Below are 144,179 nucleotides of genomic sequence, written 5' to 3'. Positions count from 1 at the left end.
CTTAGATGTCTGCTTACTCTCAAGCAAACATACTTAGGACTGTAAGCTCAATGAACTAAGAACTAAGAGCTTTGTATAGCATACTTACATATTTCTAGCTACGTTAACCAAGGAGTTATGGTAATGATTTAAAAATCAGTCCTCTGCCTCCAGCAGCCATTCCTCAAGGGGAAAAAAGTGTTTTTGTCCCAATTAAAGGGTTAGGTTAACCTAGATATTAAAGATGGCTCAGACCTGGTACAGTTACACAATTGCCTATAAGTCTGTCAATTATCTTATTCTGTACCCTGTACAGATGATGCTGGAAAATAAATATTTGCTGACTAAATAAATGGCATGTGAATTTTGGAAAATTGCTAGTTTCAAGCAGCAGAGAAAGCAGGGATTATGCCTGGAAACAGGCTGCTAAAATGAAAGACTATGATGCCACAGCTCACTATTGGCTATAAATGTCATCATATTTATTGGGAAGGTTTCAAAGCTAATGTAGGCTACTTCACTTGGAACTATAATACCTGGTAATTTGCGTTTAGGAGTTTCATGCCAAGAATTTGGTTTTGCCAGCTGTAAACCAAATGTACTATTTTTAAATTTAGCAAATATTCCTAAGAAGTTTACACAGCTTAAAAATAAAGCTTACATAACATTAAAAACTCACCTGAATGCATGAAAAAAAGATGTCCTCAAAAAACTCCTACTAAAAAGACATAACTGCTTTCAGTTCATGGTCTATGTTTCTCCCAGAGCAAGGTCAAATGCCCATGAAAACAAAGTCACATACAGCTGATGTGAAAGTGTAGTTAAGCTGCTATGAAATCAAGAATCTCAGAACGTGAAATGCAATGCCATTAACTACTTTCAGAACTCTACACATACTCCGGGTTTTCGGGAGAAATGGTGGACAGGCATTCTCTTTTATGTAAGAGCCCTCATATTTGACATTATGATCTATCATTTATTCAAGGTTTGTGACAAGTGATCCTAACATCATAAGAGTGGTCTTTCAGAGCTCAATAATAGCAACCAGTAGAGATCTTGAGTTGATCTCACCCATATCTTGAAATACACAACTGATCATGGCCACACACTGTTGTTTAAGAGCCTAGGATTGAACTTGATCCAGCATTACTGCCAGAGAAGTTAACACAACTGCAAAGAATGTTTTTTCCCAACTTCATTTAACCCAGAAGATGGCCCCTTATATTGACCAGGTCGATCTGACATTCAGACCCATGCCGTAGGAACACTGAGACTAGACTACTGTAACGAACTCGACATGCAGCTGCCCTTGAAGCCAGCTCTGAGACCCCAGGTAGTACAGAATGTTCAGCTGCTATCAGGAGCTACCCAGAGCCTGCATATTTCAACCCTACCTTCTGGAATGGCCTGCTTAAGGGGCGAGGATGGCCCCTAGGATTCTGTTAATCCACAAACTATGTAAAAAACCATTGTTCAGGAGGGCATTTTTAAGGGAATAATAGGGTTACGTTGTAATGGACTAGCTCAGGAAGGTGCTTTTATAAAAGGAACAGGACTGTGAACTGTACCAGTGTGCAGGTAATAGTACGTATTGTCAGTTTGCTGTATATATTATTCTACTTTCACTGTTTTGTTCTATGTAATACCATTTTCTGCACTGTTTAACATATCATGTCTAAGATTTACTCTTTGCTCCAGATTGCTGTAATCCTAGTCCTGTTACATTGCTTATTAGAAGTCTCATTTTATTGATTGCATTGACTTACAGTGTGCAATCTGCCTTGAGTGTGAGGGAGCAATGTAGACTATAATGTAAATAAATCAGCACACAACTAACTAAAAGTTGTCTTTGCTTCATAGCCACCCCATTTCTCAGCTTTTTCTAAGAGACTCAGGAAAGCTAGAAAACGATGGAGTCGAGATGGTACATGCCAAAGAGGAGAAAGGCAGGAATGTTTGAATAGTTCCTTAACAGGTATCACCTTCCCATTCTCAGCCTCAAAGTGGCCGGATTGATTTAAATACTTACAATAGGCTGTAATGTGTCTCCTAAGCATACTCAAATGGACAGCCAGTGTGGTATAGTGGATAGAGTGTCAGACTAGGATCTGGGAGGTCCTGGTTTGAATCCCCACTCTGCCATGGAAGCTTGCTGGGTGATCTCGAGCCAGTCACACACACTCAGCCTAACCTACCTCTCAGGGTTGTTGTGGGGATAAAAAAGAGGACAGGAGAATGATGAAAGCCATCTTGACTCCTCACTGGGAAAAAGGTGAGGTATAAATAAATAAAATGATTGCTTAGGTTTCTGCATATAGAAGAGATCGGGCTACCACGTGGCAAGACTAGTGGCCCACTAACTGTGTCTGTGCAAATCTTTCATACTTTTTTGAAATAGGGTGGGGTGAGCAGAAAGTCAAGGGACAATCTTGAAGAGGAAGAGAAAAGTTTGCATGAAATGGTAGCAAAGCCAACAGGACAAAAGATCCTGGCTGTTCTGCAGATACATAGGTCTGTTAACAGAACCTCACTGCCATACCTCGGGTTTGCTATCTACAACATCCACTTCAACGCTGACTTCGGCCTGCAGGATTTTGTGCTTGGTCTGTTCCACTGCCACGCTCAGTTTGTGGATATAAGACTGAAGCTCCTCAGCAGAGTCCATATTCAGTTCCACCAAAGCTTTATGAAACTGATCCATTTGGCCATCTTCGAGCAGTTCCTGTGCACAAAGAAAGCAGAAGGAAAAGAGCTTTTTATTTCTTTTTAACCAACAGTACTGGATGTTAACATGCCACTGGTTTTCTCTACACACTTCCAAGTGACTGCAACAAAACCAACACAAATATTATAGGAGATCCCATCTGCTTTCTAGCCAAACACAAAGAGAAACTGACAAACTATCAAATAAACAAGAAACTTCTTATTTGCTGGTGACTTTGCTACAGGATCCAAAATGATCCTGTGATGATGGATCATTTTTTTCTAGAATCAGAGCTGGTTTTGTGCATGTCATTTACTACTTTCAGGTTCACCCTTCTAGCTGCCCCCAAGTTACAATTTAGACATTGTGTAAAGCTACCTGGACATAAAGCAACTTGTCCAGCCTCTCTTGGTCAAGCTGCAGTTTCTCCTCTCGCCGGCGGGCGTTGAGCTCCTGGAGGCGCCGGAGCTGCTGCTGCCGCCTCTCCTGCTTCTCTTCGGAGGTAAGGGTGCTCCCCAAGAGCTTATTTGAAAAAGGCAGCTGCATCTTGTGCACATTCTCCTCATAATACTCCGGAGACCTCCACTTCTGCATCTCTGTCCCAAAAAATATTTGCAAATGACCAATTTTGCCAGGTGTGACCAAGCCCAACTTCAATGCAAGCACCATTGGGAAAAGTAACCACTGCTGGGAATTAAAGGGAAAACAATCCACTGCAGATGCACCCAGCCCCCTGGCCCTGCACTATGAGATAAGTCTATTAAATGCACTTAATTTCACCCACGATTTAGCACCAAGATGTAGGAGACATGAAAGACCTAGCAGAGGCTCTGGGTGCTTATTCAAACTCCAAAATAATTACGAAGCTGAAATTAACGGCTGGAAGACTCAGATTTAATTTCTGCTCCTGGAGAGTGCTAACTACCTCGACCCCGATTGCCAAACCAGAGGCAAGGGAGACCGGCTGGCAGCCCAGAGTACAGAAGGGAGTTGGCCCCGTAAGCCTTCCGTCACTAAAAACTGGCTTCCCTAAAACTTGTTGTTGACCAGATCTCAGGCTACTCAGCTCCTTCAGTTTCAGTTCTTTCATATTTCTCAAGTTATATATGATTAAATAAATCTGCCCATAGAACTGTCTTTTGAAGGGTTGCTTATCTTACCAAGCTTTTGTATGGATAGGTTCAGACATACTTTTTGGGCTTTACCATGGTATAAAGTTACATCAGCACTGATGTTAAGATAACCATAGTTACCTGTAACCAGAATCTGCAAACCAATTTCATACTATGATTTAAAGCTAACTAGCTAAACATTAATCTTTGTGCAACTCTAACAGTAAACATAGTTGATGCTGAAGAGAGAAGGGAGGAGAAAAACTCACTAGGTAGAAATCAGGAAAGAACAGACCAATCTCATAGCCAAGTTTAAGAGACCAGGAAAAAAAGTATGTAACAGGCCATACTGAGATTCATGAGAAACAAGGTCATATATAAATACTGGCTAACTTAAACTTCTTTTTAAGTGGTGAAAGTGTGGTGGATTAAAAAACTTCCAATGACCACACTATGCCGTAATCCTAATAAACCACTAAAGCATTCACGATCTGAATACTTGAACACTTTCTGAACTGTATTAGAAATCAGAACACAATAGGAATATCAGAAAAGAATAACATACTGAGACCAGAATTTTAGGAGTCTGCTTCATACTGGCTGGAAACATTACAAGCAAACTGCTAGGTGTGAACTTGACTCCTTCCCCACCCCTCTTGTGGTGCATGATTCAAAACTTCCTTATTTCAGAAGGTTTCAAACTACAAATTGTCATGATGTCTGAATCCAAGTCTCTAGACAAGCCAGGATTAAATGGTAATTTAGAATCCCAGCTTGTGAAGAAAAAATCAGTTCCAATATGCCCAGGTGCCTGCACTTCGAACATCATGGCAGACTGGAGTTTGACTGAAAGCTTCCAAAACCAGGAAGCCTTAAATCTATGCATAAGAGAAAGCAGGGGGTGTTGTAAGCATGGTAACCAACCAGATTCATGTCCCAAATCACTCCCAAATTCTGCCACACATTGGGAGCATTAAACATGATAAACATAAAAAGCCTGAATAAAGGCTGCTTGGCAGCAACACGTACCTTCTCTATAGTCCTCTGCAACGTAGCTGTGCTCGTGCAGTATTTCCTCCACACGGCCAAGAGTGATGGCAGCCAGATGCCCCGGGTATTTGAGCTGCAACAGACGCTGCAGGTACAGAGCAGCCTGGCACCCACCAAGATTTATGCGCTTGCAGTTTTTAGCATCTAGCCTACCAACTCGCAGAAACAAAAAAAGAATAATTCAAAAGTCTTTCTAGCAAAGATCTCCCAATAAAAGATACCCTTGTGTGCTTTTTAAAATTTCGCTACCAACTTGGCCTTGAAAGAAAATGCTGTACCAAAGCCCACATTTTCACACCTTATCAGCTTATAATAGGCAATGTTCAGAGATCTTCCTCGGCACGTACAGCAAAACAAAACAAAAAAAACCCCTGCCTTGCTAAGGCAAATTCTATAAAATCAAGGCTAAGTTTGTTGTGTATTTTTAAATTTTTATTTTACAAAATTTGTATTCCACCCTTCTACGCTCACAAGGGCCACCAAAGGCAGCTAACAAATTAAAACATACACAATAAGAGCACATTTTAAGACAATTAAAACCAACTGAGTAACTTTTTCAACCTTAAAAAAAGAGACAGAAAAACAACTGCTGGGGACAAACTCAACGATAAGAGTCACCCTGATGGTGTTACTGTGCTAAAGTATAGATCTTCACAAGCACACATAAAGCTTGTGAAACAGAGTGCCTGTATAAACTTTAGCTAACTACTCAAATGTAACAAAATAAAAACATCCACCTGGCTCAGATGATACTGTTAGTACCTTCTAGTGCCATCAGGAAATCCAAGCTCATAATTGGACATTCAAATGCCTCCTGGTGGCTCATTCTCACTCTCTTTCCTTTTGAAGGATGTCCCATAAGGAGGTGCTGTGACTCAAGGCTACTCACTTAGCAAGGCCCCAGCAACTTGCTCAAGGATCTCAGGTGTCAGGTACAGGGAAAGATTCTGAGACCCTGGAGAGCTGCTGCTAGTCATAATAGCCTACTGAGCTAGATGGGCCTATGGTCTGACTCCGCATAAAGCAATTCAGTTTTTTCAAACAATTTGAGAGCATCTGCTCTGACCACACACCTGTTCACAGTGAGACGTGAAAGAAAAATTCTTCCCCATAACCCAACCTTGTAATAGGCTTTCAGCTCACCTGCCATCTAGAAATGGCAAAATGTGCGTACACTGATATCCAGAGGAAATGATGAGACCACTGCAAGGCCAGCTCTGCCTCTTGTTGTGATATAAGCTGTACAAACTGTCCACACCGTAAGAAACTTTGGGGACTTGGTAGCATTCAAACAGAAGCTCTGACATCATTTGCCGTGAATAGAGTGGGGTGCATACAGCTTCTGTTATCACAACTGGATGGTCGACACAGCCCTATAATGAAATTGGGGGGAAAGACAGGTTAGAAAATATTTTGAAAAGTTGCTGTGGGATGGAGACTGCTCTGGAGGATTTAGTTGACGACCTCCACCTCAATATAGACAAAGGGCATGCATCATTGCAGCCTCTGATAGAGTAGACCATGTTATTCTGCTGAGGCATTTAGAACCAGAAGCAGGAATCAGGGAATGTACCTTGGACTCGTTTAAGTCATTCCTCATGGAACAGAGTCAAAGGCTGTTAGAGACCAGCTCTCTTTAGGGTGGGAATTATCCTGCAGGGGTCCACAGGGCACAATCGTATTCCCCATGTTATTCAACCGCTATATAAAGGCTTTAGGAGAAATCATTTGTAGCTATGGAATTGGATGTCATCAATATGAAGATGATATCCAGCCCTATATCTCGCTATCCAAGTCCCCTGGTAATGTAGTAGAGGTATGGAGTTGCTGCTTGACAGCTGCAGTCAAATGGCTGAAACAAATTGAAACTGAACCCAGACAAGACAGAAGTGATACTGCTTGGAAAGGCAGAGATCTTGAAAGACACTGCACTACTCACCTCTGACAAGAGTTCAGTTGACCCTGGCTGACTCAGTTAAGAATCTAAGGGTCATATTGGATCCAGCATTGCTGCTAGAGAAGGAAGTAAATGCAGTTCCCAAAAAAGGCCTTCTTGCAACTCAGACTAGTCTGGAAGATGGCTCCTTACCGTGATATGGCTGATTGGGACTGCTAGATTCACACCAAGGTAACTTTGAGACTAGACTACTATGATGCACTCTACATACGTCTCTCCTCAAAGTCAGTTTGGAGACTCCAGCTGCTACAGAATGCAACTGCTCATTTACTATCAGGACTAGGCAGAGCAGGCATATTACTCCCGTTCTGCAGTAACTTCACTGGCTAACCAACAGTTACAGGGCTCCATTCAAGGTTTTGACTATCACTTATGAAGCCCTTCATGACCTTGGCCCTACATATCTGCAGGCCTACCTCTCGCCCTATGCTCCACCACAGCAGGTTTACTCAATTGAAAAGGGCTTTCTGAAGATATCACGCCGCAGTTGGGCAAAATCAATATCTGCTGGCATACATGGTTTTTCTGTGGTAGCCCATGCCTTATGGAACGGTGTGCCAGAGCAAGCCAGGAAAACTCCCACTCTCCAAGCTTTCTGAAAACTGCAAAACTGAATTATTCAGGAGGGCTCTTTTTTACTCAGGTAATAGGACTGTGCTGTGAGACTTGGCTCAGAAAGACACCTTAGATAGGGACTGTAGACTGTTTTACTGGGTACTGTCTGTTGATGCAAATGCTCCTCCTGGGTAGTTTCCACATCATTAAATGTATCATGTTTAATTACTTACACATTGTTTCAGCAAAGTTTCATCTCTGTTCTTATGCTCATTCCAAATTTCTGCAATCCACACCCTACTGTATTTCTCTACCGGTTGTTCTAGCTATTGATTATATTGTATTTGTTCACTGAATGTTCTAGCTGTTGCTCTTATTAACTTGCACTGTGTAATCTGCCTTGGGTCTTAGTGAGAAAAGCAGACTATAAATAAGTTAAATAAGTCATATGCTGAGATGACACCTACAAAACTGATGCAACTCTTACAGAACCTTTGCAGGCAGAGATACCCCTCTACTGAAACCCATCGTCTTAAGAAGTGTAGGAGCATACTCATGATTGCACTGATAGAAGTCTGAGGCTGGCACACAAGAATGAGAGATAATTTTGCAGCCATGATAGCAGGCATTTTAGGAAGTGTTAAATAAACACAAATAAGAAACAGCATTTTTCTCTCTTTGGGGAGAAATACTCTATGCCAAAGATAGCCTACTAGTGGGCTTCTATGAAGGCTCCTCCAAAATCTGTGGGTATTGAGCAGTGGTGTTCAGTTTTAAACACGATGTCATTAGAAATCTGCCCAATGCTTCGTTCATATTAAGAATGCTTTGGAAAGTTGTAAGGAGATACTGAGTATTAATATTACGTCTTATATTTGGCGTTTGTATGGGTTAAACCGCAAAATCCTTCCTGCTAAACATAGTGTCAGTTTTATCACAATAGCTAGGATAAGGGCTGGGTTATATGGCTACATCTAAACTATATGCCACTGCCTAGAACAATGTATGTGGGTTGGGACCCAAAAGTGGGTTGCAGGCCAGCCATCCCTAACGGTGGCTCCTGCCCTTTGCACTCTTCTCTTTCTCTCTTCTTCTTCCTTTCCAGACTTCCGCATTCTTGCTTTGCCCTCCCCCTTTGAAACAATAACAAGAGGTGGCGTCTGGCAACTAGTGACCTTAAAACAGTAGCCGAAGAAGGGATAAAAGGCTAATGAGTAGATGGGAGTTGTTCAGTGCATAAAAAATTGCATTGCAACGTATCTTTTTACTGTCGTGTGCTGCTTTGGGACCATCCAGGCAGATGTAGGAGGAGAAGGTATAAGAAATCTTTAAGTGAATACATTCTGAGCTATACCTCTTCTCCAGGGGGAAGCTGAAGTGTTTGATGAAGCTGCTCTAGATCTCTGTTGCTAAAGGTCAGGGAAATCAACCTCTGCATGCCCTCTTCTTCAGGACCATCCATGATCACTTCATCCACACATCCTTGGACACTGCGCTATCATTACCCATAACAGCCACTTGCCACAGGGCTACTTCATTCTCACAGGTTAGGCGGGTTGCAAACGATTGTTGCAACACATGAATGCAACATCCAATGTGCAGATGCAGCCCAACACAAAGACCAGCGGTACCATTCAGTACTTTCCAATAAGGAAATCTCCTTCAATACACGATCCTCTTCCCCCCCCCCCTTCTCCTTCCTCACTCCGACTCCTCGTTAGCATTGACTTGCAAACATTAACTGGCACACGGAAAATGCAGTGCAATGCAAGCTAGGCTGGAGCCAGATAACGAAACTCAACGAAGCAACTAGTTCGGCTGGCCCTCTGTGTTTGTTGGGAACTCTCTCGCCCGCTAAGGACCCGAAACACCACCGCCTGCCTACCTGCGAGGAGACCCCGAGGCGCTGGAAGCCGTGGTCGAAGAGCAGCTCCTGCAGCTCCATCTGGACAGGCACGTTGCGATCGAAGGGCGAACGAAGGAGCCAGCGGAGAGGCTCGGGGCTGCCCAGGTCGTTGCCCACCTGCGTCTCGGGGCCAGCCCCGCCGCGGGCCCCCCGGCTCCGAGCCACCAAGGAGCGGAAGCAGAGCAGCGGCTCACCGGGCACTGCGGGGTCCGGGCAGGCCCAGCCCAGCCGCAGCTGGAACGAGCCGTTGTCCAGCACCAGCGGGGCCGGTTGCGGCACGCGCACCGCCGAGCTGGCTTCGAGTTGCGGGTCGGGCTCCCAGCGGGCATCGCGGAAAGGGAAGACCCCGCCGGCAGCCGCCATCGCTAGTTTCTGGACAGCCGCCGGGTGAATCCTCCTGCGCATGTTCTCACACACAGGGCGCTTGCTCTGTAGCAGCAATGGAAGCCGGTGCGTTGCCCACTCCTGGAACCCGTTTTCATTAAACTACGAATCCCAGAAGGCCTTAGGCCGATTTCTCACGTGCTTTGCAAAAATGCGGGAGAGGGTTTGTGAGTAGAGCTTTTTTGCACGGCCGTCAATGGAATTAGAAATTCAGTATAAGTGTATTTTAAGCTGCCTTTTTGTCCGCTTTAGTTCATATAAGCAGGAGAAAGAGGTGGCTGCGTCCTAGAACGATGGAACGGATTGCACCATTTTCAGACTACAGGTGGTGGATTCTAGCCTTTCTCCCTAGTGGCGATCCAGCGCAGCTCTTACAGCTTTATTCTCTCCTCCATTTAATGCTCAGAACAACCCTGTGTGGTAGGTTAAGTGGAGAATGTGTGGCTGGTCCAAGTCACTCAACAAACTTCCATGGCAGAGCAAGGATTCGAATATGGTCTCCCAGATCCTACTCCAAAACTAACCATGTCTCTGCCACATGCCCAGCCAGCAAACATTCTGGTAGTTCTGTGCTTGGAACTTAATTCCCAGGCACATGGCCCTGGACCTGACCACTTTGGAGCTGTAATAGGGAGATAGGGTCCAAGTGCTGTTTTCCCGTGCAGCCTTTGTAACGTGAATAGGCCCTTAACCTCTGCTTGCTTTGATGACAGAACGAATCTCATACAGGTGCAGCATTCTTGGGTACCAAGTTGTTGTTGTTGTAACAACAACAAAACAACAGCAGCAACAACAATAATAATAGAAGGACAACTGTATAACTTGGGCGTGGTTGAAGATGGGTACAATCCAGAAAGAAACTGAAGATCTGATCTTTGCAGCACAAGAACAAGCATTGCAAACATGTTATGAAAGGCAAAATTCAGAAAATCAGTGAAAATCCAAAATGTCGACTTTGCCAGGAAAAAGATGAAACTGTGTACCACCTTATCTATGAATGCAAAATTTCACAGACAGACTACCAAGCTAGACATGACGGTCACAAAGCTGATTCATTGGCCATTGTGTAAAAGGTATAACTTGCCAGTATCAAAGAATTCATGGGAACATCAGGTGGAAAAGGTGCTAGAAAATGATCAAGTCAAGATCTTGTGGGATTTCAGAATTTGGCACCTTGAACATAATACACCAGACATACCAGTCGTGGGAAATCGAAAAGTCTGGATAATCGACACTGCAATTCCTGGGGATAACAGGTTTGAAGAAAAAGAACAAGAAAAAATGATTAAATATAGAGACCTTGCAATAGAAAAGATACGACTATGGAAGAAGAATGCAACAGTAATCCCCATTGTCATTGGGGCACTTGGAACCATCTCGAAAACTTTGCAGTTCATATGGAAAAACTCCAACTTTCTGACAGAACACCTACAGAACTGCAAAAGACGGTGCTACTTGGAACAGCGTACATATTATGCCGATATCTATTTGATACTTAGGTCTCTGGTGGAAACTTGCATCAGTTTAGCAAGGCCAATCAATAATAACAATCAATAATGACCTCTGCTTATTGTTGATTGTGTTTCAGATAATTTGAGTAATAATAACATTCAATTTATATACCATCCTTCAGGATAACTTAATGCCCACTCAGAGCAGTTTACAAAGTATGTTGTTATTATCCTCATAACAATCACCCTGTGAGGTGGGTGAGGCTGAGACAGCTGTGACTGACTCAAAGTCACCCAGCTGGCTTCAAGTGGAGGATTGGGGAATTAAACCTGGCTCTCCAGATAAGAGTCCTGCCACTCTTAACCACTACAACCAAGCTGGAAGACCTAGGTTCAAATCTCTTGTCTATCGTGCTTGGAACTTAATTCCCAGGCACATACATGGCCCTGGACCTGACCACTTTGGAGCTGTAACAGGAAGATAGGATCCAAGTGCTGTTTTCCGTGCAGCCTTTGTAACGTGAATAGGCCCTTAACCTCTGCTTGCTTTGATGACAGAACAAATCTCATACAGGTGCAGCATTCTTGGGTACCAAGATGTTGTTGTTGTAACAACAACAAAACAGCAGCAACAGCAACAATAATAATAGGACAACAGCCTAACTTGGGCATGGTTGAAGATGGGTGCAATCCAGAAAGAAACTGAAGGTCTGATCTTCGCAGCAGAAGAACAAGCATTGCAAACGAATGTTATGAAGGCCAAAATTCAGAAAATCAGTGAAAATCCAAAATGTCAACTTTGCCAGGAATGTATCCTATCTTATTTGTGAATGCAGCAAAATTGCACAGAAGGACTACAAAGCTAGACATGACAGGGTTGCAAAGCTGATTCATTGGTCATTGAGTAAAAAGTATAATCTGCCAGTATCAAAGAATTCATGGGAACATCAGGTGGAAAAGGTGTTAGAAAATGATCAAGTCAAGATCTTGTGGGATTTTAGAATACAAACTGATCGACACCTTGAACACAATACACCAGACATAACAGTTTTGGAAAACTGAAAAGTTTGGATAATAGACATTGCAATTCCATGGGATGCCAGAGTTAAAGAAAAAGAACAAGAAAAATTGATTAAATATAGAGATCTGGCGATAGAAACCACTCAACTATGGAAGAAGAATGCAGTAGTAGTCCCTATTGTTATCAGGGCACTGGGAACTATTTCAAAAAAATTTGCAACTTATATGGAAAAACTGCAGCTTTCTGACATAACACCTACAGAATTGCAAAAGATGGTGTTACTTGGAACAGTGTACATATTGCACCGATACCTGGCTGATACTCAGGTCTCTGGCAGAAACTTGTATCAGCTCAGCAAGGCCAATCAATGATAACATGATCTTTATTTATTATTGTGTTGCGTGTAATATGAATAATAATAATACATTCAATTTATATACAATCCTTCAGGACAACTTAACTCTCACTCAGAGCGGTTTACAAAGTATGTTGTTATTATCCCCACAACAACAATCACCCTGTGAGGTGGGTGGGTCTGAGAGAGCTCTGGAAGAGCTGTGACTCACCAAACTGGCTTTAATATGCGCAGATTCCATCTCACTGACAGTTTATAAGCTAGACAGCAGAAAACACGTATGTAAGGCTTTAGAATCATCATTGTGGTTAATGCAGACAATGTGTAGAATGCCCAAATCTAGACCTCTACATTCCTATAAGTAAAACATTTCCCTCTCGTCAGTGAATGAGCATTTGACTCTTCATACTTTACTGCCAATGGTCCAAGTGACTTCACTGCTATAACATCAGAATTTAATTGTCTTCTGCAAATTTGCACTTTAACTTAATGGTAGGTGTGGCATTCATTGTCTTAGATTTCACTAGAATGCACAGGGATTTTCCAGTTTAATTAGTGTACACACAACTTTCAGATTAAGGGCAATAAAGTGTGTATTATTATGTAAAGCCCTATGTGTAATGTTTATTAAGGGTTTCAATTGCAGCTCACCCTTTCCGAGAAGGGTTCCTCTGCCTCTATTGGCCGTGTGACAAGCAGAAATTCAGAGGTCACATTTTCTTCAGCAAACAGATGCAGTTATGGGAAACGGTAGCCCTGCTGAATTATTCTTCTCATGCAGCTGTTAGGTACACTGGTGCTTTATGAGAAGGAAATGGACTTCTGTAGGATCAAGCCAAATTCCTCTGCCCTCTTTTGATAATCAGTAAAGTAGTTTAAGAATTTAGCGTAACATTATTTAAGCAGTTACTCTGAAGAAATTGGTTCAATGGCCCCAAGGAAATATCTCTTGGCTGAAGCATTTAACCTTAACAACCAGATTTGGATGTATGTTTTAAATCTCTGTTTATTTTGACAAAACGGGGGACCAGCAAAGGCTTCTGGGGTACATCTTATTTCCCCACTATTTCCTCTTTCCCTTTCCTAAAAGCCCCCATAGCCTCTCTCCTTTGCCTGGTCTCCTTGCTCGTTCCCACTCACCAGCCAACCTCCCTTTATGCCCTGGTCATCAGTTCTTCTTTCTCTCCCCGTGGCAGTCTCTCCCTGGGAAAACTGTGCATGGCTTCAGCTGCCAGGCTGGATTATGGTCAGTTGCACAGTGGGGAACCCACAGGGACTTACAGAACCCCCGCTATATCTTTTCCTCTCACTATTTCATCTTTTCTTCCTCCTGGCAGCCACCATATCTTCAGCTTTCCTTGTTTACTTCTCATCTGCACTCTAAACAACCTACCTTTTATCTGTCCCTCATCCTCGGCTAATTATTTCATTTACACTCCCCACTTTTCTCCCTAATGGGGACCAAAAGCAGCTTACAGCTTTCTCCTCCATTTTAGCCTAAGAATAACTTTGTAAGATAGGTTAGGCTGACTGTAGGGTTGCCAGGCCTAGGTTGGGAAATTCCTGGAGATTTTGGGGTGGAGCCTGAGGATAGACCTCAGCAGGGTATAATGCCAAAGAGTCCACCTTCCATACCAGCCATTTTCTACAAGAGAACTGACCTCATCTGGAGATTAGCTGTAATTCCAGGAGACTTCCAGCCACCACCTGGAAGTTGGGAACCCTATGTGTGACTGGCACAAGGTAACTGAGCAAAATGGCAGAATGGAGATTTGAACCTGGGTCTCAGATCCTAGTGTGAAACTCTAACCATTAATACCACCCTGGCTTTCATGGGAGCACTGCAGTTGAACAGTAGCAAGAAGGCAGGCCTTGGTGAGTCATACAAGTCAAATCGTAGCAAGTAGAGATGGGCATAAACTGGGAACATTCCGAACCATGTGGTTCATGGGACGTCACGTTTCACGAACCACGAACTTTTACAAACTTGCCCCGGTTCACAAACCAGTACATTTGGTTCATGAAAATGTCACTTCCGGGTCAGCAGAAGGTCTGCAGATAGCCCATCCCCCCATTGCCTAGGAAACTGATTGATTGGTGCCAGGCTGGCTGCAGTGACAAACTGAAATACGAAACAAATAAACTGAGCTAAAATTCATCACAGTTTGTGAGAAATGAGCTCCCACAAACCTCTAGTTTGCGAACCACGATTCAGTTTGTATTTCGGTTCTTGCCCACCTCTAGTAGCAAGTCACCTGGCGGTTGCTGCTTAGCTTGATTCCATTAAATCCTCCCTCAAAGACCAAAACAGCTGTGGAAAAGGCCAGAGCACTCCCCCTACCTTTTATTGACAGAAACGAAGGGTTGACGTCACTCCTGAGAGTGATGTCATTGTGCCATGCTGAGAGTTCGCACCAGGAGGCCTGTTCCTGCCCTTTCCCCCCTGCAGGCCAGATGAGTAGTGGGGGGGGGATCCCCTGCCCCCACCAGGGAACGGGCAATGCTACAGAGGATATTTGTTTCTTAAAGCTATGGGTAGTGCTTCTTTTACTGGTAGGGGAGGAGGTTTAACCACCAAGTGCTGTCTAGCAACAGCCACTGAGAGACAAGCCACAAGTGACGCCTGACACAGGTTGGACACTTGTCAGCTTACCTCAAGTTTTGATGGGAAATTTAGGCATCCTGGTTTTACAGCTTGGCTCTCCATTACAGCTGCAAGGCCAGGATGCCTACATTTCCCATCAAAACTTGAGGGCAGCTGACAAGTGTCCAACCTGTGTCAGGCGTCACTTGTGGCTTGGCTCTGAGTTGGCCTTTAAACTACAGGTGGTACTTCTATAATTTTGGGTTTTAATCCCTCTTCCTTTCAGATGTTTCTACAAACCTGAGGCTTTTCTCAGGCTTGTAGAAAGACTTGTCTGTCCATGATTCTAGTCTCTCAATATAAGTCTCCACAGACTTGGCTACATTGAGAATTAGATATATAGATACTCTCACTACCCCTTCTTTCCAGAGAAAGGCTAACCATTTTTTAAGGAACTGAACATGAAGCAATCTTGTGCAGAGTGAGTGACATGTTGGGGTTAACTAGCTCAGTATTGACTACTTTGGTTAGCAAAGATTTTCTAGGGGATCAGGCAGAGTAAAACCTTAGCCAGTGACTGAAATCTTTGCTTAACTAGATATACCAGGATTTAAACTAGGACTTTTGACATGCAGAGCATGTGCTCCACCACTGAACCTTGGCCCATGTCCAATGTAATACCAGTATGCACTTCACTGACAGTAATGTGCTTTAACTTTCTCAACTACCTTGGATGAAAAGACATATAAGTCTGATTCATTACCATTCCCAGGTACACCAGCTCCTGTCCACATAAATCACATACTCTCATCAGACGAAGAGAGCTGTGGTTCTCGAAAGCTTATGCTACAATAAAGTTGATTAGTCTTAAAGTTGCCTCTGGACTCTTTACTATCTCACAACTGGTAACCGATGGTACAGATGGAGAACCTTTCTAATCACATAAATAACCACAGGTAAAGTTAAATCCATGATTGTAAAAATTAGCTCCAAGTCCTGAAAACATCCTGCTTGTTAAATTGTCCAGGAGGACATTTTTTAATAAAAGGAACAGAGTTGTATTGTCTGTGAAATTCTAGTCCAGTGATCCCTAATGTGATTCTTCCCCCAAACAAAAAGCCATTCCTGACTTGCCTCAACTTTACTAGTGTGGGGGAAAGCACCATGTGGCATCATCTTTGGGTCACCAGGGAACACTCATCAGGAAACAGCTGTTCCCATTATAGCAGGATGGAGGGTTTGCAGGACGGTGTGTCTAAAAACATTTTGTAATTGCCCTCTTTGGCAGCCATTTTGTGATTGGTCCTATTGCCCTATGGCAGCTATTTTATGGTAAAGTCCACCATGATTTCTCAAAGTGTTCTCAGGCCTAAAATGGTTAAGGATCCCTGTTCTACATGGACTTCATTGTGTTTTTCATTATATATGTTATACTATTTTGTTGTGATGTTCTCCAATTTTGCAGTTCTACTTCACTGTATATATTATACTGTTTTCTATTGTGTGTAGTATACTGTTTCTATCGTATTGTGTAATCTGCCCTGAATCTCAGCAGGAAAGGTACACTCTTGCCTTGTATCCTCCTACATTCTCTTCCTGTCCCTTTATCATAAGTTTTATTGCTCAGAAGATTTTCACACAGTGGCACTGACCTGTTTATTGCAGTGGAGCAAACTGCAGTTAAACAGATAGTTTACAGGGGGTGGTGATAGGACAGCTGGCAACCATAATAAAAACATTCCATATTCCCAAGGCCTGCTTTATATCTCTTGAGCTGTATAGATTAATAGGACAATGGGGGAAGGGGTCTTCAGTGGCTTTAGAAATCACAGGAATGTCAGCAGGTGAAGTTCCCCCACACTGATCTACTGAATTTCTGCTTGTCTATGAAATTGTTAAAGGCAGGGCTTTTTTTCAGCGGGAACATGGTGGAACGGAGTTCCGGAACCTCTTGAAAATGGTCACATGGCTGGTGGCCCCACCCCCCTGATCTCCAGACAGAGGGGAGTTTAGATTGCCCTACGTGCCGCTCAGCAGCGCGTAGGGCAATCTAAACTCCCCTCTGTCTGGAGATCAGGGGGTGGGGCCACCAGCCATGTGACCATTTTCTCCGAGGGCAACCCACTGAGGTTCACCACCTCTTTTCCCAGAAAAAAAGCCCTGGTTAAAGGCGTTGCTGAAATGTTAGAATTAAAGGAGCAGGAGCTCTGCCCTCCTTTACATCTGGTGTCCATGGGCTTTCACACAGCTAAGATCGTTATTCTTTTTTAAAAAAAGATATACAGCTGAATTCAAATGACGCTTTCTTGGAAATGAGTCACACTGAGGGTAGAGGAACTTACTTCCAAGTATGGATGTTTAGGATCACAGTACTGAAGAATAAATGTAAATATATTTACTCAAAATTATGTCCCCAGTGATTTCAATGGGACCCACTTCTTGGTAAATGTGTTTAGTATTGCAGCCCTAGCCAGTACAGCTGGACCAATGAGCAAGCCTAACTTAGCATCAGATCAAGTGACAAAATCTTAATGTGAGTTTACTGGGAAGTAAATCCCATTGAAAATAGCATTTACTTCTGAGTAAACACGCATGGGCCCAAACTGCTATAGTTAGAAACAGCTTTACTTTGGAAGTATGACCTGGCGCTTTCAAATGGAATTTACTTTCATGCAAATATTATTCAGATGGCAACAGCACTACATCTGGCCATCACTTGCCTATGAAAGGGCCGGAGGACCATTTTAATGTTACACTTTCTCACTGGCTCCTTTATTCTAGCTGCAAGTACAGGAAGGGATACCATACCATGTGTATTTCAGTAGCCCTGGTTATTCTCAATCTAATCCCTTAATGAGATCGAGGCCATCTTTTAAAGCAGCTGGGAGGGAATGACAACATAGTTGCTTTGTGAGCCATGTTGTGATGTAATAAGAGAGGGAAATTGGCCAAGGAGTAGCTAGCACAGCACAGCTCAAGGAAAACATGAAGGCAGAAGTTAACTGAGGCAGAGCTGAGAGTAGCAATGAAGTACCCTCTGGTTCCTTTAATCAATGAGCTAACATTTCCTGTTCTTTTCTTTTGGTTTTGCTTGCCCTTTGGGTTACTGTTGATTTTACTGATTTTCTGGCTTCAGTTTCTGCTCCATAAAGGTAAGCCTTGTTACCAGATAGCTAAGACCTGTGCTTATGTATTAAGGCTTTAAGTATTAGCTTTCCTTTTAGAGCATTGTGATGCAGAACTATTCTTAGCTTAGGGCTGATCATCTTGTGGAAAGATACAACATTTTTGTGCCTCTTTAGATAACCGGACAGTTTTGAAACCAAAATGTGGCTATGCTAACATTTGAAGAGTGCTACATATCAATAATGGTGTTTGCTAAAATGATTGCTTTTAAGCTATATCTTACATGAGTTTAAAGAGAAATTTCAAATTCTAAATGTAAGAACTGGTGCTTGAAAATTTAGGCATATCTTGGGATTAATTTTGATTCTGACCCATAAACTGAAATATTGTTAATAATAAAATCTAAATGGTGACTGGAAAGGAACAGTTAACATAAACCAAGGGTGGGGGATGATTTCTGTAAGTTTCAGTGGTCTCTTTCCACCATATATTTACGACCAACACTCTTAAAACACTCATACCTAGAACCAAGTTACTTACGTCTTTAGTGGTACATTTTGCTGTAAAATTATCTTAATCCTGAACGGAAGAGGAACACAAAAGTAATTTACTGGCACTGACTGCCGCTATTAAACTTTTGAGAACCAGTGTGGTATAGTGATTAGAATTTCAGCCTGGGACTTGGAAGAACCAGGTTCAAATCCTGAATTGCCCTGGAAGCTTGCTGTGTGACCTGAAGCCTCTTACACTCACTCAGCCTACCCTACCTCACAGTGTTGTTGCTGTGAAGATAAAAAGTGAAGGTGATGATGGGATAAGCTGTTTGGATACTCATTGGCGAGAAAAGCCGTGTATAAATAAATAAATCCTTGAGCCATTCTCATGTCACAGGAAAGAGAATGGGCTATTGCTTTTATGACTTTTTTCAGTTATGTCTATTTTAAAAGTAGAATAATGAGTCCCAAAGGTATAAGGGGTAAGATGGCCATTTCTTTTCTAGCTGGGCTCTTGAGCCTTTAAGAATGCAAACAAAACAGTATCTTGTTTTATCACTGTATAGAAGTACAGTGATAACAGCAAGTGGAATCTGCTGAACTTCTGTTATTCAGCTGTTAAAGTACCACTACTTTAACAGTTAAAAAGTGCCCCCATTGCTATACTAATGGGAACAGAACTTGTATTACTTAATAAGAAAATGAAGGTACTACAGATGCTTCCAGACGTTCATGTCTGACTTTTTGCTTGTTGTAGACTAATCATTTAAAGAGAACTGACCAGAACCTAAGAGCCTGCTTTAATGACTATTGTTTCATGATTTTTTAAATGCTGTTTTGCCTTTTATATTCTTGATTGAAAGGCAGCCTTGAGACTGCAACAGCTGAGGTATTCAAGGAAGTTGACTTTATGTGTCAAGCACTTTTCAGGTTAATAGGAGAAGAGAAGGATTTGTGCCTTCAGTACTTCCAAAAGCACTTTGGCCTTTCTCCTAAGGAATTGTCTCTTTATCATCCCATTGACACAGATTTCCTGAAGCAGAAAGCAAAGACTCTTGAGATCCCATGGCTAGATGCTCTGGGACAAAGGCTACTAAAATGGTATTGTGCTAGTCAAATCATGCCACACTTGAATGCTCACTAGTTACTATGTAAGTAAAATTTTTGTTGTGTGCTCTGAAACACTTGAGCATAGATAACATCAGGGGGTCCACAGTAGCACAAGGTTTCTTGGGATGAATGGAACTGCTGCTTTTAGAATTGTGTTACTTCTAGCAGATCACCAGGGCTGTTGCACCTCCAAAACTATTATCGGTGCATGTCTTCAGTATAGAGTGCTTGTGTTACTTGAAATGCACAGTACGAATGTATGGAGCTGCTTTCTACCAAGTTAGACCATTGGTCAATCCGGCGCAGTCATATCTCCTCTGTCTTAAGATGTGAGGCAGAGAACACCTGAGTTCCTTTAACTGGAGATGATGAGGAATAAATTTGGGACTCTGCATGTGCCTGCCTCCACTAAACTTAGCCCTTCCCCACTATAACTGCAAAGCCATTCTAAGCAGAGGTACAGTCTTATAAATCCATTGAACCTAATGCGCTTAGAATGGTGGAACTCTATTTAAGATTGTACTGTTAGTCACATAAAAAGAAGCCATCTGATAATTGAGCAGCATTTCCATCCGAACAAGGGTGAACACTGATTTCTTGCATGCCTTTTAGTTCATTTTCTAGACTGCCTTTTTATAAAAACTCAAGTATATATAAGAACATTTACTGATACTATTGGATTTATACTTGGTTCAGGATCAACTTTATCTGAAGGGCTGCTTGACATTGGTTGTGAAAAGTGGCTATGTTATTTGTTCTCTGCAAACGACCCCTTTATTAGAAACAGCTGACTGTTCATTCTTGGGCAGTGAGTTTGCTACTTTTCCAAAACAATTGAGTTTCCTCACTTGAATATTCAAACAATTATGGAAGTTGGCTCTATTTAACATTGGAATAGGATCGATGTAGGATCTAGCTGTTACCCCTTTATTATAATATTTTTCACTATAAGAATGCTGGTATATTTAAAATAGAAATTTTCCATTTTATTCAGCATACATTTCATAGCCAAGCCAAGTTCAGTTGTGGCAACTTCTGTATTCCAGCTAAAAGTTAACATCTTTTCTTCTAGCTTGCTTCTTCCAGTTCCTTAAAACCAACTCTTCTGTAAATCTCTTTCAGCCCAGTTGCCCACGGTCAAAGAGATCAAGATGCCACATTCTGATAATTCTGATGGGAATGTTGACTTCAAAACTGGGAGTGAATTTGAAGGAAATAACAACCACAGTGAATTGCCTGGGAGAGCTTCAAAAAGTGACTTATGGAGTCCTCCACCTGTGGAAAACATGTGGTCCAAGCCTCCTCATTTGAGCTCAAAAAACACAGATCACAGGAAAATCTTCTCTGCCATTATTTCAGACAGACGGAACCAGGGTGTCAACCAGTATTACTTTGAAAAAAATTCCTTGTATAATGCTATAACGGTAAGCAGAGTAGTGCATCCAACATTTTAGATGAGTGTTAGAGTGGCACTTTCTCCAATTTTTCATAGATAGTGTTTTGCTTTTAAAAGTGGCAGATTTAGCCGTCTCATTCAGTGACTGCTTCTCATGTCAAAGCAAATAGATCCCTTTGGGGATCAAATTGTAGGTTTGGGATTAGTTTTGTCCCATTGGAAATGATATTTGGTGTGGTGTATATTCTATGTAATCATTACACTAACGTGGTACAGAGTGGTAAGCTGCAGTACTGCAGCCCAGGCTCTGCTCATGACCTGAGTTCGATTCTGACGGAAGCCATGTTCAGTTAGCCAACTCAAGGTTGACTCAGCCTTCCATCCTTCCAAGGTCGGTAAAATGAATACCCAGTTTCCTGGGGGTAAAGTGTAGATGACTGGGGAAGACAATAGCAAACCACCCCGTAAAAAGTCTGCCAAGAAAACTTCATGATGTGACGTCCCCCCCGTGGGTCAGTAATGACTTGGTGCTTGCACAGGGGACTACCTTTACCTTTTAACGTGGTAATAACTGCACATCTTCAGATTTCTGTTTGGAGTGCTATTGTGGCATCAGCTCATAAAACTTCTAAGTTCCACTACATATAAAGGCAAGCACTTCTGCTTAAGCAGAACATTGCTCTAGGGATTCTTATGCGGCTTTTAATTATTCTGATGTGATCCATGGATGTATCCCTTCACATAGAACATACATTATACAGTTCTTTTGGCTGCAGGCATCTGAACACCAAGCAAACTCACAATGTACATACAGCGCCATTTTTACATGTTGTCATTCCAAGGGATGTGTGTGGTAATGCTGGTGAAACTGCTAGCAGTGATTTATAGGGCTGTATTTATATGGTAGAGAAATTGGGAGGGGGGGATGCAGAAGAGATTCTAGCTGCCATTTGCTGGATTGTTTAGCATAGTAGAGACAGCAGAGGGTCTACGGTGGCACGATGCCAAGAAAAGCAATGCATCTATAGAAAGATTTAGAGGAGTGCAGGGAAGAAAAGGCTAGATAAAAAGAGCCTGAAAGTGAAATTGCAGGAGGAAATGGAGATATGACTTAGACCTGAAAAGGAGAGATACTAAAGTTTCATAGGTTGCTTTGCCTTGACCAGCCACAGGAAAAATGGCTATATGTAGTTTGAGGCCTGGCTTCTGTTCCTCTCTTCCTTTTTGCCATAGCTGTGCGTTTTTTTTGTAGGACTGCAGCAACTGTGGGAGTAAAAGGAGGTGCTAGCTTCAGCTTTCCCATTTCAGCTCAATCGGTTCATCTAGTTGTTGCATTCATTGTGATGTAATAGTTTTTTACAATGGTGATGTACAGGGCAGTCTCTGCCAAGTTAATCCACAGAGCGAGGATTTTCCATTGCCTTGTCGTCAGTGCTATGAATAGGCATTTGCACTGGTGGTGATGGAGCATCTGCACAAAGTTTGGGGCATGCTGTCCTCCCTCAGCCACTATTTCCCTGCATTTTCCCCACTGCTGTATCAAAGGACGTTTTCTTGGGCTTGTAATTGTTAGATTGCTACAGCATTACAAACGTTCAAATTAACCTATTGCCACTATCTACTAGTTCTTCTAAATCCCCAGCTTTATTTTTTAATGTGATTTTAGTGAGCTTGTATTAGAGTAACTTCTGTATTGGATTGCACTGTTAGTCAACTGCCTTGGGAATGCCAGTGGAAAGATTGGCAATATATCAAATAGACACATTATGATTTTAAAGAGTACTTTTTTTACTGGGGTATTTTTTTCTTCCTTAGTCGCTGTGCACTCTGGCAATCACTGTCCCCAGCAGTCTTCTCTCCCAATTGTCTGAGCTCTCCAGTGTTCTTCAAATCCAGCTGCTGCTTTCATCTCTGATTTTTCACATGTATCAACTTTTTTCGTGGCTGAACAAAAAGGCTGTGAAGATTTTGGTTTCCGTAAAGCAAGAAATCTGTGATCTACCTATTTCCATCAGGGGCAAGAGAAAGAAGAGAGTCTCTGGGGCTAAAGGCTAATGCTACATGCATGGTGTACTTAAAATACAGCTGTTTCAGCAAACAAACAAATACCTGTGATAGGAGTCGCTCTTTTGTAGGGAGACATCTGGAAAGGGTTTCATCTGTTGGTGGGACTTTATGACTATAGATACATCAGATTTTTCATAATCAGTATTAGAACCAAAATATTAAATGGGTCTCCAGTTCTTGGTGCAAACTTGATGGTTCAACTATGTCTCCGTGGAAACATGGGTGGGCAGACAGATCATGTTTAGCACCCAACAGCCTAATTCTTATTACTTTATCTTGACCTCCCTTCCACTACTGAAGACAATAAATGCATTTTAAAATATTAAATGTTAATTCCTCCCCCCTGAAAAAAGTGAGTAAATGCTATTCTTGGCCAGTTCATTTCTAGAACAAGCTGTCATCAGTTTGGGGGGGCAGGGGAGAGAGAAGAATAGACAAGCATACACTAAGTTTATTTAAACTTGTAAAGCATCCACACTCCTGCTCAATATTCCTTGTAATTCTTTCCGGACAGTACTGTGATATGCCACTAAATTTTCAAGCCAGCCTTTCAGATCAACATCTTTCTTCGGGAGCTGAAATGTATGGGTGCTCATATTCTTTCTCCAGCAAGGTAAAAGCAGCTCAGCAAGAAAATGGCAGGGGAAGAAAGAATACAAGTTTCCCTCTTATTATTCTCTCCCTTGATAAAGCAATATTGGTAGATAAATTTGCAAAATGAAAAAAATTGTTCAAAATAAAGACAGAAAAAGACCTAGTATATATCTGAGCCCTTAAATTTGCAGTAGAGATAACATTCCTGAGCCAAGGAACAAGCTGTATGTACTGTCTCCTCTTAGATGTGGTTCCCCCGCCCCCTTTTTCCTTTCTCATTTGGGCATGCCATAGTGCAGGGCTGCAGAATTTGAAGTGGGTCAGCAAACTCTGGTTTCAAACTAGCCAAACATTAACAGACATGTGGATATAACTGATTGCATCTGCACTGGGGTCTGCGTGCAGATTCCATTATTGGCCTATTGTGATGATAAAAGCTACAGCTATTATGTAAGACCAGCTAATACACTTGATGGTTTTAGGGGGTAGGAGGTGATCCAGCAGCTACTTTTGCAGCTACTATAGCAAAGCCCCAGTTCAAGTACAGACAAAGGCAATATATTGAGTTCAGTCTAGTCCTACAAATCAACATAGGGGAGAGAAAGGTGATTATGGTGCTGGTATCCACATACATTAACACTGTACTTAAATACCCAACTTTCTAAGTATTATACCAATGGTATAGAAAGGTAGAACTGAAAACAAAAGATGCAACCCTTAATCAATATTTTAACAAAGTTGACTTAATTGTCGAAGGCTTTCACGGCCGGAGAACGATGGCTGTTGTGGGTTTTCCGGGCTGTATTGCCGTGGTCTTGGCATTGTAGTTCCTGACGTTTCGCCAGCAGCTGTGGCTGGCATCTTCAGAGGTGTAGCACCAAAAGACAGACACTGAGAGATCTCTGTCTTTTGGTGCTACACCTCTGAAGATGCCAGCCACAGCTGCTGGCGAAACGTCAGGAACTACAATGCCAAGACCACGGCAATACAGCCTGGAAAACCCACAACAGCCAAAGTTGACTTACTTTTTGTGGGAAACTTGAGCTCACTGAAAAGAAAATCTATTTCTTCTTTTGAACTCTCCTATTTTGGTCAGTGCTCCTTGAACATATGAAACTTACTTACAGTTAGACCATTGGTCCATCAGTGTCTATTCTGGCCGGCAATGTGTCTTTCACATCACTCTACATGATCCTTTCAGTTGGAGATGCTAGGCATTGAACCTGGGAGGGCATCCTACATATAAAGTAGATTGTTCTTCAACTCAGCCACAGCTTCTCTCTGATTTGATTTGTTAATCTTGATTATATTTAACTGCTTTTATTTTGTTTGCGTTATATATACTCCACCTTTCTCACCGAGACTCAAGATGGATTACACAGTGTGGGTCAGTATGGTCAATTTCAAAGACATTTCAATAAACAATGTAATTGGGTATATAAATGCAAATTTGCAAAGCTTAAAAGCTAGCAAGAATCTAATACAGAACTGAAGAAATGCTAAACAGAGCATAAGCAATTCTAATGCTGACATACTAAACAATATATAAACTATCCAATAGGATCATACTTACAGCAACTGTACATAAAAATAAAGTCTATCTATATAGTCCCTATCTCTTTATTTATGCCTCTCTTTGGGACCACTTCCCTCCCATCTGAGTAAAAAGGCCTCTTGAATAATTCAGTTTTGCATCTTCTGATTATGTTCTTATGCAAAGATATACAGGAGCATGCGACAGTGCCAAGCAACCATGGGCAAGTTTGTCAATACCAACTTCACACTTAAATTAGAATTTACAAATAAATCCTGAGGTAACCCCTCTCTCTTCTACCACTTCATTGTTTACTGGCAGGCTCAGGAGTCCAGTATGGTGTAATGGCTGGAATGACAGACCAAGATCTGGGAGACCCAGGTTTGATTCCCTGCTCTGTCATGGAAGCTTTTGCTGGGTGAGCTTGGACCAGTAACATATTCTCAGCCTATCCTATCTATAGGGTTGTTGTGAGGAAAAACAGAGGAGAGGAGAATTATGTAAGCTGCTTTGGATCTCCACTGGAGAGAAAGGTGGGGTATAAATGAAGTAAAATAAATATTGGAGTGTCCATGTAGGAAGCAAGAACATTAGAGGGCCAAACGTTAACTGTTCCATTTGACTTGCTAGTTTTCTATATGCAAAGAATTTTATTCATTTATGTTATTTATAGTCCATCTTTCTCACTGAGACTCAAGGCAGATATACTATGAAATCTGTCAATATGAAGATTGGCTGGGACAGTCAATAAACAATATATTGGGGTAAGCGAAGCAGAGATCCAGTGCAGATGTGAAAAACAATGCTGAAAAAAACTTAAGCAGGTAGATATGATGGGGGGGCTTTAGAGTGGGGTATTCAATAGGGTTGTCAACCTCCTGGAGGTGGCTGGAGATCTCCTGGAATTACAATAGATCTCCAGGTCATGGAAATCAGTTTCCCTGGAGAAAATGGCTATTTTATAAGGCAGACCATGGCATTATACTTGGCTGAGATCCCTCTTCCTCCCAAACCCTGCCCTTCCAAGGCTCCACCCCCAAATCTCCAGGAATTTCCCAACCTGGAGCTGGCAACTCTAGTATTCAAACATGAATGATCCCTTGTTAGAAACTGTTAGGGCCCAAATTTCCAATCCCTTCTATGGTTTTTGATCAGACTTCTGAGAAAATGCACACAATCGTTGGCTGTAAAATTCCATTCACATGCATCAATAAATTAAAGTATTTGATATAGGGGGCTCCGCCTCCCCCAAAATTATGCGGGAATAAATTTTGTTAAGCCTTGAAGATGCCAAAGAACTTCTGTCCAATTTTGCTGTAACAGACTAACAGGGCTAGCTCGATGCAAACTCTTGATCGCAAACTCTGGGCGTCAAGGAAGACTGAAGCGGTATATTGCGGGGCATTCAAATGCTTGGAGCGTTCCTTTGCTTAAAACACGTTGAATCAAGAAGAGGTTTGTGCCCCATCCTTTGCAACAACAGCCAGCCCTAAATCAAGCCAGGCTCCTAATGACTCCCTTATGTTTGTAACGGTCTCTTTAAAACCCTTTTCCATAGCAACCAGCGTAGCTTTGTAGGAGAGTAGCAAAGGAAGGTAGGCGGAGATCTTCAAGCTGCACGCAACAGTAGAGCGCGTGAAAGTTCCCTCTTTTAAAGAAAAAGTTACACCAACCGCACTTCTGGGACCTTACAGTTTAGCCCGAGAAGGAGACGGCGGGTTTCGTTTTTTTCTTTCTCCTGTCCTGCTCAGAAGCGGGGAGGAATAAAGTGGGAAGGGTAACGGAGAGTGCAAGAACTCCGAAAGAAGAAAATAGTGCGCCGTCCACCCGTTCCCACGCCAGCTCTTCTCCCGAAATCTGAAAGAACGACGAACGAGGAAAACACACACCACCACGTGTCACAGGGAAGAGCCATCACGTCTTCCCAGAGGGATCAGCCCCAGCTTTAAAGGGGCTGCTTAAGCCGTAGAAGCAAAGAGTTCGGCACTCTTTCGCAGCGAGTCGTCCCATATCTTTAAGGCAACACTTGACAGCTGCCAATTCGCTTCAGAAAGAAATCACGAGCAACCACCAGTCTCTCGTGTCACCTCTGGGTTCGCGCTCCAAGTCCTTGCACGGCAAGGTTCCGCCCCTGACTCGGCTTTCTCCCCACTTCCCTCTCTCGGGCTCCACCTATCTGTCTTCCTCTGCCAGGCTCCTCGCAAACCTTTCCTTTCTCCGCTGCTTAAAGCGCTTTGAATCTATTGGAGGGGAAGCGAAGAGGCGCTCGCTGCGGCTTCTCCGTGCTCGCTTTGCGTCTGGTGGTGCGGAGAAGGTAGGGGCCCCTTTGTTCTTCCACGCAGATAGCTTCAGGTGGGTAGCCCCGTTGGTCTGCAGTAGAAGAGCAGGACTCGGGTCCAGTAGCACTTTAGAGATCAACAGAGAATTTTCAGGGTACATGGAAATGGAAATCTAGTTGGTCTTTAAGGGGCTGGTGGATCCGAATTTGGTTCTTCCAGAAGGCGCAACTGAGAACTGTGTGCATGTTTGTGCGCGCGAGAGAAGGCACAGCTAGATCTTTTTACACAGGAGTAAGCCCAATATTGTTTTCATGGCTCCTTACTCCTAAATAAGCGCGCGCGAGATTGCAGCCTGGAGGTAGATTTTAATTCGTAGCCCTGGCTGCCTCTGGGATGTCCGGTCTACAGCCGCGAAGGGAGGCTGGTGGTGGAGTTTTTTTGCCGGGACATCTGGCAAAGAGCGAGACAAGTAGGAGAGGCGCAGGCTTTTCCCCTTGCTGCCTTAACCATCAGGAGTAAATCGCCCTCTCTCAAACACAAAGCTGTCCATGTTGAGATTAAAAAAAACTAACGTTGTTCTAGAGAGAGAGAGAGAGAGAGAGAGAGAGAGAGAGAGAGAGAGAGAGAGAGAGAGAGAGAGAGAGAGAGAGCTTTTGGTGCCTCTTTCTCCTTTTTGCTGGACCCCCTTTTTCTGGAGGAACAAAATGAGAATCGTGGATAATCGGATTGCATCGCTTATACAGATTGCAGTTCCTTGTGCTTGTAAATAGGATAGTTAATGGGCGGGGGGGGGGGGAGAGTAACAGATGAAGCTAGACATCTAGCTGTTGCTGGAATTTCCCTTCTTTATTCCTGAATGCTGGATCCGGATACTTGCCTGTTGCTCACGAATGTCCCCCCCCTCCCCTTTTCTTAGATTCGGTCCGGCAAATTCAGGTTGGGATTAAACGCGCACGCACATATCCCAAAGTTCCTTGTTTGAGCTTCAGGCAACGAAAGCAGTACTTTATGCACCGTTATTTAGGAAGGGGCTGACTTCTTAGTAAAATCATAGGGATTAGGGGGCTATGAAGTCTGTATCTAAAACATGGTATGTGAAGCAAGGTTCTCATGTGGGCTGACTGTAAAACTAACTGGAAAGGAATTGAATATATTGCAAAGATAAAGAGACCCTTTCCTTCCCCTCCCTTGCCTGGGTAACAAGCCAGCATTTTGGTGGGGTCAAGTCAGCTGACAACAGCTTTGTAATGGGGGAGCGAGCTTGAGCTTGCAAATGAATGAATGAACCGTTGGCTGTTGTGACTACTCAGCGGACTCCAGCTTCTCATAAGAAACACATGCTGTTATTGTTTGAACGAGGAGTCCTCTCCAGTGTCTCTAGTTCAGAGTGATTCTTTCAGCCAAGAGGCAGTTCCAAGGCCAGCGGATTTCTTTCTGTGCACAAGTGTAAGGGGGGGGGGGAGGGGGAGCAGCATTGCATTCTGCATTAGAGAGGGTGGACTCGGGTGCTCATGGTTTATTTTTACAGCATGCCTTGTCCAGTAGAGCTGCTCTGGGATCTTCAGTGGTGATCTGCATACATATAGTCAGACTGAAAAGGATCTGTAGGAATACTACTAGCTCACTTAAAACAGTATTGTAAAATCTTTTTTATGGGAGAGTTTTTAAACAGTTGAATGTGCTCCAGTGGTGTCTTTTCCAGTGTCAAAGTTCAGGAGGAATTCTCTTTGATATTGGAAGATTTTCATTTTGCGATTCTTATATGTAGCAATTCTGGTTGTGATGCAATGCCGTAGCAGAATAGCTGCTATGCAAGTGGGTTTCTGATACAAACTCTGCCCCTCCCCCCTTTCCAAGTTCCATCACACTTAACTGTAACAAAACAATGGAACAGCACATAGACTACAGCAAGAGAGAGGTCAAATTATTCTCATTAATACAGGTGGCTGAGGTCTGTAGGACAGGTTGACTGGCTGCAATCTGGGGCTTAACTGAGTCTGGACATTTGTTGGTACAGATGTAAGATTGCCAGAAATTTTAAAGCCATGAAAAATAACATTGGCCTAGTCTCTGTGTATAATATGTCTAAGCATCAGAATTATGTCTGCACCAACATTTGAAGTACTATGGTTGTTGTGGGTTTTCCGGGCTGTATTGCCGTGGTCTTGGCATTGTAGTTCCTGATGTTTCGCCAGCAGCTGTGGCTGGCATCTTCAGAGGTGTAGCACCAAAAGACAGAGATCTCTCAGTGTCACATCTCTCAGTGAAGATGCCAGCCACAGCTGCTGGCGAAACGTCAGGAACTACAATGCCAAGACCACGGCAATACAGCCCAGAAAGCCCACAACAACCATCGTTCTCCGGCCGTGAAAGCCTTCGACAATACATTTGAAGTACTATTTGCAGCGTGGACTGCAAAGCTGGATGGTTTGTTCAAGATTACCACCAAATGTGGAAGAGGTATCTTCAAGTTAAATTTCAAAATCTAAACAATTTGTCTTTTTGGCATCTTGCCTTTTTTGGCAGTGCAACAGGCTGCAGTGGGAACTTTATGCCTCCTTTCAGGCTGTATTCATGAGTCTGCCATGTGTATCTGTAGAGGTTCATCAGATTGCTACCACAAAGGATTTATGCAGCAGCCAAGTCTTTATTCAGAAGCCCTTTGAAGCTTTTCCTATGTGACAGACAAAACATAAGAAAAAGTGATCATCCGTAAAAAAAACAAACCGCACAGAATGCTGGCACTCAGGGCCAAGCTACACATGACGAATGACACTTGAACAGCAAGTGTATTTCTCCCTGTTCACTTGCCCTCCACTCAATCCACTTGCCGTTCAAGTGTCATTCGTCATGTGTAGCTTGGCCCTCAGTTTTAAAGAGTTGTAAGAAACACTGGTTGAGCATATGATGATGCATGAACACATGAAGCTGCATTATACTGAATCAGATCATTGGCCTACTAAGCATCATTCATTTTAAAAAGACCAAGCAATTGCATGGTTCTCCCCTATACTGTGCTTTTAAAGAAGGTATTATAGTAATATAAATTGGGGCTCTTGCAACCAGTATAAGAGATCCATAGTGCTTACCAGATGGAGAAAGGACACTAAACGTCATGTGTTCTCACAGCTAGTACATAAGCTCCATAACATTGTTCTTCCGTAGACAAAATACGTCCTCCTTCTGAAATATTAGATGCAGCCTTCTTTTAGGAAAAAAAAACCAGACCAACCAAGTGAACTCATGAAAGCCAAGCCACCATTAAGCTCTAAGGAGCCATGAGGCTATTTTAGTATTCCTTTAGGAATTTAACTCCTTGCAGTGCCATCCGAAGCAGAGTTAAACTGAAGTCAGTGGAGCTTAGAAGGGGATGACTGCTTAAGATGATACTGTTTGTATAGTTTCATTATAAAAATGCTGGAGATGAATGGCCCGGTCCTTTGTCTCTAAGGTCACATCTGTAAAGATTTGTTGCTCTTACACAAGTCCAATAAATCATCGTGTCATTTTGACTGGAGTTCCTAACAATATTTGCAAAATTGTAATAGGTTCCTTTAAAAAAATAAGCTTCAGTTTAAAGCTATAAGATAGACAGTTGGGAAGAGGAGTGGGCAGGGAAAGATGAACAAGTTTGATTCAAATATAGAATTTAGCACCAAAATAGAAGTACTTCCCCCTCCCAATGACCCTGACAGTGCAGCTTGGCTAGTATACCGACACAATGTATGCCACCCAAGGCTAATGTCATCCTGGTTCGTGCACATGGGAAGATGAGCAGTTTTGGTTGAACACCTTCAGGCATGTGACTGCAGGGAATGAAGATGAATGAATACACATACAAGTACTTTAAAGAGCACACTCCACAGAATGCCTAGAAGGGCTGTGACTCAGTGGTAGAGCATATGCTTAGCTTGCAAATGGTCCCAGGTTCACCTGCCAGCATCTCCATTTAAAGGATCAGTGGTGAGAGGTGAAAAGACCTGAGGTCTGAGACCCCGGAGAGCCGCTGCCAGTCAGAGCGAGCGATATTGACCTTAAGTAGCAGCATCTCCATTTAAGTGATGGGGCTGCATGCTTGCTCCTTTCAGCAGCCGAGCAGTTCAACCATAAATGGATCATCGCTTTCAAAACAAAAAATAACTTATTGCAACTACCAAAACTGTGTGCTACCTTTTATTAAGACCAGCCTTCCAAACACAACACAGTGTATGAGCTTTCAAGTTCTCCAGACATTTAGTCAGGTTGCATAGTTAAAAACAACAACATGTGGATGAGGGAAGGATCTTCTAAGTCATGATCATAAGTTCTCTGCATCTGGTGTAGAATGCTCACCTGATTTGACCAGCTGGTGCAGTTAGTTACCCATGGGATTCTGGGAAGAAAGATCAAAAACTGGGAGCCATGCAATATAAAAACCAGTACATACCAATCAACCGTGTCTCTAATATCTCCGGGAAAATGGGGTTTTCTGCTAGTTATGATTTCTTGTGCAGGCTGGTTCATGTTTTAATGCAGGGGTCCCCAATGTGGTGCCCCTGGATAGCATCTTCCAGAGCTCTCAGCCCCACCTACCTCCCAGGGTTGTTATTGTGAGGATAATAATAATAACACACTTTGTAGACTGTTCTGAGTGGGTGTTAAGTTGTCCTGAAGGGCGATAAATAAATCGAATGTTGTTGTTGTTATGCCCACAGACACCTTTCCTAGTGCCCACCAAATGTTTTTAGAAAGTGGCTGGGGCTAGATAGAGCTTTTGCTCTATCTAGAGGCTACAGGGATGGCAGCAAGAACTGGTTGTGGTGGTCAGGTGTGCTGGTTTCCCATTCCATAAAATGCCATAAGTCATGCAGCCTTCCAATTTCTGCATTATCTGAATGTTAAATTCTACTCCAGTGTTGCTAATTTAAATTGTGAGTGAGCAGCCTTTCTCTGCCTGACCCCATGATACAGGGAGCAAACATCTGTTTTAGGGACATGCTGGACCCCTAACTCAGTTTCCTTTGATAGCATGCCTACAGCGTAGCATCTGTAGGAAACATGGCTGCTGATTCTGGATGTTGGCCAGCCGTAGAAAAAATGATAGGGGCAGTAGTGGGGGGGGGGGGGGAGAAGGCCTGCTGTGGCTCATGGGTCAAAGGGCTCCTAATGGGGCCTTACCATTAGACATGGTGAGTCAGACCATCTCAGGCAATAGATGAAGTACCATTATTTTCATTATTACATTTTTACCCCCGCAATTCTTAACTTTTTGATTAGGTTGACATACAGTTATGTATTCAAGGTCATCTAGTGAGCTTTATGGCAGGATGGGGATTTGAATCTAGGTTGTTCTCCTCCTAACCTGATCCTCTAACCTTTGCATCATAGTAGCTGTATTAAAAAGCTAAAAATGTCAATTTGAATCTGCTCTCATGAGTTCTGAAATGCCTCAGGCTTTCTTTGAACATCACAAATGCGTTTTTATTCCTTTGGCTGTGGGCTATTTGCCTTTCTTAAGTTAACCCACCTTGGGTTTTGTGGTGATTTGCTTCCTGTAGCTGTAGACAACTGCTCCATCTTGTGGATATTTTCTGCTCTGATGCTTGTGTTTTGGTGTGCAGGAAATACATGTCTTTTCTCCAACCACTATAGCAGTTTTGGCTTAATGAGAATGTAGATTTATTTTATTTACTTAATGTATACTTTCCTGGTATGTATGGAATGTGTGAACACACATACACATTCATACCATATTTCTTCTCCGTGGGGACTCCAAATGGCTTCCTTTGTTAATAACAAAGTCATTGTTATTCTCTCCTCCATTTTATTCTCACAACAACACTTTTTTGGAAACTTTTATTAGGAAAATGTACAACTACAATAACAAGAGAAAAGATAACAAGAAAAAGAAAACAGTAGATTTGTGAAATATTAGATACAGATACAATTAGCAGTTAGATTCCTTTTGCACATTGCTAGCTAAATACATGAGGAGTTAGCTATCAAAAATCATTTGATATAAATGGTTTGGAGGAGAAAGGACCTTGTTGGCGATGACTTCCAAAAAAAGGCCACCATTTTTTGTGGAAGGAAGAGGCATATGTTGATGTGTGTTGTGTTTTTGTATCTTTTAAGTTATTTTTTCTAGTATAAATAGGTCCCAGACTTTTGTGAGCCAGTGATCTTTGGTTGGAAGTATATGCTGGTTCCATCTTGACGCTGTTAATGTTTTGGCCACAACCAGTAAACTATTTATTAGTTCACGCCTTATTAGTGGTATGTTTGTGTTCTGCCAGAAATCTAGAAAGATAAATTGTGGTTTTAACTGTATATTGTAGCTTGTAATATCTTTTATTTGGTGGAGGATTTCTTCCCAGAATTTCATGTTTTCTAGACATTGTCACCAGCAATGTGCAAATGAACCAATCGCACCACATTTTTTCCAGCAGGTAGACGAGCTATTTGGATGCATTTTGGATTTTTTGGGGGGTGTAACAACACTGTTTGAGGATTGGGTTAGGTTGAGAGTGCGTGACTTGCCCAAGATCACCCTGCAAGCTTCCATGGCAGAATGGGGATTCAAACCCAGGTCATCAACATGCTAGTCTGACACTCTAACCACTACACCACATTGGCAGTCTTATGATTGCATCATAAGAATCTCAAACAGAAATAAAATATTTTGTTTGCCGTGCTACTTCCTCCTTTTCCCCGTTGTCAGGGACAGCCAAGCAGCTGAGTAATTGTCTACAGTGGTGTGAGACTTTTCTATGGGCTTTTGAAGCAGTTATCTACCTGGGGTATAATCGCTTGTGACTTTTATAGTACTCTTCCATTGAAAGGTTTATAGTTACATTACGTTAGTCTATCCCTTAGAAAGTATGTGGTGTTTGTTCAGATATTGTGCATCTGTGTGTTTGCATTATGCAGTACACAAATATTTTCCTACTAATATCATTGCAGTAGGAAAAAGAATCTTCAAACAAACCTCATGCCAGAAGTTTGTGTACCTCCTACAGGCTTGAATGTTATACAACAAAAGCTCTTCACAGTGGCGTAGAAAGCCAACAGTATGAAAAGACATCAAATATAAGCAACTGGTCTGTCCCAGTTAAATTTTGCAAATCCTGATTTCTAAACAAATGCCCCCCATCACCTAGAAAATGCTATTAAATACATTATCTGTAACCTTTAGAGATATAAAATACCATGATGTTTTGAAGCCATGGATTCCCTGTCTTCTTTTGGAGTGTGGAAGAGCAGAAGTTTTGGGGAAATTGAGATATAAGTAATACTTTCTTAAACCTAAACTTATTTTTTACTGCTTTACCAACAAAAATATATCATTTATAATTTAGCATATTGGATTTTACCAATTGACATGTTTATGTAATTTAGAAGTATAAATGCCTTATTTTTGTCCAAGAAAAATTGCAAGTATACTTGAGAGATCTCCAAACTGCTGTACCCTTTATCACTTTAGCACAGGTAGCTTTATTTTTTCTATCCGAGAGATAGGAAAAAATTAATTTGCAAATAGAAAATGACTTGTATAGTAAACAAGAGTGTAATATTTAACAGAAACACACATCAGCATATTTGGATGTAGAGTTTGACTATAACACTGAATATAATAATGCACATTATGGCATATTAATTTTAGACAAAATTAGTCACAGTTAAACAATTAACATACAGTTTAGTTTCAAGGAAATGTTTACACACAAATTAGCATTCTTTAATGAAATCCATATCTGAATATCCTACAAAGCACTGTAAGATAGTACGAACAGATTTGTAACAACAGATGTGACGCAATCTTGAGTTTTCTGTTTCATGGAACTTTAATTGCTTAAACTGTGCTAATTCATTCTCTCTCTCTCTCTCTCTCTCTCTCTCTCTCTCTCTCTCTCTCTCTCCCCTCCCCCTCTCTCTCTCCACCTTGAATATGGAGAAGAGCTACAATTAAAAATTGGAATGTTTTAATCCATGTAAATAGATTCTCACAGTTGCTCTCAATGCCTTTTGCGCCCCAGTTTTCTCACTTGTAAAACGAGCTCTCTTGGATGATGTGATATAAATATAATTAGTAAATAATCCAGATTACATATTTGCATACTGGAAGGATTGACTCAGTTCCTCTTTGAAGCATTGAAAAGCTGAGCCATATACAGACATACTGTCTGCTTAAGTCTCTTGTGGCTGCTTGAATCTCTGTAGTAGTTAATGATTCAGAACGTGGGTTTGCTGTGACGCATATGGCTAGATACTTCTGTTTCTCTGTCAATGGCTACTAAGATAGTCTGCCATTTTGCAGCTATCACATGTCAGCCTCTCTATAGGCCAACAGTCCTGGAAGATCAATCACTTTACTTGAATGATTATGTAATTCCTTGGGACACATGACCTCCTGATGACTTCACCTGACAACGGGCTCTATGTACATTTCTGTAGTAAATTGTACCTCTGACACTACTGAAGAAAAACAAGGCAAAGCCACACAGACTGTTGTATTGCAAAATATAATGTTTTACTTGATGTCGTTTTTCTTTCCAGGCACAATCACAAAAAACCGCAGTTGTAACCAAAATAATCAAGTCTAGGAGCGCCCAACCGTTAGGGACTGCTCCCGTCGGGAGAATGGCAATGGCTTTGCCAGGCTAGGTTCCCCGTTTCGCTGAACATACGCTTCTTCAAAAGCCTTCGTGAAATTGCCAGTAAATTTGTAATAATCACTGAACAGGAGCAAACCAAAAATCCTTTCTTCCATTCACTTTGTGCATATGCCTCAATAACCTCGAGGTTATTTCATGAAGGCTTTTGAAGAAGCATATGTTCAGCGAAACGGGGAACCTAGCCTGGCAAACCCGTTGCCATTCTCCCGACGGGAGCAGTCCCTAATGGTTGGGCGCTCCTAGACTTGATTATTTTGGTTAAAACTGCGGTTTTTTGTGATTGTGCCTGGAAAGAAAAGCGACATCAAGTAAAACATTATATTTTGCAATACAACGGTCAGTGTGGCTTTGCCTTGTTTTTCTTCAATTTGAGACCGTTCCCGTTCATGGTGACTTTGGTACCTCTAACACTACTAACAGCCCAATCCAAAGAGTACTTTCCTCGGAGTAAGCTCCATTGAAGAGATCTGAGTAGACCTGTTTAGGATTGCTCTCTCTGAATGTAGCAGGAAGGACATTTTTAGTGAAGTAATGAAATTAATAGAAGAGGAAAGCCCACAAAGGAGAAAAACACAAAAAATATGGGAAAACAAGATTTAATGTTTGATACAAAATGCATACTATATAAAATATATATCTATACAACAGTTAAACTGACTTAACAAGCATTCCTTCAGGCAATCCTTGGAGTTGTATTGTATGATCAGGGGTGGAGGACAGTAATTGCTCAACCGAGAATTCTCAGTTCCCTTAACTGAGTGCCAAACTAGATGTTTGGGTTTTTTTTTTTTTAGATAAAAGAGTTTGGTCTGAGTTCTTCAGACCCAACTCAGGTTCACACAGCCACACAGCAGCTGTGGGGAACAGCTATTTAAAAATAAAGCAGAGCTCATTTGGGAGTATTCTGTGCATGTGGAGTTGCAAAGATGGGGAAATGACCTCCCCCTCCAGGCCCCGGCACTATTTTGCCACAGAAAATGGCTGGTGGGAAGAGGCAGGAGCCCTTCCCCCCTGCCCCCAGCATCATGTTGAGCCCAAATGGCTCTATTTTATTTTTTGATAGCCATTCCTCACAGCTACTGTATGTCTGCGAGGAACCTGAATTGGGTCCAGACTCAGCTCTTTAAAAAAAGCTAAAGTCTAATTTGCTTCTAAAGTTATAGAATACTTTAATACTTGAGGAACCCAATACATATAATTGTATTTACAGTTCCCCTGTTTTTGTGAGGAAAGTCCTGAGTTTCTTGTGGGTTTTTGCATAGATATATCCTGAGGTAGTCATTTCATAACTATGTGGTCAACCAAAATGTGAGGAAGTATATTTTATTTCTCAGGTATATGTATTTGTTTTCTTTAAACTAGTATGTCTCTTATATGTGAAGCAGTCTGATGGAAAATGTATAAGGAAATTATATATTTTGAGGAGAAAAGGATGAAACTAGTGCCTTCATTTTTCCCTTTAAGGCCTTTGTATATTTTTTATGCCTGCACATTCCATAAGAATATGGAGTTTCCATTAATAGCTGGATTCAGCTATTATCTGGCTTGCCCAAATAGGGTGTCCAGGTGTCCAGTTTTCACCCAGATAGTCTGGTATTTTAGGGGACTGTCCTGGGGAAAATGTTTCCCCAAAACCGGACACTTGGACCCTTCACTTCCCCCTTTCCCTCTCCCTTCCTCCAGCTACAAAGTGCTGGCACTGGCCTGGAGAAGCAACCAGCTAGCCCAGGCAGTCTCCTGCAGATGTGCAGTGACATCCAGGAGTGGGGCTCAGAAGTGTATGGCTCAGCATGATGATGTCACTTCCTGCAGTGACATCATCATGCCAATCTGGGAGAATGCGCACGCTGCATGCACATGCAAAAAGTAAGTCCTGCCCTGCCTCTCCCTGTGGTCTGGTATTAGTCTGGACTCCATCTGGTTGTTAAGGCTAAAACGTTTAGTTTTTCTGGCTTCCAAACTTTATCCCTGTGTGTTTCTCATTCGTGCTTTTGGAACTGAGGGCAGAAACCAGGGTTGTTACACTATCACCCCTCTTCAGAATTGCGAAGTGTTGGGTAAGTTTCCCAATCTATGTCTACCTCAGTTACTTGATCCAAAATCCATTATATTCTGTGTTAAAAGTACGTGTAACTCTGTGTGCAATAGGACAGTGCTTTAATTCTGTAAAAGAAAGATGTCCTGGAATAAAGGGCAGCATCACAGTAAAGGGCATCTGGCAACCAGATTGGGATGGGGGAACAGACAGATAAGCAGAGATAATCCAAGGAGGCAATGACATGTGAACCTTCTGCTTTTTCCTTTTAAGTTAGAAGCATCTTATTTTTTTTAAAATGTATCGGGGATGAGGAGGGAAGTACTCTGCATTTTTGGTAAAGTAAATCAGGGGGGTAGATTTATAATTATTAAACTCTTCCTGTGCACATGTTATGAAAACATTATTTAAAAGAAGCAGCTTCTAAAATGTGGACCAGCCCAGATTTTAGAAACAACAAATCTCTCAAATGTATGTTCCTAACCCTATCAAATCCCATCATACTGATTTAAAAATTTGGTTAAACTCTTAAGTAGCAGTGTTCTGAAATCCAGGTAAGTCTATTGGAGGTTCCTTTCAGCATTCCCATTTTAACCACAGCAGCTGTTTTGGGAGCTAGAGATGGGCAAAAAGGCAAGATGTTGTTTTCATGTGGCTAACATATAAAAGCCCCCATGGTAAGAAAGGTGCACTGAATTTTAAGTCCTATTAGCTCAAAAGCAGGTGGCATTCTTGTATCATAGAAATGGAAGGATATCCTTTTGGGGGAGGATGGATAAATATAAAAGTACATTGGCTTAAGATGTGTTTTCCCCCAGCCAAGTTGAATCTCAAAAGTGAGTTGGCATTTGCAAATAACACCCTTATCACAGTGGAAGGAAATCCTGTCGGTTGTGTAGGAACTGGGGAGTGGGTCTGGCGCGTATACATCCTTAGCAGCTGATTTGAAAGGCAGCTGCTTGGACAAGGAATGGATTTTATGACATGCATTAAAAGTGCTATGTGTTATTGTGTCTGTTCAGACTTTCTACGCCCAACAGAAAAGATAGGAGACTGCTCCCATGATATTCCCAATGGCCTGGCCAGATATCACTGCATGTACCCAGTATGAGGGGGGAGTGTGTTTTAGCCTTGAATGGGTACATTCCTCTGTCTTTCTGTTTGCTCTTCTTACTTTCTGACCAGGAAAGGATGGGGGTGGGGTGGGGTGATAATATCTGACTTGGTTGAAAATTATATTCATTTTCATCTACCTCCATGGAGCTATCTACCAGCTCTCTCTAACCACAGAAGACTGACTTGATTCTTAAATGCTAAACAGAGACATTTGCTTCAAAAAAGAGATTTCTGAAGATTAAATCCAGGAAATATAAAAGGCGTCATTTGTTGGTTGTGACTACTGTGTGTGTGTGTGTGTGTTAGCCCTCTGCAGAATATGATCTTGAGGGAAAGAACCAGTGAGTTGTGGTGAAGAATGTACATATGTATTAACTTCAGACAAGTTGGACCAATGTTTTGCATTTATACAATGGTGTGGTGTTGTAGTAAGAGAGCTGGACTAGGATAGGCGATATCTAGGCTCAAACTCTCATGCATCTTATTCATCCAATCATTTTTTTCTGGCCTCGCTCCAAGGAGCAAAGCATGGCAGTTTCCGGCCCCCTTGACCAACCTGTGAGGTAGAGCTGTCTAAGTTTGTTTGGCTCAAGGCTGTCCCGTGAGCTTCATGACTGATTGGAACTCTTCTTGTAGATATTCTAACCAGTGCAGTATGGCACCTCTTGGAAACTCACTGTGTAAACTAGGGCCAGTCACTCTGTCTCAGCCTATCCTGCTCCACAGAGTTGTTGTGAGGATAAAATGGAGAAGGAAAGAGCAATGTATGTCTCCCTAAGCTCTGTGAAGGAATGGCAGAGTAAAAATGGACAGAGAAAAAGATGGATGTTGCTCCGTCAGAAATTATTTACGGACTCTGCATGTGTAGAACAGCAGTTTAATTTCCTGTTGTGCTGGGGCCAACTGTGTATGACTATGTGCATATACAATGGAAATTATACAAATTTTGCCAGATGTCAAAAGATGCAAAAAGGATGGCTTGCATATGACAAATTGAGTCAGTAATATAAGATAAATGGAACAAACTATCAGCTGTAAATTCTACAGATCCTTATGAAGCTACTACCACTAGGGTTGCCAGATGGTATGGGAAATGATCCCGAACTCACCAGAGTGTGCGTAGTTCTAGGCCCAGCATGATGATGACAGTTCTAGAAATGGCATCATCCACTGCTCCGCCCCCCCGCCTGTAGGATTGCCAACTCCAGGTTGGGAAATTCCTGGAGATTTGGGGGTGCACTGTAGGGGGGGACTATGAAGCTCACCTGTCTCCCAGGTGCAGCAGGTGGCACACGTAGTGGAGGCGGCCTCATGTCAGGGTCTTGGCCCCTGCCATACTCTGAGGGGTAGGTTTAGGGGTTCACTGTCGGGCTGCCGTCCTGATCCTCTATAACATACTTTAGGAGGGGCTGGAGAAGCAGTGAGACACTAAGAAAGGAATGTAGTTATCAGCATTGCCAAGGAGACATGGCCAGATGGCCTGAGAACTGAACTGAACTGATGTAAACTAGCCACAACAATTCTCCTCTTTTTTCTCTTCACTTTCCTTTTTCTGCATAGATAGGAGCCTAGCTAAAAAGGGGGGTTAGGGGGGAGTGGGTTGTGCTTGAAGGGTTTATTATACCTAGTAGGAGGGGGGGATTATTCCTGACAAGAAATGTCTACTGTACTGAGCTGTTAAAGGTAAAGGTAGTCCCCTGTGCAAGCACCGAGTCATTACTGACCCATGTGGGGGGAGTCTTTTTGTTACGGGGTGATAAAACTTTAACTCATGCATCCTTGGACTCGTGCAGTGAAATTACTTGAGATCTGGCAGTCTCTGACACCTCAGAGGCGATGCACATAGAAGATGAGCTCCAGCAAGCAGCCCTCCAGATCCTCGAACAGCATGCTGCCAAGTGGCTGCACAGGTTGGCTAGCTGCCAGAGCCGTGCCAACTGCAAAGTGGTGAGGCTGAGGGGACCAAGGGGACCAGGCAGTGGGACTCCTCCATGTGCTTCCAGAAAGGCATCTTGCCACTGCCCTTGGAGCCTGGCTTCTTGGAGCCTGTTGGTGGTGCTAGGCTGCTCCTGCCAGTGGGATGGGAGCAGCAGAGAAAGGAGAGGGGCTGGCCAGCCAGACCCGCAAATGCTCGCTTCTCCGCTGGGCAGGCTCCTTACCTGAGCTGTGCTCTTGTTCGCCTTGAGGAGGCAGGGTAGTGGAGCATGAGCTCATGGGCCCGTGCTTTCTCCAGTGGCAGTTGATTGGCTGGCCATGCTGCTGGAAGCAGAGGGAGGAGGGAGACCTGCCCAGTGTCCAGGTTTTTTTATTACATTTCCCATGGACAGTCCAAGAAAATACCAGATTGACCAAGTGAAAACTGGACATCTGGCAACCCTAAGTACTTGCAGCATCCTACTTGTTGGTATCTCTTGGGCCTTGCCTGTGGCTTTTAGCTAAACTTTTGGCCGCACCCAAAAGAGATGTCTTCACCATTAAAAGTTTTATTGCTGAGCAGCAATGGTAGTAAAGAGATTAAATGAAATACCAGGAATATTAAGCAGGACAAAAGAATGCCTTTTCCAGGTCTGCTCTTTGCTAGCTGAGAAAGTCAGTTACCGGAGCTAACGCTTAGCAGAAAACAGAATGAGGAGGGCCAAGGAAAAAGGAAGTTTTCAGGGAACCAGGAAACAAAGTTTTGGCTTCAGGGTAAGACAGCTGTGAATGTAGATAAACAAATCTTTTAAGGCTTTTATTATTAGTTTAATTTGAAGTTGACAATAGCACTCAAGACATAGAGATACAAAAAAAGAATATTAGTTCGATAGATTTTGTTGGTAGGTGTCTGGCTTTTTTAAAGTGAAGACAATGGTTGGCTTGAATTCAGAGGTTGCTAGCATTTTTTAAAAAATAAGACATTCAGAACTGACCTTCATACAGTGAAAGCTAATCTGTGCAATTGTTTGGCTTGGTGCAGCTGCATGTTTAAAGTAGATATGAAGAATTACTGCTGTGTCAGTGCCTTTCTTTTCTTCTTTAAGGATAGCTGTATTCATATACAAGGCTGAACCCATTTCCACCAATTCCCAGATCAGGACTAGGGTTGTCAGATTGCCCCTGGCTGGGGATGGGATGGTACTGGTGACTTATCTTTTTGCGTTTTCATTATATTTTGGACCGATTCCTAAGGAATTGGCCCTAGTATGATGCTGTTATTTCTCGGTTGCACTGGAAGTGACATCATCGTGGAGTGCACGTCTCCCATTTCTTCGTCTGCTTCCTTCCTCCAATCAGCTGCTGATCAGCAGGCAGAGTCAGGGATTGCTGGGAGATTACAGCACTACAATGCCATGACCACGGCAATACAGCCCGGAAAACCCACAACAACCATGCTGGGAGATTGCTTGCCAGCAGACACCTGGCATCCCTAAAGAGAACTCCCCCCCCCCACCCAAAGGTGCCAGTACTCAGTACAAATTAGTACTACCATGAAAAAAGCCCTGATCTGTGTGTACCACCCACTGCAATAGCACAGGAGCTAGGAAATGGTGTGCTATATTGCCTATGTAAGTGAGTTTTCTTCCTGTTTTCCTGTGCAGTTACAAGAATGTTCTTGCCTGAGTTTTGAATGGTGGTAACAGTGCAAGTCATTTTGGGCAAATACAGTGCTTTGTCCAGTTCAGCGTAGTACTGGTGAATCAAACTGCTTTTATTACAACATTTTTAACTGCCTTTCTAAAACCATACTTGAGGTTTTAGATTCTGAAGCAGCTGCAAGAGGCTTTCCCTTCATTTCTGTGCAACACCATTCATGTCCACCTTGCCCATACTCTGCTTTTGGTTTTGATCTGAACCCCGTCTCCACAGGCCGTGTCAGGAGTGGAGTTTAAGGGCTGTAGTTGTGGCCCAGCTCAGCACCCACCACTTCCTACCATTTAAGAAAGACGACATTGGTCAGAAAATTCTTCCTATGTAAACTGAACCAGAAGTCTCTGGGTTGGCCCTAATGCCCAGTTGGATTAGAATTAAGTGGTGAGTGGACTGTGCCACTTTGGAAGGCAGGTAGGAGATGTTATTTTGAATGACCCCTCATGTTAAAATGGTGGACATAGAAGCAAAACTTAATGCCACTGGAAAACTTAGCCGATCAGTGAGATTTCCTCTATGCAGAGCAGCCTTGAACCATGAAATTCTCTTCCCACCCTCATCTTTCATATAAAATAGGACAGTTCAGTCTACCACCTTGAAACTGCTATTTTGGTTCTGGGTCATTCTGCTATTCCATGACTTGATTCCTAGAAATAGCTTTAATGATAGGGTTACTGATCTAAGGGAAGTACAATGTGTTGCACTTCTAAAGTTGGAGGGTTTGGACCAGTGCGCTTTTTGTTCTGCACTGTGAGGAAGGTTGGGCTGAGTTTGTGTGACCGGCCAACGGTCATCTGGTGAGCTTTATGACAGCTTGGTGATTTGAAGCCCAGGACTCCTGGCAGCATTGGCTTGTGTATATGCAGTGAGTGATCCTGAGGCCTAGTAAAGGTCCTATTCAGATATTTCTTGAGGGAGATGGCAAACAGGCTAAACCTTGTGGCAGTTAGGATGGTGTAACTTTTGGTGCTCTTGAATGGGAGAATGCTGCTTAGGCAGTATAAGCTAGTGGTCTTCGCACCCTTTTAGATTGAAGGGAGGAAGACCAAAGATCTGATGTACAAAGTAAAGATGATGGGAGAGGAGCCAGAATTTTACAAGAAGCTACAAAAGTTATGTTCTTGCTGTATTGTATCAAGCAGTTACTGGCCATCTTCTGTTAAGTTGATTGCAGATACATCAGCCAATGAGAGAGAGGAACTAGTAAGCCAACATTTTCCAGACAGGGCAGTCCACCAACTCTGTGTGTGTGTGTGTGTGTGTGTGTGTGTGTGTGTGTGTGTGTGTGTGTGTGTGTGTGTGTGTGTGTGTGTGTGTGTGTGTGTGTGTGTGTGTGTGTGTGTGTGTGTGTGTGTGTATATGTATCTGGGGGAGGCAGAGGAGGATGCAGCTTGAGTTAGAGCAAAGAGAGAATAGGGGCTGTGGGCTAGACAGGTGGCAGCTTTGCAGATTTCATACAGTTTGATGCATATATGGCAGCTGCACTGCTTTCTTGGGGTTGGTTTTCAGTGTGTTCTGCTTCATATACAGGCTTCTAAACATATGTTACAAAGATGTCATCTCTGCTATACTCTTATTACAAGGAAACAGAACCCGTAAAGTGGCATATCCCCTGGAATTTCTTGCGGCTGAGGAAGTGGGGTGAATAACCAGATTTTTGTAACAATATCATATATTGTAGGCTTTTGATTTGTCTTTGCCTTATTTTGTTACTACTGAATGTAATTATTGTTTAGATTTCTGATGTGCCTTATAATTTGACATGGCTCAAAGGCAAGGCATAAATAAAATTCATGCAGAGAAGGTGTTATTTTAAGTAGAGGCATTTTCATCGCACAGTAGTTCTTATGCAAAGTGGATCATTGATTTTCAAAAACAAAAAACACTTAATATCTTTTATAAAGGCCAACAAATTAAACAAAACTGTGTGCAAGCATTAGAGTTCATCAGAACTTCTCATTAGGCTGTATGTTAAAAACAAAGGAGAGGTATGACCAGCAGCGGCTACCTGCAACCCCCTTTCTCCTTTAAGAATTCCTGAACATCTGATAAAGTGTGGGATTTATCAATAGGAAGAAAAAGAACCTGGGAAAAGACTTTGCTTGTGGTTCCCCCCCCCAATTTGCCTCCTGTCTCCTTTTTTTACATTGTGCACCAACTTAAATTTTTGTCTGGCAAACAAGGACTGCTGTGTTATTCCACTTATCTCAGCCTTTTAAAGGATCCATGAGTCCTGTTTGGGCTTTGAGAGACATTTGACCACTTTGCCAAGAAAGCTTGATGTGTAACCTTGTCCACTTGCCTAACCTAGTTCACAGGTTTGGTGGTTGTGATGATGAAAGAGGGGAGAACAATGATGCAAACTGCTTTTGGCCTCCATTGGAGAGAAAATGGAGAATTAAATTTGTTTCTTCCTGGCATGCTAGGTCACGGTCTGATGTGGCGCAGTGGCCAGAGTGTCGGACTAGGATCTGAGAGACCCAGGTTTGAATCCCTACTCCTCTGTGGAAGCTCACTGGGTGACATTGGGCGAGTCCCACACTCTCAGCCTAATCTCGCACAGAGTTGTGTGAATAAAATGGAGGCGAAGAGAATGATATAAGCCGCTTTGAGTCTCCATTGAGGAGAATGGCGGGGTATAAATTAAGTAAATAGACAATAAATAAGCTAGCCCACTGAAGTTAGTTAAGCATGCTACAGACACCTTAGTGGATACAAAGGGGCTTTATTCATTTTGATTATTTACTTTATTTATAGTCCGCCTTTCTCACTGGGAATTTAACACCATGACTTGAAAGATGTGTTTTTCTCCTCTCTTCCTTTTTTGAAAAGGTTTTAATATCCAGCCTGATGATGAGTTCTAGAGAACTGGAAACTTAACACTCTGTGTTTGTGTCATTTTGGTTGGTCTTTTAAAAAAGTATTATTAGGTTGCTGATGTTTTTGAATTTTGCTTTTGGACCAATGCGGTTTCTTGTAACTTCATTCATTTTTCAGACACTTTTGATGTGGCGGTATTAGGAAGTGTATGAGCAGGCAAGGTACTTACTTCTCTAACATGTAGTGTGCCATTTAATTCCAATAGCAACTCATACATTCTCTCTTTCTTTGCATAAGCCAAAGCCTTCCATTTCATTTCACATGCCATTGCAGTTGACAGCTCTTTTTGTATTGTATTGTATATGTATTGTGTTAGGAAGTCATGGCTTCAGAATGCCAGCTAGTATTCTTATACCAGCCTGTCAGCTTTTTAAGAGACACATCCTTCCCACACTAAAGAAGCTGGCAAGTATTCAAAACACAAACCTGTAGGGTGGCATTTAATTCCAAGAGAAACTAGTACATTCTCTCTTGTTCGATCTGCAAAGAGCTGGAGGCTAAATTTCCTGCAATGTTTGTGTATACCTGTTGCATGAAAACAAAACCACTCTTTTTAGAAACGGGCTAAATGTATATTTTGTTTACAGTGAAGATGCAAGGCCTGTCAACAAAGTTTTTTATATCCTCTGAATTTGTGTTTTTCTTCACTGATCTCTGGTTCATTCTGCTACATAAGAACATTGCTGGATCATTGTTTTATTTATTATTTACTTCATTTATATCCCACTTTTCTCTCCAGTGGGTACCCAGCACAGCTTATATTGCTTTCTTCTCCTCCATTTTATTTTCACTACACTCCTGTGAAGTTATTGTTAGAGTTATGTGCAACCTAACTTGCTGATGTTTTGTGGTTGCCTCCTCTGGCAGAATTTCAGAGGTGCCTGCAGACTCTAAAAGGTTTGGGATCCTGCTTCAGAGGGTGTGAAAAGGGCTGGAGCGGGGAAGGGATGGCCTGCCTTCCATAATTACTGGGATGGCCAGGTGCCTGCCGATGATTGGCAAACTCCTGGTGATTTGTGCCTCTGCCCGCCAAATGCCAGCTGACAGGTAGAAGGATGCAGGCTGGTGAAATGGGTGCGAATGTGCCCTCTTCCCCTGCTGGTAAGAAGCGAAAGCATCACTCCAGCGCTTCTCTAAAACTCAGCTTCAAATGCTGTGTTTGGGCTGAGCTTTAGAGAATCAGCCCTGGTGTGATGCTGTTGCTTCCAGGTTGCACTGGAAGTTATGTTATCGTGCAGCAGCATAGAGTGCACACTCATGCAAATCAGTAAGCTATCAGTGTCCCACCCCCCAACACCTGACAATTGCTGGGTAGGGAGACCTAATTGTTACACCATCCTGTTCATGCCTTTTCTTTTTGACCTGCTGCATCCTTGTTGATGCTTTTGTAAAAAACTTGAAACAGCGTCTCTCTCTGTCCCCATTCCTCCATGCTAGTGTTTTTAAATGTTTGTATTTGAAAACAGTTGTGAATCCTTTTGTGCTTTTCATGTACCCCTGAAAAAGAAATGGCTGAAAACTGGGCAAAGGGCTTCTCTTGGGGAAAACTAGTTCATGTAATTTGCTCTTCTTCCCTCCCTCCATTGCTGATTTGGCTCAGCTTTAATAAGAATCACTGGTTCACTGAAAAGCCACATTTTTATGCTGTTCTAGCCAAGAGGCAGAAATCCTTTGCAGCTAGGTTAATAACTAACAGAGGAAGGAGTATGCTTTAAGCATGAAGAATGTAGATGGGACAAGAATTATAAAAACTGTTTTTAAATACCTCAAAGCTTCCTCTTATCAAGCTCTACCTCAGGCACTAAAGATGTGTTTTGCAGTTCTGGTTTTAATATTTACCAAAGTGACAAGACATGGGTTTATTTTTGATGGGGTTATGTTTGGATAGGCATCCTGGAAGGCTGTGTACGGTTAAAGAGGAAGAATGTCACAAATCCTGCATGCGCGTGGTCTGTCTTGAGGCCCCAGGCCAAGGATCCTCAGTCCTGGTTTTATAGGCAAGGCTGCTTTTCTATTGTTCAGGAAGACAGAGTACCAGTCGACCTCTTAGACAACTCCGGATGCCCTGAATTTTTTCATTTCACCCCTAATGGCTATGTGGACACTGGTCTCATATGCTAGCTATCATATAAGCAAGGCTAGATTTTTCCAAAATATAAAGCCTGAGAAGATAAAGATTTAATTTTATCAAATAAAGCGATCGTTTAACTGTCAAAATATTAGTTTAAATACCAGCAAATTCAGTCTTGCCTGTGTACATATTTTTACGTGATTAGCTCTGCTGCTGATATTTTTTTAAAAGAACAAACAGGTTAATGTGCTTCTTTGTCAGCTTTGTGCACAGATGATTAACAGTAAGGCCAGCACTGAAAAATTCCCCGGGGAACTGGCTATCTTTGGATGCCCAGGTAATGCTTCACCAGTTTTCCAGGCATTTGAAAATGTTTAAATGGTTACAAGCTCTTTAGAATGATAAAGAAGTCCTTATAATTTAATGGTTGAACATTTAGGCTTGGATCCTATGACTGTGTTCCACATGCACTTGGCTCTTGTTGCAGCACATCTTCCTCTGCTAAATAGTAAAGAGTCCAGTAGCACCTTTAAGACTAACCAACTTTATTGTAGCATAAGCTTTCGAGAGCCATAGCTCTCTTCATCAGATGTGGCTCTCGAAAGCTTATGCTACAATAAAGTTGGTTAGTCTTAAAGGTGCTACTGGACTCTTTACTATTTTGCTACTACAGACTAACGTGGCTAACTCCTCTGGATCTTCCTGTTCTGTTAGCAGTTCCCTTTGCTGAGGGGCCCATTGAAAGCTGTTCATCTTGTACAAATGGAAGTACTAGCAGCAGAGGAAAGTAAGTTGTGTTGTGGCCAGATTGAAGTACACATGGTCATTATATTATGTGTTATACATCTGTGCTAGAATGGTGTGGTAGCTAAGTGTGTGTGCGTGTGTGTGTGTTTGCCACCCAGTTCTCTTATGAGTATTTGGGCTTCAACTATTGAGCAAGATAAGTTCTAAGGAACAAATATGATTGCCAAGAAATCCTCTCAAGAGTAGATTGGCAGTGACCATCTTTTCTTTTTGGATAGCAGTATGATAGGTAAGTAGTTCAGTAAAGTTCTTTTATGAAATATAAGGTGTCTCGTTGCTTAGCTACTGGCAAGAGCACCAGATGTATATCAGATTTAGAGAGTGGTAACATGAAAGTATGGAAAACCTCTTATCTCTCTAACAACTTTCTTTTCCTTACAAGTGAAACTGTGGATGAAAATTTATTACCACACCCTGAATTAATTGGATAGAGCCTCTGGGAATGAGATAAAACTTCCTTTGTGGGCTGAAGTTGCTCAGTGCCAGTTGGGATGTGGCTCTTTAGCTGAGCTGAGGCACCTGGCTATGTACTAATGGGTAGCGGATTATGCAGGTTCTTTGAGCTGCTGGTAGTTCCTGCTTCACCCTATCTCCATCTGCTGGTAGTTTGCTTATAACATAAACACAGAGACTGCTTCTGCACTGTGATCCGCTCCTGTGGTGCTTAGTCCCCACCTGAAGGCCTAATCTTCTGTTTGTCACATAACACTTTGGTGCTTTGAAAGCGGCTTATGAGGTTCCAAATGGATGGGGCGTTATGCCCCCTCTGACATACTGCCTCTGGCTGTGATCTGATTAGGTTTTATGCGTTCAGGGAAGCCAAGCCCCTTTCTAGCAATTGGATTGAGGGAACAGAAACCAGTAGCATTTGCTGTCTACGTGCTTCATTGTGTCGCTTGGAAAGAACAGTACTGCTGAACTTCTGGATGTGGCAGCCATTAGGTGAGAGGTAAATTACTTGGCAGCGTTGAGGTGCTGATGATCCTTTTGAGCATGGGAATTAAAAAATGTGGTGGTATGGATTGATCTTGCATGCCTTAGTATCATAGGGAAGAGGTCTGTGGCATGGGAGTAGATAGGAGCGTTCCAGCATGATGTTCGCTAGGTGTATCTCTATATTCTTTTGTTACATTTCATGGCTGAGTAAGACTACTTTCCCCTTTAATCTGTGTTTTTAATTTGGTAGCTGCTTTGGTCCTTATGAGGGCAGAAGGGCAGTGTATACATTTCATTAAGTAAATAGTTTCCACTCTCAAGAAGTAGGTGGAGAGGGACTGGTTGGCGCAGCTGTGTTTGAGATGGAAGAGTCCCCTGGGTGAGGGTGCTTCTGCCTTCCTTCCATTATTCAGAGAATGGCTTGGTCTTGTGAAAGTTCAACTGTGTGACAAAATCACAAATTACTATGTCCCCATAGACTAATGGAAAATAGGCAATGCGGAATCATGTTCTGTTTGTTTGTTTGTTTGTTGCATGTGATTGGGCTTTCATAAGATAACCATACTGTCTGAATAGATGGAAGGGGGAGTCCATTTTGGGCATCTCTTTTGCCTCAAAAATGTGTGAGAATCAGCCCCTTGACCTTATATGTGAATGTTTCTTGCTTAGCTTCCTGGCCTATTTTGTAAAAGCTAATCTGTCAAAAACTTTTTGCGTGCCACCCTAGTTACTTATGAGTGGAAGAGGGGAGAAAGTTACTCACTGTTGTGTATTTCTGGGGGGGGGGGTATGTGTTCCCTTGTGGTGACTTTTCTGCCTCAGAAGAGTAGTTTGATGCACAGTTTAAAAGTAAGGCTGGCAAGGAATTTCTCTGTGACTGCATGGTTCCTGGATCACATTCAAACTGTGCTGCAACCTGTGCAAAGTTGACACACCTGCTTTGTTAGCATGCCAGCACAATATTCGCAAGGAATGCAAACGAAGCGCATGTCGCTGCTTTGCGAGTATTGCAGCACAGTTTAAATAAGTTCGTGCAGCCGATCTAAGATACATTGTAAAGTTCTTTTGAGTCTCCTGTTTCAGAGCAGAAGTGTCTCTAAGTTTGTCCATTTCCCTCCTTCCACTTGTCCTGTTAAAAAAGTCACTGCCGTTCTATGCACATGATTACTTTTGGACATTTCATGTTTTGCATGACGCTTCTAGAACATTCTGTGAGTGTCAGTATGGCAACCCCCAGCCCAACGGCAATATCATAAGCCAGGCCTTGGTAAATTTTCTTGACTGTAGAACTAGACTCCTATTTCAGCCTTCAGGGGTATATATAGCCGTAATTTCTAATTATTGCTACCACAAAAAAATACTTGGCACCAATTGAAATTTCTAATCACTTTGGCGACCTGGCACCTAGAATTTGTCAAGCCCTGTCATAAGCTTTGGCGTCTATGTCTGTTAAAAAGCAGTAGGCTGATTTGAAAGTCAGTCAGGTAGTACTACAGGTGCATGCAGTGTGCCAGGCTTCCACCTTCCTTGTGGTCCCCACTCCTTGCTTTAGGATAAGGGTGCTCCAGGTTTGGTCCCATCACAAGCTGAAGATTGTGATCTTCAGGCTTTATCCTGTCAGGCCACCTGCCCCAGAAGAGAGGTTCTGCCGCCTCAGCTGTCTCTCTGGGGAAGTTGCAGCCATCATTTTGGCCTTGTTGCCCCATACTGAATCTTAGTTTGCCTTTTTATGTGGGGACATTGCTGTTCAGCATCCTGCCCCAGGCCAACCAACCCCTTCGAAGCCCTTTCCTTCAGAAGGAAGTTCTGGCTATAAATCTGTTTTTAGTGGTCTCCTACTCTTTGAACCATTGATTAGGCCAGGTTATTCTTTGGCTTATTTTAGTGATCTAGGTAAAAGATTAACCTTATCACACATTTTGAGAGGGGTGTATTTTAAAAAATCAGAATTTTGCAATGCCTATGCAGGTGCAGCAGCTACTGAAATTAATTATTATTAGTTAAACACATCTAAACTGGTTCTTGTGTCAGAGCATTCTATGCAATTTAGGGCGATTCTGACTTCTAACCCTACCCAATTTAGTTTCTGCTGTTTGCATGCTTTCCGTGAAAATGCAAGGTTTTAACATGCTGCACTATTATTAGTTCTGAATTATAACTAGAATGGTTTGAAACCTGTTTTGCAAAGATAAAAAAGAGAATGCTGCTTGTCTCTGGTAGTATACTCAAGGAACGCCCCCCAATGCATTATTTGCTGCTCTTTAAAATTAGAGCAAGGAATCTCTAAATTCTCACACACTGTTTTAATTGGATTTCGTTTCTCACTTATGTGTGGGCCTCTACTGTTCTTGCTGTTGCGAAAGTTGCAAGTGGGATAACATCAACGCTCTCATAACTCTTGTTCTTGCATGTTTCAAGGTTATTAAAATTGATTGTGGTTCCTGTTGGGCTTTTAAAATTTTAAATATTTAATAAAACGCTTAGAAGTGTAGATGAATGGAATCAACGGGCTCTTCCCTGCTTGAAAGAGGTGAATAGTGCTGGGCCTCCCTTTCCTTTCTTTGTCACACATCCCCTCTGCCCCCTCCCCAGGTTTCCTCCCTTTCCTTTAATGGTATTGGAGACATGGGGTCCAGGAAATCTGTGTTCAGATCTCTCCTCTCTTTCTATTTCTACGAATATTTGCCATGCCCCCTCTGTTGGTTTGGGACTCACTCTAACACTCACCCATAGGTGCTATTTTATAGAAATGTGAAGAAGCAGGAGATCTAGTTATAGATCTCCAATATCTCATTTAGTTTGGGTATGAGTTAAGAGTTAAGAGTCAAAAACAAGCTATTTTGGGTGAAAATCTCAGAGTCTATCCATTTGTGCCTACATGCATTTCACAGAGGATGCTTGTAAGATCTGACCGTAACATCGTAGCCTGAAGAATCTGCTTCCCACCCTAAAATTTTGTAACATCCAGCCTGAGGAAGAATTTTGGCGAGCTCAAAAGCTTGCACAATGCTCTGTGTCAATTTGGTTGATCCTAATAAAAGGTATTACACAGATTCTGTTCTTACCATAATGAAACCATTCCATCTCTTCATTGAGTAGATGCTACTTTAGTCTTGTGCACATTTTTACTTAGGGCCAAGCTACAAGTGACGAATGACACTTGAACAGCAAGTGGATTGAGTGGAGAGCAAGTGGAGGGCAAGTGAACAGGGAGGAATACACTTGCCGTTCAAGTGTCATTTGTCACTTGTAGTTTGGCCCTTAGAATCATAGAGTTGGAAGGGGCCATACAGACCATCTAGTCCAACCCCCCTGCCCAGTGCAGGATCAGCCTAAAGCATCTCTGACAAATATTCATCCAGCCTCTTCTTGAAAACTACCAGTGAGTGGGAGCTCACCACCTCCCTAGGCAGCTGATTCCACTTTTGAACTACTCTGACCGGTGAAAACGTTCTTCCTAATATCCAGCTGGTACCTTTGTGCGTGTAATATGTGCATGTACTTGCACATAAGCTCCTTCAAATACAGTGCAACTTAGGTCTGCGTAAGCATGCATATGAATGGACTGCATCCTGGGTTCCTATGCTCTGTTTCTTAAGATTTGCATGAAACCTTCTTAAAATTATGAATTACCTCTTCTCTTTAATGTCTGAGTTATGGGAAGTTGAGGTGGCCTTTGGAGGAAGTGGCTAGGTACAGTCTCTTGCATCTCTCCATAGTTTATTTATTTCATTACTCCAGTTATAACCCAGTTTTCTCCTCAATATTATCACCATAACAGTTTTATCCTCACAACAACCCTGTGAGGCAGGTTAGATGAGAGTGCACGGCTGGCCCAAGACCACCCAACAAGTTTCCCTAACAGAGCAGGAATTTGAACCTGGGTCTCTCTGATCATAGTCTGACAGTAATCACTGTACTATGCTGGCTCTCTCATAAGGCTTGTCATATGTGCATGTACATCAACTGGTTATTCAGTGCTTGATGAATGTGCAAATTAGCTCCTTGGATGAGAATTGTCCTTGCGTTGACATGGTGCGGGGGGGGTATGAAAGTGCTTAATCTGTGGTGGTTAGGAATGTAGTGCCAAATGATGACTCTTGTATGTGAAGTGAACCCATTGTTAGCCTCTTATTATTAATCTGCAGGCAACATCCTGAATATACAGCGCTTCAGGCAGCCTAGGTGCAACCTAGATTCTGTATGTGATCGTCTTAGAGCTAAACTAGACATTATGTGTGACATGATTTGGGACACAGGTGCCTGACCAGCATGCCTATCACATGCAACAAATTGTATGAAATGGGTTTACTTGTGTTAAAAGCGCTCTGCTGTTTTGTTGGTCTCCAGAGTACTGGAGGGGAGGGCCTTCCCTCTCACACTATTTTCTCCAGAGCAATGGCCATGATGGGCCCTGTTTGCCCCTTTGAGATCCTCCCTTGGCCACATGAAGTGTCCCAGCTCATGTCATATGCAATGTCTGGTTTGGCTGTAAGTATAGTCGATACTCAAAAGATTCCCTACCTTGTAAAAGCTGTCTCCCACTGCTAGTTAACATAATATGAATGTTTTGAAGCTTTATGAATAAGCCTTTTAACCTAAGTTGATACTTATATATTAAGGAACGTTGTGTCCACATACTGTCTCATAGCTCCCTATCTATTTCATGTAGTGAAGTTTGATATAATTTGACATCTTGTATACAATAATGTACAGGTAAGCAGAAGATGCCGTCAATATTTTGAATAATCCAGGGCCACCTCTTGTGAAAGGCACATATGAAATGGTGTATATTTATCTTTGGCAGGTATTTGTGTGGGTATTTGGCAGAAAATGTGTGGAGAGCTAAATTCCAGAAATACTACATACTTTTTCAAGACTGTGTGTGCATACATGTGTGCTTACGGATATGTTTTCAGCTTCGTGTTTCTGGATCTTCCGCTGATGAGTATTAACTGGAAGTGAATTGGAACCTTTTAAAAAAGTAACTGGAGAGATATCCCTCCCTCTCTTTTATGGGCTGCTTTTGTTCGGGCAAAATGTTGTATGTCAGTTGGCCTTGCTTTGGCAGACATTGCCCATTTTGTCTCACCATTAGACACTAACAAACAGCCAGAGAGAGAAAATAGGGATTTGCCTCACAAAATCCTCTGAGCCTCTGACAGTAAAATCTGGATATTCTTTACATTCTATGGACAAGACAATTGATGACAGTTCTTGGAATGAGAGCCTGGTTGCGTATTTGAAGTCATGAGTATGTTGACTAGATTTTTATCACTCTATTCTCACTGGGTGTGTGAGAGAGAGAGAAAAGGAGGAAGATTTGCTGTCCAATTAGCAGCATTCCTGTGGCATGAGTGGGTGGCGCTGCAGCCTTGTGCTTGGTGCAGTCAGCCACGGAACAATCCTAAGGTGCTCCAGTGACTTCCCATATCTCAGGACTATTCAAAAAGAGACACCAATGGACTTGAAACGGCTTCATTTTTTGGAGTGAAACCTCTAGTTTTTCCTAGTTAAGAAAATGGATCAGTTTGGGAAGCACAGCAAGGCTGGATTTGTCAGGACTCGGATCCCTAGACCTCAGGTCGTATTGCAGCCCGTTCAGTCGTCTGGCTATGCAGGTGTTTGCAGGTATTGATTGCTTTAGGATGTCTCCTTTTGTATGATCTGTTACAGAAAGCAGAGAGGTGTGGAAGGGGATGATCTTATAATCCTGCCAAAATGCAAGCAGTGAGACATTAGAAAAGAAACCGTGCACTAAAGGGTTCCTAGGAAAAAATCAGCAAAAATGTAGTTCAGAGCGGGTTCTAAAGTAACTCACTTTGTAAACTTTGGCCTGAGTTTCAGTCTGAATAGGATGTGCAGGTATTTAAGTGATTTGCAAGGAGAGTTTTAACAGGCTGATAGTTTCAGGAAGTATAAAAATGTTTCGATGCTTGAAGCTGCTGCCTGTTCAATGAACGAGTAAATTAAATAAATTATAACTTGTCCTGTGATCTGTGGTATTTGTGGAGGAAGTAAAAGGAAATACAAAGTAATAGGTTAAAAAGCATCTCATCCAAAATTTGAAAAGCCATAATTTTAAAAAGTCTTCATTTAAGCAGAATCAAAGGCCAGGAGTTTAGCACATGTAGGCTGCAGCATGAAGCATGCTCTTTGACTCACACAAGTTCCAGCAAGATCAATGAGGCAGCTTACAAGTACTTGTATTTTGGATTGCCAGATTAATGGGCTGTTCTCTTGCACTAGTATCAATATTCGGTAAACTAGCATAGTTCAAATTTTCATTCATAATATTATAAGGGCTGGTTGATTTTTAGACTAGCAGCTGTCACTTATCTAGTTTTTGCCTGAAGAATGATTGCTTGTTTAAAAGCTAGGTTGCGGGAGGGGGGGGCAGTTTTCCTGGGTATATGGGCTTATTTTACGAGAAAATCTCAACTTGGCAAAACCCTTTACATTAAGTGCTATATCTGAAATAGTTTTTCCAAATGATACTGGTAAAAGATTTTAGATAACTTGCCCAATTTTGAAGTGACTGTAGTGTCTTTTCTTTAAAAAGACCTGGAAATCCTGTTGTCTTTATGACATTGCATAGTGAATTTGTTGGGGTTTGAATATGAGTAGTTAGCTCTTGCTGAAAAAAAAGACTTGGTAATTGATGCTGGAATAGCTTTAAGCGTGCATCCAGTTCTAACCAGCAGATAAGTCACTTAGCATTTGCATAATGAATCCTCTGTTCTATATTTGTAGGCATGATTGATTTTGCCTGTGACTCTGATGCTTACAAAATGATATGTAAAAAATCCCAATAATATTGTTAATTACCTTTTAATTATCACTTGTTCATTCCATGGTATTGGTACCACAACAGATGTATTGGGGCTTCCATTAAGATATCAGCTCTTTTACAACTCAGTCTTTTTATTGTAATTTCCAAGAATTCTTAACTGGCAGAGATCTAGACTTCTCTGTATTACCTCCCCCCCGGCCCTTACTCGTTCAAGTTCTGGTATTTCTAGTATCCGTGAGTTCCCCATTTTGCAGACTGAGTGCCAGCTGTTCTGCATTTTCTTTAAGCTCTGAAACTGACTTGGTGACATTCCACATGATGACCAAACTGCATGCAGGAACTATTTATGCACAATGAACAATTGCTGAGGTTAACCTGTCCTTAGCAGGTTTTTGTTTCAAGATCAGCTTTACGATAGGTGTTTCAAATCTCTCTCTCTCTCTCTCTCTCTGTGACCCTGAACTGAGCACCACTGGTACATTGTGTTTCAAGAAGGACTCTTAACAAGGGATGTAACATTGAATTATTCATTGTGTTTAAATGTACAAAACCAGACTCTATATCTGGGTGTTGGGGAAGGGGAAAGAGGAAACTGTAAGGAGCTTGTGTATTTGTGCTTTTAATTTCCATTGCCCCTAAATCTCTCAGGTATGCAGTTTGAGTGGATCCTTCTTAGGGTCTTTTCTAGTGGAGCTGACAAACTGTATGTTCCCATCCTGTTCAGATCACTCCTTGTTAATTACTTATGTAGCATGGCATTCAAGGATTCTTTCGTTATTGCATGACAGGAAGCTGGTCACCTCTTAAGGATGGTGGCATATCAAGAGCTGATTTGATCCTGTTCAGTTTCTGTGGTAGCCAGGTGATACGATGGCTGAGAGACCCTTTGGCCTAGTAAAAGAATAAAAGAACAATATTGCTGCTTCTGCGGTCTTCAGAAGGGTATAGAAAGTACATGTCCAAAACATATCCAGTTCCAAAGACTGGAGCTTCACTAAAAATATCAGTAAATGCTGCCTGAAACACAGCTGAAAAAGATCTTTGCCATTCTGAAAAAGTGAAGAGTAGATCGGTAAGTGTGGCTTCCTTTGGAAACTCTTAAGGGTTTCATTGGGGGGGGGGATCATCATGAATATCTGTTTTTAAAAGCATTTAACATTCTGGCTTCCGCTGCTACTGCTTTCCTGGTGTCATACTCAGTTAGGAACTTGGCAAGCCTCCCAGAAGAAAAATCTTTCTCTTTTTTCTTGCCCCCATCTCCCTTCCAAATAAAGTGACCTACTTCCTGGGGAAAACCTTGACACGTAACTGGCTTGGTCCACTGGGTTTCACATTGGATGACCCAGCCTGAGTGAAAGCACCTCCCCTATGCACAGACTGAGACAATTGGAATTGCCCAGTTACCAAATGAGACCTTTTTCAACGTGCTGTTTAAGTCTTTCAAATGAAGGGGGCAGGAGATGATGGCTTAGATACATGGCTTGTCACAGCCCATCAAGGCAGTCTCCTTTAAACTGGACTGTGGTCCCATAGGCAGAGCTGCACAGCATAAAGGCAATTTCCCTCTCCCTCCTCTCCTGCAGTCTTTTTTACCCTCTCCCAGCTATGCCCCAGTGGGTTGGTGAACCTCCAGGAACATCATGTGGGTTGATGTGTGGGATTGCAGTGAGAGAGGGAATTGGTGAATATTGCCCTTGCTGTCTCTTTCACAAGAGGAAGTGCCTATTGAGAGCAGAAGAGGAGCTTGGCTCTAAACCTCACCTCAGCTTTCCGCTCAGAGCCCAGTGTTCCCCATCTATTGAATGACGCTTCATGATTCCAAATAAGTTTTGAAGTATTCGTCTTTGATCTCGGGGAAAAAAATCTGAGACTTTCCTAATGTGGCTCCCTAAACTGAAATGGAGGATGTCTCTGAACCCTCCCGAAGCTTGATAGTTGAGCACGCAAGCTGTGCATCAGTTAGGGAAAGGCTGGTCTGGGGTGAAAGGTTGGAGAGCAGCAGCACGCACATGGCATATTATTGGGATCTCCAGTGCAGAGAAGTAGAAAGCAACACACCTAGCAAAAAGCCTTTCGTGTCCTGGAGTGAACATACATCCCTATAGGGCATCTTCTGGACCAATCTTTTCTGAGTGTCTCTTCCTGGAGGCTGGGGAGTAAAACTGTCGTTATGGGGCCTGGAGATTTTTAGGTAGTTCTGCCCCTTGGAATAGGTTTTCTGAGTTTTTCGGGGGGTGGGGCCACCCATTCTTTTAACTTTTAGATGATCATGCAAAGCAGAATTGTTTATAAGGATTTATGGCCAGTAATTTTACATATGGTTTAGGTTAATGACCGATGATCATTTTAAATGAATTAAGGATCAATACTTTTAGATGTTTTTGGTGTTGTGGTTCTTGTTTTTAGACAATTGCCTCAGGTCCTTACCTTGAGGAAGGCAAGCCAGAAACATCCTAAATAAACTTAAGTGGTTTGTTATGCACAGTGTTACCAGTCAATTCAAGTAGCAGGAAATGGAGGTCACCACTCACCCAGTTCCTGACTGTATTAAGAGGAGCTTAAAAAGCCTGGACCGACCTCTGAGAGCAGTTACCAAATGCTTGGGCTGCCACAGCTTTACCTCTGGAAGGATCCATTTTGTGTTGTGGTTTTGTAATCATTCACCTCTTGGATCTTCCAGAGAGGAAAATATGGATGCAGTCTCTGAAAGGCTCTCAAAAAATATATTGCCTAAATAGTCTGCCAAGGTTAAGGATAGGGGTGGGGGTGGGGATTTTTCTGTTGCCTGATGCAACACAGGCTAGCAGCATGGAGAAATGCATGTAGCCCTGTCTTGGTACTCTTTTATCTCTGGCTTGGTCCATGCATGTGCTAAGTAGATGTATCACTGATGTTGAGAAACTGCCTCTTGTGCTTGTGGAGGCAGCTACCATCCTTATGCACGAAGGAAAGAAGCAGCTGGGAGTGGTGAGAACTGCCCTGTGGCACAATGACTCCGTCTCCTAATTTGTTTCCTCATTAACATGTATCTTTACACTAACTGTTTCCACGCATGTTAAAACTGAATTGGTATTACTGGAATACTGCCAAGCCCTGTGTTGGTATGTCTTTCTCTCTCAAGATCTGAATCTAGGAAACAACCTGATAGGGTTGTCTGGCTGAACAAGCAACTTCAAAGAAGAGCTAGTCGGAAGGCCTCTGCAGATATGTAAAGTTATGGGATAGGCTTGCCACCTTCCCGCTTGGACCGGGGGAACCCCCCACCTGCTGCCTTCGGCCCCACTTGACTGGCTGGCGGCGGCGGGGGGGGGGAGCTCATGTATGTGTTCCTATGCTCCCCAGTCACACCAGTTATGGAGGAGCTGCTGGGCATGTTGAAGCCAAGCTCAGTGAGAATAACTGAGGAGGACTCCTCCTCAACCGATTGGAGGAGATTTCCATTGAGCTTGGCTTCAGGGCACCCAGTGGCCCCTCTGACATCTTTTTGGGCACGGGGGGTGGGTTGCCCCAGGAGTGACATCTTGCTGCCAACCCCATGGCAATTTTTTTTGTTTTTCTTCTGATGGCACTTCGAGCAGAAAGGTTGCCAGTGGGAGGTCTCTCATCTTAGCAGGACACCTGGCAGTACTACCTCCACCACAGCAGTAGTAAGAAGCAAGGTAGGAGCAGGGTTCACTTGCCTCTTTCCTTACTCACAGCTGCTGTCATCACACCAGCCCCTGCTTGTTCTCTTCCCCTCTTTGTTGTGCCTAAGCAGAAGCCCAGGTGTCATGGAAAACGTGCTGGCTACCCTCCTTTCCTCTCCCTTTCCCTTTCCCTGCCAAGCTGTGCAATACAGTGTGGCTTAGCAGGGAAAGGGGGAAAGCCCTTTAAAGAGCTAAAACAGGAAGGAGAGATGGGACATGGCACTGAGCTTCCCTGTGCCAGTTTGAAAGCTGAGCTTGGCACTGCCCCCTGTGTAGTGGGAACAGTCGATAATTGCCTTGCAGTTGCTTTGAAGAATCTACTTGGAACTGGATCAAAGGGGCAGGGGAGCTCGATGTATTTTAAAAGGGTATGCCCCAGGAATGATACAAGATGTTATAGTGATGTTTTTCATAAATTCAGGGGCTTCATACTCCCCATTCAGGGAAAAATCCATGTGTAAAAGCAGTCTGTGGCATGAATTCACCATGTGGCCTTAGGAATGCCACTCTTTTTCAGACACAACCCACCCACTCCCAACTACAATGTGATGACACTTATAACATGGGCGTACTTTTATAGGGCTCTTTTAAGGACTGTAGCAAAATAATGCCTATGAATTACGTTGAACTCTGAAAGTTCTATACAAATGCAAAGTACTACTGTCAAAACAATTTGTCTGAGAGGACATTGGCATGTATCCTACCACTTAATTGAGCAAAGTTTGAAGTCTACATCCAGCCTAAGGAAGCTTCCTTAAGCTTAAGTGTTTCTTCCGCCTGTGGAAGAGTCACTTAAGTTGGAGGAAGTCTCCTTAGGCTGGAGGAACTTCCTCCAGCCTAAGGTAGGATATCTGCCACTGATTAAAGAACTTTGGACAAAACTTTAACCAGGCTGAAGTTTTTTGAAAATTTATCTATGTTGGTGGGAGGTGGCCTGGAATCCTCCTGCATCCAAGCAGTGGAAAATAGCACCTTGTAGTGTCTCGCTGGTGTCTCACCATTTCCTTTTGTAGATGGCTCACAGCTACTTCATGTTCACCTCCCCTCTCTGGCTAGTTTGTGCTTCTTGTGCCTCTTTTTCAAATCTTCCCATTGCTTTTCTTTCTCACACTTTTGTTTTCTGCCCCAGAACGTACCAGTACCCTAGTATGGTTATCAGGGCTTGGATCCTACAAACCATCTTGACAAATTCCCCCTGGCAGTCTCGTGGGACTACTGAAGAACTGATGCTTGATGTTGTAATTGTTCACATGTTACAGTGAACGCTCATACACCTTGCATGTGCATGTGTACGTAAGGTTGTATGAAAGAGCCAAAACACCTTCACTTTACAAATGAAACTGGGGACCTGTACCAGGATAAATGTGGGTTTTAAGTCACACATTCAGATGCACATGCAATGAATGTAACATGAGATTTATTCAATGTTCGCATAAGGAAAAGTTCAGTGTATACCGTACATGAATTGTACACGAGTTCACTAAAACATATGAACAGGGCTATCATCATCCCATGGACAAACTCTCAGGATCCCCTGGGTAGTTCATGGCAAGAGCTGATGTCGCAAGAAGGAGCAACATTGCCTGCCTTCTTTGTCCCTTTCGCAACAAACCCGTAGACTCCCACTACTCTGAGCAGCAGCGTTTTGGAGGTCACTGGAGAAAGTGGGAAAGATACGCATCCATCCACACCTTTGTGCTCGTGGTTTGTAGTGCCCGATCCCAAGTTTTCAATAGAATTCTATACATGTGGCTTCTGATAGTACCAGCAGCCCTCTGGGGTCTGTGGGGAGAAGCGATAGTCCTGACTGAGGGCTGACACCTGGGCTGACCATCCCTGCAATAGCACTTTGGTTCTCCAGAGCCCGTGTAATGCTAGTTCTTTGTAGTTGCCAATCTTTTGTATCATCTACTTGTTTGTTATCCACTCAAAAACAGTGTCATTTGCTTTTGGCAAAGCAAAGTCCTTACAGTGTTCTGATGAATTTCAATTTCCCAGTTTTGTACTACTTTGAGATTAACGTAATGTTGAATTTTCTTATTAGTTTTAAAGCATAATTTTAACAAAAATACACTTGGCGGTTGATTGTAAAAAACTGACGAATCCCATTCTGTTTCCGACAAAATCTTTACAAAAAACCTTGTATACAAAGAAGTCTTTCAGAGCAAGGGGATTCAGAAATGCTCGTAATTGACAAAATGTTCAACACATTCTGGGTATGTGCGGACTAGTATTTTGTTCTTGGACATCAAATTCCCAAGAGCGTATGCACAAGGAGTTATTGAACGTAGACATGATGGGCACGATCATCCAACAGACGTCCTTTGCTCGAACTCTCTCAGTGATGTGCAAGGCAAGCTGCTCGTCAGGTGGTCTCTGTGTTCCCTGCGTGTAGCCTTGTGCTGAGCAGCTCTGCACCTGCAGAGTACTCACTCACGCTACATGGTGAAGTAGTTCCAGCCTATGGCTGCTTTTGCCCAATCTGAGAACGAAGGGGACAACTGTTCCCAGGGTCACCATAACATCTAGTTGTGTCCTATATCAGCTTTAGTACTACAGCAGAGATGCATTTCCACCGGGGGGTGGGTGGGGGGGGTGGGTCATGCTTGGGTTACATAAGCAAAGACTCGCTTGCCATTTGCCCCCTTAAACCATCAGAAACATCCTTGAAATGAACCACACAAGCTAGATTGCATTGGCTGCTTTTTGCGCTGGAGCAGTTAGTGGTACCTCTTTGAGCAATCATGAGAACAAATAGCAAGATTAGCCGGATTCAAGGACAGAATCAAGGGGAGTTGGAGCTAAGCACTTTGGAAGTCCTGTCCACTGGACCCCTCAAAATCCAAGGATGTTCAATGGCTTGAGCAGGCTGACTTTCCCTGTCTCTCTTTTCTTTCTAATTAACTGTTGACTGTTTTCTACATTCTGTTCCTTCCAAACCATATTTAATCTTTATCCTTCAGTAAATTTACAAAGTCTTCCTTTTCTGTAGACCTGGGAAGTCTCCCAAGTAGGCAGATACTGAGGCTGGCTTGGTTTTGTGGCTTGTGACATCAATAACAGCTAAATCAGATTATTGTGAGAATGATGCATATGAAAAGATTATGAAATGTGTGTGCTCAAAAGTGGCAAAGTAATCAACATAGTTCCAGAGGAATTAGCCGTGTTAGTCTGTAGTAGCAAAATCAAAAAGAGTCCAGTAGCACGTTTAAGACTAACAATAAAATTGGTTAGTCTTAAAGGTGCTACTGGACTCTTTTTGATTTTAATCAACATAGTAACATCCTTATGAGAATTATCTCTAAAGTTTTGAAGACAGTAATCCTACGAATAGCTTACACATCACTGGGTTATCAAGTCTTAGCTCTAACTCACGGTTCTCATTGGTTTGGAGTAAGGTTAAGACAAGTAACTAGAATTCAAGAAGGGAAAGCTATACAAAATTCTGTAGTGTACACTGGCTCCCTTTTCTGGCACTGCAGTGTGTGTGAAGTGTGCTGTTTAGTCTTGCTGGTTCTTCCATGCTGGAACAGTTTTCTGCTAGTCAGATCTGGCCGGTTTCCCATCTCTTTTGTTTACTCAGGCCACACAAAGTTCCTGCACTGCAGGGGAGACTATATATCAGTTGATCTGGACCAGATTGCTTAGTACAATCCGTTATTGGAATGTGTATGCTTCAGGCAAAAACTAGGAAGCAAATTAAAAAGGGGCTTAGTTTCCCGGAGTATTTAAGCCCCACTCTCTTTTTTTATCCCTTTCAACCAAGATCTCTCTACCAAATGTTTGACCTTGAAAAATGAATTGAAAGCTGAGCTGCATTTCTTGAAGCTGTTATTAGTTTATTCTGACTTCCTATTTGTCGCATTTTACCCCACCCTGTTTTCAAGGAGGCCACTGTGGTGTATGTGGTGCTTTCTGTATTTCATCTTCATGACATTCTTGTGAGTGACCAGCTGAAGGTCAGCCAGTGAGGGGACCAGCCGTGTTCAATACTCTCATTACAGAACCACACCATGGCTAAAAAAATACCTGACAATCAACCCCATCTCTCCTATGCAGGAAATAATTGTTTGTGTGATGTGTGTGCCATGTTTGCAAATCTAAGGCCTGATTCACATGACTAGAAGTTTGTTTGCTTATTTATTTATTTATATATTAGATTTATATCCCACCTTCCCCAAGCAGTCTCAGGGCAGGTCTCAACATTATAATAACAATGGATACAACAGTATTCATTGTTATACAATGAATACAATAAATACCATACAACTTAAAACCATGTAAAACAGTAAACACAGTCCAACAAGGACCTCCAAGAGGTGGCAAAACCAAGGACTTCCGACACCTATCACCAGGGGTAGACACAGCAGGTCTAGTTACTGCATAAAAGATTGATAGCCATTCCTGTGTAGTGGAGCCATCTGAAGTGTGATTGTGCAGAATAAAACAAAAGTCCCGTGGGCACCTTAAAGATTAACATTTATTTCGATGTGAGCTTCTATGCGTCATACAACCCACTTCTCCAAATAGACATGTGATAGGGAAATCGTATTCAGAACTCTTATGTCAGGTTCAGAATGCTTTCATGTATGTTCTTGCCTAACTGACTCCATTTTTAATCCTTTCAGTGTTTAAGTGCTTGCTTCACAGGTGCCAAGATGTTCCCAGGCAGCTATCTCACAGAGAAGGATTGTTTTGGCTACCGCTGTTCCACCAAGAACCAGCCTTGAAGGACTTTCGCTTTCCTAGCTTCAAAGGGATTGTTTTGAGAACTATGGGGGGAGGTTGGGCCTGCTGGGATCTGTTACTTTGTACCTCATGCTTTGCCTGTCATTGGTAACAATTCACATGTACCATCCTGAATATTGTATTCAGGCTCGTGGACTATAATGAATTCTTTCTTCAGTAAACTTTTGAAAACAACGGGCTTTTGTCTGATTGCAGAAGGTAGTCTGGAGTAAGGACATTATCTAGCCACAGTTCTGACATCTTATTGGTAAAGGTTAGTGGGGGAGAAGGAGCCAAGATTGGTGCGGATTATACCATGATTTGATTATACAGCCAGTTGTAATTTGCAAGGCTCCTCTTCTCATTTTATGAATCCGCCTTTCCTGTCTTATCTCTTTAAACTGCTATATTTGCACCTAAAATGACTCTGATTTTTTCCCTTCTAGTTGCTGAGCACCAGATGCTCTGCAGCTTCCCATTGTTGTGGGTAAAGGAGGGACTCCTGTAAAATGGACCATATTTCTGTTGTGTTTCTGCTTGCGGCGAGCAAGTCTGCCCTTTAGAGCAGCTGAGAACAATAAGAGGAAATGCACTTCATTAATGCAGCTGCTGGATAAGAGAGGCTGTTTTGATTTCATGTGCCATGTGAGGAGAGCAGTTCCTTGGATGGAACAGTTCATCCTTGGAGCCTCTGATGACTTAGCAACATCATTTGTGTTTACTGATCAGGTATGCATGTGATGTACCAAGAACAATTTTGATGTGTTTTTCTGTTATTATGGTTGCATAGGGCTTGATGTTTCTGATGCTAATGACATTTATCCTATCTTTAGGCTTTTAGGAAGTTCCTCTAGCCTAAGGGAGTTTCCTCTAGCCTAAGGGGAGATTCCTCCTACTTAAGTGGCTCTCCAGTCTAAGGAATCTTTCTCCAACTTGAGGAAGGTTTTTAATTTTTTCTAAGTGCAGTGGAAGGATGCTTGGCAATGTCACACAAACATGACATTCTTAAAAAAAATCCTAGTGGGTCTCTTAATATTCCTAAAATGGTGTGTGTGCAGAGGGGGAGAGCAGGAATGGGGAAGCATGGGATACGACCATTTTGGGCCCGTTTCAGCCTGGATCAGGGCCGAAACGGCCAGGATTGGGTTGGTGCCGGGGTAGGGGAGGGTTCCCTCACCCGGCCCCCACCCAATCCGGGCTGTTTCGGCCCCGATCCAGGCCTAAATGCCCCAAAATGTCCAAAAGTCAGGTGGGCAGGACCACCTGACTGTTGGGGAACTGCCAGAACGGCATTCCATCACGTTCCCCCTGGAAATGAGCCCTGCTTGTAACACCTTCAGGCACAGACCACATCAGAGATTTACATCTGTTCCACCCAAACAAACTGAAGTAAGGGATACTATTGCAGCTTAGCCCAATAAGTTTGCCCAGTAGAAGCAAACTGAAGTGAGGGAATGCCTTGTGCTTGTGGTTCGGTACTGTTTGGCTCTGTTCTGTTGTGTTTCCCCACTGGCTGAACCCAGTGTCTGGCTGCTGTGGATGACACTGGTTCTGCTGGGCTAAGTTGCAACAGTGTTGCTTGCTTCAGTTTGGTTTGGGTGGAGTGGATGTGATTTTCTGATGCGGTGTTGGTCCTGTTCGGTTCTGGGAGGATTCCTGTGCTTCAGTTTGGTTCTGTTAAGCTTTCCCTGAGATGAGCTTAGCTTGCATTTGGCAGTGTGCCTTGGCCATTTCAGCCTTGCCCCAGTGTGTTTCTGCAATAGGAATCAGCTTTGGCTTTCCCCCCATAGGAAACAATGGAGTGGCTGGGGGCATCCTGGGGCTCGTAGATTTGACCTTTGGGGGTCCAATTTTATTGAAACTTGGGGGGTGGTCTTTAGAGAACTGTCAGGAATAGGTCCCCTGAAAATACCATGGAGTTTGCATGAAAAGACCCAGCCCCCGGATAGCTCCCAGATATTTTCCCCCATAAGGAATAATGGAGAATGGGTAGGGCACCTTCTTTGGGGGCCCATAAAATTGGCCCCTGGGGTCCAATCTTCATGAAACTTGGGAGTATTTAGAGAACAGTCAGTAGTAAGTTCCCACCAAATTTAGTGATGTTTGGTTGAAAAATGACCCCTCCAGTCCAACGAATATCTCCTAGAGTAATTTTCCCTTAGAAAACAATGGCCGAATTTTACTGTTTTTTTTTTTTAATTCAGTAAGAATTTGGGATACCTCATTTTTGATTTGGAATACCCAGATTTTACCAAATCAGCTAAAATTTGGTATTTTAATCTGAATTCTAAACCAAACTGCACACCCCTACTGCCCTATCTACAGCAAGGATTCTCACAGCTAAGAATTGTGCACCATCCTTTTCATTCATTTTTTAAAAAAATTGTTTAAAAAGAAAAAGACAACAGAAAATGCATAAAAAGCTGAGATAGTATACATATAGTAGATTTAGGCTACCACTTTTTCATTCATTAATGAAGAATGAGATCTTGATTTTAGATTAGGAAATATCTTGGACTTGTTTTTGGCCTTCCTTATCATAATCGCTTTTAAACTTCTCCCCACTAACCCCTCCCTCCCCCCAAAACCCTCTTTATGCCTGCCAGAGATGCACCAACTCCAGCTATACCCCTCCCCACCACAAAGTAAAACATTTTTTTAAAAAAAGATACACAGTGATTGCAACTCAGAGGCATTCCCGTCCACACTCTCTAGAAATAAGCCCCAATCCATGTATATTTAACACAAAGAATGCAAGGGGGGAGACTTATCCCCCCAATCTTTTTCATGACGTTTCTCCTGCCCTGCATTAATCCTCCCCTCAAAAAAACCTGAGGCAGTTTCCAAAGCAATGCAGCTGCAATTCCACCCACTCTGAGAGGGCATGTGGATTCATGCATCACCTCCCCCACCAACCCCTCAAGGGGATGCTACAAGTAGATACTGCTACTTAAGAACATAAGCAAAGCCATGTTGGATCAGGCCAGTGGCCCATCCAGTCCAACATTCTGTCACACACAGTGGCTAGAAATCCAGTGCCATCTAAAGGACTGTCAGTGAGGCCAGGACACCAGAAGTCCTCCCACTGCCTTCCTTCCAGCACCAAGACAACAGAGCACCACCTCCCCACAAAGAGAATACCATCTATCTCCTGTGGCTAATAGCCACTGATGGACCTCTGCTCCATATATTTGTCCAGTCCCCTCTTGAAGCTGGCAATGCTTGTAGCTGCCACCACCTCCTGTGGCAACGAATTCCATGTGTTTATCACCCTTTGTATAAAGTAGTATTTTCTTCTATCTGTTCTAACCCGACTGCTCAATAATTTCATAGAGTGCCCACGAGTTCTTGTATTGTGAGAAAGGGAGAAAAACACATCTTTCTCGACCTTCTCTAACCCGTGCATTATCTTGTAAACCTCTATCATGTCTCCCCTCAGTCGTCTTTTCTCCAGGCTAAAGAGCCCCAAGCGCCTCAATCTTTCCTCATAGGGAAAGTGTTCCAACCCTTTAATCATTTTAGTTGCCCTTCTCTGTACTTTTTCCAGTGCTATGATATCTTTTTTAAGGTGTGGCGACCAGAACTGTACACAGTACTCCAAATGAGGCCTCACCATCGATTTATACAGAGGCATTATGATACCGGCTGATTTGTTTTCAATCCCTTTCCTAATAACCCCTAGCATAGCATTAGCTTTTTTTATGGCAGTCGCACACTGTGCTGACGTTTTTAGTGAGTTATCTATCATGACTCCAAGATCTCTCTCTTGGTCAGTCTCCGCCAGTTCAGACCCCATCAACTTGTATTTATATTTTGGATTTTTGGTTCCAATGTGCATTACTTTGCACTTGGCTACATTGAACCTCATTTGCCACATGGATGCCCACTCTTCTAGCCTCGACAGATCCCTTTGGAGTGCCTCACAATCCTCTCTGGCTTTCACCACCCTGAACAATTTCGTGTCATCTGCAAATTTAGCCACTTCACTGCTTAATCCCAATTCCAAATCATTAATAAACAAGTTAAAAAGCATTGGACCCAATACCGACCCCTGTGGCACCCCACTGCTCACCACCCTCCACTGTGAGAAGTGCCCGTGTATGCTCACTCTCTGTTTCCTATTAATTAGCCAGTTTTCGATCCACAAGAGGACTTGGCCCTTTATCCCATAGCTACTGAGCTTACTTAGGAGCCTTTGATGAGGAACTTTGTCAAAAGCTTTCTGGAAGTCAAGATAAACAATATCTATCGGGTCTCCCTTGTCCACTTGTTTGTTCACTCCCTCAAAGAACTCTAACAGATTGGTGAGACAAGATCTTCCCTTACAGAACCCATGCTGAGTTTTCCTCATCAGCTTTTGGTCATCAATGTGCCCACTAATTTTATTTTTGATAATAGTTTCCACCAACTTACCCGGTATTGACGTCAGGCTGACTGGCCTGTAATTTCCCGGATCTCCCCTGGAACCTTTTTTAAAGATGTACTGCCCCCCTCCCCCAGTTCCCTGCTATACCTTACTTTTTGCCAGTATGCAGCAGTGGTCTCTGCTTCCCATTTAATCCTCCTTTTGGAAAGGCAGGGGGGAAAGCATGGAATATTTTGCTTTGCAAAAAACCCTCTACCTTGCATCTCCAAATGACCATGTGCAGTCAAAAGGTCCGATGGTCAGAGGGGACTTAGCAACAGGAGAGGCAAGTAGAGCTGCAGTCTGCTCTGAGCCAGTGAGGAGAACTCATTGTCTCTCTCAAGTTAATCCCACAGATTCACACATGTACACTCACACACATGAATCTCCCCCCCCCCCGCCCTCGCTTTCTTGCAGCAAGGATGCGAGAAAATGTATGAAAACGTTAGGAACTGAACTGGTACTTTTAGGTAGCTTGAGGTATGTAGACTGATGCAGACTGCAAGAGCAGCTGGGCCATGTTAGGAAGGAGTCTTGGGAGATTACCAAAGCTGCTGTGCAAACTGGATTCCTGCACTGCATGAGCTGAGGTGATGGCACATGTGGGCCCACACTCATGTGCTTCCCAGCATGCACTCACAGGAGTAGGCTCCAGTCTGAGCTCAGGCAGGCCCATGAATAATCTTTAAACTGAATGGGTTCTGGCACATTTTCTGCCTTTTCTTTCTGCATGCCATCTCTAAAATTCCAGACATTTATATGTAATGTACTGCACTCTACATTGGTCTCCCTTCAAAATCAACTTGGAGAGTCTAGCTGGTGCAGAGTGCCACGGCTTGATTGTTATCAGGAACTAGGTGGATCATACATATTACTCCTAGGTGTAATCATACTAGGTGGATCATACAGTCACTCTTGGCTACCCATCATTTACCGCGCTCAATTCAAGGTTCTGGCTGTCGCATATAAAGCCCTTCATGGCCCCTCATATCTGCAGAACCGCCTCTCCCCTTATGCTTCTCTACAGCAGCTTTGCTCATCTGAACAGGGCCTTCCGTAGATGCCACTCTGCAGTTGGGAAAAATCAATAGCTGCCAGCACATATACATCCTCTGTAGTGGCCTCCATCTTATACAATAGCCTGCCTGAAGAGGACAGGAAACCTTCCACTCTCCTGGCTTTTATCAAACTATGCAAGACTGAATTATTCAGGAGGGTTTTTTCACTCGAGCAATAGGGCTGTGGTGTAAGGAAATGGTGCAAGGTAGAGATGGGCACGAAACGAATCACGGAACAAAATTCCATACGGAATGGTTGGTTCGTTTGCACCAAAACACGCATTCCATGGGAACGTGTGTTTACGGAACAAACAAATTTTTCTAGCCATTCCATGGCCGGGTTCAGAGTTTCACAGACCCCACACCAGTTTCAGCCCAGTTTCAGGAGAAAGGGGCTGTCAGAGCCAAAACACACGAGAAGAAATACCTAGGTTCAGCACGTGTTCTCTTACCTCAAGGTTTGCCGGGATCTGTAGGCGTCCTGGAAGCTTAAAGTTTAGCATTTACAGAGCAGCAGGAAGGGGAAGGGAAATACAGGCGCCTGTATTTCCCTTCCTGCTGCTCTGTAAATGCTAAACTTTAAGCTTCCAGGACGCCTACAGATCCCGGCAAACCTTGAGGTAAGAGAACACGTGCTGAACCTAGGTATTTCTTCTCGTGTGTTTTGGCTCTCAGTTTCACAGACCCTGTGCTGGAACAGTGCAGGGTCTATAAAACTGACAGCCCGGGCAGCAGGAGAAAGAAGCTGTCATTTCACAGACCCCGCGCTGGAATCAGCGCAGGGTCTGTGAAATGACAGCTTCTTTCTCCTGCTGCTCTGGCCCAGGCAGCAGTAGAAAGGGGCTGTCTGTTTCAAACGTACCGCACCGATTTCAGCAGCCAGTGCAGGGCGGTTGAAATGCCACGGAACAACAAATCACAAACTGGGAAAAGGTTGGAAGTTCGTGGTTCTGTGGAATGCTACGAACCATGAATCACATGGTTTGGTGGGTTTTTTTGGTTCATGCCCATCTCTAGTGCAGGGTTTGGTAGAGGGACCTGGTAGACTGTAATACTTGATACTGTCTGTGGATGTAGACCTGATCATACTGTATAGTTTTCATGTTGTTTAATAGTCATGTCAAATTCTTGTTTTCCGCCAACACTTCAATCAGCGAAAGATAAAGGCACTACAGTAGCTAAGGATGCTACCAGCCAACAGCCAGCAACCCCTAGGAGCGTTTTGGGGGTGGGGCGTGTTGGGTCAGTATTGTACTGACATGCCAATGTCCCTTTCAGCTTAAACCATAGAGTTTTTGTGGAATGTTAGTGCATCCCATATCACTTCAAGTTTAAACATGCTAGCCCACTAGCCGTTCCTCTCCCTGCTCCAGTTCTTCCCACCAGTGCCTCTCATCCCTAACAGTAGCATAGAGTGCAATTCTCTCTAGGATTTTGAATATTTCTGCAACTTTTCTTGGAGAAAGCAAAGACGTGTACTTTAAATTACGAAAAATTGCTAAGCAGTACTTTATATGACAACTAAGTTACATTTTAGGTTAAATATACGTTTGATAGGATAGTACATTTATTTCAGATTCCTCCAAATTTCCATTTTTGGAAGAGAGGAATGGGAAAAAGGTATTATTTCCCCATTGGCTTCAAAACCTCTGAGAATTGTACATCTCTAGCCCAGGCCTTTGTACCCTCTGGCTCGTAGTATTTCTGCCATGACCCCCCAGGGCCTTTTGGGGTCATCCTGGCTGATGGTAGGGCTGCTGAGGTGGGCAGCAGCAGAAGTCGTTGGGGTTATCTTGGCAGTGGGTAGCTGCTAGAGCAGGTGAATTTCCAACGTCTCCTGTAACAGTATTACAAAACCTGCAGCACAAAACTTTTAACGTAACATAGCCTTTATATCCCAGCCAAAGGTGGGTGGGTTGTAGCAAGTAGTTTATAGAGTTCCTCTCTGCTATGTATTGTGTTTAGGATTGAGTGCCGCATAATAGCAAATTTAACAGAGGCTTCTGGGTGAACGTGAATTATCCACTCTCCCCCAGTCCAGTGTGCTATTGCAGCTGCCCAGTTAATAGGTAGGGTGTATAATCTATGTTTGTATCTAAATTGCTCCTGCCTACAAAGGTCACTCCATGTTCCTTCCTTGCTGTCCTCAAAGGGAAATAGCTCTTTAAGTATATTGACGCACGCATTGGTGTGTTGGCTCCAGTATTGCCAGATGTTGCTTATTTTGGAAGGATTTCTTAGATTCCAAGCCATCGTGCCTACAAAGGATGTACTAGATTCCAGTTTTCTTCATAAGTGACAGCTCTGGGTTGTCTATGATTTTTTTTAGAGGGTTTGAGCGTTCAAAATGTAGCACAAAGCTGTCCCTATAATGTTATTTTTAGAAGGGCAGATAGCAATGTGCTGCTAATTTAAATTGCATTATATATAATTGGATCTTGGGAACTTGCTGCCACAATATATAATGCCTTACCAAATTGTATAACTGTTTTTCTTTTAAAATGCATTCATTGATATGAATACTGGAAACTAGTTTTAGATGGGTAGCAATGTTCCTCTGCAGTAAAACGGTAGGATTCATGTTCAGTGGCACCTTAGAGATCCACAAGGTTTTCAGAGTATAAGCTTGGGAGCTCTGACCCTCGAAAGCTTACTCTCTGAAAACCTTGGTATCTAAGGTGCCACTGAACTTGAGTCCTACCCAAAATGTCCCAGGAAATTAGAGTATAAAGTTGATAACAAATTACAGACTATTGCTTAGGCCCAGGACCTGCATATTTAAAGAGCCACCCGAAATAGCCATACCCAAACATTTCAGTCTTCAACTTGGGCCCTTCTGTGTGTTGTTTTAAAATGAGTTGGTAGTCATGGTGGAAAACATCTTTTTAATAGCAGCGGAATGTACTCCTTGCTCCAATGTCTGGCAGATTTTAATTAAACATCCTTTTCATATGGCAAGTGTGTAAGATATGAGGTCTGTTACTAGATCAATTAACAAGTTAAAGGTCAGCAGGGTATAGTAAACAGTGGATTCATTACTACATCAATTAAAAGTAGGACAATAGTAGACAAATGATTACTAGAATGGACTAATCATTATCTGCTCACTTAACTTTTATGTCACCTTCTAAAGATTTATAAAGTTTATCTTGCACCTGCCCCATGGCATCACTTTTGGCTTGGTAGAATGTCACATGGTTTAAAATCTGAAGAACTAGCTAGATTTAAATTGTGTGAAAGATCTTAGATTTCTTAGTACATAGCACATAGCAATTAGTATAAAAGATGCCACCCAGATAAGAGATCAGCTTTTTGATGAAGGAAATCTCATGAAGATTTAAGAGAGAAACATATTTGTCTGCATTCCGTAGTAGATTATGATCTGATTTTAAATCAATGTTGGATTTGTTTAATAATAACAACAACAATAATAAAAACAACGACAACAACATTCGATTTATATACTGCCCTTCAGGACAAGTTAACACCCACTCAGAGTGGTTTACAAAGTATGTTATTATTATCCCCACAATAATAATCACTATATGAGGTGGGTGGGGTTGAGAGAGCTCCTAGAAGCTGTGATTGACCCAAGGTCACCCAGCTGGCTTCAAGTGGAGAAGTGGGGAATCAAACCCAGTTCTCCAGATTAGAGTCCTGAGCTTTTATCCACTGCGCCAAACTGGCTGAGAGGTCTTAGAAAAATTAATCCTTGTTGCATGTTCTTGTTCATTAACTATAGGTTTCATTTTAATAATCCTTTATATTTTAGTATCTTGCTTAATTAAAAAGATTAGAGTTTATTTCAATAAAGAATAAACATTGAACTCTAAAAGAAGACTCTGTGTGCCTTGATGGAAAGGGTTAAAATAAGGAGAACCCATATAAATTATTTGTACTAAGTAATAGGTTCTTTAAAGAAAGATCTCTGTTTTTAGGTCTCATTATCTAAAGCCTTTGGAGCTGTTCAGAGTTGGGGTATAAATCTCAAAACTGGATGGTTTGGAAGCTTTAATGAGGCATAGATAAAACAATCTGTTACACAGTCTCTTGGAAGCTTAGCAGGAGTTCCTAAACGATGACATCAGATGTATTGTCGAAGGCTTTCACGGCCGGAGAACGATGGTTGTTGTGGGTTTTCCGGGCTGTATTGCCGTGGTCTTGGCATTGTAGTTCCTGACGTTTCGCCAGCAGCTGTGGCTGGCATCTTCAGAGGTGTAGCACCAAAAGACAGAGATCTCCACTGAGACACTGAGAGATCTCTGTCTTTTGGTGCTACACCTCTGAAGATGCCAGCCACAGCTGCTGGCAAAACGTCAGGAACTACAATGCCAAGACCACGGCAATACAGCCCGGAAAACCCACAACAACCATCGATGACATCAGAAATGATAAATTTCCCTAAAAGATGGTTTGCTCATGATTTTGGATCTCCCTTTCTAATATACAGTTGAAGTTCAGTGAGGATGTGTTCTTGGTTGTATGCTTGGGTCACGACGAGTGATGGGAATGCCCAGTGGTTGTAGCACTGCACTATATGAATAGGATGAACTCTCTGGAATGCACCCCTGTATGTTCTGCAGTCTGTTGGGGTGCTCTTGCAGGTGTGCAAAGGTCTGTGGCAGATGAATGCAGTGGAAAGGAATTCCTGGAAGAGGATAAGCTTGAAAACTGTACCATGTGACACAGCTGAGATGATTTGAAGTGCTGCTCCATTTGCTCACCTTTCTTGGCAGTGGCTGGTGCTGGCAAAGAAATGCACCATCTGTTGGTGGTCTGCACCTCGGGAGAAGATTCTGCACATAGGCTGTTTGAAGCAGTTTTTGCATGGCGCAAGTAAAGCCTAGACCAGTCCGTTCCCAAATGACCTTGACTGCAGAGAAGGGGACATTATGTTACCATTCCCAAATTGTGTCTTTTTCTTTTTCCCAGATAACAATTCAAGAATTTTCTGTGTTCCTGTGCTTTTTGGTATTATATTTAAGCAATCCTACAAAGATTTTACATGCATCTGTGTGCACTTAAGCAAGAGGCCTTTTTGCTCTTACTTCAACTTAATTCCCCTTTGTAAAAAACATGAGGCTTTTAAATTTTCTTCCCTGTGCTAAAACCACTCATCCTTGCAGAAGTATAAACAGATAATATCAAGAGAGGCTGTGACATGTGACTGGAGGGGAATACCAAAGAGAACTGAAGCAGAGTAGCTGGAAATATAACTTCACCTTCACCAAGCCTTCCCCTCCATAATCCCCCACCACATCATTCTTAATTCCTCTTTTTGTAAACTAGTTTCCAAGCAGGCATTTATTCTCATCTGGCTGGAACTTCCTAAATAGATTTTTTTTTTGCTTTTAGTGATTATGTATAATCTTGAATCAGATGATTGACGAGTGTATGGTGCCAGATAATGAATTTACTGTCAGTGGCTAAGAGTTACCTGAAATTTAAGTGATATGTAAGGTTTAAGCCAACCAGCTGACTCTTTACATAAGAGTCTACCTTAAGTAGAAGTCTACCTTGACGATAAGCTTGCCAGGTCCCTCCTGGCAACCAATGGGAGTTTTTGGGGTGTGGTGTGGGTACTTACTCTTTCCTTTTTCACCTGCTCCTCTGTGATGATGTCACTTCTGCTCGCACTGAATCAACCCCAGTGAAAATGCTGTGTTTTGGACTGATTCTTAAGGAATCAGCCCTCACGTGATGCGGTCACTTCTAGTGTAACTGGAAGCAACGTCATTGCATGAGAGTGCATGAATGTGCACCTGGCCATTTGCCCAAGCTGCCTGCTGATGGTGGGCAGTCTCCAGATGGTGTGCTCCCTCCCGCTGATTACCAGCAGTAGCTGGGCAGAGAGGTAAATGGCTGGGAATTAGCACTGGCAAGCACACTTGAAGACTAACACAGCTTATTCCAGCACGAGCTTTCATGAGTCAGAGCTCATGTTATCAGATGTATGAAGTGTACATGTAATAAGCTGACAAAGTAAACTCTGACTCAAGAAGGGTTATGTTTGTCTTTTAAGATGCCATTGTTTTAATTTTGCCGTAACAAACTAAGCTGACGATTCTTTTGGAATCATTCCTCTAGTCTTGAACTCAGAGAGTCGGAAGTGATGTCATGCCTCTCTAGGAATTGCTAGAAAGTAGAGCATAAAGATTTGACCTGGAGTTGTAACATTTCCAGAAATTATGAAGCCACATACACAAAAAACATATTTTCCCTATTCCCTCTCTCCAGCTCGAAAAATGGAAATTTGAGAGAAACTGAATACCTATAATTTGTACTTTCCTATCAAACCTCTATTTCTTTTGTCAATTTAACAATATGAAATGTATCAATTACAGCTTAGCATATAAAATTGTACTATTTGGTAAATTTTTGAAATTTAAAAGTAGGCCTTCACTTTTGTAAGAAAAGTTGCAGGAGTGTTCAGTACTTGAGAGGAAGTTGTAAATTGCTGTGCCCAATGCACATGGATCTTTAATTTTGTCCCCCCTGAAGTGTAGGAAAAAATAAAAGTTGAAGGCAGAAAACAAATTTTGTAGTAAACAAAATCAGTCAACTGCCAGCATGTTTGGTTATTAAGCTACGCTTCATACCATACTCTGAACTCTTTAATAATGTATTATAATTAAACACATTATAGCATATTAACTGTAGCCAAAATTGTCTACATTTAAAAATATGCCTACAGTATAATTTTTTTCCCATGTTCCCCAAATTTTGCAGTTATTCTTTCATCCCTTACATTTGGACTGAGCAAAATGCTTTATAAGACAAAGCATCCCTCCCCCCACTTAAAAAAACAACATTTCATGGGAGTTTTTTTCAGTGCTTCCCCAATTTGTCCAATTTTTCCATTGGCAAAAATGAAAAGTCCTCAGCTCTTTTCTTGTCATATATATTTTGAATATGAAAAACCTTGCCTTAAGAAGCATTTTGTTATAAAACAGAAAATACTTCATAGGAGTTTCTTTTCAGTGTTCCTCCACGTTTTCAAATTTTTCTACTGGAATAACTGAAAGGAAAGGGCTTGAGGGGGAAAAAACATGTTTTATTCCTGAAGTTGCCTGGTTTTCTGAGCACTCCCGTCTCTAGACATGTGGGATTATTAGACTGGTCCCCCCCACAAGCTTTTGCAAGATAACTAGCATGTTTGGATAGCCTCCTTCTTCCTGATAAGCTAAATTTCAACAGGCGCTCAGGCGAAGAAGCTTGAGCCGTGTGACTCCCCTGAATTAGTAGTGTTTTGGCATCAGTGTGGAGGAAGTTGCAGTGCAGTCATTTTGCAGAAGTTCTCCGAGTACAGCAAAAGCCTATGCATTTCTCATCCTCCCTAGAGCAGGAAAGTTTCTGGGAGTTAATATTTTTTCCCTCAAGAGCCTTGGAGGCTGCCAGTCACAAAATGGTGGCTTGGTGGGTGGCACTGATCACAAAATGGCAGCTCATTCAAAAATTACAGCATTTCGGAGCAGGCCTGCAAGTATTTTGGAGAGGAAACCTTTCCTTTGCTGTTTTGTGAAAGCAAACCATTACTCCAACTTGTAACTTGTTCTGTAAGAATGCAATTACCTAGATGCTTTCCCTGGCAAATTGCAGCTTTGATGCAGAAGGAAAGAGACAATGGGATGCTCCTTTCCAATCCAGACCATGTTTGCAAGTGTGGAGGAGGAGACAGATAGGAAAGGTTCAAGTCTTATCTATTCAGAGAAGCTATAGCAATAATGCGTTCCTGGCAGCCAGCTGTAATCATTACGGGGATGTATGAATGAACTTTCTGCCTGTAACACTGGAAGTACAACTCATTCTGAGGACAGCAATGGTACTTGTAAATCAACATTGACTTCCTCCGCTTTTCAAAACATAGCAGAGGGGGGACCGTGGATCTTCTGTCTAAGAGAACTACACAGCTTGAATGAGCAATGCCTCATTTTGAATTCCAGTTAATTTCAGAGAAAACGAAAAGTTTGGTGACACATTAAAAGTTTGTTGTACCTCAGCTTTTATGGGCCGGAGCCCACTTCATGAGAGGCAGGACGTTGAATGTTCACGCATCTGGGGAAGAGGGCTCTCACTTATAAAAACTTACCCTACAATCGATCTGGTAGTCTTCAGTCCCAGGCTGTTTTTGTGTGGATGTGTGTTTTGATAACATTTTGTGCAACTGCACATGGACTTGCATGTAGATATTTGAAAGTCCGTTATAAAAGCTGTAGAATTTGAAAGGATACCCTCCAGGTGTTTGGAAAGCTCTTACTGTGCCGGAGTTGCTTTACCTCTGAATCTGTGATGCTTCCCTGCACACTCTAAAGGGTGTTCCCTTTTAGGTCATAGAAAGGACAGTACAAGGAAATTTGCATTGTTGCTGGCTCCACTAGCGTCATACATTGGGCTCATTCTCAGACTTCAGCCTGTATTATCTCTAAACAAAATTAGAAAATAGGACATTTATCTCTCTCTTCTGATAGTTACCCTTGTTAATTGGGTCTGGAGAATGTTGACGTACTAGCTGTAACTGATTGTCAAGCCAGATATTGAAGCATGTAACATTTTGTCTCGTTTTCTCTTTCTCTCTCTCTTGTAGCATCAGAAATTGCCCTTGCAAAATGAGCCGCTTCACTCGGAAGAGCTCCTTCGAGCCTCTGCAATCTGAGCGTCGGCATTCCAGGTCAGACTCGGCAAGCAATTTATCAATGGATACTTTCTGGCTAGAGGTGGAAAGCATCAAAGAGAGTACGGAATCTGAGCCTGAGGAGTGCAGTCTTGTCAAGCCCCAAGAAGGTTAGACATTTTTGTCGTTTTCTGGGGATGTGGGAATAATCTTTTTAAAAAGGGTTATTGGGCTTATCAGATGAGAGAGGGCTGGATGCAAACTAGACATAACCCAGGGGATGGGTAAGTAAGTGGAGGCAAGAGGGGAGGCTGGGGGTTATGTTCCCCCCATGCAAATTGCATGTGCAAATTGCTCCCTTTCCCAATCGTTTTTTTCTTGGTGGAAAAAGAATCTTTTTGTATCCATCTGGTCTTTCTAGACTTTGTCCCATGGGGCAAGTAGTAGTGTGGGGTGGATGGGGGGGGGTGGAGATTGGGGTCAGGAAAACAGCATGGGGGAGGGAAACAGTTATGCCTCCACTGCCATCATGAATCAGATCTTCAACCCCTTCCCTGCTGCTACATTTAGTGCTTTTTTAAAAAGGGAGATTCTAAATACAGATCTCCTGGCTTGTGTCTAGTTATGTCCTGAGATAACTTTTAGAAAGTGGCATATTCTGTGAACAGATCTGGGTTTTGAACATAAAAGGGAGCTCTTGAGAGGGCGGATGTAGGTAGAATGTTCCTTGTGCGGAGACCTGCTTTCAGTTTCTGTCTCCTCCCTGGATTGGCTGGGTAGACTACAGGCAATCTTTGAGTATGAGCCAAAATTCCACAAGGTTTGAACGTGTTCACGAATTGCCATTGGCTTTACCCATTCTTTCTATCAGGCACAGTCTCTGCATGCAGTGATCTCTTAATGTGGGATCTCTTTCACAATTCATGTAAGGGAAGACAAAGCTCCTGGGAGCATGGAGCTGCACGTGCAAATCGGTGGCCCCAAGGTATGCATTGCACTCACCGAGTTGTAATTTCAGCCTCTTTTCCTCTTCTGCAAAATGGGGGCCATAATGTTGGCGGTCGTGGTTGTATTGACAAACAAAATAATAAAGGTGGGTTGCATTCTTCTTTTCTAAACAATATATAAAAATGTGTCAGTGTCCTGCCTGTAGTCAACTGCAAATGCTAGCTGGGATCTGTGTGGCTTTCCTTCTTCTGGGGGTAGTGCGCGTGGCCTCCTAAAAAACTGCCCCTGAATGTCAGGGAGCCTTCCAGGAAAACCTTCCATTAGTAGCTAACAGCTGGCCGAGAGGATCTTTTCTTTCCCCACCCCCCATACCTATGAAAGCATGTTGTGAACATGCACAGACCTCTCTGGATCCTTACTACTGAACCTGGTACCCTTCGTTAACTATCAGGGCAGTCCTTCCGGGCCTTTGTAGTTGTACGCTGGGTATACAGGCTGTGCTTGGGTATAATGTGTTGGATTTGTACTTGTGAAACTCTGGTTTGCAGCTTGTTAAAATCTTGCTGGCGCTACTTTGTTTGTTTTAAGGAAAAATCTGACCCTGCTTTTAAAACGTAGTCACTAATTCACAGGTAGTGTCTGGTTTGCTTTCTCAGCAGGAAGGATTACAAGGTGTCGAGAAGTCATTTCCTGCAGCTCTGTGCCCTAAGGAGTGCTGTAGGGCTGGCTAGACAGAAGATGGGAGGAAATTAAAATGGTTCCAGGAGGTAGCTACCTCTTGATAGTTGTAAAAGGAAGTGAGAAATAACAGCTAGAGACGTTGCAGAATGAATTCAAGTAGTTCTTATATGGAACCACTAGGTGTCACTGCACATTGCCCAGTATCTTTATCCCTGTGTTTCCCTTAAGAAATATTTTGCAGATCTACAAGGGCCTTTGAGTGCAGTTGAAGTGTTTATAGAAGCAATGGCTAATCTGTGGGGAGGCGTAAAGTCATTGATAATCAGCTCTTCAAAAGTGAAATGATAGGTGGAAAGCAGTTTGGAGGAGTGAAATTCCATTCTCAAAAGAGATGAGTACATGCATAAGCCCATACACCATTATCCTTTCTGGATCTTCTTGATTGAAAAGATGGGGGGACCCTAAATCAATAAGTGAAACCTCAGACATGCTGAGTATAGTTCAGAGGTGCAAAGTATAAAAAATGCTTTGCATACCTCGGTCAGTGGATCCTATGAACTGCAAGTAGTTGCATAAGAAGATATTCCCTATACCCCCCCATCTCCCCCCAACCCTGTGTGTACCCCCAAAATCAACGCTCAGGATCAGGAGAGTGCTGTAAATGAAATGCCATGTGGCACAGAAGAGAGAGGAAAAATCATCTCCTCCTTTTCATTTAGCAGAGGACGCTCATCACAGCAAGCTCTCCACTTTCAAAAGGAGAGGTGGGTGATTAGAGTACAATACTGTAAAGTTGGTCGATTGAAGTATACACATATTTCAAATAAGCAGATGAGGCTGAGATGATCTAATTTGCATAAGGCCGGCTAGTGGTTCACGATAGAGGTAAGGTTCCAACAGGAGACTTGAGGTTTGTAGTTCAGGCTTCAGGCTTGTAGCTCATGCGGCACCATCTCCTTTGAGACTCTTCTGGGGTTAAAAGTTGTCCATTCTGCTTTCCTGAGAATGTGTTGGTTGTTTATTGATGGAATATTTTCTGCTCCTTTGACCAAAAATGCCCTGTGTATAAGGGGGTGGGCAAGTGAGTCTCATTATCATTTTGAAAAAGCACAACTGTCCTTGGCAGGTACAGATTTCTCTGCTGCTGGTTTACTACCTGGATAGGAAACAAGAGGCTTTTTATAATACTAGTTTTCCTCGGAGAGCTCCGTCCCTTGAAAAGTTTGCTTGTTTTACATGTGAAGTTTCCCACTAGAGGCGTGTAATTTGGTAGCCAGTGCAGTTGAGGCCTCTTTTGCATGTGTTGTATCTACCTGTTCCTCATATGAATTGTCCACGATGACTGCTTGCTTACTTGCCTTTGAACACCTCCAAAAGGGCAGGGGGGAGGTCTTCAGGCATCTTGTTCCAGCTTGTATGACATTAGAGCTGACATCTTTCCCCCCCTTTCTTTTTTCCTTGAAAGGGAGTGGCGGTAGTTCAGGGGGAAAGCTCAAGCATTGCATCTCCAGTTACAGAGGGTCTTGTGTGCCAGGGCTGAGACTTTGGAGAGTTGATGTGTGTCAGAAGAAACACTGCTGTTCTGGATGGACCAACGATCTGACTCAGTGGAACAGCTTTATACTTCCATATAGTTTGTCACCCTTGATTTTTAGCAGCTGCACGATAGACAGAACTTCAGCATACTTCCATTGCTGCATCTCTATGCTCGGAAAAGCTTCTCTGGAAATTGTGTCTGTCATGTAGCTGTCAAAAACACAGAATATTTGTTGGCAAAAGAAAAGTGGCACCCTTCCCAAGATAAAGGAAAAACCCTGCCTCAGGCCTAGGAGCAGGACAGAATGGCTCACAAGGCCCTTCTAGGCTTACAGTCTTTGGAAATAAACAGAAGTTCTATATGTTCTTGCCTCTCTGATCCACTCTGTGTTCTGCAGCTCTCATGTTGTTTCCTAACCTTGCCTTCCAGAGGGGGAAGCAGAAGCCGAATGGCTGCAGGATGCTGGGCTGTCGGACCTGATTGGGGACCACACCGCAGAGAACGGCAATATTGTCCTGCTTTCCACTTTGACCAAGACCCAGACTGCAGCTGTGCAGCGACGGCTGGATACTTACACCCGCTCTCGGCGAAAGAAGAACAAGCAGCCTGTCCGTGACGTTAGAGACATCTTTGGAGTAGTCGGCTCAGGGGTACGTTGCTTTCTCTGTTCCTGTCCATAATAGCTCCCCACCCTCCTGTCAACTTCCTTGTTCTGTGGAGAAGTTTGATCCTGAATTAATAAAATTAACTAAAATAAGTTGTTACAAAGCATCTTACTAAATCCAATCGTGCGGTCCAATATCCACAGTTAGAAGTGGTCCATACTATAGGCTAACCTGCATGAGTATGGGCTGTCTTCCCTTCCTTGTCTCCCCCCCCCCACCTGCTCACTTAACAAGTAATTGAAACTTTGCAAGAGTTCTTCAGATTGAGTATATTTTTACATAAAAGGAAAGCTGAAGCACAGAAAAGGGAAAAATAGTATGCCCATTATCCCGGAAAAGCACAGGCTGTAGCTAATGATTATAACTGATTTTCTAATATTGTAGCTGATAGGAGTTCAGAATTTTATAGTTAAATCTTGTCTCTGCAAAATACTGTAAGAGCAGCAAAATAACCACAATACCACAATTTTATACTTAAATCTTGTCTCTGCAAAATACTGTAAGAGCAGCAAAATAACCACAATACCGATCAGATTCAGACTTGTGCTTTCTTCTTCTTTCTTGCATGCAAGTGATGTGTGTGCATGTCTGTGCAGAAGACAAAAAAAAAGCCAGGGAAAGGTCATAACTCAGTAATAAAGCACATACTTTGCATAATATCCCAGGTTTAATCCCTGACATCTCCACTGGGTCTTGGTTAGCAGTACTAGAAGAGACTTCAGCTTGTGGCCTTGAAGGCAGTAACTTGAGGCCAAACTTTGCATTGGGTATCTGTGATAGCAGGGCTGGGAAAGATCCTTGCCTGAGACCTTGGAGAGTCACCACCAGAGTCGACACTGCTGTACAAGATGGGCCAGTGGGTGGACTCTGCATAAGGCAGCTTCATATGTTCCTATGAGGAGTTTCAGTTTTGCTGTCTCAAAAGAGTTTACGCTGTTAAGTTTATTTAAATATGCATAGTGCCAAACCCTCAGTTCTGAAATAAGTGCAAGATAACTTGCGCCTTAAAACAAAAGCTGCCGCTTTAGTGTTGCAAGGAAAGCTTGTCTTGAATTCTTGTGTTTTGCTCTTCTGCTCACACACCTATATCAAAATAGCTTTATTAAAAAAACATTTGCCCTTGTAGTTGCAGCACTACCTATTTAAAATTTGTTTTTGCTGATCGAACAGATGATGTTACCTATTAGCGCGGAAGCAAGCTCTGGTCCATTCGACTGCAGCTGTGATCTGTAACTTACAGGCCATCAAAAACACCGCAGTGTTTCTTTCTTGGTTAAACATGGTAGTATCCTTGTCAGAGGCTTCACTTTATTCTTCAAAGGTTTTGCACCCCCCCCTTAAGTGCCTTCTCACTCCACCGTCTATTTTTATCTCTGAGAACAACCTGATGGTCTAGCTTAGCCTTTTCTACCCTTGCACACACCCTGATTGCTCAGTGATTCTACAAAGTTTTTTTTGAAAGCCTGCAGTACTTTAGCATTGTGTGGCATGCCCGGTGTGCAACAGTCCATGCCTGCTGAGTTGCTGGGACGTCTCAGAGTCGGATGATTCTGCTTCACTTCTGTTGACTTGGCCCTGGTTGCTTTTCACTCTGGAAGCTAGGTTAACCTTGCAGCAGAAAGCCAGCCAAGCTGGTTTATTGTTCATGTGTCTGTTGCTTTCCTATCCAAAGTGGAGCTCTGCCTTTCACATGGAAAGGGCCAAGTTGTATGGGTGGAGCAAACCTTTGCCCACGCTTGGCTAGTCTTTAATATCAGAAATGAAACAGACTGGCCAGAAAAGTATTTGAGTGCACATGGGGAGGTGAAGCAGGGGCGTGCTCAGCTCCCATGCATGTTTTGTTGTAAAGAGTAGAGCCTCCCCTCTCATGTTTTGAGACATGAATGGTGAATAAACAAACGTGGCTGCTCTGCTGTGTCGAATTCAGCTCAGAATTGCATCTGAACCAGAATTTAGCAAAAAATCTTGTTCTGAGTTCTTGGGCTATATCCCTACTATTACTAATAGGCGGGAATTGCCCAGATATGTGCAGGGTGCCTTTCTGTTAGCATTGGGCAACTCTACATTGAATTGGGGGGGTTCCAAGTTGGCAGGTGAACCTTTCAGGAGGCTGGATTTCTTAGTCCCCTTTTTCATGTGAAATTGTACCTGGATACTGAGTTGCCATAAAAAACGAGTCTAGCTGTTTGCCTGAATTGTTAACCTCTGTCTGACAATCGCTGTAACTGGCTGCCAGAAGCAGTTTTGAAGGTGAGGGATACAATTGCCCTCTCCCCAAAGCAGGTGTTCAGTAGAAACAAAGTTGTGGGTTGTGCTGAGTTTGCCCGTGTAAAACCACTGTGTGAGCTGCAGCAGTTTAAAGGGTATTGATTATCTAGGACAGTCGCCTGCAAAACAATGAAGTGGCAAGAAGTTTAGTGTAGATGCACCTTGATTCTCCCAGAGAATAAGTTTTTTCAATCTTAAGCAAGTCTACTCAGAAATCCTATTTATTCAGTGGGGCTTACTCCTAGGAAAGCATTCTTAGGATTGCAGCTTTAAAGACTTGTTCATATATGCACAAGGCATTGCTTGATTTTTGCAGTCTGGTGGTGTACTTGCATGTGTGAATGAGCTGTCATTGACAGAACTAGCATCATGGTGAGAGGCGGTGGCTCAGGAGTAGAGTGTCTGTTTTGTATGCAGAAGGTCCCAGATTTAACCCCCGGGTTCTTGAATTAAAGGGATCAGGGAGTGGCTGTTTTGAAAAACCTCCACCTGAGACCCTGGAGAGCCACTGCTAGTCACAGTAGACAATACTGGCCTTGATAGACCAATGATCTGACTCAGCATAAGGCAGCTTCATGTATATACATGCAGAACGCTTGTATTACCCAATGCAATCTTAAAAGGCAATGTGTTTAACCAGAGTGATTTATGCATAATAAAGAACTTTGTCTTTTCAGGGCTTTTTTCCCTCCTTTACAAATGGTAGGGCTTCTTGATTCATTGTCATCATGGCTTAGGTTGTAGTTCATCTGTCCTACTGTATAGATTCCTCGGCATATGATTTTGTTTGTGTTCTCTGTCCCCGTCTAGGAGACTGAACCAGAGCTGGGCTCAGAAATTGATCGATTGCAACATAGGTCTGCGTCATCCAACAACAATCAGAAATGTAAGGAGAAGACTGTCCTGTGGTTAGAGAGAGGGAATATATTCTTTGGAAAGCAGTTTGGGGCCCCATGTAGAGTAGCTCTTCCTTCCAAAATACTTGGTGCATATGTGAAAGAAATTGCAATAATTGTGTCCCATGCGAGCAAGCTAGATGGCCTCTGGGTGTATATAAATAAAATGTGGTAGCGGGTTACAACGGCACAGGCTCTCAAAATTGATTGAACTGGGCAGTAATCCCTTGGGGGGAAAGGCAGCCCCCTAAACTGAGCATAAGAGTGGTGGTATCTTTCAGCTGTTGATAATGTATTCAGATTGATTTTTGTTGCATATACAACTTTATATCACATGATTTGTGTTTTTCTTCTTTTTCTAAACAACTTTGTTTTAGCTGATGCAACGGGAGTCCCAGACTTCCCATCTCCATTGAGGGGCTCTGGAAAAGAAGAGATATTCAACACCGAAATTGCTTATTCAGAGCAAGCAGCCATCCTGCTCAAAGGCTCATTCCCAAGGGAATCCAGACGGATCAAGGATGAGAGTTCTTTACCTGTAAGACATCTTACCCCTTCTTGAAATGTCTGAATTCACACCGAAACGAGAATGTTATCAATGCTAATTTTAAAGGGTCATGCTGAACTCTTCTTTCCTTCTTTTGGGTTAGAAATTTAAGATCCCCAAGGGCAGGCTGGGAGTGACCAGAATAGGAGATTTATCACCGCAGGATATGAAGAAGATCCCCACATTAGCACTCATTGAGCTAACTGCGCTTTGTGATGTCCTAGGCGTAGAGCTGAAGAGAAACAAGGCGGTAAAACGGAAGGCCACAGGTAACCCCACTTCCCCTCCTTTTAGTTGGATTCTTGGCACCAAGTGATTCTTGTCATTGATTAAACTAGCAAGAAGGAAAATTGGTAGACTTTCAGATTTGAAAGTAAATCTTCTTTAGGCTGCAGTCTTTTCTTAAAGTGTAGATGTGCCCATTCCAGCTGGCAGAAATCCAGCTGCCTTCTGCTGAGTCAGATCATGTGTCTATCAGGGGAGCATTTGCTTATTTGAGTGGCAGGTGTTCTCCAGGGTCTACTGCCTGTTACTTTTAGTTGAAGATGTCAGGAATTGAACCTGGGATTTTCTGCTTCCAAAACACTGAGCCCCTCCTACCTGGATGCAGTAGCAGCAGAGGATTCTCTCAGGCCATACGCTTGCTATCTTTTTGGGGAAACTACTTTTTGGAAGAACCGGTAGAATGGCACACACTGTGGGGTGTGTGATCGGAACTTCAGATGAGCACAATTTGAGAATCTCCAATGAGAGAGTTTTTGTTTTAACTTTTGCTGCAATAAAATGGTCATGCCAATTCACCCTAATGATGATTTGATGCTTTGCTTTTTATCATACTGCAGATCACTTATTTGAGATTAATTTTGATTGATGAAAATTTGTAATGACTGACATATACTTCATTGCAGAGAACAAGCTCTTTGGGGTTCCACTTGGCACTTTGCTAGAAAATGATCAAAAGCGTCTCCCAAATACCAAAGTTCCATTGATTCTGCAAGCAGTAAGTTAATTTCCGAACTCCCTATGGTTGTCGCGGTCAGAATGATTCTTTACTGTGGATTTTACTGCAGAGCCTTTCTTTTGAGAGTGGATTCAATTTTGCTTCCTAGTTGCTGTCCTGTTTGGAAAAGAGAGGGCTGGACACAGAAGGAATCCTGCGAGTCTCAGGATCACAGACCCGTATTAAGGTACAGTTTTATTTTCTCAAAATAAAAGTGCAATAAAAGTTCCAGTACATAGGAAGAGTTGCTTCAAAAGCATTTTGGCCCTAGATAAAGCGTAAAGGAGGGTGGCTGCAAGCAGAGAGGACCCCTCCTTTTGTTGTGTGTCTGTCTTTTTGAGTTTTTTTCTTTCACTAGTGCTTTATTTTTTTCAAAAAAAATATGCCAACTCTGCCATCTTCTCAGGAAGTCATTTATTTTTCACTCTCCCCTTTATTTTTTCTTTAGAGTCTGGAACAAAAGCTAGAAAGCAGCTTCTATTCTGGCTTTTTCCAATGGGATGAGGTCCACCAGAATGACGTGTCTGGCTTGCTGAAAAGGTTCATCCGGGAACTCCCAACTCCTCTACTGACAGCAGAATACTTGCCTGCCTTTGCAGCTGTGCAAAGTAAGCTCTTGGCCACAGAGAATGGCCTGTGTTATCTTGAGCACTAGAGCCTTGTGACTCTTATTTGAGGGTCAGTGTGGTGTAGTGGTTGAAAAGGGGATACCCCTGTCCTTGAAGGAGAACTTAAATGGTGTTGTGCAAATCATTATTTCTGAGCCTAATCTGATTTCTCCACCATCAGCTCTACTGAGAAAAAGCAAGAGAGAGATGTAGTTGGTGCTCCCTTTTAAGTAGACTTTTGTGTATGGTGCTGTCCATGCACATTTCTGTGTTCAAATAATCACAATTGTTTGTACAGTGGCAGGAGTTTGCATTCTCTATTACCTGGGCAAAATATTCTGCCTGTTCCTTATAGGGTTCTCCTTCCTGAATCTGCACTCTTTGGGTTTTTTTACTGGAATCTCCACAATTCGTTGGATTTACCAAAAGTGGGTTCCTAACTATTCAATGCCGCACGGAAGCTATGTGAATTTTAAGTAAGCATTTGTGCTTTCTTATAACTCAGTCAATGTAAGATTTCTGCACCACATAGATTTCTTCCTGTGCAGCAGTTGCAAAATTGGAAGAGGTTCAGTGGTAGAGCATCTGCTCGGCTTGCAGAAGGTCCCAGGTTCAATCCCTGTCATCTCTAGTTAAAAGGAAGAGGTAGGAGGTGATGTGAAAGACTTCTGTCTGAGACCCTGTAGAGTCGCTGCTAGTTTGAGTAGACAATACTGACCTTGATGGACTAGTGGTCTGATTCAGAATAAGGCAACTTCATGTGTCAAATAAATGTGGTATGGTTGAAAGTTGGCCAACTGTGCTTACAGAGGATTAATCTTATAGGAAGTAAATGTGAGATGCAGCAGCTTTCTTCCTTGCATAGTGCTCTTTGGTTGTTTTAGGAAAGGTTCCAAAGTTACCCAGATCGGCAAAGACTCCACCCTACCGGAGTTGCCATTCTCACTTTGTGTAGAGCAATCCAGGAAGATCAAAGGTGGCATGTGAGAATTCTCAGTTGGCCTGTCCTGCCTTATCTAGCTAAGGGTGCCAGAACTGAGGGTACTGTGATCCCCCAAATCCTGGAACTAGCATTGTTGTTGGGGTATTGCCTTAAAATTGGCAGATGTTTTATGTCCATGGAGATGTATTTAGGCATGGAAAATCCCATTGGACTTTGGATAGCATAACTTCATCTCTTTCATGTTGCCCAGAAAATTCAGTAGTCTAAAATTAAATCTTGTATTTTGTATATTTTCCTTCGAATTCCCTAATGTGGCTCTGGAAAGTTTCACTGTCTGTAGGAGCAAAAATCATGTTGATGTATAATTTGGATTCTTCCCTTCACTACAGATATCCCAGACTTGAAACAGAGGTTGCAAGCTTTAAATCTGCTCATTCTGATTTTGCCAGAGCCCAACCGAAACACCCTGAAGGTAATAAGCAGCCACCTCCTACATAATCCTTTGTCCTTGTATCTATTTGGGTAGACATGACTCAAGCAAATTCTGTGTCTATAAATTAGGAAAGCTGCCAAGACTCAATAGCAGAACGTATGTGTGCATGCATTGATCTTTAGCCTTCTCAGACCTGGGAACCACCCTTAATCCCCAGATGACAGCATGCAACTGACTGATTGCAAGCATGTGACAGGAAGTCACATGGAAAAGAAGGAGTCTGAGTTATGACCTCACTGGTGGAATGGGAGGAACTCTGCACCTTATGGGCACATATGAACCAATGGATGAGGGCTGAGCATGGTTGGGATATACCTGGTTGGGGGGGCGGGGGAATGAAGGCAAAGCATAACTTCCACACATGTGTAGAGTGTTATTTATGTAAAATATTTATATATACCCTTCATTCTCTCAGGCATCCCAGGACTCAAGGACTATGTCAAAACAAACATTAAAACACAATAAAAACCAGACTAAACATAGCTTATTCCCCAAGCAGCAGAGCATTCTCCCCCTTTGCCAACAGTATAGGTCCAATTGGTGAGCTAGGCAGTGAAAAGAAAAGAAGTCAAGGGAAAGTGTTCACTGGGCAAAGGGGAAGGGTAGTCTTCGCATCTTTCTGTGTTAAAATGAAACCTCTGTACTACCAAATGACCTGGTCTCACCATCTTGCTGCTTCTCTCAGCTGTGTGCAAAGTGAAGCATGAGGCATGGCACTATTACTGTCTCTACCCACATGCAGCAGGTCTGTCCAAAAAAATTGCAAAATAACCAGTGCTTCCATAGCAGCTTGCAACCCAGCAAGTGGTTATCTGTGACCCACTTAAGGGTTATCTGTGACCCATGACTTGAAGTCCACTAGGCCGGAGCCTGCAAACCAAATCAGAAATGCCAACACGGGAATGGGAAATGGATGCTCTGACTTATATGTCAGGTTTTGAGCAGTCATCACCCAAGGAAAGGAAATACAGGTGGATTCGAAATCAGGTTAGTATAGGAAGGCAAAGAAGTAGGCTTGGAGCCAGCATGGTATATTAAAATACAGGCTATGCAAGAAATGCCTGGAAGGTATTTTATAATGCAGTAGAGCAGAGAGATGTTGGCTTTTTGCTGCACTGTGCTCAAACTTGCAGCAACAATATAAGTTTGAGGGACTTTGAATTAGACTGGGTAATTACACAGGCCCAGCTTTGAGCTCATTATCAATACCATTTGTTTAGATTAAAATGGCCATTGGTCATTCACCATTGGCCTTGCACCACTGCCACGGCTGTAGAGTAAGGACTTGCCTGTGTGAATGGTGTGGTCAGACTGACAAATTCCCCACAGCCTTGGGATCTGTGTTAAGGAGTTGCAGTGCCCTGGCATGAGAACACTTTTAACGTGCAAAGCGTTCTGCTATCTTAAAAGAGCTGGTAATACCAAACAGTACACATGAATCTCTTGCAGATGCAAATATTCCAGGGGAAAAGACATTGTCAGACTTTCTGCATTTTTAAGCTCAAGTTGACTAGGGTTTGGTACTGGTAATTTGACCAGGAAGATCTCTTTCCCCCCTTTTCAGGCTCTGTTGGAGTTCCTGAGGCAAGTGGTTTCCAGAGAGAAAAAGAACAAGATGTCTCTTTGGAATGTTTCCACGGTCATTGCTCCAAACTTGTTCATGCACAAGGGGCTGCCGAACAAGATCCCAGAGGGGAAGGAAAAACAGCTGGCGGAAGGGGCAGCAGATATTGTGCGGATGATGATCCACTATCAAGATTTGCTCTGGACTGTAAGTCTCTGAAATTTGGCATTTGAGTTTCTTGCATCTGTAAACAGAAGAAAAGTTACTGGTTAAAAGGGACCTTTCATTTTTAAAATGGCAGCCCTTCACCTTTAATGTCTTCCATTAGCAATACCCACAAAAAGCTAAATGTGAAAATGCTAAAAACCTGTAAAGAACTAGAAGTTGGCAGAGTATTGCAGATATTCAGTGGATAATGCTAGCTGGCAGAAGTCTAGAAACAAAAAAACCCACAATCCCTCTAATGGAGTTTTGATTCCTGGTTCAGTCTTGTAGCCGGTGGGTTTAGACATTAAGTTAATTGAACAGAACACACACACACACACAAAGGGTTTTGATGAAATAGCGCGAAAGGGAAGAGGGGAAGGGAGGAGGAGGACAAAAAGGAGCCCAGTCTTGGAGGAGCCTTAGAAGGGAGGATGAAGCCAATAGGAAGTGCCTTAAAATTAAAGATCGAGGATCTTAAATGTAGTAAAGGCAGCAAACCCACAGGGATGTGTTGCTACGGTAGAGATGGATTGAAACGGTAAGCTTAGCAAGAAGAAAATCACTGGATTGCCAATGGAACTGTCCCTCTCTGTTCATGATCAGGCTGCTGCTTTTACTCCGTGATAGGGATGTCTTCTGTTACACACCCCCAATCTTCATTGGAGAGTTTCAAAATAGTTTTGCAGTTCAGTTCTCTTGAGAGTGTTGCAGCATACGCCAGCCTGCGTTGCCTCTCAGTTCTTGTATTTTGTCATTCCTTTTAGGTAGCCTCTTTCTTGGTCACTCAGGTGCGAAAACTGAATGAGAGCAGTAGCAGAAAGTACCAATTCTACGACAGGAGGATCAAAAACCTGTTGAGGAAGATTCACACAGACAAGGAAAAGGCAGAAAAGAACCATGCTGAAGTGAGTAAGATCCTGCATCTCCCATCACATTCCTGCCTGAATAAAGGGCAGGACTGAAGTTGGCCATGGCCGCTCCCTTAATCACTTCAGTTCATAGTAGCCACCTGCTAAACCTGCACATGTTCAGGATTTCACATGCAAATGTTGGTGACTTACATGATTGGTTGGACATGAACTGGGAGTCAAAGATTTCTCCTCTGTCTACCATGGGTCTACCAAAGAGTCTCATCCTCTTGGAGAAACCCTCACACCACTGCCCTCACACACTCAGAAAATAAAGGAATGAGCTAACTTACTGATTATGAGAGTTAGTGAGGCAAATTTCTTAACCATTCTAGTGGTGTGTGTCTGAAGTGACTTTCAGGACCTACAAGCTAAGCATTCCGATTTGAAATCTTTGCTTGGCCAGGAATTCACTGGCTGACCTTAGGCAATTTTCTGTTTCTGTCACCTCTCTTTAAGATGAGTATCTCTTTAAGATGAGTATCTATCTTACAGGACCAGAGGAGTTAGCCGTGTTAGTCTGTAGTTGCAAAATAGTAAAGAGTCCAGTAGCACCTTTAAGACTAACCAACTTTATTGTAGCATAAGCTTTCGAGAACCACAGCTCCCTTCGTCAGATGCATGGCATCTGATGAAGAGAGCTGTGGTTCTCGAAAGCATCTGATGAAGAGAATTGTGATTCTTGAAAGCTTATGCTACAATAAAGTTGGTTAGTCTTAAAGGTGCTACTGGACTCTTTACTATCTTACAGGAGTGTTGTAAGGAGTTCTGAGGTAATGTGAAGCACTTTGAGCTCTCAGTACATATTTAATTTCACAGATTTATATTTATAGCTGTAGTTGTGGATCCTGAAATTTCAGCGTAACTAAATTGTTGCCTGTGCCATGAAGTAATTTCAACACTTTTGCAGTATTAATCTGTGTTCTGTTGCTGCTTCATGTTCTAGAAGAAATCCATGTTGTGGGTTTTATGTAATGGGCGCACAACCCTTTGATCTCCGTACTGTGGTTTGGATCCCTCTGAGCACTTCCATGGACAGATGGATTTCTGTCAGCAGGGTACCATTCCCCTCCCCAGCAGTGGTGCTCCAGGAGGGCAGGGGTGCTGCAGCTGCACTGGGAGGCAAGAAAGTTATACTCCACTGGGGGAAATCCTTCCATCAGCTGAAATGCCATGGTGGATTCAGCCCTCTGTTTAGATTCGTCACAGCACTATCCTGTTAAATCTAAGGGCTCATATACAGGTCAAAATGTTTTATTTGTTTGATATGTTTATGGTACTGACTTTCTGCCATTGCATTCAAGGTGGGTTTACAATTTAAAATAACACCTGCAATATAATATGCCTGTCCTATTAAAGGAAGAGAGACAGAAAAGCAAAGGTGCAGCAAACAAATTCAGGTTCATTGTTGTGGTCACATTGCAGTCCCACCATGGGTACTTTGCATGTGCTGGGCCTGCTGTTGGAGTAGCTTCTAGAGCTGTAAGGAAAGCTTGAAGTGCTCCCCAACTCCATTACATGCCTTGACTTTACACCCTTTTCCCAGTATAACTGATGTTCATCAAGTAGTCATCAATACAGTCATACATCCCTCCCTTCTCTCCATCTGTGAGCTTCCCTTTTGGGTTATCTTGATCCTTATGCTGAGGTCTTCTGCGGCAGCAAAGAGAGGACTGAGGGAAGATGTTCCCCCTCTCCCCTTGTGCTGGAAAAAGGACAGGAAAATTGAGGCCTACGTTGGGGTCCAGAAGTGCCTCAAGCTTTCTTTAGGGCTCTAGAAACCTCTCCTGTGGCCAGCCTGCCCATGTACAGTACCCATGTGGGACTGCACTGGTGACCACTTGATGAACATCACTTACAGGTAAGTGTGACTATGTTTACTCAGTAGCCAATGGTGTGTTGCAATAGACCAGTTGTAATAGCATGCAAGGTGATGCAGCTGTGAGGGAGGCCTGTGTAAGAGACAAGTACAGCTACTGGCTGTGTGAGTAAGTTCCTCCTTATGGTCTCCTGCCTCCATATTTTTCAGAATTGTGCAATTAGACCAAGCAAGGAATGGCCGACCTGTTCTTTGTTCTTTCCTCTATTAGTGCAGTAGAGGGAACTGTACATATCCATGCATAAGCTAATACTGAAACGAACAGCAGTGAGGCAGTCTTTCTCCTTTTTTGTCTTCACAAATCCAGCGTTTTCCTTTCCTTGGTACTTTTAAAAGTCCAGGGCCCCACAATCTTCCGGTTCTTTGCTCACGGTGACCTGGACCAGTTAGCTATCTTTTCTCTCTTCTGTTTGAAGTGCCTGAAATGCATCTATATATTTCCCACATCCCCCTTAAAACTAGGTAAGTTTCATGTCAACACTGAAACCTTTGCTTGCAACAAAGGAAATTTTTCATATGTAAACACTAGGGGGCACCCCTGCTTATCTTTCTCTATTCTAGTCCTGGACAAACATATGTCTGGCTTTATGATGATGAAAGAGGAATCATTTGATATTAATCATCATTACTTTGTATCTGTTGTGTCAAATCTGAGGAAGACGTGTGCACATAGTGGATACCCAGGGATGAGAGTATTTTAGAGTGGAGCACCCATTTTTCCCCACATGGTAGTATATTTGTGCGTGCTCATCATTACTTCCTTACTAGCATGTGTGTCTTTCCCTCACAACACCTTCATTTTTCAGCCGTCCAAAATAGTGAAAATCCAAGCTTCCCTGTTCCTGAAGGAGTCTCTGGAGGTTCACCTAAACAATGGCACCAAAGCTGCTGATGTTCTGAGGCAGTTCCAGAAGCACCTCTGTCAGAATGGCTGGAATATTGTCAACACTGTTAACCTCATCAAATGGTAAAAGTCCTCCTCCTAAGCTTATAAGAAAATCTAGCTTGGCTTTGTGTGCTGGTTTCTGCTACTGCAGTATGAAGAGAGCTATGTTGACTGAAAACTGGGAGCTGGTGTTGCAGGAGGTGGATCTATGGATTACTTAAAAAAAAGTCAGCATCCTCACCAAACTGCAGTTCCTGGGAAACTTTAAGAGGAGCCATAGGAACTACAATGCCAAGACCACAGCAATACAGCCCGGAAAACCCACAACAACCAGGAGCCATAGTGTTTAAACAGTTAAGGAACCAGTGCCGTTTCCACACGGCTTACCTTTTGTCGGGATACAACGTCTTCGCACGCGAAATCGCTCCAGGAAGACGTTGTTATTGCACGAGATCACGCTGCATCCCGGCAATAGGTAAGCTGTGTGGAAACAGCCCAGTATAGGTTTGTACTGTAGATATGCCATTTATTGGCCCTCAGTAAAAGCACTACTGTATTGTTTGTTTATTTGGAACACTTCTGTGTCACTTTTCCATAAAGTTATGCCCTTAGCTATGTCTTTGAATAGTTTCAAGTGGGTACCCATGCTGGTCTGCAGTAGGAGAGCAAGATTCAAGTCCAGTAGCACCTTAAAGACAAACAATATTTCCAGTGTATAAGCTTTGACTCTCGAAAGTTTATAATCTAGAAATCTTATTGATCTTTAAGGTGCTGGTGGACTCAAATCAGTCTCTGAGTATTGCCTCTGTGAACCCTGTCAGCTGCAACGAACAGAAATTCCTCCTTATCTGGCTGAAGAATCTGTTTTCCAAAAAAAGAAACTCCCCCTCCCCCAAAGCTGTTTAATTTTAACCAAATTCAGTCTGAAGGTTTTAAAAAAAATCTTGTGCTATATGTGGTTTGTTACTTAGGAAATTCATGTGCCACATCTCAGAGACTTGCTCAAGGCAGCTTACAAAGTAAAAACAATAAAATAATAAAAACAGGAACATAAACATTTATTGATAATGAAACATTATTCAGCTGCCTTAATGATATTCATAAAACATACTGTAGTCTAGAAGCAGACTATAAAAACAGCTTTAAACATCAAACCCCTCAATTACGTGTGAGTACAAAGAAATGTTTTAGCCTAGAAGACTGTTGCCAGACCAGCATCAAGGGGAAGGGTATTCCAAAGGCAAGGTGTTGAAAAAAACCTAGCTATTGTCCTCATCTACCTCCTCTCTGTAGGTGGGGCAGAGAGAACACGGCTTGGAAAGATGATCTTAACTAGCAGGTTAGATAGCAATAAGCAGTACGTGTGGCCAGAGGAGGGTGTAAGAGTTACCTATGTGTGTGGTGCCCTCAAGTCATAGCTGATTTATGGCGATTCCTGGTGGGGTTTTATGGCAAGAGACTAACAGAGGTGGTTTTCCATTGCCTGCCACTGCAACCCTGGTCTTTGTTGGAGGTCTCCCATCCAATTACTAACCAAGGCTGACCCAGCTTAGCTTCTGAGATCTGACGAGATCAGGCTCACCTGGGCTATCCAGGTCAGGGCATAAGAGTTACCTATGGTGTGTTTTTTCCTGGTTAAATAGCCATGCAGGTCCTTTATTTGGATCAGAGTTGTAGGAGAAGGGGAAGGGTGTACTTCTAACCTTAAGCCTGTTCCTCTTGAATTGCAATTTGCTTAGTTTTAGAAAGAATAAAGGCACTATAAGGCAATCTATAATTTTACCCTAATAGGACCAGCAGTGGCTGGCAGAAGAGAACACTTGGATTATGGAAAACTTTTTCAGGGAAAGAGTTAAATTCTCTCCCAGCATTGTCTGACTTTCTGCAGGGTTTTTTTTCTTATTCAAAGAATATTATTACTTGTTAAACATCATATTTAAGGCTTTGCAAGAGGGTCCTGAAAATGTTGGCTTGCAATTTATCTAGCTTGTGATAAAACCTAAAGTTCTGCTTTCAAGCTGAACACAAATGTTGATGTACTCAGTGACGTGTCCAGGAATTCCTTACCTGTAGCAACCAGGGGACTGGTCTGTTCTTGAGAGTGAATAGAGGCTGGAATGATCCCGTTGGCATGACTGCCTTGAATTGTTTTTCCTGAAAAAACATTACCATTCTTTAAAGAGTGCAAAAATACTTAGAAGAGGAAGATCTGTGTCTGAAATGCCAGCTTCTGGTTTTATAGGCTTCTTTCAGGTTTTTGAACTTTATTACAATTTTGCAGTGACTGAAGTTTGCTTTATATATTAAAATATTTATACCCTATCTTTCCCTTGTGTTTAAGTCAGCTCACAGTGCTAAAAATTTTAATGTTGATGATTCCAAAGAACACATGAATATCCAAAAGTTCATCATCCTATTTCCCATAATGGCCACTCCAACATCTGTCAGCCCTGTTGTTGACTGTTCCCCCACCATCGATTGGTGGTCAGAGGTACACTGCTTCTAAACATGGAGGTTTCATTATGGGTTATAGACCCATCCTCCTGTGAATTTGTCTCTTCCTCTTTTAATGTTTTTATATTTTATCTTGCTTCCTCCCCCCACTTTTTTGTGATGAGCTCAGGACAGCATATGTGATTCTCCTCTCCTCCATTTTTTCCTCACAACAGCCCTGTGACATAGGTTAGGACAAGAGAGGACGGTTGGTATAAGATCCCTCAATGAGTTTCATGGCTGATTGGGGGTTTGAACTTGGGTCTTCCAAATCCTAGTCTGAAACTCTAGCCACTGTGCTGCATGTAAGTTAGCTATCACTGCTACACAAATAATGGGTCTGCTGTGCAGCTAAGCCAGTTCAGCCAGTGGAATATTACATGCCTGGAAGCTGTATGTAAGCAGCTCTGAACTCTTTGGAGAAAGAGTATAATATAAGTGTAGTAAATAAAGAGCAAGGATATTATAGTCACATTTCATAATTATTACCTGAATACTGACTGCTTCAGAAAGAGAGGTTCTGTTTCTTCATCCATTTGTTCACCTGTACACAAGGGTGGTGGGTTTTTTTCTTCAGTAAATAAGTATAAATCTGCCTAGCAGAAGGTTAGAAAGAAGAGACTATTGGGAATGTCACAGTGGATTTGCAAGCATTAGCACAAATACTCTATTAACAGCTCCCGTCTCTGCTTAGGCCTGCAGTTTTCATTGGCGCAGTTGAACATCACCTGAAATAGTCTGGCTGAGTTGCAATGCTGCTGATATTGATTCTTTGCTTTGCTTTTGTTTTCCTCTTGAAAATTTAGGCATTTCCCAGAACTTGAGAGAACAGCGGCATATCTTACAGCAAATGCCTAAACAGTTTAATAATCATTTCCCTTTCCCCAAAGAATTGCAGGACCTGTAGTTTTGGGAAGGGTGGGTGCTCAGACCCAAACGTGGAGAAAGGGGGAGAAATGGGTATCTTTACTCCAGTGGAGCAGCCTGGATTACAGGTCTATTACTTTGGTAATAGGCCTGCAGTCAAGTTTGTAATCTATCTATAGAAAACGCTTGTCCTCTATGGCATTTCAGAAATGAAAGGAGTTTTTCTTTTATCACTTGAGATAGAGTGTGGGTGGATGGGGTCAGCTGTGCATATTTGTGCATGTTACAAGTTAGTTTGAGGCTCAGCTAAATGGGCTTGCATCTTGGAGGGAGGAATTTGAGGCAGGGGGTCTTTAGAAGAGAATTTTCAGATTCTTGCCTTGTCAAAGTAAAATTCCTAGGATTCTCTGTGTTTGCCACAGTTGTTAAATTGGTATACAATAAAAATAAATTTGTAGTATACATGTCTTTGATCTGTATAGCAGAGTTGTCTATAGGCCTAGCTCCTATTTCTGTGTGTGATCATTTTACCAAATCATCCTTTAAGGGTGCTCACCAGAACACTATTGACATGTATCATATTTATGAATGAGTCTGTCTAACAGACACGTCCATCTGTAAATTCAGATTGATATCTATAATTCTTAAGTCTCTTGGCAACGGAGTCAATTATAACTGTGTTCTTTTTGCAGTAGTGGGTCGGTGGAGTCAATGAACTTGCTCCTCTACGAAGTTGGTGGCAATATAAGTATGTGGATTTCAAATGCGGGCATTTTAACTGGGGAGAGATATTCTTGTGGGTTAAAGGGGCAGTGGGCCAGTTAAAGGGAAGAACTATTCCTGTAGCAGTAATTGCCTAACCTTGGAATTTTAACTACAGAGATGCTAGCAGACATGTCCATGTAATCACATGCATAGATGTTCTCCCGTATGGTGTGGCTTCCCTCTCCCTAAAACCAGCACACGAGCGGGAAGGAATTTAATAAAGGTGGAGGGATTAGTGAAGGTGGGTTAGACTTTCTGGTCTTTGACATTTCTTAAAAAACTTGTTTTGATGAACACTCATCTCTGAGCTGGGCTGGAGAGCAGGAGCTTCCAACAATGTGTTAAACACCATGGAGCATTGTTTCAAAATGGTGTCAGTATTGAGAGTGGTTGGGTGGGTATTCTGTTATTCATCACTACTTCTCCCCAAGAGCCTTAATTTTAACAAGAGCCTTCTAGTGCTCACTGTTTTTTTCTACAAAAGTATCCAATATATGATATAATTGATGGTCAGAACAGATGTGACCAACATCACAGATCTCGATCAATGAGTAAAATGTAAGGTGTGTGCATGTGTGTACCTGTGATTTAGATCAGGGCCACATGGGAAGAAAGGAGGGATTTATCTCTTTAACATCTACTTGGTTTTGTTAATCAAAACTAGTCATCCTAAAACTGTTTGCCTCTCAAAAGAAAAAGGGGTTAAAAAGACATGCCTTTTTAATTTAAAACTACTACTAATAGTAGTTTTCAACTAGTGAGAGCAAACAGGATTGAAGGGTTAATGTAATCAAGAACTGTGGTTGAGCGGTAGAGCATTTGGATCACGAGGTGCCACTGGAGCACTGGGGGATGCTCTTCCCTTCCTGGATGGCCCTGATCTGAATTGTGGCTATACTTTGTACAACCTAATAGAGGTCTGTGAGCTTCGTTGCACCTGTTTTGGCCCTGAGAAAGCGTGCTTGGGAAGTATTCCTCACACCCATTCCTAGCAGTTCACAAGTCCTTCCAGAACTTCAGGAGGCTGCCGGCATCTTACTGTCTTCCAACAGCTGCCCAGGCAAATAACTGTGGTGTAGGGCAAGATGTGAAGAGTGCAGAGGACTGTAATTGAAATCGTTCATATCGATCCTCTTTGTTTCTTCTTCTCCTTCATACCACAGTAACGTATTTTTGTTCAGCCTTTACACTCTTGGGAGGTTGAAACATTTGATAGTAATTCAGACATTCTTAGGCACAGGGTGGCTTGCTCAGCTTTCAGCTTTGGGAATAATTCTTCTAAATGTGCTTGCTTTCAACAGGTGAGCATTGCCTGGACCCAGACACATATCTCTTAGACCTGTACCATGTGAATCCTCATGCAGAATGGATTATAAGGCAAAACCCATCCTTTCCACGAACACTCTAAGGAAACCATCAGGACAAAGGAATCCAGCCACACACTATTGAACCCGGTGATCAAGGAAAATATCAGGGATAGCATGTGCTTGAGATATATTTTAAATGGGCCAATTGACTGTGTGGAAGTAGCAATTCATTTAAACTTCCATAACAGCTTGTAGACAATCAGGAGAACTTTAGGTTAACAGAACATATGTGGCATTTATGACTCTAAAAATGGCTTTCCAAGAAGAAGAGGAAGATGGGAAACAAAGAGAAGATGGTTGAAGAAACTGATGGGGATTGTCTAACTTTGAGATTTGATTCATTTACCAGAGAGTTTTCATATTGGATGACAAAGATACCAGGCTCATAGTCCGTTAACAACTATTGGTATTTGTGTCATAAAGTTTCTGCTTCCTGAAGGAATAGGACCTGTAGGATGTGTGCCGTTTTGTTTGTGTTTCTGAGGGGCTTAGATGACAATCAAACTGCCCAGAGCAGGGAAATGGTTCTGGGAATTTTGCCTTCAGAATGCCACTGTCCAAGTCAGTGGTGCTGAAATGTTATACAGAAACGATAGATTCTAATATTACTGTTCAATACATAAGCAGTTTTGCCATGACAAAGAAAAAAAAATTCTAGATCACTTTTCTACTTGGTCACACTAAACCGTCTCAGTATTATTGCTCTTTAATTAAACGTCTCTAGTTTCAAATTGGATTTTATATCTTGTGTGGCTTCCTAGGTAAATATTTAACCTTCATTATTAACTATTTGTAATACTTTTTTTTCTTAAAAAACTCCCAAGTAGAGGCTTTTTTCCCCTTCTCCACACCCTTAAGTTTTTTTAATACATAAAAGATAATGCGCAAACAGCTGAGCCATACGATGTTCTTATTCTTCATGTCTTTCATGTTGCTTTGGTATTGATTTTTTTAAAAAAACGCTGTTGTTGTCAGTATATTTATCAGTAACCTGTTTGAGTTTTGTTCAGTGGTTCCGGAAAATATGATGTGAATGTTGCTGTATTTGGATATTAACATCCTTTCCTCCATTTCTTTACCTCTTATGTCTCTTTTTAAAAAAGCCAAAACAACCATCAAAATGTGCAGAGAGTTTGTCAAAAATGATGGTTTTAAGTACTCTGTATTTAATCATTCAGTGTGTGACATCTTAAGCTGAGTCTATTTCGCTTTTGAAAGATCAATATGTGACACATCCTTAAGTCCTTTGTTACGTCATCTACTGACAAACTGGTATGTGTAGGACAACTGCAGCCTCTTCAGCATAGAATATCAACTATAGATTGCCACTAATATTATCAGAACAAAATTGTTAGAACAAAATCAGAAGATGCCACTTTAAATATGCTTAAAATAAATATACACACTCACAAACACATTGCAGGAAGCATGTTCTTTTGGGTGTTAGAGGGTTTAGAAGAGCCCTGTTAAAGTCTTCCTGGTTTGGAAGTGGGGCAACTAAAGATTAACTGCAAACATTATGATCGGTTCCTTAGGCTTAGAGAGAGGTTTTTGCATCTTCTTCCAAGTAATTTTTAATAGCATACACCCATCTACAATATAGGGAAAATTGGACAATTCAGGAAAAAGGGATTGTAGTTTGGGATTAATGTTCTTCCTTGCTATCCACATGAAAACTTAAGAGCATGTATTAGAGACCCAAATGACCATTTTCCCTTTCAAAAAGGAACTTTGGGAATATGCGATAGAAAGCTGAGAAGCAAAGCATGATTTAAAACTCTATGTGGAGAGGGGAAGGGATTGGATGTGGATAAGTTTGGAGCAGGGAGAGGGAAGACAGACAAAGGTATAGGGAGGCAGTAAACCATTTTGTTCCCTCCCTACTTCTCTGCTGTCAATCGTACCCTAGAAAGAATAGATACAGTCCATTTTCTAATGATAGAGAAGGTGTTAGGCTGGATGATGTACAGAGCAACGTTATGTAGAGTTACTCCAGCCTAAGCCTGTTGATTTCAAAGGGCGTAGACTGGAGTAACTCTGCATAGGGTTGTGCTGATAGACTATAATAACCTACAGGACTTCTGTATCCATCTGCTCTAGGGTGTGATAACATGCACCTGTGTTTACTACAAAATAACCTGTATTAAAGTTGCAACATGATAGAACATGAGGATCAGCATAGTAAGGAAATGTTTGTGCCCAGGAGGAAAGAGTGTGAAATGTGCCCTGGTACCCATAACAAGCCCAAGATACAGAAGGAAACACATGGAGCAGATCCTTGCTTCCTAAGGTATGAGAACTGCCTTGCACTGGTAGCACATCTTTTTTTAAAAAAAGATTTGTGATCGTGGTCAGTCTAAATGAAAAGATGAGCCCATAATGTCACTGAACTCCTTGGATGCTAACAAACCAACAGAGAATGAGCATTGCAAAAAATGGTGCAAGGGGATGAATAAAGGGACTAGAGTTATAGCACTTGACAGAAGGCACTGTGTAACCCCACACTTGTCCGTAGTACCAACATTTTTTGAATGTGTTTATTAGGGATGTGCGTTTCGGCATTCAGAATGCCGAAAGAATGCCGAAATAAAAGTGTTTCGGCTTCTTTCGGGGAATGCCGAAACGTTTCGGGGAATGCCGAAACGTTTCGGGTAGCCGAAAGAAAAAAGCCGAAACGTTTCGGGATTCTTTCGGCTTTCTTTCGGCTTTTCAATGGGAAAATGCCTCCGTCTTCCCGGACGTCTGGGGGAGGCATTTTCCCACCGAATAAGCCCAAAATTGGTGGGGACCTTCCTCTAACCCTTCTCTAACAACCACCCAAGTTTCAGACAGATTGGACTTTGGGGGGCCATGTTATGGCCCCCCAAAGCAGGTCCCCCCATCCTCCCATAAGAAAGCGAAGGAGCAGCATATTGTTAGCATGCTGCTGCTAATCTTCTTCATTATTTCCTATGGGGAAAAAATGAAGAAGCAGGCTTCCTTTGCCAGGGGTGGCATTTTGCATGCAAAATGCCCCCTCACCCTCAGGGGCCCTTCTCCCACCCCTCCTCCCACCCCCCACCAAGGCTCAGCCTGCTCCCACTTGGGGGGGCCATTTCATGGCCTCCCCAAGTAGGTGCTCTAATCTCTACCACTGACAGCTGGGGGAGGCTTGTGTTGCCAGGGGTGGCATTTTGCATGCAAAATGCCCCCAAGCCCTCAGGGGCCCTTCTCCCACCCTTCCCCCCACCCCCCACCCAGGCTCAGACTGCTCCCACTTGGGGGGGCCATTTCATGGCCTCCCCAAGTAGGTGCTCTTTTCTCTACCACTGACAGCTGGGGAAGGCTTGTGTTGCCAGGGGTGGCATTTTGCATGCAAAATGCCCCCCAGCCCTCTGGGGCCCTTCTCTCACCCTTCCTCCCACCCCCCACCAAGGCTCAGACTGCTCCTACTTGGGGGGGGCATTTCATGGCCTCCCCAAGTAGGTCCTCTCAGCCCCTAAAGTCCACCCCTTACAGCCCCACACAAACCCAATTCCCCCCCAGCTGCCACACACAGACCCAAATCCCCACATTAGCCCCTCACAGACCCAAATCCACCCCCACCTGCCCCACACCCATAACCCCAGGAACAGGCTGGCAAAGGCCAGCCCTCTCCCTTTGTTCCCTATGCTGGGAACTTCTAAACTCTCTTTCCCTGGGCAATTCTGCACAGCCCAGGGGTGCCACAATGGTGGGCACACTTCTGAGTGCCAGCTGGTCCCTGTGAAAGAGCACCTGAACCACAGACACCCTCCCTCAAATTCCCCCACCACCTACAGAGATGGCTGGCCAGCCAGCCCCATTGTTCCCTATGATGGGAACCAACTGCACAACAAAGAATAAAACAAGAACAACACAAAATAAAGTTTTAAATGTTTTTTTCTCCCTTCCAAAGTACAAGTAGGCAAAGCATTATGACACATTACACCAGCAGTCCCCCACACAGAAAAATAACACAACTCACTTAACATCAGAGAATCACAAAGCATGATTCCTGTCAAAAACACTTTATTTCTTGAACAGCTTTAGGTTACACAGCAGGGGGGAACACCAAAGGGCATGGCAGCACTATCTTACACAAAAATAACACAACTCACTTAACATCAGAGAATCACAAAAACACAATTCCTGGCAAAAACACTTTATTTCTTGAACAGCTTTAGGTTACACAGCAGGGGGGAACACCAAAGGGCATGGCAGCACTATCTTACACAAAAATAACACAACTCACTTAACATCAGAGAATCACAAAAACACAATTCCTGGCAAAAACACTTTATTTCTTGAACAGCTTTAGGTTACACAGTAGGAGGGCACAACAGGGCATGATAGCAATGTACTACAAAAAATGATACAACCCACTTCACCGTTTTTGACAGCAATTGTGTTTGTGTGATTCTCTGATGTGAAGTGAGTTGTGTTATTTTTGTGTAGTACACTGCTTTCCTGCTCTGTGGTGCCTTCCTACTGTGTAACCTAAAGCAGTTACAGAAATAAAGTGCTTTTGACAGCAATTTTTGGGGTGATTCTTTAATGTGAAGTGAGTTGTGTTATTTTTGTGTAAGATACTGCTTCCATGCCCTTTGGTGTTCCCCCCTGCTGTGTAGCCTAAAGCTGTTCAAGAAATAAAGTGTTTTTGACAGGAATTGTGCTTTTTTGATTCTCTGATGTTAAGTGAGTTGTGTTATTTTTGTGTAAGATAGTGCTGCCATGCCCTTTGGTGTTCCCCCCTGCTGTGTAACCTAAAGCTGTTCAAGAAATAAAGTGTTTTTGCCAGGAATTGTGTTTTGTGATTCTCTGATGTTAAGTGAGTTTTGTTTTAATTTTTCTGTGTGGGGGACTGCTGGTGTAATGTGTCATAATGCTTTGCCTACTTGTACTTTGGAAGGGAGAAAATAATTTTTTTAAAACTTTATTTTGTGTTGTTCTTGTTTTATTCTTTGTTGTGCAGTTGGTTCCCATCATAGGGAACAATGGGGCTGGCTGGCCAGCCATCTCTGTAGGTGGTGGGGGAATTTGAGGGAGGGTGTCTGTGGTTCAGGTGCTCTTTCACAGGGACCAGCTGGCACTCAGAAGTGTGTCCACCATTGTGGCACCCCTGGGCTGTGCAGAATTGCCCAGGGAAAGAGAGTTTAGAAGTTCCCAGCATAGGGAACAAAGGGAGAGGGCTGGCCTTTGCCAGCCTGTTCCTGGGGTTATGGGTGTGGGGCAGGTGGGGGTGGATTTGGGTCTGTGAGGGGCTAATGTGGGGATTTGGGTCTGTGTGTGGCAGCTGGGGGGGAATTGGGTTTGTGTGGGGCTGTAAGGGGTGGACTTTAGGGGCTGAGAGGACCTACTTGGGGAGGCCATGAAATGGCCCCCCCAAGTGGGAGCAGTCTGAGCCTTGGTGGGGGGTGGGAGGAAGGGTGGGAGAAGGGCCCCAGAGGGCTGGGGGGCATTTTGCATGCAAAATGCCACCCCTGGCAAGACAAGCCTCTCCCAGCTGTCAGTGGTAGAGATGAGAGCAGAGCACCTACTTGGGGAGGCCATGAAATGCCCCCCCCCAAGTGGGAGCAGGCTGAGCCTTGGTGGGGGGTGGGAGGAGGGGTGGGAGAAGGGCCCCAGAGGGTTGGGGGGCATTTTGCATGCAAAATGCCACCCCTGGCAACACAAGCCTCCCCCAGCTGTCAGTGGTAGAGATTAGAGCACCTACTTGGGGAGGCCATGAAATGCCCCCCCCAAGTGGGAGCAGGCTGAGCCTTGGTGGGGGGTGGGAGGAGGGGTGGGAGAAGGGCCCCTGAGGGTGAGGGGGCATTTTGCATGCAAAATGCCACCCCTGGCAAAGGAAGCCTGCCTCTTCATTTTTTCCCCATAGGAAATAATGAAGAAAGATTAGCAGCAGCATGCTAACAATATGCTGCTCCTTCGCTTTCTTATGGGAGGATGGGGGGACCTGCTTTGGGGGGCCATAACATGGCCCCCCAAAGTCCAATCTGTCTGAAACTTGGGTGGTTGTTAGAGAAGGGTTAGAGGAAGGTCCCCACCAATTTTGGGCTTATTCGGTGGGAAAATGCCTCCTCCAGGCGTCCTGGAAGACGGAGGCATTTTCCCTTAGAAAAAAGCCGAAAGAATGCCGAAATAATGCCGAAAGAATCCCGAAAGCCGAAAGCCGAAAGAGATTCTTGTTTCGGCTTTCGGCTTTAACGATAGAGAATCTTCTTTCGGCTTTCTACTTTCGGCTATAGCCGAAAATTTTTGGCTTGCACACCCCTACCCGTCATCTACACTTTACCCCCAGGAAACTGGGCACTCATTTTACCGACCTCGGAAGGATGGAAGGCGTACCTCTCCCCCCCACACACTGGGAGGGGCCAGTTGGGTGATTCATAAGGCTGGCTACTTACCCTGTAATCCAAGCATCACCCAGCCTAACCATTCCTTCATCACCATGAATGAACATTCTCATGTTTTTAATCTTTTAGTATCTGTACATATGTTTATATGTTAGAGTGTTTTATGTGTTCTATGTGTATGGATTGTAACAGACTTTGGCCACAAACAATAAACCTACCTACCATTCTCATGTAACAGCAAAATCCCCACCACATTGGTCACCACCACTCAGCAGCATAAAGCTTTCTGCAGTCTCAACCCTCCACTAGTATCTGAAGTAAAAAAAAATACTCCGAAGATACCCCAAAGAAAGAGACAAGCAGTGAATTCTGTGCTTTGTTCCAGCTCTTTGTCGTCTTCTTCTTCTTTTTGGAATAATGCACTCTAACTGGATAGCCAGTTTAGTATAGTGGTTAAGAGTGGCAGGACTCTAATCTGTAGAACCAATTTTGATTCCCTAATCCTCTATTTGTAGCCAGCTGGGTGACCTTGAGTCAGTCACAGCTTTCTCTGGGCTTTCTCAGCCCCATCCACCTCACAGCATGATTGTGACACAAATAACACTCTGTAAACTGCTCTGAGTGTGGCATTTAGTTGTCCTGAAGGGTGGTATATAAATCAAATGTGGTTGTTGTTGTTGTTGCTGTTAAGATTCAAAGATGTCCACTTGATGGGCTAACGATTGACCAAATATAGTGGAGAGAGGGCAGGGTGCATGGAAAGGCCCCGGCTCTGGTGTGATGGAGACTGGGGGCAGACTAGCAGAGAGTTCAGGAAAAACTGTCTACATAAAATATTTCAAGCATGATACTGATACTCTTAAGTGTTTTAGAAAAGCTTTTCAATAATAATAAGTTCTTTTGATGGGCAATTACTTCCTGTCTGTAGCCAACATTACATTGGCTGCACGTATAATAGATGTCACTCAGTGCCATTAGTTATAAAGCATAAAAGTTTAATGTGTTGTAAGTTTTTAACAAAAAGGAATGTGAAAAGTTATCTGGTTGGAAGACATGTAGCTTTTTGCTGCAGCCTCATCCTGCTCAGGTGTAGGCATGAAAATGGTTTTGGATTTCCCCCAAAGAAGCTCATTAATGCATTAGTCACAAACAGGTTCCAAGGCCAGTTGACCTCAGTTTCAACACTTCCTTGTGTGATCTTCTTCCAAGCTCTGCATCAGCCACAGAAAAATGCCCAGAAAGTAAGAAATAGCAAAGTTGACAAAATTTTATATTTTCTTCAGAAAACTAGACTCAAACATTTTGTTAAATGTGGTTTTATGCTGCAGATTAAATCTTACTTTCAGAGAACAATCATGCGGCATATGATATTTCTGGTGCCAATCAGATACCGGTGCTCAGTAAAGACAAAACACCTAGTAACACTCCACCCATCCATCCTCCTTAATGTCACACTTTTTCTGGAGAGTTAACACACCATATCCACCTGCTATCAGCAGCAAATGAGGAAAAAATAACACAACATTCTAACACACCATCCTAGATGAAGCAACATGAATAGAGGTAAGCTAAAACATTTTAAAACATCTTCTTGCCTTATAAAATGGGCTGCCATCTTATCATGTTTTCAGCATCATTTTTATCATTTTTATCAAGTTGTGGGGAGGCACTGGAGAAAACAGGCACAGCACACGCTCTTCCCTCTCTCCAATATGTCACTTGAGGTCATGGCAGCTCTCCATAGCAGCCCTCATAGGCTACAGCTTTAGCAGCCTATTTTGTTTGGAAAATACACTGTAGTAACAATGATATTAGCACATAGCTAATCAGAATAACATCAAGGAGCCAGTTTGCTGTAGTGGTTATGAGCGCAGGACTCTAATCTGGAGAGCAGGGTTTGATTCCCCACTCCTCTGCTTGAAGCCAGCTGGGTGACCTTGGGCTAGTCACAGCTTCTAGGAGCTCTCGCAGCCCCACCCACCTCACAGTGTGATTGTTGTGGGGATAATAATGACATATTTTGTAAACCACTCTGAATGGGTATTAAGTCATCCTGAACAGGGCCAGATCTAGGGTTGCCGGCACCCAGGGCAACCCTAGTCCAGCCTCGCATGCGCGCGCTCCCGGTGCAGTGTGATGACATCATTTTGGTGATGTCATCACACGGGGTGCCAGAGGCAGCGTGCGGGGCCGGGAAGCCGCCCGCACCATTCGCTTCTCTGCAGGCAAATGGCGCGGGCGGCCTCGCAGCCCCCCGCGCTGCCTTTCGCCTGCCTCACAGGACAGGGGGTGGCTGGCTTGCCACGCGCCCCCTGTCCTGCAGGGGAGGCAAAAGGCAGTGCAGGGGGATATGAGGCCGCCTGCACCATTCGCCTGCCTTGCAGGACAGGGGGCAGCTGGCTGCCCCCTCTCCTGTGGGGCAGGCGAATGGCATGGGTGGCCACACTGCCCTTTGCCTGCCCTGCAGGACAGGGTGTGTGTGGCAAGCCAGCCGCCCCCTGTCCTGCGGGGCAGGGGAAAGGCAGCGCGGGGGGCTGTGAGACTGCCCATGCTGCCGCCTGCACGCTCCAGCAGCTGGCAGCTGCTCCCAGCACCCCCTCCCTGGTGGCGCCGGGAGCAGACTACCCCCCCTGACCCCCTCGATCCGGCCCTGATCCTGAAGGATGGTATATTAATCAAATGTTATTATTATTATATTATTATAAGGCGGGCAAAGAAAGCTAGTTTAGAGTAGTGGTAATGGTTATTCAGAAAGCACTACCTTCCCCTTGAAAAACTTCGCTTGCCTTCAAGTTGTTCAATATCATCATTTAACTCCCCCCCCCATGTTCCTCCACAGCATCTTTGCTCATCTGAACCTTTTTGCAGATACCACCCTAAAGTTGGGCAAAACCAGCAGCTGCCCATACAGGCACATTCTCTGTGGAGGCCCCCACTTTATGGAATGGCCACCTGGAGGTCAGGAAAGCTCCCATTCTTTTTGTTTTCTTCAAACTATACAAAACTTAATTATTCAGGAGTGCTTCTTTACTCAGATAATTGAGCTATGCTGTAAGAAGTGGATCGGAAAGATGTCTTAGTAAAGGGACCTGGACTGTAGACGATTCTACTGGGTACTATCCATTGATGTAGATCTGCTCCTAGTGGGCAGTTTATGCATCGTTAAAGATGTCATGTTTAATTACTTATGCTTTGTTTCAGCAATGTTTCATCTCTGTGTTTGGATTTATGCTGTTCTACAATCCATACCTTTTTGTAGTTGTTCAGTGAACATCCTAGTTGTTGATTTTATTGACTTAACACAGTGCAATCCTCCTTGGGACTCAGTGAGAAAGAAAGACTATAAATAAATAAAATAATTTTTAAAATAAATATAACCACATCTGGTTGGCTGTGTGACAATGATATAACTATTATTTGTAGGAAGAAGGGATGTTGTTTGACTATAAATGACACAGGCTACAGCTGGTTAGGACTGTGAACAGCAGCAAAGAAAAAAAGAGATGCATTTTAGAGAGTCTTTCAGAAAACTTTTTAGCCCCTGCATTTTTCATGCTGAAAATGTCTTCTGAAGACTATTTGACTTGGGCCTAAAGAGAAACATACAGGGGTAGAAATTCATTTCCAGAATAAGCCATTCATAAGCTGCTGCTGTTGTATGTACCTTTTGGCTCCAAACAATGTGCTACAGAAACAGAGATCAGGCTGTTCTTCTCTCCATAGAAAACCATTGCAACCAACACAGACCCTTTTTGGTACATAGTCTGTGATACTCAGTCACAGTTTTGACACTTTACTGAGCCAGCAATATTAGCACGATTGTGTTTCCAGTGATAATATACTTTCCTCTGATAATATGCCTTCAGCACAGATTATCACATTAGATTGTTATTCTGGGAGATGTTACTCAAGGTCTAAGGGGGCTATCCCCACCCCCACCCCAGCCTGGCTCTCTTTAAGTCTGATTTTCATAGTAATACCATTTATTCCTCATATGATGTGGAGAAGAACTTACACTTCTAAATATCCTCTGTGACATTCACCATGTAAACAGAGATGGTAAATTAGTACTATAAAAAGGAAATAAGCAAATTCAAAGAGAAAAAAAAAGGAAAATTTGAAATAAAGTTGAAAAATGCCAAAACAATATTATGAGCTGGATTTTGAGGTCTAAACTTGCAATTTTATTAAAATACAAAACAATAAATACTGAATAAGTCTCTCTCTCTCTCTCTCTCTCTCTCTCTCTCTCTCTCCCCTGATAGACCACAAATGTTGGATGACTGAATGCTTAGATATAGAAGAATCATAAAACTGCTTGTGTAGACTTGCTTGGCATGTAGCTCTTTCAGAGTTCAGGAAGGAGACATGGCAGCCTGGCTTCCACATTACAACAAAACAGACAGTCCTCTGCTATTGTCACATGAGCATGATTTTTCACTCTACATAGGGGGGGAAACAAGTAAATTAGTAGTCAAGTAAATAATACAGGTGTTCAAAATGAAACAAATGAGACAGAAATAGACCCAGAAATCACTATTTTGTTTTATTGAAGCAGCTTCTGGAATTGTGAACCAAATCTGAAAAACCAAATTATAATGGCACACTCCCACCAAAAAGTGTGTGTTTCATTTTGGTTCAGTGGCACTAGGCACTAGGCTCACACAACAGCATCCTGTTTTCCTTACCAACATTCGGCAATTGAATCTCAAGGGGAGAGAGATCTTACACTATTAATTACATCTGTTGGCGGGAAGGGGGAATATGCACAATGTGCATGAGCACATCTATTTCGCCCTTCGCTACCTGGGAAATGACATTGTCTCCCAGCCAATTGGGTCCTCACAAGAAGAGACTCCTGGTCTGATTCCCAACTTAGATGGTCACTGTGAGGAAAAGTACCACTGGGTGTGTGTGCAAGTACTCTGTTCACTCAATCAAACTTGATAAAAGCCCAGGAAGACTTCAATCATAGGCTGCAATTCTAAAGACACTTTCCTGGGAGTAAACACAAGGAAACATGGCACCAAAGGTAATAATTTGTTGGCACTATAGAAAAAGAAAAAAGTGAACATAAAGGAGGATTGTTTTAGTGCCGCTGCCTCTACCTTCTATTCCTTTGCCAGCCCATTTCTCTCCATAGTGTGCACCTGCCAACACTTTCCTTCTTCAGGGTCTGTTTGTTGCTGTTGTTGTTGCTGTTGTTGTTGTTGTTGGTGGTGGTGGTGGTGGTGGTGGTGTGTGTGTGTGTGTGTGTGTATGTGTGTGTGTGTGGTGTAACTCAGGAAAAACTTGGTGGATTGATGGTTTAAAGAGAGGACTGTGTTCTGTGTGATTTTGGTGCCATTAAGTGCAAAAACAGCTGCCCCAAAGAGTCTGGAAGACTTCATTGCAAAGAACATGGCCAAAACTCATGATTAGAGATGGGCACAAACCGCATTACAAACTTCAAAAACCCACGAAATTGGCAATCATGCGATCGCGATCTGGCAGTTCGTGATCATCCACGGCCAACAAACCAGCGTTCAGGAGAGGCCTGGTTTGGTGCGTTCGGCCGTGGTTCAGGAAGCCAGACACTCAGGTGCCAGCAATCAATTCCCCTGGCAACGGAGCCGGGGGAATGCCTGAACTCTGTCTGCACTCCTTCTGTCGCCCTGGAAACCGAAATGGAAGCCCAGTTTACCTTGATTGGCAGGTCTTCCTTCCAACCATGGAGCTGCAAAGTGGTTACAAATTGGGAGAAGACACCCAGGGGAGGGAGGGGGAAGGGGGTGTTCTGTAGCCATGGACACTCCAATCTCATCCCTGATAGGCAGCTCTGACAGCCAAACACAGACCTCCTGCATTGCTCAATGGGACCTGTGCTTATAAATAGCCATGGGCTCCCAGGCTGGGTTTGACTTTCAGTGAGCAGTGGAGTGGGACAGAGCTCTTACTTGCCACTTGCTAGCCTTTGGGGAGAGAGACTGAGAGTATAATTCATCTTGGATTTTTGTGGGAATTTTCTGGGGGCCTTGGATTGGAGAGGGTATAATTCCAACATCCCTTTTGCAATCTTGTCCAAACTTGGGTGATGGCTGTAGGAGAGCCTGCAAAAGACTCCCCGGGAATATGGGCTCTCTAAGTGCCATGGGGGCCATTCCGTGCCCAATGAACTGCGAACCAGTTTGGCAACGGAAAATGTTTGTTGTGGTTTGCGACTTCGGGATCGTCGTCAGCACCGAACCACGAACCGCTGGTTCATTAAATTTTTTTGGTTCGTGCCCATGTCTACTCATGATAATAAAAAAAACCCAAATGGATAAGATCTGAGCTGGAAATGCCGCAGCCTAGGATTCCCCCCCCCACCACCACCACTCTTGCCACCAATTTAACAGAAAATTGAATGATAACAAGAAAGTGGGGAGATGGCTGGAACAAGTAATGGGGGGATGGGTACAAGGAAGCAGGCTTCCACATGAATGGGAACCATGCTCTCTAATGGCTGTTATATGCATAGGGTTGTCAACTCCTGGTTGGGAAATTTCTAGAGAATTAGGGCTGGGGGGAGCTAGTCAAGGGCAAGGTTTGGGGGAGAGGAGGGACCTCACTGGATTATAATCCCATAGAGTCCTGCCATTTTCTCCAGTGAAACTGATTGCTGTAGTCTGGATAGCAGTTGTAATCCTGGGAGGCTGCCAACCCTATGTATGATCATGCAGTCTGATCTGTCAACATTGAGTGTGTGCCTTCTTTGTAGTCCCAGTGAACTCTACTATGTAGCACTAATCATGCATATAAGACATGCAAGACACTCAGGTGGAATGCAATCCCCCTTTCTTGTAGTATTTACTCTCCTCCTACTACTAAATTTCTGTTCAGTAATATTCACTGCTTTGGGCTGCTGCATATCTCTGTGGTTGCATCAGAACCATTCCATTACTTTCCCATGATCTTTCTGTTATGGTGTTGCCGATGGAAACAATTATAAAAGGTAAAGTTTCAAACCCCACAGTATTTTAGTACAACTTTTTTGGTCGAGGTCTCAAAGGCCTTTGTGTTTTACTAAGATACATGCAATTATATTTTGACTATTATTGCTTAATGAGTTTAATGAATTAATAATGATGCTTGCAAAGGTCTGAGCAGCAGAAATGGAAAAAAAGAAGATAGGTTATTGTTTTAAAAGAACTTCTGTCTAAAATAATAGAAGGGCTAATAGCAATTTGAGCCAACTTAGATAAGCAGTAATTTTCTGGATTACTACACTCCCCCTCTTGCCGCTATATAGTCCTCCCCTGTACCCTTTCCCTCTGTTAAGTGAGCTGGCAACTCTAAGAATATGTGCAAATTAAATGGCCTGAGAGAAGAACAGGAACTGCTGCTCGTCTTCTTTTTTTTTTTTTCCTGTTCTACTGGAATTTTTTTTTCTTTCTTTCTGGTAACTCGGGCTGGTGGCAGGACCTGGCTTGTAACTTTAACCGCATGTGGGACTTGCACAGGCAGAGATGCCAAGTCTAAAATTAGGCCCCCTCCCAAGTAGCCTTTTGAAGAGCGAATGAGTTGAGAACTATACAGTTGTTCTTTTCAAAAAAGAAATGTTGAGACATATATTGGATTTCTTTATAAAGGCAGAAAATGTTCTTTTAATGTGAGCATAGGAAACAGTCATAGTTATGTTCAATCGTTAACAGTTCAGTGAGTTTCATTATGATCTCAGACTCTCAAGGACATTTCATATTTTATTCCGTTTCAGAAGAAAGATGGGTATATAATTCATTCATTTGTTCGTTCATTTCATTCATTCATTTAGATGCTTACACCCTACTTTTCTCACCAATGGAAACCCCAAGTGCCTTGTACCATCCTCCAACCTCCATTTTACACTAACAATTGTGTGAGTAAGGATAGGTTGGGTTAAGAGAGAGAGAGAGAGAGAGAGAGAGAGATTGACTCAAAGTCACCCGATGAGTTTCATGGTAGAGTGGAGATCTGTACATGGGTCTCCCAGATCTTAATCCGAAGCTTGAAACAGAAAAAAACAGAATGCCAAGACAAACAACAGTTTGCCACTTACCGTAGACTCAAAGATCTGAAGCCAGTCCTTGAAGCCAAACACAATCTTATTCATGCCATTTTAAATATATGGTTACAAATATTAAGCACAGCTTAGTGGCTTGTGTCACAAAGTTGCTCAGAAAATGAGCTGGGATTAGAGAGGATCCCAGTTCAATTCCTGCATCTGCTAAGGACTTGGTACATGGTTTTAGACAAGTCAGTTTCTCTCAGGTTCCCCTCCTCTGTAACAGGGGGATAAAATTAGTAACCTACCTTATAGAACTGCTGTAAGTGTTAGAACAGCATGGGCTTTGAATACTAAAAGCATTATTTAAATGCTAAATATCATTATTGTCTTTGTTAATGTACATCTAAAATATGTAATGTGTAGACATGGGCACGAACTGGAAAATAACGAACCATAGGGTTCTTGGTTCGTGGGGTTTCCACGAACCATGAACTGGCATGGAACTGGCTCAGTTACAAACCAGTTCATGGTTAGTGGTTTGTAGGGCTTAAATGCCCCTTCCCAGCAGGGCTTAAATGCCTCTTTCCAGCAGGGAAAGGGGCATTTAATCATTTAAAGGGCCCTTTCCTGCTGCTTGCAAGGGGCAGGACCCTTTAAACTATTAGTCAGCTGATAGTTTAAAGGGACCTGCCACTTGCAAGCAGCAGGAAAGGGCCCTTTAAATGATTAATTTAAAGGCCAAAAATGTCCTTTCAGTACCTCAAATGGCAGCCGTGGCTGCCATTTGAGGGTGGGAGGGCCCTTTTCCTCCTCCTACGCTGCCCTGCAGGTGTGCAGGGCAGTGGAGGAGGCCAAAAACAGCCTTTTTTCAGCTTCTTCTGCTGCCCTGTGTGCCCACAGGGCAGTGGAGAAGGCCCAAAAGGGCCCTCCCGCCCCTCAAATGGCAGCTGCGGCTGCCATTTGAGGGGCAGGAGGTCCCTTTTCCACCTCCTCTGCTGCAGTGCAGGCCTCCAGGGCAGCAGAGGAGGCCTCCACCACCCCAGTATCAGATGGAAGGTAAGTGGGGGGCTGTGGCTGTGGCTTGGGAGGGGGGTGAGGAGCTGGGGTTTGGGGGTGGGAGCTGGGGGTTGGACCACCTGCCAGCTGATAGTTTAAAGGGACCTGCCACTTGCAAGTGGCAGGAAAAATTTAAATGGCCACTTTGCCTGCGGAAATGGCCATTCAAACTGGCCCTTTAATATGAACCAAACGAACCAGTAGTCCAGTTCGTGGAAGTTAATGGAAACAAGCTTCTACGAATCCTGGTTCGCGAACCCCGAAGTGGGCTGGTTCGTGGGTTTTTTTGGTTTGTATTTAGGTTAGTGCCCATCTCTATTAATGTGTGAAGCAGGGGCGTCACCAAATTTCATGAGTATTCTGGGTCATTCAGCATTGCTGGTCATTTTATGATTTCTTCACGTTCAGGATGAAATTGTAGTTATTGTTTTGTAAACTTTGAAATAACTAAATTAAATGGTGAATAGGGATGTGCGTTTCGGCATTCAGAATGCCGAAAGAATGCCGAAATAAAAGTGTTTCGGCTTCTTTCGGGGAATGCCGAAACGTTTCGGGGAATGCCGAAACGTTTCGGGTAGCCGAAAGAAAAAAGCCGAAACGTTTCGGGATTCTTTCGGCTTTCTTTCGGCTTTTCAATGGGAAAATGCCTCCGTCTTCCCGGACGTCTGGGGGAGGCATTTTCCCACCGAATAAGCCCAAAATTGGTGGGGACCTTCCTCTAACCCTTCTCTAACAACCACCCAAGTTTCAGACAGATTGGACTTTGGGGGGCCATGTTATGGCCCCCCAAAGCAGGTCCCCCCATCCTCCCATAAGAAAGCGAAGGAGCAGCATATTGTTAGCATGCTGCTGCTAATCTTTCTTCATTATTTCCTATGGGGAAAAAATGAAGAGGCAGGCTTCCTTTGCCAGGGGTGGCATTTTGCATGCAAAATGCCCCCTCACCCTCAGGGGCCCTTCTCCCACCCCTCCTCCCACCCCCCACCAAGGCTCAGCCTGCTCCCACTTGGGGGGGCCATTTCATGGCCTCCCCAAGTAGGTGCTCTAATCTCTACCACTGACAGCTGGGGGAGGCTTGTGTTGCCAGGGGTGGCATTTTGCATGCAAAATGCCCCCAAGCCCTCAGGGGCCCTTCTTCCACCCTTCCCCCCACCCCCCACCCAGGCTCAGACTGCTCCCACTTGGGGGGGCCATTTCATGGCCTCCCCAAGTAGGTGCTCTTTTCTCTACCACTGACAGCTGGGGAAGGCTTGTCTTGCCAGGGGTGGCATTTTGCATACAAAATGCCCCCCAGCCCTCTGGGGCCCTTCTCTCACCCTTCCTCCCACCCCCCACCAAGGCTCAGACTGCTCCTACTTGGGGGGGGCATTTCATGGCCTCCCCAAGTAGGTCCTCTCAGCCCCTAAAGTCCACCCCTTACAGCCCCACACAAACCCAATTCCCCCCCAGCTGCCACACACAGACCCAAATCCCCACATTAGCCCCTCACAGACCCAAATCCACCCCCACCTGCCCCACACCCATAACCCCAGGAACAGGCTGGCAAAGGCCAGCCCTCTCCCTTTGTTCCCTATGCTGGGAACTTCTAAACTCTCTTTCCCTGGGCAATTCTGCACAGCCCAGGGGTGCCACAATGGTGGGCACACTTCTGAGTGCCAGCTGGTCCCTGTGAAAGAGCACCTGAACCACAGACACCCTCCCTCAAATTCCCCCACCACCTACAGAGATGGCTGGCCAGCCAGCCCCATTGTTCCCTATGATGGGAACCAACTGCACAACAAAGAATAAAACAAGAACAACACAAAATAAAGTTTTAAATTTTTTTTTCTCCCTTCCAAAGTACAAGTAGGCAAAGCATTATGACACATTACACCAACAGTCCCCCACACAGAAAAATAACACAACTCACTTAACATCAGAGAATCACAAAGCATGATTCCTGTCAAAAACACTTTATTTCTTGAACAGCTTTAGGTTACACAGCAGGGGGGAACACCAAAGGGCATGGCAGCACTATCTTACACAAAAATAACACAACTCACTTAACATCAGAGAATCACAAAAACACAATTCCTGGCAAAAACACTTTATTTCTTGAACAGCTTTAGGTTACACAGTAGGAGGGCACAACAGGGCATGATAGCAATGTACTACAAAAAATGATACAACCCACTTCACTGTTTTTGACAGCAATTGTGTTTGTGTGATTCTCTGATGTGAAGTGAGTTGTGTTATTTTTGTGTAGTACACTGCTTTTCTGCTCTGTGGTGCCTTCCTACTGTGTAACCTAAAGCAGTTACAGAAATAAAGTGCTTTTGACAGCAATTTTTTGGGGTGATTCTTTAATGTGAAGTGAGTTGTGTTATTTTTGTGTAAGATACTGCTTCCATGCCCTTTGGTGTTCCCCCCCTGCTGTGTAGCCTAAAGCTGTTCAAGAAATAAAGTGTTTTTGACAGGAATTGTGCTTTTGTGATTCTCTGATGTTAAGTGAGTTGTGTTATTTTTGTATAAGATAGTGCTGCCATGCCCTTTGGTGTTCCCCCCTGCTGTGTAACCTAAAGCTGTTCAAGATATAAAGTGTTTTTGACAGGAATCGTGTTTTGTGATTCTCTGATGTTAAGTGAGTTGTGTTATTTTTGTGTAAGATAGTGCTGCCATGCCCTTTGGTGTTCCCCCCTGCTGTGTAACCTAAAGCTGTTCAAGAAATAAAGTGTTTTTGACAGGAATCGTGTTTTGTGATTCTCTGATGTTAAGTGAGTTTTGTTTTAATTTTTCTGTGTGGGGGACTGCTGGTGTAATGTGTCATAATGCTTTGCCTACTTGTACTTTGGAAGGGAGAAAATAATTTTTTTAAAACTTTATTTTGTGTTGTTCTTGTTTTATTCTTTGTTGTGCAGTTGGTTCCCATCATAGGGAACAATGGGGCTGGCTGGCCAGCCATCTCTGTAGGTGGTGGGGGAATTTGAGGGAGGGTGTCTGTGGTTCAGGTGCTCTTTCACAGGGACCAGCTGGCACTCAGAAGTGTGCCCACCATTGTGGCACCCCTGGGCTGTGCAGAATTGCCCAGGGAAGGAGAGTTTAGAAGTTCCCAGCATAGGGAACAAAGGGAGAGGGCTGGCCTTTGCCAGCCTGTTCCTGGGGTTATGGGTGTGGGGCAGGTGGGGGTGGATTTGGGTCTGTGAGGGGCTAATGTGGGGATTTGGGTCTGTGTGTGGCAGCTGGGGGGGAATTGGGTTTGTGTGGGGCTGTAAGGGGTGGACTTTAGGGGCTGAGAGGACCTACTTGGGGAGGCCATGAAATGGCCCCCCCAAGTGGGAGCAGTCTGAGCCTTGGTGGGGGGTGGGAGGAAGGGTGGGAGAAGGGCCCCAGAGGGCTGGGGGGCATTTTGTATGCAAAATGCCACCCCTGGCAAGACAAGCCTCTCCCAGCTGTCAGTGGTAGAGATGAGAGCAGAGCACCTACTTGGGGAGGCCATGAAATGCCCCCCCCAAGTGGGAGCAGGCTGAGCCTTGGTGGGGGGTGGGAGGAGGGGTGAGAGAAGGGCCCCAGAGGGTTGGGGGGCATTTTGCATGCAAAATGCCACCCCTGGCAACACAAGCCTCCCCCAGCTGTCAGTGGTAGAGATTAGAGCACCTATTTGGGGAGGCCATGAAATGCCCCCCCCCAAGTGGGAGCAGGCTGAGCCTTGGTGGGGGGTGGGAGGAGGGGTGGGAGAAGGGCCCCTGAGGGTAGGGGGGCATTTTGCATGCAAAATGCCACCCCTGGCAAAGGAAGCCTGCCTCTTCATTTTTTCCCCATAGGAAATAATGAAGAAAGATTAGCAGCAGCATGCTAACAATATGCTGCTCCTTTGCTTTCTTATGGGGAGGATGGGGGGACCTGCTTTGGGGGGCCATAACATGGCCCCCCAAAGTCCAATCTGTCTGAAACTTGGGTGGTTGTTAGAGAAGGGTTAGAGGAAGGTCCCCACCAATTTTGGGCTTATTAGGTGGGAAAATGCCTCCTCCAGGCGTCCTGAAAGACGGAGGCATTTTCCCAAAAAAAAACCCCGAAAGAATGCCGAAAGAATGCCGAAAGAATCCCGAATCCCGAAAGAGATTCTTGTTTCGGCTTTCGGCTTTAACGGTAGAGAATCTTGTTTCGGGTAATCCCGAAACAAGAAAGCCGAAAGTTTTTTCCTTGCACACCCCTAGTGTTTATGTCAGAGAGAAATTTTATCCAAGCTAAAGCAGTGAGGCACAAAATGTAAAGCTAGTTCACTTAATGCTTTTTTAAAAACAGTTTGTTAACATTTTTAATGCAGTATTTAAAATGGCAAATCAATAAAGGACTAGACATATGTCCAGAATGTCTTCCTTTCTGTCTTGCATCACTGCCTTTTGTCAGTGCTGGATTTCTTTGCCAGTGAAAGTTTCCATTGAATTAAACTGGAAAAAATAGTGATTTTGAACTTGAGAGCAATCCTAGACTAGGGATGTGCGTTTCGGCATTCAGAATGCCGAAAGAATGCCGAAACAAAAGTGTTTCGGCTTCTTTCGGGGAATGCCGAAACGTTTCGGGGAATGCCGAAAGAAAAAAGCCGAAACGTTTCGGGATTCTTTCGGCTTTCTTTCGGCTTTTCAATGGGAAAATGCCTCCGTCTTCCCGGACGTCTGGGGGAGGCATTTTCCCACCGAATAAGCCCAAAATTGGTGGGGACCTTCCTCTAACCCTTCTCTAACAACCACCCAAGTTTCAGACAGATTGGACTTTGGGGGGCCATGTTATGGCCCCCCAAAGCAGGTCCCCCATCCTCCCATAAGAAAGCGAAGGAGCAGCATATTGTTAGCATGCTGCTACTCATCTTCTTCATTATTTCCTATGGGGAAAAAATGAAGAAGCAGGCTTCCTTTGCCAGGGGTGGCATTTTGCATGCAAAATGCCCCCTCACCCTCAGGGGCCCTTCTCCCACCCCTCCTCCCACCCCCCACCAAGGCTCAGCCTGCTCCCACTTGGGGGGGCCATTTCATGGCCTCCCCAAGTAGGTGCTCTAATCTCTACCACTGACAGCTGGGGGAGGCTTGTGTTGCCAGGGGTGGCATTTTGCATGCAAAATGCCCCCAAGCCCTCAGGGGCCCTTCTCCCACCCTTCCCCCCACCCCCCACCAAGGCTCAGACTGCTCCCACTTGGGGGGGCCATTTCATGGCCTCCCCAAGTAGGTGCTCTTTTCTCTACCACTGACACCTGGGGAAGGCTTGTGTTGCCAGGGGTGGCATTTTGCATGCAAAATGCCCCCCAGCCCTCTGGGGCCCTTCTCCCACCCTTCCTCCCACCCCCCACCCAGGCTCAGACTGCTCCCACTTGGGGGGGCATTTCATGGCCTCCCCAAGTAGGTCCTCTCAGCCCCTAAAGTCCACCCCTTACAGCCCCACACAAACCCAATTCCCCCCCAGCTGCCACACACAGACCCAAATCCCCACATTAGCCCCTCACAGACCCAAATCCACCCCCACCTGCCCCACACCCATAACCCCAGGAACAGGCTGGCAAAGGCCAGCCCTCTCCCTTTGTTCCCTATGCTGGGAACTTCTAAACTCTCTTTCCCTGGGCAATTCTGCACAGCCCAGGGGTGCCACAATGGTGGGCACACTTCTGAGTGCCAGCTGGTCCCTGTGAAAGAGCACCTGAACCACAGACACCCTCCCTCAAATTCCCCCACCACCTACAGAGATGGCTGGCCAGCCAGCCCCATTGTTCCCTATGATGGGAACCAACTGCACAACAAAGAATAAAACAAGAACAACACAAAATAAAGTTTTAATTTTTTTTTCTCCCTTCCAAAGTACAAGTAGGCAAAGCATTATGACACATTACACCAGCAGTCCCCCACACAGAAAAATAACACAACTCACTTAACATCAGAGAATCACAAAGCATGATTCCTGTCAAAAACACGTTATTTCTTGAACAGCTTTAGGTTACACAGCAGGGGGGAACACCAAAGGGCATGGCAGCACTATCTTACACAAAAATAACACAACTCACTTAACATCAGAGAATCACAAAAGCACAATTCCTGTCAAAAACACTTTATTTCTTGAACAGCTTTAGGTTACACAGCAGGGGGGAACACCAAAGGGCATGGCAGCACTATCTTACACAAAAATAACACAACTCACTTAACATCAGAGAATCACAAAAACACAATTCCTGGCAAAAACACTTTATTTCTTGAACAGCTTTAGGTTACACAGTAGGAGGGCACAACAGGGCATGATAGCAATGTACTACAAAAAATAATACAACCCACTTCACCGTTTTTGATAGCAATTGTGTTTGTGTGATTCTCTGATGTGAAGTGAGTTGTGTTATTTTTGTGTAGTACACTGCTTTCCTGCTCTGTGGTGCCTTCCTACTGTGTGACCTAAAGCAGTTACAGAAATAAAGTGCTTTTGACAGCAATTTTTGGGGTGATTCTTTAATGTGAAGTGAGTTGTGTTATTTTTGTGTAAGATACTGCTTCCATGCCCTTTGGTGTTCCCCCCCCTGCTGTGTAGCCTAAAGCTGTTCAAGAAATAAAGTGTTTTTGACAGGAATTGTGCTTTTGTGATTCTCTGATGTTAAGTGAGTTGTGTTATTTTTGTGTAAGATAGTGCTGCCATGCCCTTTGGTGTTCCCCCCTGCTGTGTAACCTAAAGCTGTTCAAGAAATAAAGTGTTTTTGACAGGAATCGTGTTTTGTGATTCTCTGATGTTAAGTGAGTTTTGTTTTAATTTTTCTGTGTGGGGGACTGCTGGTGTAATGTGTCATAATGCTTTGCCTACTTGTACTTTGGAAGGGAGAAAATAATTTTTTTAAAACTTTATTTTGTGTTGTTCTTGTTTTATTCTTTGTTGTGCAGTTGGTTCCCATCATAGGGAACAATGGGGCTGGCTGGCCAGCCATCTCTGTAGGTGGTGGGGGAATTTGAGGGAGGGTGTCTGTGGTTCAGGTGCTCTTTCACAGGGACCAGCTGGCACTCAGAAGTGTGCCCACCATTGTGGCACCCCTGGGCTGTGCAGAATTGCCCAGGGAAAGAGAGTTTAGAAGTTCCCAGCATAGGGAACAAAGGGAGAGGGCTGGCCTTTGCCAGCCTGTTCCTGGGGTTATGGGTGTGGGGCAGGTGGGGGTGGATTTGGGTCTGTGAGGGGCTAATGTGGGGATTTGGGTCTGTGTGTGGCAGCTGGGGGGGAATTGGGTTTGTGTGGGGCTGTAAGGGGTGGACTTTAGGGGCTGAGAGGACCTACTTGGGGAGGCCATGAAATGCCCCCCCAAGTGGGAGCAGGCTGAGCCTTGGTGGGGGGTGGGAGGAGGGGTGGGAGAAGGGCCCCAGAGGGTTGGGGGGCATTTTGCATGCAAAATGCCACCCCTGGCAACACAAGCCTCCCCCAGCTGTCAGTGGTAGAGATGAGAGCACCTACTTGGGGAGGCCATGAAATGGCCCCCCAAGTGGGAGCAGGCTGAGCCTTGGTGGGGGGTGGGAGGAGGGGTGGGAGAAGGGCCCCTGAGGGCTGGGGGGCATTTTGCATGCAAAATGCCACCCCTGGCAAAGGAAGCCTGCCTCTTCATTTTTTCCCCATAGGAAATAATGAAGAAAGATGAGCAGCAGCATGCTAACAATATGCTGCTCCTTCGCTTTCTTATGGGAGGATGGGGGGACCTGCTTTGGGGGGCCATAACATGGCCCCCAAAGTTCAATCTGTCTGAAACTTGGTTGGTTGTTAGAGAAGGGTTAGAGGAAGGTCCCCACCAATTTTGGGCTTATTCGGTGGGAAAATGCCTCCTCCAGGCGTCCTGGAAGACGGAGGCATTTTCCCATAGAAAAAAGCCGAAAGAATGCCGAAAGAATCCCGAAAGCCGAAAGCCGAAAGAGATTCTTGTTTCGGCTTTCGGCTTTAACGATAGAGAATCTTCTTTCGGCTTTCTACTTTCGGCTATAGCCGAAAATTTTTGGCTTGCACACCCCTATCCTAGACTGGTTAAATTGGCAAGAAGGGAAAGCAAAGGAAGCACAAGGCTTTGCTGGGTCTCTTAACCAGTGGCTTGAGAATGTTGCCCAAAGGTCAAGGATGCTCAATCCAAGGTGAATAAGCTTCTTGACCCAATACATGAAGAGTAGCTGGAGATGATGTTTGAACAAAAGAGTTAGGAGTTCTTGGAATTGGTGAGTTGCTTGCACATTTCAAAGAACTGTTTCAAAGACATGAATTTTGAATATAAGGTGATTGCAAAGTCCATTTGCCTCTTACTCCATTTTTACACATGTTCTTTGTTTTTGCTCTCACATCCTTGCTTTAATTCTCATCTGAAGCTAATGACAAAGCATTATCCGTCAGCAGGGTAAAGCGATATTAAGCACTGGTACTTTCTGTTGGGTAAGCATTTTCTTTTGAATACTGAGTATTGTAGTTATCTACCGTGTGGCATGCAATTGTGCAGCACTGGAAAAGAGAATGAAAACCCTCGAATGCTTTGCACAAATGGTCCTGACCTGACATGGTTTGGATTCAAAAGTTACATAAGCTAAGACTCCTCTGCTTGAATGGGACGGTGGGGGGGGGCAAGCTTCCTTTCTGTAGGGCTCCTCTTTGAGCTGCAGCCCTCTGTGGTGCATTCTGTGCTGTTCCTGATGGTTCCCTGGCCCCCAAGTAGCCTTTTGGTTGGTGCAAAGAGCTGCAGAAACAGAGGTGTAAGTGGTCATACTTGCCCTCACTATATTAAGGCTTATGAATATGGCAATATCATAAGCCCCTCTGCTCATGTATTTAAAACAGAGACAAGCTGCCTGTCTAGGCAGGAGATGGAAAAGTACTGGAATGTGAGAAGTGAAGTAAGACTAACTTAGCCCCACAACCCGGAGTTTGTGCATAACCACAGAACAATGGAGGTTTCCAGAAGTACTTGAATGAATCCATTCACACACCCTGCCTTTACCCACTCTCCTATTATAGCCTCGTCCATCCAGCCATCATGGGTCATCAAATAATCTTTTTACACCTATAGTTCCTCTCAGGAAAACCAAATCAAACCATCCTAGTTCATTGTCCTACCTTGGAGACAGTTTGCCAGCCTTATTGTCTCACCCTGGAGACAGTTTCCCAGTCCTTTCTCCCACCCTGGGAAGAACTATTAAGGCATTGTTTTAGGGCAGAGACTCCCAAGTCCTGCCTCAGGGCATGTTTCACAGTATATCTGACCTGCCAGGTGCTCACTGTGTGTGAACCTTCCCTCAGATGGCATGTCTGAGCCCCTTCTCCCTCTCCTTGCCACAAAGTACTGATCACTGAAGCTGCTCTCCCTTGGACACTCAGTCTTCTGGACCTGGTAACTATAAGCCCAACTCTGCAACTCTCGCCCCACAGCTTCAGACCCTTGCATCCTGCTCCATTGAGGCTGGCTGCCTTGTATCTGCTCTAGCCAACTTAAGGGGCCTCAAGTTGGCCCTGAAGAAATGTCCCGGGCTGCCCACTGTGGGCCACTGCCAGTATTCAAAGTGCTGAAGCACCTCTCCAGGTACCGGCTCCACTTGCCACCACTGGACCTGGTAGCCTCCATCCCCTTCCTGTAAGGCCGCACCAGAACCAGCTCAGCACCTGCTGTCCCAGAGAATCAGAAGAGGATCTTGGGCTCTGGCAATGTAACTAGGTGCCCCTGGCTGCGTAAATCCACCCTTCTGAGGAGGGAAGCCCCCTAGGCCACCCTGCTGGTGGCCACCTCTTCAACTGAGGAGCGGACAAAGACCAAAAGCAAGGACCTGCAGCTTGAAGGGGGAACTTGATGAAGCTCCACCCCCTCATCGGTGACCCCTGCTCTATGCCGAGAGGAAGGTGAAAAACCTCTAAGACCCAGGGCCAGTTGGGTCTGTAGGAAAATTCCTTCCTGACCCCAAATCAGTGATCGGCATTACCCCTGGGCACATGAGAAGGGGCCACCTGACCTAACCTGATGTACTTTCCACTAGCCAGCTGGCAGACAGGCTGGTGACCAGCCAGCCCAAAGTGGAAAATGACTCATACCAGGCAAGGAGGTGGCTGGAAGGGCAACCGCTAGCTCTGTGCCCCAGGGCCATGCCCAGGAGTGAGCTGCGGGTCTGCCCAAGGGGAGGGACAGCACCACCCAGTTGGACCATGTTGGGGGCTGAGCCACAGGTCCCTGCCCGAGGAGGAACCCCACCACGTGATCCCTCTGGTGTTGGGGGTAAAGCCCCATTTTTTTTTCAGTGAAACCAGAACACGTCCAGCTTTGGCCCTGGCTGGCTGCAGCACAAACTGGAAGACGAGAGGGCTAGCAGAGTGAAGGTTCAACCAGCCAAGAAACCCTTTGACCTCTAGGTCCAAGAAATCTTTTTGAACACCTGGGGGGGACACACCGTCTTCCCCATCCTGACACTCCCCTCCCACCATCCTGCTGGCAGAAAGCTCCCAAGTGTTGAGGGGCGGGGGCCAGATTCCCAGACCAGGGGCCTGCACCAGATGTGCCTGGGCATGCTCCCCTGGCCCCTGGTCTTTTCCTGCCCCTTCACAACATGGCGGCCACCATGCCGTCTCCCCACTTGCCTCCCCCACATCGCCTGGAACCCAGTCCTACAGGTGAGTCTGGGAGCTGTTGTTTTTAAATAAAACCCCCTTTTTGATTGAATGCCTGCTTATTGAAAGGGTTCTCTAGAGGAAGGGATCCTCGTATACATTGACACAAAAGATCCCAGTTACCCCCCTCTCTCAAGCTTCTTGTTGCTAATTTCCCCTACTCACAAGGAGACCTCTTTGGGTAACAGAGGTGGGAAAGATATTCTTTGTATTGTTCTTTGGATTTGTGATTAAGAAGAAAAACAAGTGGGGTTATCCTTTTTAAACCCATATTTTATGTATGGAAAGAGCTTTCATTCGTATTGTATATTATTAGAGTTCTCATTTCCCACCATTCCCAAGGACTTCTGTAACTGATTCTTTGTTCAGCCATTCTGCTGCTTTAGCTTAACCCCCCAATTGTGTGTCATCTGTTAGATTCGAGATAAATGGTATGAGAGAGCATTGCAAAATTGCTTAACATTGCTGCATGACTCCTCTTGCCACCTGTTAGTCATATGCCACAGACTACATTCTATGCACAGACTACCAAAGAGTAGTTAGTGGTTTTTGTTTTAACAAGAGTATTTGAGCCATCGGAGCATTTCTGTGAACAGAAGTACTTCCACACATGGAGCATGACTTTCTCACCTCCCCCCTCTCACTGCAGCCCCAAATGGCCTCTAAAGTGCTAGTTCTTGGGATCCTCGCCCCTTAAATATTTCCAAGCAGTTAAAGGTTTATAGCAAGATTCAGTTTCACTTAGGATTTAGGCCAACAGCTGATGAACTTACTGATACCACTCATGTTGTTTCAGAGTTAATCTAGTCCTCTATTACTGATACTACTCAGGCTGTTTCAAAGTCAATCTAGTTTTCTGTTACCAGGTAAGCACATACTGGAAGCATTCAAAGTATTTTTGTCCAAGTATTGAACTAAAGCATCAGGGAATGTGGCTGGTACATTGGCCAAAAAGGGGGTGGGGGAGAGATCTTGGTCTGTCAGGGAGAGCAATCAATGCAGTGGCTGAGATGGAGCATTGGTTTGTAAATGTAAAGTGTCTATATGTATTCTGTGTAATCTCTCTGGGTTAAAAAAGAAAAGACATTCAGCCAGCGTGGTAGACCCCTGACCTGCTATTCTGGAGCATATTCCTACTGCTAAAAAAAGTCAAACTGTATATGCATACAGTAAGGTGAAAGGAAGAAATCACAGCATGTTTGGTTCTTTGGGTTGGAGATATCAGTGAGGAATACGAAACGAAGCCTTGGAGAGCTGTGTCAAGACTAAGAGAAGTTGCAGAAAATTGGTCTCTGTCAGGTGCAGGGCTATGAGAATCCTATAATTAATCTAAGTGTGTGTCTCCTACGGCCTTCCATTACAGCCTTTTATGCGTTGATGTAAATGGAGGTGGCAGTTCTCGTCTGTGCTGATGACACTGGTGAGCTGTTCCCTGGACACAAGAGGCTGCCAAAAGGGGAATAATTGGGTATTATTTATAACAAACCAACAGTGGTGGTTGATGAGCTAGAATCCAGTTTACAAGAGACAATTAAGGATATTGCATTGTTTTTCTTTTCCAAAAAAGGGGAGAAAGTCACAGGGGTTCCCTAATAGCCCTTCTGACTCTGCTTCATGTCCTTAACGTACATTTGTTGTCGTGTTGCATTTATTATGATCCACTTGTTATTATCCCTAATTATTTTCCTTGGGGGAGGTCTCTTACTAAACAGTGAAATTTGCAATTTGATGAATACTCAGCTGCCTGCATTTAAGGTAAAATTACTGCAATTAGGGAAACGATCGATCCTGGCAGTTGTTTGACTGACTTGGGACGGAACAAAGGCACCGAAACGGGGGCAGCTTCGGCAACCTCAAGGAAGGGAAGGCTGCAGATTTCAGGATGGACAAAAGTGGCATTACGTTTAAAGCTTTTCTGGAACAATGAGAATGCCAAAGCTGCACAATTATTCTCTAATTATACCAAGTTAGACTGGGATACAACAGTAGGGGGAAAATCCTGTTTGTAACATGTTGCTGTAATGTTTCCTTACACTGTCAGGTTATTTTATATGCCAGCATAAGAACTGGATCTGTTCCGGCATTTTGTCGCCAGAAGGTGATGCGTTTTCAAATGTAAGCGGTGGAGCGGGCAAGATTCATGACAGATTTCAAAGGCCTGTTCAAAATTAAATCGCTAAAAAGCAGTATATATTACAAACATTTGTTGTTTCTTACTACCTTTTGTATAATCAAATACATTTTTTCCAAATGGAAGAGAAAACGCTGCTAAATGAAGCCCTCGTCGACCAGTTGCCTTTGGAAACGTACTGCAGTGTGAATGAAGCTGCTTTATATTGACTTAGTCCATCTTGCTCACTTCTGTCAACCCTGATTGGCAGAGGCTCTCCTGGCAAATAAAGCTTTTCAACAACAATGTGCTAATATATTGCTCTTCTAGACAGGTTAGTGCCCACTCAGAGTGATGGACACTCAGTGTTATTATTATACCCATGATACAGCAAGGGACCTGGGGCTGAGAGGAGTGGCTTACTCAAGGCCACCTGCTGAGCTCATCGCAGTTGTGGGATTCAAACCAACAGAGTGCTGATTCACATCCCAGCCATTTAACCACTGTGCTACAGTAGCCCCCTGTTAAGGAGACCCTTAACTGGAGATGGTGGGGATAGAACCTGAGATCTTCTGCATGCCAAGCATGTGCTCTGCCACTGAGCCACATCTTCCCAGTGGAGATGGAAGCCTCCCTGTTTGACCCCTGCATACAGTATCTGTGGAGGTGACAGTTTCATTTAGAGATCATGAGTAACAACTGCTGATAGATCATCCTTTTTATGTGGCAATAACATAAATGAAAGATGGAAAGGCATTAGGTACACCCGTGGAGACAATTATGTTTCATGTCCTAGCTCTGTGTTCTATTTTCAACAATGTATTTCCTATTTGTATATGTGGAGTATCTTGGAGGAGAATATTAGGAGTTCTGTAAAGATGTCTAAAGGGAAAATAATGATCCGGGCTTTTTTTCAGCTGGAACGCGGTGGGTTCCAGAACCTCTTGAAAATGGTCACATGGCTGGTGGCCCCGCCCCCAATCTCCAGACAGAGGGGAGTTTAGATTGCCCTCTAAACCCCTGCGGCACAGAGGGCAATCTAAACTCCCCTTTGTCTGGAGATCAGGGGGCGGGGCCACCAGCCATTTGACCATTTTTGCTGAGGGCAACCCACTGAGTTCCACCTCCTCTTTTCCCAAAAGAAAAGCCCTGGTAATGATCATCTTAAGTCTTTTAACATGTTTGTCATTCAAAGCAGTTTGTAGGTGTTCTTTTTAAAAAAATTCCAACGGTATCACTTGAGCTCTTTGGAAAGATATGTGATTCTCCCACCCACCCCTTCTATCCCTACAACAGTCCTGTCAGAAACATGAAACAGTGACTGGCCCAATGAAAATTCTCCCAAGAAATTGTCCATTCTGTGCATGGTATCCAGCGCAAAATTTCTGCATGCTCCAGAACTCTTGCACAAGCAGAAATAAGTCAAACTTCCCGTATTCCCACTTTCTTCATAAGATCTGCAACCAGATGTGCAACAAGATTCCTCACCAAAGGTGCCTGAGTAAGTTTAGTAGCCATAGGATTAGAGGATGGGTCCTTTTACAGATTAAAAATTAGTTAAGTGACAGGAAGCAAAGACAAAGAGAAGAAATAAATGGACAGTTCTTGCAATGGAGGGAAGTAAGTAGCGAAGTTCCACATGTATTGGTATTGGGGCCAGTGCTATTTAATTTGTTCATAAATGATCTGGAACTAAGGGTGACCAGTGTAATGGCCCAGTTTGCTGATGACACAAAAATATTCAGGATGTTGAAAACCTAGGCTAACTGTGAAGAGCTCCAGGAGGATCTCCATACATTAGATGATTGGTCAACAATGTTGCAAATGAAGTTCTGTGTTGGTAAGCGTAAGATGATGCATATTGGAATAATAAAATCCCAGCTTCAGGTATATGCTGTTGGGATCTGAACTTGCTGAGACTGAGAGGGAAAGAGACCTTGGAGTGATATGAGTTAACTAGGGTTGCCAGCTCCAACTTGGGAAATTCCTGGAGATCTGGAGGGTGAAACCTGGAGAAAGTGGGGTTTGGGGAGGGAAAAGGCCGTGGCATGGCATAATTCCATAGAGTCCACCCCCCAAAGTAGCCATTTTCTCCAGGTGAACTGATCTCTCTGGCCTGGAGACCAGTTGTAATTCTAGGAGATCTAGCAACCCTAGAATTAACTCAGTGTGCTGCAGCAGTGAAAAAGGCAAACTATGTTGGGGCTTACTAGAAAAGGGATTGAAAATAAAATGCTCAGTATTATAACGCCCCTACGTAGATCTATGGTGTTGCTTCATTTGAAATACTGGGTGCAGTTCTGGTCACCATAATTCTAAAAGGACATTGCAGAACAGGAGAAAAGTACAGAAGAGAGCAACCAAGATTAAGAAGTTGGAGCACCTTTTCTGGGAGGTGAGACTGAAGAGTCTAAGACTTTAAAGTTTAGAAAAGAGATGACCAAGGAGGGATATAAAAGAGGTTTATAAAATTATGCACAAGGTAGAGAAAGTTGACAGGGAAAACTTTTTTCTCTTTCTTCCAAAATAGTAGAACTTGAGGGCATCCAGTGAAGCTGATGGGCAGACAAAAGGAAATACTTCTTTACATAATTAAATGATTAAAATGTGAAATTTGCTGCCAGAGATGTGGTGAAAGCAAAGACAGCTTTAAAAAGGGATTAGATAAATGTATGGAGGATAAGTATCAGTAGCTACTAGCCATGGTGACTAAAAGGAAGTTCCACATTCAGAGGCAGTAAATCTCTGAATACCAGTGCCAGGAGGCAACTTCAGGGAAAGGCCTCAGCCTCTATGCACTGTTGTTGGCACTCGCCCCCCCCCTGGAGTAACTAATTGGCTACTGTGTGAGATAGGTCTGCCAATCCCCCTCCCAGGGCGAGGGATCCTCTGTTCCCATCTCCTCCCCCGACCCCACTTAACTGGCCAAGGGGGGGTGCACCCCCTGGGATGCACACCTAGGTGGTGCGGGACACCCCCGCACCCCACACCAGACCCATTTCACGCCAAATTAGGTCCACAGGGGGGCGATTCAGTCCTTCAGCGAGTGCGGGAGTGCATGCTGGGTGGTCCTTTGACCTGTGTGATGATGTCACTTCCCAGAAGTGATGTCATCATGCACACCAGAAGCACGTGCACAGGAAGGGACGGTGATCACAGTGGAAGACGAGTGCCAGGTTCCCAGTCCCCCGCTGGGGGACTAAAGGGACCTGGCAACCCTAGTGTGAGACAGGATGCTGGATTCGATGAATTGCTGGTCTGATCCAGCTGGACTCTTCTTATGTCCAGGGCACTACAATATATAAGGAGGAAAGCTTTAGGTGTTGCACAATATCTTGCACAAATGGAACTGTGCTAAGTTGACCCATTCCTTTTCCCAAGCATGTGTTTTTAAGGTTTTTTAAAAAATCCTTTTTTGCACAATTGTTTTCCTTGAATGAAATGTGGAGATCACAGCTTGGTGATCTATAATGTTATCTTAGTATCTATTTTAAGGAAAGGTAGTCCTAGAAAGAACACAAAATGTTTCGCGTTTTGGTTTTCTTTTCCTTATTTTGTGTACTTAAAGTTCCACTATGGCTCTAGACAAGTTAGGAACTAGATTTCTTGGATGACCATTTTGAAGACTCCAGTAAAGGGTTAGCAAGGCAAAACTGGATTACTAGATGGCTCTGTAAGGAAAATGCCCATAACAGGCTCCTAAGGGTGTAAGTTTGAAACTTTAGTTCAGGCTGCTGTTTGTGCAGACCTAGCACTAGGCCTGTTAAGGGGAATTCCCTTGGTCTGCTGTTGGATGCACCTGTGGGTTGCTTTATTCTTGTGAGAAAGTGGCCTTGAAATGGATGAAGCTGGTAGCTGAAGTTATCTCCTAGCTGCACTCCCCATAGTTTCTCATGCTGTAATACCAATTACGTTGCTGAGACCTGATTGGTTCCTTAGGGTTGCCAGGTCCAAGTTGGGAAATTCCTGGAGATTTGGGGGGTGGAACCTGGAGAGGGTGGGGTTTGGGGAGGGGAGAGGCCTCAGTGGGGTATAATGCCTTAGTGTATGCGCACACCGAATGAACCAGAGACTTAAGAGCAGAACCACAAGTGACAAAAGGCACAGATTGGACACTTGTCAGCTTCCCTCAAGTTTTGATGGGAAATGTAGGCAGCTTGGCGGAATGTTGGACAAGTGACAGTTGAAAAGTCCATTGGACAGCAGTCAGAGAGCCAAGCTGCAAGACTAGGATGCCTACATTTCCCATCAAAACTTGAGGGAAGCTGACAAGTGTCCAATCTGTGCCTTTTGTCACTTGTGGTTCTGCTCTCGCCTTACAAAACACAGACCAAAGCCTTCTAGGTACTCCTAGAGGTCCTGAAACAGGAATGGGGTGATGGTCTCTAGGTCGTGACAGGCTCATAGCCTTTTCCAAGTCTAGGGCCCTGAGCCACTCACCTCAAGTAGCCTGATAAGTCCTGTTGCTACATCTACCATTTCTTTTTTCTCTTAGTTTGCTATTAGGGGTGCAGTAAGCATCCTTCAGAAGGGTCAGATACTGCCCAGAGCTCTTTAGCTGCTGATCAGTATGAAATTAGGTAGGACACTGCTGGATAAAAAAATGTACAATTAAAATAATATTCTGTGAAAAGTTAGTGTGCTGACAACAATGTTAGAAAGTCTGAGGAAAGGAAAGGATATGTAAAGAAAACTAAAACTTTGTATGACAGCACCCTGCTCTGAACTTAACAACTGTTGGGTCACCTGTGATTGTTTTGGCCTGGCAGGCACAAAAATGACCAATGTAATGAATTAATATCACCAGCTATAGCAGTAATATTACACTCTTAATTTAGCAGTAGCAAAGCATTTATGCTGGTTGGTGGGGAGAGGGGAGGGGAGAGAGGTCACCAGTTTAGAAGAACAAGACAACACCACATGGAATTTACAACTTAAATTTGAAAATAGGCAAAATCCAGAAGAAAGATTTCCCCCCTTTCATCTAAATTAGACTACATTACAGTTATACATTGAAGATATAATTCATCGAGTTTAACCCTTGGAAAATAAGCTCCTGTTCTGTGGTAAAAATTAAGCAAGGATACTTTTTGCATTCAAGGTACTGATTTGGTATACAGCTCTGCGCATTCTTTGACCACTTGTGTTTATCTCTGTCTCATCCTAGCTGTCCTCCATTTTGGAAACCTGCAACTGTGTATGTGTCAGACATTTTGCTGCTCATATACAATCTTGTTTGTCTGTCACTTTCCATTGGGCTTTTCCTGCCCAAATGCGGAAGGCATTTGTGTTTTGGGGGGGAAGTTGCATGGCTGCTGTAGCTGTCGCTTAAATGCAAGGAGAACCTGTGTTGAGCCGTCAAAGGCAAGAGCCAACAGCGTTTGAAAGCTTCATTAGCTGGCCTTTGTTCTGACTGGGTGCAGTCAGGCAGACAAATAATGCCTTGAGTGTTATCAGCCATGTGCAGGCCTCAGTTGCCTAGCAACCCAGATTGGGCTATATCTCCCGTTTTCTGGGAGGAATGGGAAAATACTCATAATTTTCTTCAATTTAGCTGCAATGCAAATAAGAATTTCTTCTAGCTACAGATTGATAGGTTTTTATCTTTTTAACATACGAAGCTTCAGACTCTTGGCTTCTTGTTCTTAAAATCCAAGCTTTTAACACGCATCGGTATCTTTGGAAATTGAGTAAGCCCTCCCCTGATCTGTCTTGGACTATTTTGGTGCTATTTTTAATCTTACATTCTTATATGCTATGCTTCCTAGCTGGTTCCTTGTCTGATGCCCGCTAGACATTATATTATTCCCTTTGAACATTTTGGGCAGGCAAGTTTAGGAGAATTCTGTCATGAAATCTGACTGCATTTCTATATTTAGATCCCCCCCCCCAATATTTTTGTGTACTGAAGTTTCACTTTAAATATCTTTCAGAAAACACTCTTAGTCTACAGAAAGAGATATTGGATCACCCTCAGTTTGTTTACAAGATCAAATCTAGCCCAGCCCTAGGCTATTGGTTAAAGCACTGCCAACTTGACACAGCTTCTTGGCTTGGCACTCCTGGCCTTGGGGCGCTTTGGGACTAGTAAAGAAAGTAATGATGAACTTGACCAAAGTTCTGTACAGTCCCTGTTGCAAGTAGGGTATGAACAGCCTCTTCTGTTCTCCGTCCTCATCAGGTATTTGGAGGTGTAGTGTTTAAAGTATGGAGTATTTGGGAGACACAGATTCAAATAGGGTTGCCAGCCTCCAGGGGGTGGCTGGAGATCTCCTGGAATAACAACTAATCTCCAGGTGACAGAGATCAGTTCCCCTGGAGAAAATGGCTGCTTTGGAGAGTGGACTCTATGGTATTATACCATTCTGAGACCCCTCCTCTCCCCAAACCCCACTCTATCCAGGCTCCAACCACAAAATCTCCAGGAATTTCCCAACTTGGACCTGGCAACCCTAGATTCAAATCACTCTGTCATGGAAGCTTGCTTGGGCTGCTCAGCCTCACTTGACTCACAGGATAGTAGTTAGATAAAATGGAGGATGGGAGCATGATGTCGTAAGCTGCTCTGGGTCCCCACTGGGATAAAAGTGGGATAAAAATACTTAAATTCTCAGTATGGGGCTTCCATGTGCTATCCTGGCCAGTAGCCTATCCTCTGTAAAGGCTGCAGTCCTTTTGTTAAGGATTCACTTTTCAAAGCTAAACTAGAAGTAGGGTTGCCAGCCTCCAGGTAGTGGCTGGAGATCTCCCAGAATTCCAGCTGATCTCCAGGCCACAGAGGTTAGTTCCCCTGGAGAAAGTGGCTGCTTTGGAAGGCAGACTTTATATCATTATACCCTAATAAGGTCCTTCCGCTCCCTAAACTCTGCCCTCTCCAGGCTCCACCTCCCAAATCTCCAGGAATTTCCCAACCTGGAGTAGGTAACCCAAACTAGAAGTGTGGGAGGGGCAGGGAAATACCACAAGAAAGGAATAACTATTATATCACAGACTGGTTATCCGTGTTTTATACTGAAGAGCACCAGAGGAACTGGCACATCATAATCAGATTTACATTGGACTCTTCACTATACAGGTGTCACCTGATGCTTTAAGTATATATGAACATTTGAAGCTACCTTATACCAGATCAAGCCACTGGTCTCACTAACTCAGTATTGTCCACTCTGACTGACAGCAGCTCTCAGGGGTCTTGGTTAGAGAAAAGTGTTCACCAACTTCTGCTACTTTTTATTGAGCATGGCTTGGGTTGAATTGGGACCCTCTGCACTGCAAAGTAAGCACTGAGCTATAGCCCCGAACTAAAAAATCCCTTCTCGTGGAAGTCTCCCCTTTATTTCTTGGTGCAGCAGTTTCAGGTCTACAAATGCCAGCTGCTTTTAGAGGGTGCATGCCCTTCGGCAGTGTTAAAACTAGATTTCAAATTTGACTGTGTTCTACTTGAAATGCTGAACTCATTGTTGTACTGCTAGTACTTCACACCTGTCTCCTTCTGTCCCCTTTCGTAATTATCATTCAGGCTTGTACAAGCCATCATTTAAAGTGAATTCTGTGCTCTTGAGGCTGACAACAAGGCTCATGGATTGTCTTTTCTCATTTATGCTGTTTTTATAGAACTGTTATCTGGCAGTTATCTATACATGCTGCAAGATAAGATAACAGTACCAATTCAGACTAACGGGTTTTTGAATGCTGGACTGTTTTTCAAAAACTCCCACAAAATAGTAAACCAGGCAAAGAACCAGCCCCAAAGCTCCCTTATTCATGCATTTGGAGGACATTTTTAAGACAGAAAGGTATTATTTTTAAAATTTCCTCCTTAAAGTCTGAAATGACATGTCCCATACTATATTATCTACAGCATGTGTATGCCAGGTCTCTGTAATGGGCAAAGAAAACCAGGCAGATGAACTTAAATAGGGTTGTCAGCTCCAGGTGTGGAAATTATTGGAGATGGGGGGAGGGGGGAGGAACCTGGAGATGGTGAGTTTTGGGGAGGAACCTCAACAGGGTATAATGGCATAGATCCACCCTCCAAAGCAGCCATTTTCTCAAGGGAAACTGATCTTTGTAATTGTAATTACAGAGAAAAGTAGGATATAAGTATAAATCTCCAGCCACCCTATCTCGGGAGACTCCCTTCTACTGAGACTGACAGTTGATCTATCAAGGTCAATATTATCTATTCTGACTGGGAGAAACTCTCCAAGGTCTCAGGCAGAGGTTTTTCACATAATCTACTTATGTGATCCTTCTAGCTGCTAATGTCAGGGACTGAATCTGGAACCTTGTGCATGCAAGGTGGATGCTGTACCACCAGGCCAATGTTCCCTCTTCAAATGGGGCCCCAGATATTCCATATATGCTACTATTTTCCCCTTGGAAAGTAGGGGTGCTTTTTGCCCAATATAATCAAACTTCATTGTGTTATTATTCCCAAACCTCTGGCACCTTTATGCTTTCCTAGCATGCTCTTTGAACATGCATTTAGTGGCTATATCTAAACAAGCAAGGAGGGGGATTATTGTGATTTTTCCTTAGGAAGGGTCTATCTTGAGCTTTCAAAACAGGACAGGAGTCAGAGTCAAAATTGCTTTAGAATTAATGCTACATTTGAAGTGGAGTCTGAAATCAGAAGGCCTCTTCTTTAGCCCCCTTTTCAACTCCAGCATTTCATTTTCCAGAAGTGATAGATTTCCCTGTCTCATTAGTGATACAGTTTGTGGATTTATACAGATTAACTATGATTCTGTGTGTATCAGACATTTTTTTTTAAAAAAAGAGCCCAGGATGTTTATGAAAAGCAATTTCCTCAATGCCAAACAGTTTAATAACAACTCTGAAGTCAGTGGCATTCAGACTCATTTATTTTGAGCTACGTTTCCAAAGTATGACGGGTCAATAATAAATATATTTATTTGATGGAAGATTTTGTATGCATTATTTGGTTTTAAGGGGGAAAAACAGTATTTCAGTTTACAATGCAAGTTTGTTCATTTAACTAACTGGGGAAAGAATACATGGGTAGAAGATATAAACAAAATAATCAAAGATTTTCATTTAAAGGTGGATGTAGATACAAATGTCTAGAGTTTGGAGGCAAAATCTTTTCAGTTTTTGATGTTCAATAATGTGTGATAATATAAAAATAACCTGTTGTAGATTTAAATGTGTGTGTAGTTTAATGGCGATATATATTTTAGCTCTGGAGAGCTTATAGAGCCTGCAAGGAAAGAATGTAAATGGGAGATATTCATGAAACGGTAGGGCATTGCTACCAGAGGATGGAATAACCTTGCAGGGTGCTTTAAAACCGGGAGTTCTCTCTTTCTTAAAAAGAAAACTTTTAAAGTGATCACAAAATTAAAAGCTATATTTAGAGAAAAATTACATTTTTGTATAACTAAAACCCATTGATCAGCGGGAGGGGGCAAGCTCCCAGAGCTTGCCTGCCAGTGGCAGGCACCTCAAGAGTCACTTCCAGAAGTGATGTCATCGCACCGCCTGTGGAAGTGTTGCTGTGCTTTGTTTGGGGCCAATTTGACTCCAAACGGGCCAAATCAGCCCCATGTGGAGTGCAGGAGCACTTGTGCGGCCGGAGTGGTGATGTCACTTCCAGAAGTGATGTCATCATATCGGCTCTGGGGCATGTGCATGAAAGAATACCTTGTGCCTAGCACAAGGTAAGTGCCAGGGTCTCCACCCTCCCAACGGGAGGTGAGGGGTACTTGGCAACCCTACCTGTGCCCCTCCACTTCTGTTGCTGTCAGTGGGAGCTGACATTACAGTGTCACTTCTGTCATGAACCTGGAAGTTGAGAGTCAGTTTGGTGTAGTGGTTAAATGTGGTGGGACTCTAATCTGGTGAACCAAGTCTGATTCCTGACTCCTCCACTTGAAGCCAGCTGGGTGAACTTGGGTCAGTCACAGCTCTTCCAAAGCTCTCTCAGTCCAACCCACCTCACAGGGTGATTGTGGGGATAATAATAACATACTTTGTGTTACGTATTTGGACTGTCTTCAGATTTTAAATCCAGCAACCAGCTCACTCAGAGTCAAACCACACGATACGAATTACACAAGACTGAGCAAGTGTCAGGAGTCCTGTCTTACCCCAAATGCCCGTGTCCAGCATTCTGTCAATGAGCACGTGTCCTGGTCCAGGCATGCAATCAAAATTTTCTGCTCCAGTGTAGCTGCAACAGCGCGTGTACGTGGTCACGATCAATAAGTCAGCAATGCAGAGTGTCCTTATTTCTTATATCTTCCGCTTCCTCTCTGTGCAAAGTGGAGATGCATGATGGGATATCTTGGAGGTACGCGGAGAAAACCCGTGCCACCACAAACACGGGTTCGATGGAGGTCCTGCAGTCCTGGCGCATGTAGTTGAAAACAACATTGGAATATGTGTAAGTAAGTTTTCATGTCATTCGCGTGTAATTCGTATCGTGTGGTTCGGCTCTCAGTGGTTGTAGGGTGTTAGCCTAGAGCTCTTTTGGCTTTTGCCCATTGGCCATGCTCAGGTTTTATACTTGCAGAAAAGGAGGAGACAGAAATACAATGCTTTGTTCCCCAATATGTTACCCAACAATTATTCTCTAGCTGCCTACAGTTTCTTTCTCACTTCGGGCATTATAGAAAGGCAGGTTATACATATTTTGGATAATAGTTATCGTGGTTGCAACCATCACTATACATATTTTGGATAAAAAATATTTATATAGTTATAGTGGTTGCAACCATCACTTCACAGCCAAGCAAGTAAGAGTGCCACTGCAATCTTTCACTGCATCCAAGTTTGGGCATCTTCTGGAAGCAATACAAGACTTTAAAAAAACCCTTTAGATATAGTTTGTGGCTAAGGATGAGTAAGGGATTCTTCCAAAGGAAGCACTTTTTCTAAAATGTTTTAGATTTTCAATGTGCTGGTTTTTTAAAAAAGCTACAGCATCTTTTTATCTATTTTGTACCTTTATGCACAAATAGGGCTAATAAAAGGTAAATAAATAAAGTAGGGCATGACCTAGCTTTTTAAGAGAGGACAGCCAAAAAAAGAAGAATTTTGTTTTCTGTTCTCTGCTCCTGCTATCATAAACACTATGATCTCCATGACTGAACAAATCAGAACTTTTGGCATCTATCTGCATCCATATGAAAGGGCTACAGCTGGTAGGCTAATGAGATGGAAAAAATAATTCACCTTGGATTTAGCCCCTCTTGCTTGCATGCATCACTCCAGGCATACTTTATAATATTTCTGCATGAACAGGGAGGGTTTTTAAAAAAAATTATTTTAAACAGTTACACATATGTCAATCCCCTGGGAAGTTTTCCTGCTCCAGCCCCATTGAAACAAATGGGAATTCATTTCAAGAGAACTTGTGCAGGAGATCTTCAAGTATAGCCAAACATATTGTTTTAGTGTGTCTGCAAAGAAATATTTAAATCTCTTTTATGGTTGTCTTTTTGCTCTGATGGAATACATGAGAGAGGAATCCATCCATCCTCCCCGATTTCTTCTTGGTTTTTGAGGATGTCTGTTCCTTCAAAGCTTCCTCTGAGTCATCAGTAGATGAGTGAGCCTGCTGGGAGAGGGTAATGGTCTATATTTAAAACAGTGGAATAGAGCACACCATGGAGGGATACCCTCCAACTACCACATTAGGGGATCATTGCAGAGCTTTTTTCAGAGGCAAGTTTTAAGAATGTAGAAGCTCTGCTGTCTGACTAGAGGGCATTTGCTGATTGATCCAAGTATGGAAAGTTATGATGAGGATGATTGCCGAAGGGCATGATGATCACTGAGGAAATGGCCAACTTCATGTGTTTTGCAGAAAATTTGAAAAGAGCCCAGAGTGGGGGAGCAGAATACTGTCTTTCTATCTAAGGAACTAGCTGATAATGTCATAGCGCAGGTCTCCAGTTTGTGTTAGTGCTACAAAGAAAGCAATCACTATGTCTAAAGAAGTTACAGCCCGGCCTCCCCAGAATATCTGGCTGACATAGTCATGGGCTGTTGCTCATGAGTTTCAATGGTGATAATATCATTTATTAAATCAGTAGGGAAGCAGATTCGAAGTGCTGAATTATGCTTAAGCAAAATTTAGGAAGTGAAAATATGGAGACAAGATAAGTTCCATAGAGATTGAACAGCTAGTAATTGCATGATTAGGTAGAAAGGACAGGAAGAGGCACTGCAGATGGGCACTAGTTGTTGTTATTAATGATTATTTGGCTTAGGAAAGAGTAAGGGCATAGTAAAAAAGCGATGTAAGGCAAGCCTGTGAAAGCCAAATGTCATTGGGGTTGTATTGGATCCAGTGCTACTATTAGAACAACAAGTTAAGGCAGCTGCAAAAAACACCTTTTACAACCTCACTGTAGCCTGGAGGATGGCTTCTTACCTCGACCTGGCTGACCTGGCCACCTGGACCCATGCTATGAGTAACATCAAGAACTGACTATTGTAATGCACTATACATAGGTCTCCCATCCAAATTAACTAGGAGACTCCAATTGGTGCAAAACACTGCAGCACAACTGCTATCAGGAGTGAGCAGGAGCATGAACATCACTCCATTCTGCAGTCACTCCATTGGCTGCCTATCAGCTACCATGCTCAGTTCAAGGTATTGGTTATCACAAAGGTCATGCCTCCTTATTGCTTCTATTGGATCTATCTGCAGCCTTTGACATAATAGACCATGCCATCCTGTTGAGGTGTTTAGAAACACAAGTGGGCATCAAAGGATGTGCCCTGGACTGGTTTAAATTGTTTCTCTTGGAGTGGACTCAAAGGGTTGCCATTGGAGATCAGCTATCTCCAGAATGGGAACTATCTTGCGGGGTTCCGCAGGGTGCAATCTTATCTCCAATGTTATTCATCCTCTACATAAAGCCTTTAGGAGAACTCATTCGCAGCTATGGAGTTGGATGTCATCAATATGCAGATGACACCCAATTCTGTATCTCGCTATCCAGGTCCCCACAGAATGCAATAGAAATCTTAGATCACTGTCTGACAGCTGTGGTGAAATGGTTGAAAAACAACAAATTGAAATTGAACCCAGACAAGACTGAAGTGATGCTTGTTGGGAAGGCAGAGATCTTGAAGGACATTGTACATTGTACATTGTACTCGATGGAGTTCGTCTGACCCTTGCAGTCTCAGTTAAGAGCTTAGAGATTATATTGGATCCAGCATTATTACTAGAAAAACAAGTTAAGGCAGTGGCAAAAAATGCTTTCTAGCCTGGAAGATGGCTTCTTATCTTGACATGGCTGACCTGGCCTCTTGGATCCACGCTATGGTAACATCAAGGCTTGACTATTGTAATGCTCTATACATAGGTCTCCCATCTAAGTTAACTAGGAGGCTCCAGTTAGTGCAAAATGCTGCAGCTCAGCTGTTATCAAGAGCAAGCAGGAGCATGAACATCACTCCCGTCCTACAGTCGCTCCACTGGCTACCCATCAGTTACCATGCTCAGTTCAAGGTATATACAAAGTTCTTCATGGCTTTGGTCCAGCATACCTACGGGACCGCCTCCCTCCCTATGTTCCTCCACGGCAGCTTCGCTCATCTGAACAGGATCTCCTGCAGGTGCCAGGCTGCACACAGGTGAAGTCAGCAGCAGTCCATACAAGGGCTTTCTCTGTGGTGGCCCCTATCCTGTGGAATGACTTCTGAGGAAGTCAGAAGAGCCCCCACTCTCCTGACTTTTCATAAACGATGCAAAACCGAACTATTCATAAAGGCTTTTTACTCAAATTGGAGGGCTGTATTGTAGGGATGGGGTCTCAGATGCTTTGCTAATGAATTAGGGACCATAGACTTCATCACTATATTGCCTTACATATTATCTGCTGCTTTAAATATGTACTCCTATGTACCACCAGTGCTCCGTGTTGTCTAATGTTAGTCCTAGAATTGATTATGTTCTGCTTCAGTATTTTTTCTACTCAGTATTAGATTCTTGCTAATACTATGTCTTTTAAACTTGTATCTATTTACACTATGGCATTGTTTATGGAAATGTCCTTGATACTGTATTGAAATGTACTTGATACTGATTGTACTAATCTCATACTGTGTAATTCACCTTAAGTCTCAGTGAGAAAGGCGGACTATAAATGACATAAATAAAATAAATAAAAATAGAATACAAAGCTCTTCACAGGACCGCCTCCCTCCCTATGTTCCTCCATGGCAGCTTTGCTCATCTGAACAGGGTCTCCCGCAGGTGCCAGCCTGCACATGGGCGAAATCAACAGCAGCCTGTACATGGGCTTTCTCTGTGGTGGCCCCTACCCTGTGGAACGGGCTGCCTGAGGAGGTCAGGAGAGCCTCCACTCTCCTAGCTTTCTGCAAATGATGGAAAACCAAATTATTCAAAAAGGCTTTTGTATTGTAGGGAGTTGCTTTCAGATGCTTCGCTAATGAGTTAAGGACCATAGATTTTACTACTATGTTGCCTGGCAAGATTTAGAGATCTAGATTAAGATCTCCTCTATCTCAACACCTATTGTCTTAAATATGTGCTCCTATGAGCTACTTGTGCTTCATGTGGTCTAATGTCAGCCCTAGAGTTGCTTATGTTCTGTTTCAACATTTCTTCAACTCTGTATTGGATTCTTACTAATCCTATGTCTTTGTAAAATTGTGTTTATCTACCCTATGGCATTGTTTATGGAAATGTCCTTGAAATTTACTGTACTAATTTCACTCTCTGTAATCTGCCTTGAGTCTCAGTGAGAAAGGTGGACCATAAATGACACAAATAAATAAATAAATCATTGCGGTTTCATAATCACCTGCCTATTAGATGGCTCAGCAGAACCAAAGGCTGTTGTAGTGATAGTGTTTGTAACTGAGAAAGTTTCAAGTCAGGTAGGCATGTTAGTCTGCAGTAGCACATCAAAATTCAAGTCCAGTAAAGACAAACAAGATTTTCCCGAGTATAAGCTTTTGTGAGTCAAAGCTTACGTTAAGTTATCAGATGAAAAGCTGAAGGGACTTGTGGAGAAATAGGGCAGAAGGTGCAAAAACTGGCATCCTTTCCCACCACTTTGGAACTTTTTAAAAACCATCTGGTAGAATTTCCACTTTGAGATCTGGCAAGATTTAGAGATCTACATTAAGATCTCCTCTGTCCCAACACCTGAGAGGAAGTAATGTAAATTTGTACACCAAGACTGTTAAGAGTTGAAAATTCTTGGGAGTCACATTCACAATATGAAGTAGCCCTTTTCTGTCAGCACTGGTATGCCTGGCATACAAGTGTTCTTTTGTTTTGTTCTTCCTGTGATACAATAATGGATTACTCACTTTGCCTGTGACAAAAGATGAGGTACATCGTTTTCTTTAATCATGAAATAAGTTACTGCTCTTCAAAGGACTCTGAGATCCAACTTGGACACACGGATGGAAGGGCTCCCTTTAAAGTTCATCATTTTAACTAATA

The 144,179-nt window shown here is 43.4% G+C and overlaps 2 protein-coding genes across 3 annotated transcripts in view; one reads left to right on the top strand and one right to left on the bottom strand.

Moving 5' to 3' along the window:
* The window catches only part of ACTR5 (actin related protein 5), a 16,124-nt gene extending 6,491 nt beyond the window's left edge, over nucleotides 1-9,633 (bottom strand). The window contains exons 1-5 of the mRNA XM_054980853.1: nucleotides 9,243-9,633; nucleotides 5,989-6,218; nucleotides 4,825-4,994; nucleotides 3,062-3,279; nucleotides 2,519-2,701 (exon numbers count right to left, since the gene is read on the bottom strand). Coding sequence (XP_054836828.1) covers nucleotides 2,519-2,701; nucleotides 3,062-3,279; nucleotides 4,825-4,994; nucleotides 5,989-6,218; nucleotides 9,243-9,626 — 1,185 coding nt within the window. The 5' untranslated portion in view covers nucleotides 9,627-9,633. The remainder of the gene's footprint in view (nucleotides 1-2,518; nucleotides 2,702-3,061; nucleotides 3,280-4,824; nucleotides 4,995-5,988; nucleotides 6,219-9,242) is intronic.
* A 17,985-nt stretch (nucleotides 9,634-27,618) lies between these two features.
* On the top strand, nucleotides 27,619-103,122 carry ARHGAP40 (Rho GTPase activating protein 40). Of its 2 annotated transcripts, none has more exons than XM_054981776.1 (15): nucleotides 27,619-27,693; nucleotides 79,039-79,235; nucleotides 82,661-82,881; nucleotides 85,975-86,050; nucleotides 86,438-86,598; nucleotides 86,711-86,876; nucleotides 87,516-87,607; nucleotides 87,717-87,794; nucleotides 88,056-88,215; nucleotides 89,548-89,630; nucleotides 91,216-91,422; nucleotides 92,187-92,327; nucleotides 95,016-95,176; nucleotides 99,148-99,203; nucleotides 100,522-103,122. In XM_054981776.1, exons 2-15 carry the CDS (start codon nucleotides 79,061-79,063, stop codon nucleotides 100,626-100,628), a joined length of 1,884 nt encoding a protein of 627 aa, XP_054837751.1. In that variant the 5' UTR covers nucleotides 27,619-27,693; nucleotides 79,039-79,060; the 3' UTR covers nucleotides 100,629-103,122. The 2 variants fall into 2 exon arrangements, with proteins under 2 accessions (XP_054837751.1, XP_054837750.1); XM_054981775.1 differs by lacking the exon at nucleotides 27,619-27,693 and adding an exon at nucleotides 55,205-55,415.
* Nucleotides 103,123-144,179: the final 41,057 nt, after the last annotated feature.

The sequence above is a fragment of the Eublepharis macularius genome, chromosome 5 (genome assembly GCF_028583425.1).
Source record: "Eublepharis macularius isolate TG4126 chromosome 5, MPM_Emac_v1.0, whole genome shotgun sequence".
NCBI classification, from domain to species: domain Eukaryota; kingdom Metazoa; phylum Chordata; class Lepidosauria; order Squamata; family Eublepharidae; genus Eublepharis; species Eublepharis macularius.
This window is presented reverse-complemented; position numbering and strand designations above follow the sequence as displayed.

Excerpts from the sequence above, each read along its gene's own strand:
- ARHGAP40 (XM_054981775.1), top strand. The coding sequence starts at position 55,306 with ATGGATCAGTTTGGGAAGCACAGCAAGGCTGGATTTGTCAGGACTCGG. Across the intron at positions 86,599-86,710 it reads AGGATGAGAGTTCTTTACCT|AAATTTAAGATCCCCAAGGG; the intron begins GTAAGACATCTT and ends CTTTTGGGTTAG. Across the intron at positions 88,216-89,547 it reads TGCCTTTGCAGCTGTGCAAA|ATATCCCAGACTTGAAACAG; the intron begins GTAAGCTCTTGG and ends CCTTCACTACAG.